The 124,141-nt window shown below is 49.9% G+C and overlaps 3 protein-coding genes and 1 pseudogene across 7 annotated transcripts; 1 reads left to right on the forward strand and 3 right to left on the reverse strand.

Moving 5' to 3' along the window:
* The first annotated feature begins 20,947 nt into the window (after positions 1 to 20,947).
* Positions 20,948 to 60,500, forward strand: EPHX1 (epoxide hydrolase 1). Of its 3 annotated transcripts, none has more exons than XM_061187346.1 (9): positions 20,948 to 21,072; positions 41,169 to 41,356; positions 43,612 to 43,792; positions 51,144 to 51,371; positions 51,954 to 52,083; positions 52,594 to 52,799; positions 55,262 to 55,370; positions 59,275 to 59,391; positions 60,000 to 60,500. In XM_061187346.1, the coding sequence occupies exons 2-9, from the start codon at positions 41,174 to 41,176 to the stop codon at positions 60,199 to 60,201; spliced, it is 1,356 nt and encodes a 451-aa protein (XP_061043329.1). In that variant the 5' UTR covers positions 20,948 to 21,072; positions 41,169 to 41,173; the 3' UTR covers positions 60,202 to 60,500. The 3 variants fall into 3 exon arrangements, with proteins under 3 accessions (XP_061043329.1, XP_061043330.1, XP_061043332.1); XM_061187347.1 differs by lacking the exon at positions 20,948 to 21,072 and adding an exon at positions 30,249 to 30,353; XM_061187349.1 differs by lacking the exon at positions 20,948 to 21,072 and adding an exon at positions 39,979 to 39,997.
* Positions 29,015 to 29,480, reverse strand: LOC133087752 (small ribosomal subunit protein eS19-like; annotated as a pseudogene).
* A 513-nt stretch (positions 60,501 to 61,013) lies between the features above and the next one.
* Positions 61,014 to 92,514, reverse strand: TMEM63A (transmembrane protein 63A). Of its 2 annotated transcripts, XM_061187351.1 has the most exons (24): positions 92,420 to 92,509; positions 89,100 to 89,275; positions 87,336 to 87,535; positions 84,814 to 84,893; positions 82,824 to 82,887; positions 81,842 to 81,879; positions 78,143 to 78,285; positions 77,346 to 77,397; positions 76,822 to 76,930; positions 75,964 to 76,034; positions 73,737 to 73,817; positions 73,369 to 73,492; positions 73,143 to 73,276; positions 71,706 to 71,843; positions 70,135 to 70,288; positions 68,101 to 68,207; positions 67,872 to 67,958; positions 67,357 to 67,419; positions 66,242 to 66,404; positions 65,250 to 65,355; positions 64,494 to 64,661; positions 63,656 to 63,771; positions 63,243 to 63,305; positions 61,014 to 61,964 (listed from the first exon to the last, which is right to left on the reverse strand). In XM_061187351.1, the coding sequence occupies exons 3-24, from the start codon at positions 87,519 to 87,521 to the stop codon at positions 61,797 to 61,799; spliced, it is 2,415 nt and encodes an 804-aa protein (XP_061043334.1). In that variant the 5' UTR covers positions 87,522 to 87,535; positions 89,100 to 89,275; positions 92,420 to 92,509; the 3' UTR covers positions 61,014 to 61,796. The 2 variants fall into 2 exon arrangements, with proteins under 2 accessions (XP_061043334.1, XP_061043333.1); XM_061187350.1 differs by lacking the exon at positions 89,100 to 89,275 and having other exon boundaries at positions 92,420 to 92,514.
* Positions 92,515 to 95,453: 2,939 nt separating this feature from the next.
* Positions 95,454 to 98,400, reverse strand: LOC133087754 (left-right determination factor 2-like). Of its 2 annotated transcripts, XM_061185360.1 has the most exons (5): positions 98,151 to 98,400; positions 96,828 to 96,856; positions 96,610 to 96,725; positions 96,149 to 96,391; positions 95,454 to 95,817 (listed from the first exon to the last, which is right to left on the reverse strand). In XM_061185360.1, exons 1-5 carry the CDS (start codon positions 98,398 to 98,400, stop codon positions 95,454 to 95,456), a joined length of 1,002 nt encoding a protein of 333 aa, XP_061041343.1. The 2 variants fall into 2 exon arrangements, with proteins under 2 accessions (XP_061041343.1, XP_061041342.1); XM_061185359.1 differs by having other exon boundaries at positions 96,610 to 96,856.
* Between the last annotated feature and the right edge of the window lie 25,741 nt (positions 98,401 to 124,141).

The raw sequence follows: 124,141 nt of genomic DNA on the forward strand, positions 1-124,141 counted from the left end.
GGGATATTCTGTATTTAGACTAAAGTGAGCCTAATGATGCTATATATACATTTTTATTTATTTTGTTTCTTGGTACTTTTATTATATGACTTTCTCTGAGCTGTATGCTATGGCATTTTGTTTTCTTGATTAAGAAAAGTAACATCAAATAGTATAGGGTTTTTTGGGTTTTGGTGTTTTCCCCCCATAGGATAACCGGAGGTTTTTTTGGCCTTTTTCTTTTTCATTTACATCTTCTACTTTTTTCTTTCTTTCTTTCTTTTTTTTTTTTTTTACTTTTTGTCTGCACTCCACGGCACGTGGGATCTTAGTGCCCCGACCAGGGATCAAACCCGCGCCCCCTGCATTGGAAGCACGGAGTCTTAACCACTGGACCACCAGGGAAGTCCCCATCTTCCACTTTTTAACACTACTTTATGAAGATAACCGGGAAAGGGAGAGACTTCTATTTGAGTTCTTTGAGTCCTTGTAGCTTGCAGCAGTGATTAAGAGCAGGGGTTCCAAGGCAGACTGCCTGTGTTGCAATCTTGGCTCCACTGTTCCCCAATTCTGTGGCTTTTGAGACAGTACTTCTCTAAGCCTCCATTTTCTTCTCTGGAAATTGGGCTGACAGTAGTATTCATAGGGCTTTGAGGGTTAAATGGCATAATCCCCTTTAAGCCCTTAGCACAGTACCTGGAACACAGTAAAGCTCAATAAATGGTAGCTATAATTACTATTATTGTTATGATTGTTATTTTTCAGGGGACTGGGTATAAGTAGCCAGCTCTTAAGTTTTCTCATAATTGTAATTGAATAGTTACTTATAAGTAACGTTTGCCTTTTCTACCGAGCTATGTCTATTATCAAACGCCATTTTGGGCAGATGTAGTAAAACAAGATTGTCCCCATGAGGAGTGTTCTTATGTGGTGGGGGAAACTGAAATCCTTAAATCTAAAACATGTTTATTTGTATCTACACAAAATAAAATTATTAAGAGAACTAATTGGTGGTGAAAGTATTGAATCTCTTAAAGACCATATAAATAATAAAACACCAAATTATGTATTCTGAAAATCGCAATGCTGTATACTCTGATTTTTTTCTTTTATTAGGAAGTATTTCTGGATACTATAATCACACTTTCATGGACTTTTTTTGGTTGGGGGGCTGCATGTGCGGCTTGCGAGATCTTAGTTCCCCAACCAGGGATCGAACCCTGGGCCCCGGCAGTGAGAGCCCCAAGTCCTAACCACTGGACCGCCACGGAATTCCCCATGAACTAATTTTTAGCAAACTGTTTTGTGATGTATTTGATCAAATGCTGCTGACCCTAAGGTAATCCAAATGAAGTCATCATAGTAATTAAGATTCTAGGTACAGTTAGCAGTTTTGTTCTTCTCTTGGAAAGACCCACTCTCCTTGGAGCACAGAGCCCATTAAGCGTTGTTGGCTACATATGTTCTCTGTTGAAAGGGCTGGCTTCTCCTTTCTCCCTAGCCTGCCAACTTTGTGTCTTAAAAATATAAAATCTCTTAGTCACAGCTCTAAGTCAGTGATTAGAGGCAGTGTTGGCAGCATTTTATAGTTGATATCTTCTGTTACCCTTAGAAAAATTGAACACAACAATATGATGGTAATAGTCTTGAAAGTACAGTTGACCCTTGAACAACGGGTTTGAACTGCACAGGTCCACTTATATGCCAGTTTTTTTCAAAAATGCATAATACAGTAATACACAATCTGCAGTTGGTTGGAATTACAGTTCTGGAGGGCCGGCTGTAAAGTTAAATGCGGATTTTCTACTGCATAGAGCGTCAGCACTCCTAACCCCTGTGATGTTCAAGGGTCAGCTGTATTCTAAAACTAATTCAAAATGAGTGAAATGTGAAATTAATTGCCCAAGGACAGTAAGAGGTACTCCTTTCTGCCTACTAAAAATGAAACAAAACCAAATCCCTCATTAATATTTATTGTTCCCCTTTTAGTAAAAAATACCTTGTTGTGGTAATGGAAATATCATAGTATTTAGTATTATTTCTTTTTAAAACAGAAAATATTCCTCTAGTTCTACAGTTAAAATTTATGATAGCATGAGAAGAAAGTCAAAATATTTCATTCTTCTTTCTTACATTAAAAGTAGTGATTGGGCTGGTTCCAGATAAAGATTAAGAAGCACACTCCGCCATGGCTCTTCTGCTGAATACAGCTATGAATGCACAGAGCAGCTGTCTGAGGACTCTGAAAAGAAAATAGCAGGTGGGTTGGGCAAGAAGACAAGAATTTGAAGTACCACTGAACCAGTGATGAATGAGTCTTATCATTTTCCCCCCTCTGGTATCCCCCAGCCTGAATTCAACACATTGGAAACCTAGAAGTGAGTACTGGGGTGCAGACCAGGAGTGCCAGAAGCCTTTGGGTCTGACCCAAGAAGTAGAAGGGTAACTTCTAATATTTGGAGAGAGTGCAGAAATCCTTTTTCTTCCCCCCCCCCCCTTTTCTGTGTTCTCTTACAGCCCACTCCCAAGCAATCCCATGGTGGTGACAGTGTCAACTACTGGCAATGGGAGCCTGCAGGACCCAAAACTCAGGGAGATAGCCCTACCTTTCCAGTACGGCTGTGTTTCCAAGAGGGTGGAACCAACTTTCATTTTTTTCTCTTTGTTCTCTATCTGCTTGGCCCTGGATGCAAAAGATGGTGGCAGAAGTGCACAGGGTAACTAAAGCCAGATTTCTTTTGGCCCGAGAGCCAATGGAAGGAATCAGAAAGTACCAGGGAGATCATAGAAAGGAAGGAACTCAAAAAAGTGACCTTATAAAGCTGTTTATGTAGTTCTGAGTCTGCCCCCAATCTGCTAATGTGTATGGATCTGATTCTTTTCAGCATGTTAAAGACTTAGAAACTCAATAGGTAGACCACCACCCAAATTCCAGACCAGCAGTTGGGAGGCATTCACATGCAGTAGGTCCAAAAAGCACTGCAAAAATTTTAAAAGCTGCACCTGTCTTCTGTAGGCTATGATTCCAATGTCAGTTCACCTTTCAAAAACTACCTGGTGTTGAACACCTGAAAGTAACCAAAAGAAACAAAAAAAGCCTTTGCCTGCAACCTAACCAGGTTGACTGCCTGCTGAAACAAACAAAAACTCTGTATTCTCCATAGGATTTAAACAAGGCCCAGAGTTGGTAACAATATTCAAAATGTCAAGGATACAATCCAAAATTTCCTGGCATAGAAAACTCTCCAAATTTGGTGAAAAACTTAAAACCTATAGATTCAAGAAGGCCAAAGAAATCCATATCATAATGGAAATCCAATCACAATCATAATGAAACTGGACAATGATCTTGAAAGCAGCCAGTGAAAAGCATTATCTATAGGGAAACAATTATTTGAATGACTGGATTTCTCATCAGAAATCATGGAGGCCAGCAGGAAGTGGCATAATATTTCTAAATTGCTGAAAGGAAAGAATTATCAACCAGAATTCTATATCCATAGAAAATATCCTTCAGGAACGAAAGTGATATAAAGCCATTCTTGGATGAAGGAAAAGGAAGAGAATCCATTGCCAGCAGACTTGGTGTAAAAAAGAATTACTAAAGGAAGTTCTTCAGTTAGAAGGGAAATGATACCATAAGGGAAACTGAAACATTCAGGAATGAAGGAAGAGCAATAGAAATGGTAATTGTCTAGGTTAAAAGAATATTCTGTTGAGTTCTTAAAATATGTTTGATAGTAGAAATAAAATATATATGGTGTTCTCACTGTGTGTAGATGTAATATATAAGATATCAGTAGCATAAAGGAGGATAAAGAGACCTATATATAGTAAACTTTCTACATTCCACTCAAAGTGAAAAAATATTTATTCTAAGTAGACTGAAAAGGTAAGTATGTATATCCTCATCCCTCAAGCAATCACTAAAAGAACTATGCAAAGAAATATAATAACACAGTAGATAAAATGAAATACTAAAAAACATTTTAAAAAAGTGGGGAGCAAGAAAAGGGCATCAGGAGCAAAATATAGGAAACAGACACAAACCAAATAATAAAGTGGTAGGCCTAAATGCAACATATCAACACTTACATCAAATGCAAATAGCTAAAGCACACAGAGATTGTCAGAATCAAAACGCAAAATACTAGAACCAGTTGTACTCTGTGCAAGAAGCTTACTTCAAATATAATGGTATTTGAAGGTAACGAGTAGGTTACAAGTAAGATGATGGAAAAAACATGCAATGCAAACACTAATCAAAAGCTACCTGGACTGTGTTAATATTAAAAAGTAGACTTCAAAGGGGAAAGGTGGGGGGATAGGGATAAATTGAGAGTTTGGGATTGACATAAACACACTACTATATTTAAAACAGATAACCACCAAGGACCTACCATATAGCACAGGGAACTCTGCTCAATATTCTGTAACAACCTAAATGGGAAAAGAATTTGAAAAAGAATAGATACATGTATATGTATAACTGAATCACTTTGCTGTACACCTGAAATTAACACAACATTAATCAACTATACTCCAATATAAAATAAAAATTTTTTTAAATTAGATTTCAGAGCAAAGAATATTTCCAAGGATAAAGAGGGACAATATATTGATAAAAGGGTCAATTCACCAAGACATAATAATCCTAAATGTGATTACACATAAACAGCTTCAAAATGCATGAAGCAAAACCTGAACTGAGCTGAAAGAAGAAACAAAAATCCACAATTATATTTGAAAGCTACAACGCAACTCTGACATCATATATCCAGAGTTAGCACAGACTTCACTGGTTAAAAGCAAAGTCCTCCATGAGACTCCCTCACTTCAAACACAAGCTGCAAGCTCGGGTTCCCAGGCCACCTGCACTTCTGACCAACTGGCTACAAATTCAGGGGTACCCTCTATCCCCTCCGGTTTCATAATTTGCTAGAGTGACTCAGAACTCAAGAAAGCACTATACTTAGCAGTTTTATTATAAAAGATATGTCAGGACCAGTCAAATGAAGAGACATAGGGTAAGAACTGAGAGGGTACCAAATGCAAAGCTTCCATGTTCTTAGGACAAATTACTCTCCCAGCACATACATATATGATTACCAATCAGGGAAGCTCACCTGAACTTTGGCTGTCCATTATGTTTCATCATGTAGGAATGATTGAATCATTGGCCACGTGCTAGAACTCAATCTCCAACCTCACTTCATCTCCCCAAAGGATGGGCCAGACATCTGGCCTAAGATCACCAACCCTCTAATCATATGACTGGCCCTTCTGGCATGGCCAGGCCCCATCGCAAGTTATCTCATTAGTATAAACTCAAGACATGGTCCCAGGGACCACCATGAATAACAAAGACTCTTCTGTCACTCAGGAAATTCCTAAGATTTAGAGGTTAATTCCCAGGAACCAGGGACAAAGACTAAATAAATTCTTTATTATACAACAATTCACTCAGTAATAAAACTTGTAAATAGAAAATAAGCAAGGATGTAGAAGAACTGAACACCACCATCAACCAGCTGGATCTAATTGACACAGCACACTCAGTTCAACAGCAGAATACTTCTAGTGCACGTGAGACATTCATTAATGTCATACTGGAAACTAGCCAGTGCAACAAGGCAAGAAAAATAAAGGCATCCAAATTGGAAAGGAAGAAGTAACTATCCGTATTTATAGATAACATGATGGGACACATAGAGAATTCTATGGAATCTACAAAAAGGCTACTGAAACTAGTAAGTGAGTTTACCAAGGTTGCAGGTTACAAGATCAGCATATATAATTTTATTTCTGTACACTGTATGCAACAAACAGGTATGGAAATTTAAAAGACAAATACATTTCTAATATCATCACAAAGCTCAATATCAAAAAGAATAACTCAATCAAAAAATGAGCAGAAGATCTAAATAGACATTTCTCCAGAGAAGACATACAGATGGCCAACAGGCTCATGAAAAGATGCCCAATATTGCTAATTATTAGAGAAATATGAATGGAAACTACTATGAGGTATCACCTCACACCAGTCAGAATGGCCATCATCAAAAAGTCTACAAATAATAAATGCTGGAGACAGTGTGGAGAAAAGGGAACCCTCCTACACTGTTGGTAGTAATGTAAATTGGCACAGCCACTATGGAGAACAGTATGGAGGTTCCTTAAAAAACTAAAAACAGAGCTACCATATGATCCTGCAATCCCACTCCTAGGCATATATCCAGAGAAAACCATAATTTGAAAAGATACATGCACCCCGATGTTCATAGCAACACTATTTACAATAGCCAAGACATGGAAGCCACCTAAATGTCCATCGACAGATGAATAGTTAGAGAAGATGTGGTATATATATGCAAAATTACTCAGCCATAAAAAAGAATGAAATAGTGCCATTTGCAGCAACATGGATGGACCTAGAGATTATCATACTAAGTAAAGTAAGTCAGAGAAAGACAAATATCATATGATATCACTTATATGTGGAATCTAAAAAAAAAAAAATGATACAAATGAACTTATTTACAAAATAGAAACAGACTCACAGACATAGAAAACAAACTTATGGTTACCAAAGGGGAAAGGTGGAGGGAAGGGATAAACTAGGAATTTGGGAATAACATATACACACTACTATATATAAAATAGATAAATAATAAGAACCTACTTTAAAAAAAAATTTAAATCATCACAAGATATGCACTGGAAACTACAGAACATTGCTGAGAGAAATTAAGAAGAGTTAAAAAATGAGTAATATATCTTATTCATGGGTCAGAAGAATTGGTATTATTAAGATGTCATTTTTCCCTAAGTTGATTTATAGATTCAATGCAATGTCAATTAAAATACCAGCAGACCTTTTTTTTTTTTGTAGAAATTGGTATGCTGATTCTAAAAATTTATATGGAAAGCAAAGGACCTAAAATAGCTAAAACAATTCTGCAAAAGAAGAATTAAAGTGAAAAGCTAGGTACTTCCCTGGTGGTGCTGTGGTTGAGAATCCGCCTGCCAATGCAGGGCACATGGTTTCGAGCCCTGGTCCGGGAAGATCCCACATGCCACGGAGCAACTAAGCCCGTGCGCCACAACTGCTGAGCCTGCGCTCTAGAGCCCGCGAGCCACAACTACTGAAGTCTGCACACCTAGAGCCCGTGCTCTGCAACAACAAAAGCCACTGCAATGAGAAGCCCGTGCACTGCAACAAAGAGTAGCCCCCGCTTGCTGCAACTAGAGAAAGACTTCGCGTAGCCAAATGCAGCCTAAATGAATAATAAATTCTTAAAAAAAAAAAAAGTGAAAAGCTAAAACCGCCTTCTTTCCTGTCTGATTATAAAGCTACAGTTACGTGAGACAGCATCAAGATAAACATCTAGACCAATGGAACAGAATGGAGAGTCCAGAAACAGACCCACACATACATGGATAACATTTTACAAAGGAGCAAAGGCAAGTCAATGGAGAAAGGATAGTCTATTCAACAAATGATGCTGATATGATTAGATATCCACATGTTTAAAAAACATGAAACTGGGGGCTTCCCTGGTGGTGCAGTGGTTAGGAATCTGCCTGCCAATGCAGGGGACACGGGTTTGAGCCCCAGTCCGGGAAGATCCCACATGCCGCAGAGCAACTAAGCCCGTGCGCCACAACTACTGAGCCTGCACTCTAGAGCCCATGAGCCACAACTACTGAGCCCGTGTGCCACAACTACTGAAGCCCACGTGCCTAGAGCCCGGGCTCCGCAACAAGAGAGGCCACCACAATGAGAAGACTGTGCACTGCAGTGAAGAGTATCCCCTGCTCGCCACAAATAGAGAAGGCCTGTGCGTAGTGACAAAGACTGAACGCAGCCAAAAAATAAATAAATAAAATAGAAATCTTTAAAAACAAACAAACATGAAACTGGACCTCTACCTTGTACTATATACAAAAATTAACTTAAAAAACAAATCATAGTTCTAAATATAAAACCATAAAACTTCCAGAAGAAAACAGGAGAAAATCTTTTGGGTCCTTGGCTAGGCAGATACAATTTATAAAAGAAAAAAAAAAAGCACTTCAAAATTGAAATCTTATGTTCTTCCAAAGACTTAAGAGAACGAGAAGACAAGCCACATATCAGAAAAAAATTATTTGCAAGCATATATCTGATAAATGACTTGTATCCATAATATATAAAGAACTATCAAAACTCAGTAAAACTGGGCTTCCCTGGTGACACAGTGGTTAAGAATCCGCCTGCCAATGCAGGGCACACGGGTTCAAGCCCTGGTCCAGGAAGATCCCACATGCTGCAGAGCAGCTAAGCCCGTGCACCACAACTACTGAACCTGCGCTCTAGAGCCCGCGAGCCACAACTACTGAGCCTGTGAACCACAACTACTGAGCCCGCATACCACAACTACTGAAGCCCGCATGCCTAGAGCCCCTGCTCCGCAACAAGGGAAGCCACCGCAATGAGAAGCCCGCGCACCGCAACTAGAGAAAGCCCGTGCACAGCAACAAAGACCCAACACAGCCAAAAATAAATAAAATTTAAAAAACAAAACAAACAAACAAAAAATGAGTAAAACTGTCAAAACTCCCCTTGCCCCGCAAAAAAAGTACACAAAAGATTTGAACAGACACTTAACTGAAAAAGATGGAAAGATGGCAAATAAGCACAAAAAAAGATGTTCAACATCTTCAGTTTTTAAGGAAATGAAAATTAAAATCACAAAATACCACTACAGATCTATTACGATGGCTAAAATTAAAAAGACTGACCATACCAAGTGCTGACAAGGATGTGGGACAACCAAATCTCTCATACTGCTGGTAGGAATGTAAACTGTTACAACCATTTGGAAAACAGGCAGTTTCTTTAAAAGTTATACGTATGTCTAATCATCCATTCAAAGACTTGTACCTGAATGTTCATAGCAGCTATATTTATTAATAGCTAAAACACTATCAATAGACACAACTGAAAAGTCCATCAACAGGTTTTTGGATAAACAAATTGTGACACATCCATACATAGCAATACTATTCAGCAATGAAAAGGAATGAACTGTTTATATACATGACAATGTAGATGAATCTCAAAATAATTATGCTCAGTCAAAGAAGCCAGACATGAAAGAGTACATACTAAATGACTTAACTTACATGAAATTCTAAAAAGTGCAAACTAGTGTATAGTGACTGCAGATCAGTGGTTTCCTTGGGGAAGAGGGGAGATGTGGATGGAAGGGATTATAATGAGACATGAGGAACCTTTGGAGGTGATGGATATATTCACTATGTTAATTATAGTGACAGTTTCATGGGTGTACACATATATAAAAACTTGCGAAATTGTATATTCTGAATATTTGCAGTTTATTGTATGCCAATTATACCTCAATATGGTGTTTTGAAGAAAAGGAGAGAACCTCCTGAAAAAAACTGCAGTTAGCTGGCAGCCTCCAATTGCCACATCTGTGAGATTTGCTGCAGGTTCACACTGATATGTCACTCTTTCTGGGCTGTTCCCAGCCAGTAACTGACCATGGCAGGGATACTAACACTGGGCCAGTCCTGCCCCGTATAGCCTGGCCAAGACCGAGAGCTGCACTGCAGGCTGAGGCTCTTCCTACCCAATCTTCCTCCCTCCCTGCTCTCCCTTCACAGGTGTCAGACCTGCACTGTGGTCTGAGGCTCTTTCCCTCTCCTGCTCCCTCTCCTGTTCACAGGCATTTCTGCCAATAGACCTCTACACTTCTTATTCCATCTTGGTATGTGCTTTCCAGAGGACTTGAGTTGATAACGGTATCTTCAAACGTGTGTTGTCTGTTTGAATTTAAAATTTTTTGCTAATGTTCTGTTGGGTTGTTGTCATTTCTTTAAGGGTTCTTGGAACCTTGGACAAGTTATTTAACCTCTGTGCCTCAGTTTCCTCGGATGTAAAATGGCAGATAATAAGAACCTGATAGAGTTATTATGAAGATTAAATGAATTAGCATTTGTAAAGCACTTAGGGCCTGGTACATAGTAATTTCTATGTGTTTATTAAATTAAAAAAACAGGAATCCTCTATGTTTTCAGAATGTCTTTTGTTAAATATGTCCCAAGCATTTTGCCCATTCTGTCATTCATATTTTATCTTTGTGTATGGATACTGTTTTGATCCCTTGGAAACTAATTTGTTTGTTATTGCTGCCAAAACAGATTATCACAAATTTAGTGGCTTAAAAAACCCACACATTTATTCTCGTACAGGAACAGAAGTCTGAAGTGACTGAAAAAGGGCTAAAATCAATCAGGATTCATTCCATCTGGGGGCTCCAGTGGAGAACCCATTTTTTGCCTTTCCCAGCCTCCCGAGGCTGTTCTCATTCCTTGGCTCATGGCTCCACGCTGCGTCTCCTTTCCTACCTGTACTCTGTCACCACATCTCCTTCTTCCTTTGACCTTCTTGACTCCCTCTTATAAGGACCCTGGTGATTACATTTAGTTCCCACCCAGATAACCCAGGATAATCTTCACATTTTAATGACATCTGCAAAGTCCCTTTTGCCATCTAAGGTAACTGTCACAGGTTCTGGGGGTTAGCTCATTGATGTCTTTGGGAGAGCCATTGTTCAGCCTACCACAGATACCTTTTGCCACGCAGAAGTTTCAGATTTTGATATAGTCACTTACTCTCTTAGTCCGTTCCTTTATGGTTTCAGTCTGACACCACTTTTCTTGGCATTCATGTACATGCAACCCAGAAATGCAGGGAATTCTAAGCCTGTGAGCTTCACCCTTGACCAGTGAGGGATGGCACTAATACTCCTACTTTTTGCTCCCTGGGTGGACAGTTCTGAGAATCATTTTATAAATCTTCTCAGAAGGTCCCATAGAATCAAGCACCAGTTACCCAGAGCAGTGGCGTAGTTGAAAACACATCCTCGTATTGTCTTTTCCTCCTTTACATTTTCACCTCCCAGCCCTCACTCCTATCCCTGGGATGACTTCCCAAATAAGCTACTATAAGTAAGCCTTTGTCTCAGGCTCTGCTTTCAGGGGAGCCTAGGTTAAAAGAACAGAAAAGACTCCTGGAAATTAAAAACATGACAGCTGAAGTGAGAAAGTAGAAGCGGGGAAAGAAAAAATTGCAGAAATACCTCAGAAAATGGAGCCAAAAAGAAAAAAAGAGGCAGAAAAACGGGTGAGAGTAGATAGGAAAAACAGTTCAAGATTTGGATATAGGAATTCCCTAAAAAAGAACCTGGAGTGGAAGAAATCATCAACAAGATTATTTAAGAAATTTTTGCAAAATTAAAGGACATGAATTTCCAGACTGAAAGGGCCTGCCTAGTGCCTTGCATGAGGGTGAAAGTAGACCAAATATCAAGACCTATGATCTCAGAATTTCAGTATAATGGTGATAAAGAGAAGCTCCTATAAGCTTCCAGAGGAAAAAGGGGGAGGGTTTTTTTTTTTAATTAATTAATTAATTTATTTTTGGCTGCTACTCTTCGTTGCAGTGTGTGGGCTTCTCATTGAGGTGGCTTCTCTTGTTGCGGAGCTCAGGCTCTAGGCGTGCGGGCTTCAGTAGTTGTGGCTCACAGGCTCAGTAGTTGTGGCTCGCTGGCTCTAGAGTGCAGGCTCAGTAGTTGTGGCGCATGGGCTTAGTTGCTCCACGGCATGTGGGATCTTCCTGGACCAGGGCTTGAACCCATGTCCCCTGCATTGGCAGGCGGATTCTTAACCACTGCGCCACCAGGCAAGTCCCGGGGGTGGGGGGGTGGTTCTTTAAAAGGATCAGGCATCAGAGTGGCCTTGGACTTCTCAAGGGCAATACTAGAAACTAGAATATCGTGGAGCAACACCTTCAAAATTCTGAAGGAAAACTGTTTCCATCCTGGAATTTTGTATTCATCCAAACAGTTAAAGGGAAATATTGAATAAAGACATTTCCCAGACACATTTAGATTAGGTTTTACTGAGGTAACCTCCCAATCTCAGTATCTTGAAAAAAGTTTATTTTTTGCTCAAATTACAGACAGTTGTGGCTCCTCAGCCCCTCCCCTGCTCCAGTGTCTTCATTCCAGGATCCAGGATGAAAGAGCAGAACCTGGAGACAGCTCTTAAAGCTTCTGCTCAGATGTCACATCATATTCTATTGGTCAAAGCAAGTGACATGTCCAAGCCTGGTATTGGTGACATGGGGAATTATATTCATCTGTAGGGAGGCACTGGAGGTCACATAGCAAAGGGCAGGAATATATATCCAGCAAATCGCCAGGGGCAGTAATCTACTCCACAATGTCTCAGAAATTTACCTCCCACATACCCTTTTTCAAGAAGTCACTCAAGGAGGTGTTCCTCTAAAATGAAATGAATCAAGAAAGACGAAGACATGGGATATAGGAAGTGGATACCTAACATAGGAGACAGCAGGAAGGAATCCCCAGGATGGCGGTGAAGGGGAAACTCAGATGACAGCTGTGCGGCAGGGGTGGAGCCACCAGACCAGATCAGAGGCAGGTCAGAGGGCTCCTGAGGCACTTCTTTAAGAAAAGGAAAAAAATCTGATGTGAATGAATTTACTATGAAGGGGTGTATATAACTGATAGAGAGGTTGGTGGTAAGTAGTGATCAGTACACAGAAAACCAAGCAAATTTTAAAAATATTAATTCTAGGGAAAACATCATGTTACACAGGAAAAGAAAATCATAGTGATAATAGCTTGGCCCTGAGTTGCCTTCATAACAATGAAAACACTGAATATTAAAATATAACTAAAATTGGAGGGAAGGAATACGGGGCGGTTGGAAGTTCCATAGTGAAGTCAGTTGAAGAGCTAATTTCCTTATCTGTTGAAGTCTTCAACAGGTAATGCCTAAGATGAGGTTAAAAAAGAAAAACACTTAAGTATACAAATATAAAAAGAGTCAGTTAAAAGGGTTAAACCTGGTTTTTGCTCTTCAAGGAGAACAGGGGATGGGGGTGGGGGAGAAGGGCTGAAACTACTGTTGTCTTAAAACCATGTAGAGCCAACTGAGGCTTCAAGTGATTGACTCTGATTAAAATACTGAGTTTAAATAATAGTCTCCCCATCCTGGGCAAAACAAGAACGAAATGATTCTCATACTCAAATAGGGCATCGTCATAATGCAGTGTCCAATGCAGGCCCATAGAGGGCTCAAGAGGGCCTTGACTTCTTTCGAACTTTGTGTATAAACTGTGTTTACAACTGGCTTCGTTACCAAATTCTTCTGTTGACTTTTGATCTTCATGAGATAATATTGTTGACCTTGAAGTCCTGGGAATATAGTATAGTCAGTGATCTCAAGAAACGGGGGACAAAGTGGTCAGTGTGAAGTAATTTAAAAGAAATTTCAGGATTGTTGAGTAAGTATGTATCCTTCTGCTTTTCTGTGGACATAGGAAAAGTGCTTTAAAAAATCCAACATTTTGCATCTTTCCTCTTCGGTTGCATCTTTTTGTAAAACTATGAAATCTATTTAAAACCTAAAATTATTTTCTATTTGTGGTGACTCAGGACATATTACTTTATTTTGTCATTCTTGATAATCTCCCAAAAGATATCTTTGTAAATTATCTTGTCTATCGTACATGAGCAAGTTTCTAGAAGCTGGGGGTTCCGTTTGTGTTTGTTTATTGGTTGTTTTGTTGTGTTGACGGAAAAAAAAATCAATAAACCAATCTACAATAGGAATAGAAAAGAGTTTTATTTGAGCCAAACTGAAGATTACAGCCCAGGAGACACAGATTCAAGTAGCACTTGAATTGTGTTCTGCCAGACTACAAAATGGAGGAGGCTTATAAAGGCAAAGACTGCAAAATTACAGGAGCTGTTTGTCAAGAATTATAATTGGAGCTGGCAAGAAGTAAGGTTGCCTGCCAAGGAAGGATTGATTGTAGTCCCAAATGGTTGCATAGTTACAAGGGGAGACCTTGAGACCGTGAGGTTGCAGCTGGCAGCTATCAGATACTGTTTTGAGAACGGATGGTTGTGTCCTTGAGTCTGATACAGTGCAGAAAATTTAATTCTTAGTAATCCAGGAACGTGTCTGAAACAGTGTCCAAAATGGCCACTCAGCTCCATTTTGAAGGCTTGAACCACAGTTACTCCATTTTGATTTTTTAAAATGCATTCTTTGTGTTAATGGTTAAAGCAGATGTGCAATGCATGTTTAATAGGCCACAAACAAGCTGTTCTTGTTAGCCTAAAGTTCAAGTTAAATCATGTATAAGCCAGAATAAGTTCTTATACCTCACTATGTGAACATCTCTTCCATTAGTTGGGGTAGCACCGTATGCTAACAGATGACTGTTAAATATACTTGATTATAAAAATGATGAGAAATACAGATATGAAATAATTCTGTGTAATTGATTTTCTTACAAAATGCTCTCTCTTTAGGGCATTTTGTAAAATAGCCATTTGGTATCCTCACCTCCACTCTAAAGTCCCAGGGGATCTGTAATCTGTTCATTTTGAGGTAGATAACACTTTTGTGATGAGTAGCAGGTGATAGGAGAATCTAACTCTAATAAAATACATACAGGGTCTGATGCAATCAATAATCTTTCAATTGGCATCTGAAAAGGAACTTACTGATAAGCATCCAGAGAGCAGAGAGTGCAAGGCAGGAGCCCCATGGTGAATAAACGTGACGGAAACGTTTGAGTGGAAGCAGAAGTAAACAGCAGTTTATTGGAACTGATATGAGCCTGGAATTGGGAAGAGTGCAAGTCATGCTTTAGAAATCTAGGGAGAAATGCAACGAATCTGGAGTGTCCGATGGCCTTAGAAAATAATATTTTTAAATGAATTTCTATTTTTTTTAAATTAATTAATTAATTTATTTATTTTTGGCTGTGTTGGGTCTTCGTTTCTGTGCGAGAGCTTTCTCCAGTTGCGGTGAGCGGGGGCCACTCTTCATTGCGGTGCGCGGGCCTCTCACTGTCGCGGCCTCTCTTGTTGCAGAACACAGGCTCCAGACGCGCAGGCTCAGTAGTTGTGGCTCACGGGCCTAGTTGCTCCGCGGCACGTGGGATCTTCCCAGACCAGGGCCCGAACCCGTGTCCCCTGCATTGGCAGGCAGACTCTCAACCACTGCGCCACCAGGGAAGCCCTGAATTTCTATTTTTATCTGTACATGGTTATTGAGAAATCAAATAATCAAGGCTTAGAATAAAATATAACAATCCCCTTCCCTCATTTTTCTCATTCTACTTTCAAGTCTTTTGGCCTTTACCTCTGAATATCTAAATAATATGCCTATAATGCATATTTCTTGATTTGTCAATTTTAGACATGACCTATTGATTTTTTCTTATAATAAAGACTTATGTATTATACACCCGCCCCTACTGCTCCCACTGCAACCTCCCAAGATAGTAACAATAACTTTGTGTTAAATCAATAGTGGTTACCTAATGATGACTATGTAAACATGCTCACTGCACAGCCAAGCAGTGTACCATGATTAGATTTGCTTTCCTGAACAACTTTCTGTTTTTCCTGTTGTTAATCATTTTCCTCCTTCACTTAATTTTCTGTCTTCCTTTCCTTAGTTTTTTTCCCCTAAATAAGCCATTAGATCTGACAAATATCTGTTCATGTTATTTCCCAAAAAGTTAACTCAGTTAATGTATAATTTCATTTCTTCCCTGGAGACCTGCCTCCCAGCCATTTGTCTTCCTCTTTCAATCTGGACAGGTTGCTTTCTGAGGCTGCTGCACAGTTGTCAGCCTAGGACTCCTATTGCTGCTCCTTTATTAGATCCCCTGTTTCCCAAATACCATGTCTTCCCCCTTCATATTTTACCCCCTTGTTTTGCTGGAGCATATCCTCTAGTAATATCCCTAGAAACGGGTGCATGAGAAGTAAAAATATATTTAGTCCTTATACATATGAGAATGTCCTTAATTTGCCCTCACACTTTATTATATAATTCTTCTTTGGAAATAATTTTCTCACAACTTTTGAAGGCCTGGCTTCACTATTTTATGGCATCCAATGTTATTGCTAAGAAGTCTGAGGATATTCTGATTATTGAGTCTTTGTGTTGACTATTTTTGTTTTTTTGGGTCCCCCCCAACCAAAGGTTTTAGGATCTTCTCTTTTTCTTCAGTATTCTGAAATTTCACAATGACTTGCATTGGTGTGTTCTTCTGGCTTTTTATTGTGTCTTTTTAATCTGGAGACTGCTGTGCTTTGGTTTGGGAAATATTCTTGGATTATTTCTTTAATAATTTCCTTCTGTCTATATTCTCTTTTCTCTCTTATGGAGCTCTTATTAGTCTGGTGACATCCTGGATCGATCTTCTGATTTTTCTTTTCCTTTTTTTTTTTTCTTCCACTGTCTATGTCTTTGATTTGTGTTCTATTTTTCTGGGAGAATTCCTCAACTCTATCTTCTGACCTTTCTCTTAAATTTTTAATTTCAAAAAGTGCATTCTAATTCTCTGAATGCTTCTTTTTTAATTGTGTCTTGTTCCTGCTTCAATTCATTTTTTATCTCTTTGAGGATATTATAGTTTCTTCTGTTACCTGTGAGCACTTTCTCTCTCTCTATTTTGGACTCTGCCTTTTATGTGGGAGACTTTTGCCGGTGTCTGGTGATCTTTTAATATTTAGGAGTGAGGCACTAAAACACCATTTGGAAGTTCTGTGTGCGTGGGGGGCAGTAGCCTGATTGACCTCAGTGGAGGGTGGTCAGATGGGGAGCCAGCTGTTTTGAGGCCTCCAGATGTCACTATCTGCGGCTCTTTTCTCCGGGACAGCTCATTTAGTTCAGAGGCAGATCCTCTGCTTCCTGCCTCGGGATTATTACTTGGAGACAGTGTTCTGTGAACTCGAGTGGGAAGGGGCTGAGGAGGGCCTCACAGGTTAATGGGAAGACTTTCACTTGGTTCTACTGTTTTCAGTTGGGTGCCTCATCCCTGTTCTACTTGGGCCTAGTGCCCCTGGGGTGGACGCTTTTCAGTTCAGTTTCCAGAAAATAAACCCCTGGTCAGCCACAGTGAGGGAGGACTGGTCACTGGCTTAGACTATGAACAAGGGACAGGAGATATAAATTCTCCTTATACAAACTTTAAATTAATCCTCTTAGGGTTTTTTTTCCCCCCAATGTGTGTGTGTGTGTGTATGTGTGTTTGTGTGTGTGGTAATATACACATAATATAAAATTTATCATCTTAACCATTTTTAAGTGTACAGTTAAGTAGCATTAAGCACATTCATTTATATTGTCATGCAACCATCACCACTACCCATTCAGAACTCTTTTCATCTTGCAGAACTGAACTTCTATACCCATTAAACAGCAATGCTCCATTACTGAGTCTTTGCCTTGCGTTCTTGGCACATCCAGCAGGAACATGCAGGGACACTCAAGGTCTGTGGCAGATGACCATTTCCCACACCACCACACCCCTGCCTTCAGAGACTCCCCATACCTCTAGCTCCTAAGACTTTGCAGGGCTCTAAGGCAGGGATTGGCAAATGTTTTCTGTATAAGGGTCAGATAATAAATATTTTAGGCTTTACAGGTAACTACTCAACTCTGCTATTGTATGAAATCAGCCATAGACAATATGCAAACAAATGAGTATGACTGTACTCCAGTAAAACTTTATTTACAAAAACAATTTACAAAAACAAGTTGTGGGTCCGATGTGGCCCATGGGCTATACCTGAATGATCGCTGCAAGACTAGGGCAAGAATCTGCTTGCTTCTGGTTGTAGAAAGGTTTTTAGCTTTATCTGTTCTGCTAAGTCAATCATCTGACTTTTCATCTTACAAAAATCTGTTGACATTTCTCCTCTGCTGTTATCTTTTCTCCCAATCACTTTCTCCTGGTGGAATTTATAGCTTTTCTACCCCTCTGTAGTTATTTTCACGGCGTTTTCAGTGGGGAACTGAGATAAATGTACATGTTTATTTAACCCACATTTTTAAAAACTTTTAATTTCAAAATAATTTCAAACTTACAGCAAAGTTGTTGCAAGAATAGTATAAGGAATTCCCATATATGCTTTACCCAGAGTTACTAATTGTTAACATTTTATTGCATTTGCTTTGTAATTCTCTCTCTCCATATATATATATACGTAGAGTATATATAGTGTATGAAATGGAAGGACATTTCAGCCATGACTCCTTAAATAATTCAGTGTGTATTTTCTGATATCAAGGATATTCACTTAGAAAGAATTCATTCTCAAAATCAAGATATTTAACATTAATATAATACTATTATTTAATTTATAGACTTTCTTCAAATGTCCCCAGTAATCCCAATAATATTCTTCATAGAAATGGTTTCTGGTCCAGGATCCAGTCTAGGATAGAGCGTTGCGATTTGTTTTTATGACTCTTTAGTCTCCTTTCATCATGAACGTTTTTGTCTGCCTTTCCTTTCCTTTCATGACATTGACTTTTCTGACACTGACATCTTTGAAAAGTACAGGCCAGTTATTTTGTAGAATGTTACTTAATGTGGGTTTTGGTTTTTTTTTTTCCTGATGTTTCCTCATGATTAGATTCATATTATGCATTTTTGGCATAAAAGATGTTGTTTCCTTCCAGTGAATCAGGAATTGATCTACAATTTTTAGCCAAGATTGTTCCCCCCAACACATTATTCTTCATTCTCCCTGATGTACCTGGAAACTGTCCAGAAGTTTGTACAGAAGAACAGCCTTTGTTCTGACTTTTTAAAAATACATAATTTATTCTAGAGATCACTTTATACCCATTCTTTCACTCCATAAACCTTTCAACAGCTTTTGACCAAAAGCTGAAATCTGATTGTCTAAATTTTGCCCTGCTGAGTTGGACTCAGTGCCTTATTTATTTACTGACTGTGTATATATAGACTGTACTTTGAAATATCTTGCACTGTCCTGGATTTCATATTCTAACACTGGATGAATATCTAACCAAGGAGGAGGATATTAGGATACAGGAGTGAGGAGTGAGGTTACAACCTCAGTGCAGTTTTTTAATATAAAAATAACAGTTTTCTTGAGATATAATTCACATACCATAAAATTCATCCTTTTAAAGTGAACAGTTCAGGGCTTCCCCGGTGGCGCTGTGGTTAAGAATCTGCCTGCCAATGCAGGGGACACGGGTTCGAGCCCGGGAAGATCCCACATGCCACGGAGCAACTAAGCCCATGAGCCCGCAAGCCACAACTACTGAAGTCCGCCCACCTAGAGCCCGTGCTCCGCAACAAGAGAAGCCACCGCAAGGAGTAGCCCGCGCCCCGCAAGGAAGAGTAGCCCCCGCTCTCCGCAACTAGAGAAAGCCCGCGCGCAGCAACAAAGACCCAACGCAGCCAAAAATAAATTTTAAAATTTATATAAAAAAATAAAGTGTACAATTCAGTAGTTTTTAGTATATTAACAGAGTTATGGTGATACACCATCCTCAATATCTAATTTTAGAATGTTTTCTTCATCACTGCAGTTTGAAGAGTAACAAATTTTGAGTCCCTTGGTAAAATGGCCAGAGGCAGAGCAGCTTCTGTCTGAAAGATGCGGGGGAGGGATGGAGGGATCTCACAGCCTGCACGTTTTCAAGGAGCACAGAGATGCCAGAGACTGCAGGGATGAGAGAAGGCTTTTGTAGGAGGGTGTGGAATTAAAGAACAGTAGGATTTCATGTTTGGATGCAGGAGAGCATCCTTTTCAGGCATGCTGCATGAACAAAGTTTGGAGATGTGATTGAATTGAGTGTGTTTGTTAGCCAGGAACAGCCTCTCTTCATTGAAATGGAGAGTTCTTGGGCCAGGGTGAGCAGTAAGTTTGGAGGCCAAGGGGGTGAAATTTATCCTGAAGTTGTATGCAGGGTGACAGTCAGAAGCTTAATATCCCTGTAACAGGCCCTGGTTCTGGTCTGCCAGCTGTGATCTTGAGGATCCCGGGTGTTGAAACTGCATCTGTGAGCACATAAAAGCGGTGTTGGAGGAGTTGTGGGGCGGTGACGAGGAGCGATGACAGAGGTGACAGGGTAGGTTTTCTAAGGATGAAGGTCTGGGGATTAACGGTTGTTGCAGAAGTCAAGAGCCAAGCATCCACTGGCCTGAGCGCCCAGCTTCTGCTGAACGGAAGTGGATTGATTAAGTGCTACTCTCCAGGGGTTGAACTACCCGTTGTAGACCTCATCCTCACCATGAAGACCTCTTTGGGTTTTGTTTGTTTGTTTTTGTTTTTACATCTTTATTGGAGTATAATGGCTTTACAATGTTGTGTTAGTTTCTGCTGCACAACAAAGTGAATCAGCTATATGTATACATGTATCCCCATATCCCCTCCCTCTTGAACCTCCCGCCCACCCTCCCTATCCCAACCCTCTAGGTTTTCACAAAGCACCGAGCTGATCTCCCTGTGCTATGCGGCTCCTTCCCACTAGCTATCTATTTTACATTTGGTAGTGTATATACGTCAGTGCTACTCTCTCACTTCGTCCCAGCTTCCCCTTCGCCCCATCCGTGCCCTCACGTCCGTTCTCTACGAGTGCGATGAAGACCTCTTTGAATGGGTCTACTTTCACCCAGACTAATGCTTCTCAGACTCTCTGTGTTGAAAGACAGATTTGTTTGTTTTTAAATTTCCCAATCTGTCCTGGACCAATACACGTGTAAAATACAATAGCAATGAACGGCTAGAAACATGAAACAAGTCATACAACGTGCAACCTTGGGGTTTGTTTGTTTTTTGATTCAGTGGACAAAGTTACTGCCTGAGTTACTAAACACTTCGGCTTCGTTTCTGTCCTCGGGTCAGCGGACAGCACGTTGAGAGCCCTCTTCCAAAGCAGAGGCGGAGCTTAGGGAGGTGCAGAGATTCGCCCGGGTCGCTCAGGTAACAGGGGCGGAGCGCGACTGAACCCGGGTCGCCCCGCCGCCCTGGGCCCGGCCCCGGCCCCGGCCCGCCCCTCTGGGAGGCCGAGCCGGGGCGGGGTCAGCGCGGGGTTGGCAGGGGATGCGCGGATAGGGAGCCAGGGAACCCGGGGAGCCAGAGCCGGAGGGACCGCGTACCTGCTGCCGCCGAGCCCGGGAGCCAGGAGCAGACGACCGTAAGCGCCCGGGGGCGTCGTGCGCAGTTTCCGGGGCCCGGGCGGCCGTGACCGCGCTCCCAGGGTGCAGGGGTGGATCGCGATCCCGCGGGCTGGGGGACGCTGTCGGCCGGCGCCGTCCGGCCAGGGCTCCAGGGAGACTTCCAGACAGGCCTCCACTCCCTCCCGCTTCCCCGCAGCCCGCAGCTCCGTCCAGACCTAGGCTCCGAGCGCGCCGCTCGGCCCCCGCCCCCTCTGGCCCGCAAGCGCTCCGGACTCCGGGAGAGGCCCGCGTGAGCCCTGCGAGCGGGCTCGGGCCAGCGGGGGAGAGCAGCGGGGCCCCGTTGCCTGGCTCTCCTGGAGAGTACTGCTTCCAGGGTGCGTCTGGCTCACTCAGTGCAGCTGCACTTGTTTGTCACCGGCGTACTAAAACCGATCTCAAGTCTCTTAGCTGAGACGTGCTCTCTCGCCATCTCTGTGCGCCGCCCCAGTTTTTCTCTCACTCCCCTTGCTCTTCTCTCTCGAGAGAAGGCCAACTTGCTCAGCTCAGCGCACAGGAGAGGAAACCTGGGCCCGGGGTTAAGAGTTCACCATGTAGCAGGAGCCCAGGGATGTGATCAGTGTAAACGCAGCAGAGACCCGAGACTCCTTTAGCCTCACTACCCGCAGGAAGCTGGGGAACTTAAGCCTCCGGCCCCTCACTTGCCCGGCCCTTCTGACGTCTTCGGGGTGGAGGCGCGGTCAGAGACTCTAGCGATGTTGTGATCCTAGTTTTGACTTCTTTTAAAGCTTCGTCCCCCACCCCCTTCACTCTCCTCCACTATATAAACTTCAGGCTCCACAAAGCCTGTGTGAGCCCCTGGCGCCCGGATGCGCAGACAGCCTTCTCTCTGCCCTGCCCCCCTCCCCGCGCTGCAGCTCGGTGCCGGCTCCGCCGTGGAGTGGGTTGGGGGGGGGGGACCTCTGCATTCGGTACCTCAGCACCCAGTACATCGGATTTACGAGCTGTTGCGGGAAATTGCTGAGAGCATTGGGATTTATGCCTGTCTCAGTGCCGCTCTGCAGACTCCTCTGAATTCAGCATTAAAAATAAATTTTGGCAAGAAGCGGCACCGCTCTGGGAAGTAGCATTGTCTTCTGGTATGGTGGTTGCTTCCTTCAGGGAGTGGGGGCTTGGGGACGTTGTGGGAGCCTTTCACTAGCCCCAGCAGGTCTGATTTAGCAAAAAACAGTTTTTCCTTCTCACATGTCCACACCTAGGCGTGGGCAGTGCGAGCGGACTGACCATTGTGTGCAGGCTCTACCCCGGCACGGGGGCTCAGCAGGGAGCATGCCTTCACGGAGTCTACCGTTCTGCTGGGGGAAAGATGGACGATACGCACAATAAATTTGTAAAATATAAACTATGTTAGAAAGCGATGTGGGAGCAAAATACAGCACTGAAAAGAGAAGTGGGGGGGGGCGGGTAAAAGAAGGCCCCCCTGAGAGGGGATATTTGAATAATACTGAGGGGTAAGGGGGTGGCAGACTGCTATCTGGAGTGATGGTGCACAGGTCAAGCAAGTGCAAAGGCCCCATGGCAGGCATGTGGCTGGCATGGATGCACTTTATATCTGTGTTCGCTGAGTGTGGGCCAAGCTGCCACCAGGGTCCTTTGGTGTGAGTGAGCTACTGGATAAACTGAACTGGCTCAGCCTGAGAACAAGAGGCTCCCCCCACCTCCAGTTCCAGGAAAGGAAAGTCTTCCATGGGAAATAATTGCTCAGCAAGGCCGCCAGGGTGAACTTCAACACCACCTGCTCCAACCCACATGCTCCCTGTGTGATCCCACCTGCCTCCCGGCTATCCCTTAAGTGCATGGGCTGGTACAGACTTATGGGAGTGGGATGTCCGTGGTAAGAGACTGAATGGGGCCTCTTTGGGCAGAGGGACCTTTAGAGAAAGGGCATCGGATCACTGGAGGAAGTGGAGTGCCTCCCCCAGCCCCCTCCTGTGGTGTCCTCGTTCATGTCTGAGGTCTAAATCCAGCACCAGCTGGAGGGCACAGGGGGCCCCCATGTTATCAATACACGGTGACCCTCCCATCGACATAACCCAACATGCCCAGGCTTAGTCATTGCTGACTTGCACCTTGACTTTCCTTCCAGCATCCTGGCCTAGCCCAGACATGGGAAGGCAGGGGCTGCCCAGATTCCAGTTCTCCATCCTTGAGCTGAGATACTCAAAGACATGGAACCCAGCTGGGCTTACAAAATAAGGCAGGGCTCGGTGTGAGCTGCTCACTACTGCCGAAGAAGGAGCCCAGAGCATACCCACTCAGGCTGGAGTGGACACAGACAGAGCAGGCCTGTGGTGACTTGAGGGGTCTCTAGGATCCCATGCTCAAAACCCACCTCTGATAGGACCCTACATCCCATCATAGTGATTCATTCCTTTGAGAGGTGATACAGTGTTGTGGAAAGAGAATTGGCATAGGAAGAATATCTGGCTGGTGTCCCAGCTCTGCCAGTAAGTTCCCCTCTGGGGACCTCATCCATGAAATGAGGTTGGGCTATATAATCTGCAAGGCTTCTTACAGATCTAATATGTAATGATTCTGTGGTTAAGAATCCAAAGGGATCTTCAGAAAAGGAAAGAGGTTAGTGGGGAGCTGTCAGCTTTGATGGGGCCTGGGTGGTCCTGCAGCCTACGCCGGGTTTGCTGCGGGCAGCGTCAAATAGAGTGAAGGGCCTGGCCAGGGTGTAGCGGGCAAAAGCCCAGGCAGAGGTCGAGGGCCCAGGGTTGAGGCAGAAGTGTCACTACCCAGGCCAGCTGGCCCCATGGGTCACCTGGGGGCTGCTGGTGGATGGTTCTTGGCCTGAGCCCAGTGGTTTAGGAGCAGAGGCTCCAGGGGCTGTATGGTCAGGTGGGGAGGTTGCAGCAGGGAGATGGCGCCCCAGCAGTTCCCCCAAGAGGGAACCAAAGCTTTGCCAAGGATCCAGCCCCCCACCCCTTCCCTGAGGAGGGAGTGCTGGACGCTGTCTTGTCAAGGAGAGAACGGTACGATCCTGCCCTTGGTTGCCTAACTGAACGCGCCATTGTGCAAACCAGGTTCAAACTGAAACAGCCCCTTCTGCCGTCAAGGTTACAGTTGGCCCTCCGTATCCCTAGGCTTTGAGGCCGTGGATGTGGAACCCAGCCATACGGAGGGCAGACTGTACTCCGCCATTTTATATAAGGGACCTGAGCATCCACCGATTTTGGTATCTGGAGGGTGCTGGGACCAATCCCCCACGGATACTGAGGAATGACTCTATGTTTACTTCCTGAGGGAGGTCATAGTTCATCCTTTGTCACCAGAGAGCAGCTGTTTTCACTGTCCAAGGTCTAGCCTGTGAACACTCCTCTAGACAGGCTCAAGGACCTGGAGTGGAGTCTTCCTGTCCACTGGACCCCATTGTCTGTCTTGGCTTTGCTGTCAGGCAGTGGGCACCGTTCTCGTGAGGAGCCATTTGAGTGCACGGTCCAACTACTGCAAAGCCACACGTGTTAGGCTCAACTGAAAGTGCTTGCATTAGGAAAAAAAAAATGCTCTTCTATTTGGGGATTTCAAGGACTTTCTGGAGGAATCTGTAGCTAACCCACAAATGGGAACCATGGGTCTTGTCCCAAGTCAGGAGCAGGACTTTTTAGTACCTTTAGCGTTTGGGAAGATTGATAAACAGACTGAATTAAAATATCTTCTTGGCACTTGCAAGCTGGGTTAACTTGGGCAAACTGTTTAGCCTCTTGGAGCTTCATTTTTTTTTTTTTTTAATTTTTATTTTTGGCTGTGTTGGGTGTTCGTTTCCGTGCGAGGGCTTTCTCTAGTAGCGGCAAGCGGGGGCCACTCTTCATCGCGGTGCGCGGGCCTCTCATTATCGCGGCCTCTCTTGTTGCGGAGCACAGGCTCCAGACGCGCAGGCTCAGTAGCTGTGGCTCACGGGCCTAGTTGCTCCGCGGCATGTGGGATCTTCCCAGACCAGGGCTCGAACCCGTGTCCCCTGCATTGGCAGGCAGATTCTCAACCACTGCGCCACCAGGGAAGCCCTGGAGCTTCATTTTTAAATCTCTTTAAAACAGAAAACAACTCCGCCTTACTTCTTAGGGTTGTCGTAGCACAGGAGATGATGTGCTTATGGAGTCTTCCCACCACCATGCCCCAGTCCAGGGCTTCTTGGAGCTTCCTCAGAGGAGGTGGTGCTGCCCAGACGCGTCCTCATGTTCTGGAAGGGTTCTGAGCGTCCCCGCCGTGGGCCCATCAGGCGGGCTCTAGCCAGGCTGTGGCCTGCACTGTGAGCCGTGAGGGCTGCAGGAAGCCAATGACCAGGAGCGGGAGGCCAGGTGCCTCCGCGTCAGAGACCTGCGTGGTGCTTCTCAGTGGCTGGGCGTGGGCCTACACCCTTCCCCGAGGACCACCACCTCAGGGTGTCCCCCGGCGGCTCAGCCTGGGACGTGGCTTTCCAGGTGGCATGAGTGACCTTTGCGATACTGGGTGGGACTTTCCGATTGTACTACCCTTCTCGTTAGAACTGGAGAGACTTGGACCTTTTGGAAAGTAAGAGAAACACTGATTCCAGCACCAAGCTCCGTGATTAACCCCTGAGTGCCAAGGGCTCAGGGAAATCTGACGCTCTTACCAACTCTTTGGGAGAAAATGGATGTATTTTCCTGCTTTCCAGGTTTTCTGCCTGTGAACCAAGTTGTCGCTGTGAGGAGGCAGGAGCCGGCAGGCTGGCCACCGGGTGGGGGAAGGCGGCCCCCTGCCCTCGGCCGGTTCTGTGCCTCCTTCCCACAGGTGGGTCTCAGGGTCACAGTGATACTGTCAAGATGGAACACCTTAATTTCAGAGTTGCCCCCCTGGACCTTTGGTTGAACTTCAGAAGTATTTTTAGCCTTTTTTGACTTTTTATTTCTTTTTGCAACCTAGACATTTCCACAAGCAAACTGACCCCATCAAGACACCAGCAACCCAGAATATTCCTCTGAACTCAGACCCTAGTCCTTCGGGCTGCAGTACGTGAAGCACAGGGACCCTTTCAGTGCGTTTCAGACAATAAAGCCAGCTCAGGTGACTGTGCTGTGGCCCAGCTCGCAGTGCTATCCTGTTACACACTATTGAGGAAGCTTCCAGACTGGGAGCACATCGCTGAGGAAAAGCAGACTTGGGGAGGGGAGGGAGGAGAGAGAGTGTGGTTAATGGTGGAAAGGAAATCAAATAGGTGTATTATACGGCCCACGCCTATTATCTCCTGAAATAGGAGTCTTTCTCTCCTCAAATAGAGAATGCCACGTATTGAAATTCCAGGAAGGTAATGTTTTTTCCTCATAGGCAGTGAACTGTGTTCCGCTTGGGTTTTTTCTCTGGTAATTTAGAACCAGTGGACAACTTGACAGAATGCGAGATGGAAAGGATTCAAATGAAACTCCTAGAGCGTGAGTGTGTGAACCCTGCAGGGTGGAGAGAGTCTGCTCCCCGCTTGTGTTGTTTAACTAAAAGTCTGCATGGCAGCTTGTGTAAATGAGTTTGTGGTGGCCCCTGCTCCCCCAGCTCAGGGGCATTTAAAATCTGTGGAGGTCAGCATCCCCTCTCTGAAGGTGCTGTGGGCCAGCCAGCCCACCCATATGATTCCCCCCCTTCACCCATCCAGACCCTCCAGGCAGGTGCTGAGGCTGCCTTCACTCAGGCCCCAGAGCCCAGAGCCCCCTCCTTATCCTAGGCCACGCTTCCCTCACTTTCTGCATTCCAGCCACACTGGCCTTCAGGCATCCTATCCGCCCTGGAACCCTCTGCCCTTCCCTCTTTCAAGGATCGCTCCTAACTTCCCTTCTTGGTTCAGGTAACACTTCCTCAGGGAAGGTTCCCTCAGCTTCAGGGTGGGCCTCTCTCCCCGACCTTTAGTGTCCTCAGGATTTAAAAACAAAACGCGAATGCCTGTGACAGCTGTTCCCTGTGCGGCCACTTTCCCTGCGTTCATTCAGTAAGGGATGTACTTTATTCCACCCATTTTGCAGGTGTGGAGACTGAGGCTTGGAGAAATGAAAGCACTGGCCTAAGTTTACCTAGGCTATGGCTGGTAAGGGATAGGGCCAGGATTCAAAGCAGACCCTGAGTGCCTGACCACCAGCCGAGCTGGCTCCTGAGTCCATGAAGATTTTCATCAGATCAGATCAGCAGTCAGTAATTGTATTCTTTCTGTCTGTCTATACAGGTGTGTGTATGTGTGTGTGTGCATATATATATATATATATATATATATATATATATATATATATATCTCGTTGGGGGCATGGGAATGCGGGCAGGGGGCGGGGAGGACCCTCCAGGGCACACAGTGATGTGCCTTCACTCAGGCCCCAGAACAGGGTTCCCCATAAGAAGGCTGCCCCCCACACTGTTTTTACTTTTTTACCTCCCTTTGTTTTTGCCTACAAACGACGTGTTTCTTTTCCTGCCAGGCTGCTCTCCCGGGGCTTGGCTCCAGATCTTTCAGGGAGATAAACATGGCCCTTGTCCCAAGTGCAGAACATTCTAATCTGTCCAGCCCAGCTGACCTTGCCCATGGGCCTCGTCCACCCCAGCACCGCTGGCCACTGGGGTTCCGGGAAAGGCCTGTGTGTGGAGAGGCTGGTCGTGTGCTGGGCTGTGCAGAGTTGGGGAGGCCCTTCACCCAGGGTTTTCCCCCATCTATCCTGGGCCAGAGCGGTCTCCGCTACAGTGAGCTTGCCTGGGAGTTTCGGGCATCGCTGTTGGGGAGCCCCTGGGAGCCCCAGGCTTTGGCCAGCCTTCGGTGCACGTTGCTGGAGGGACGTTCCTGGTCTGGGTGGCCTTCCTTGGCATGCCCACCTGGAGCGGAAGGGAAGCCATCTGTTTTCCCCTTTCTGCTGGATATGCCTCTCCCCAGGGAGGAGCAGCAAGGCTGGGTAGGGCGGCGAGGGGCCGAGACTGAGGAAGCACACAGACCCCCAGCCCCACCTTTCTCTGGCCTGTAGTCTGGGGGCACACAGTGTACCCCTCTGCCCCGCGGTTGTGGACCGCTGGCCAACTACTTCCCCAGAAGGAACATGAGGTTATCACACTCCTGAGTCTGAACCCCTGTCAGGAAGACGTCAGACAACAGGGTGGAGGGAGGAATCCCCCGTGCAGGCCACAGCTGGGCCTTCTCCTCGGGCTCAGGTCTGTGTCCACCCTCTCGGCCTCTTCTCTTGAAGGACATTTGGGCATCCAGCCCAAGCCCAGGTACATGGTAAGAGTTGGAGTTAGCTAGTAGCTTTCTATGATTTGGGGAGCATTTTCAGATTGTGAGGTCCTCACCACCTGCCTGGGTCCGAGGGAGGAGACTCTCCGAGGGCAGGCTGGCCGACCCGCCCTTCACCCCACTGTGTTCAGCAGGATCCTGAGGCTGATCGTCATCTTTCTAGGTCCCCAACCCTGACATGTATAGTGCGCCTGGGATACCGGCCCATCTCTACAAACTAGGCTCAGAAGTAGGTCGTCTATAATTCCTCAAGGAGAATTCAGCCATCTTTCTGTTCAAAAGGTCTGATAATGTTCAACGCTGTCATTCAAAGAACTTTTAAATTCATTCATTCAACAAATTTTTTTTTATCACAAGTTGTCAACAGCACTTTATTTATTTATATAAATTTATTTATTTATTTTTGGCTGTGTTGGGTCTTCGTTTCTGTGCGAGGGCTTTCTCTAGTTGCGGTGAGCGGGGGCCACTCTTCGTCGCGGTGCGCGGGCCTCTCACTATCGCGGCCTCTCTTGTTGCGGAGCACAGGCTCCAGACGCACAGGCTCAGTAGTTGTGGCTCACGGGCCTAGTTGCTCCACGGCATGTGGGATCTTCCCAGACCAGGGCTCGAACCCGTGTCCCCTGCATTGGCAGGCAGATTCTCAACCACTGCGCCACCAGGGAAGCCCAACAGCACTTTATTTTGTTCTAATGCTTCTTGTTGGCAGCTGCCACCTGTCCAGCGATTCTGTCCAGATCTCTCTGTCCCTGAGGTGTCCGTTTGTAGCCCCCATCTTGGTCCTTTCCCACCTTTTTCAGTCCCTCCAGGGCTTGGAGAACCCGACGGGCCATGCTCTTGGAGCCTCTGCCGAAGTGGCTGGGCATGACACCGTTTCCCTGACGCCCACCATAGATCTTGGTCATGGAGCGCCCCCACCACCGCGCTGCCCTGGAGGTACAGGTGCCGTGCTGTGGAAGCAGCTCGTGTGTAGAACCAGTTCTTATCGTAGGGAGTGAGCTCTTTGTACTTGGCCGGCTTGACAGTGTCCACCCATTCAGGGACTTTCAACTTCCTGGACTTTCTGAGGAAGACTGCCAGAGCTCTGACGAACTCCCGCTGGTTCACGTCTTTTACAGTAACTCCAAGCATTGTGCGGCCTCCGAGCTGCCAGCCTGGGGAAAAGGCCATTCAACAAATATTTACCGAGCATCCAATAAGTGCCAGGCACTGGGGACACAGGGGAGCCAAAGCAGCCCTAGTCTCTACCCTCAAAGAGCTTCCTTCCAGTGGGGGAGACCCCTACCAGTCACACAGCCTCATAGACAAACGTGACAGTGACAAGGGGTAGGAAGGAGAGGTGCGTGGTGCTGAAATAGGCTTGGAGGAGGGACACGATCTGAAATCAGAAGGATGAACACAAGTTAAGGAGTTGAGAAGGGACGAGAAGAGCATTGCAGACGGAGGGGAACCAGCATTTCCGCGAAGCCCTGCAGCAGGAGGGAGCAGGTGAACACACAGGCCTGAAAGGACAAGGGGTTCGGGGCTGAAGCCTGGGAGGGGTGTGGGCAGGTCAGACCACACAGGCCTTGAAGGTCACCTTAACCAGTGTTGCTTTGTCCCCAGAGTAGCAGGAAGCTATTTAAGAGTTTTAGCAGGGGGCGCGACAGGGCCAGATTTGCATTGCCAAAAGATCGCTCTGGCTACAGAGTGTATTGGAGGGGGCAGAGCAGGGGTGAGTGGACCGGCTGTAGTCCAGGGAGAGACGGGCACCTGGGCACCTGGGCGGGGTGGTGGTGGTGGAGAAGGATTGGGGATATAATTTGGGAGGTAGAGCTGCCGGAACTTGCCGAGAGATTGGCTGTGGATGAAATGGAGGAGGGGGGTTTCAAGGACATCACCTGGGTTTTTGGCTTGGCAGATGGAAGGTGGCTACCGCCAGGTACAAGGAGAGGGAACCCCAGAAGAAGACAAAGTTTAGGGAGACAAGTGCAACTTCAGATGCTCTGGAGGAGGTTTTGAGACATTGAGGAACTATCGAGTTGACAGGTGAGTGCCTGGGTCTGGAGCTCAGAGGAGGTCTGGGTTAGAGATGCTCATGTCTGTCATCTGTCCAGAGGTGGCAGCGGGAGCCATGTGCACAGAAAGGACAGCCCCGTTTGGACACCAGTTCTTCGGCAGCCAGTGTTTCTCCCACAGCCCAGCCAGCTTTCTTCACCCTGTTTCATATGTTCGCCAGGCCCCCGGCCCTCAGATGCCCATGGGTTTCTGAGTTTCTGGATTCACCTTTGTCTCCAGGGCTTCTTGGCCACTGGGAGGTCACACCTCAGCTGCTGAGTGCGTTTGCGCAGTTCTGGTGCTGCGAGGTGTCTGACTCACTGTTGGCGCTGGATCACGGGGAAGACTCACTCTTGTGGTTGTCCATATTTTTTAAACGTATAATTATTTTGTTTTGGGGTAGATAGTACATGCATTTGGTAAAAAAAAATTTTTTTTTCAACATGCAAAAGCATATTCAGTGAAAGTTTGTTTCCTCTTTGCTGTCTTTTGAGAACATACCTTTATGTGATTGGGGCAGCAGGAAAATGTTCATTTATCATATAAATGTTCCAGAGACGGAACAGTAATAGAGCATTGAAAATTTTGAAGACTGGGCATTTGTTCTTAAGAGTGTGTGCCCTGGGGGAACTTGATATATTTTCTTTCCCCCCTGACTTTCTCAATTAGTTGGGATTATGTTAGGCTTTATATAATAGAAAACTCAAAATAACAATGGATTAAACAATACAGAAGTTTATTTTCCTGTCATACAAAGGAAGTTTGGGAGTAAGCAGTCTAGGCCTGGGCTGGTGGCTCCATGGTGAATGCAAGATCCTTCCATCATCTCTGATTTCCATCCTCAAGATCACTTCATGGTCCAAAATGGCTACCAGAGTCCAGCCATCATGTCTGTGTCCCAGGAGGCATGAAAAGAAAGGGGAAGGGCAAAGGGGTGTGCTTCTCAGCTGAGTCAGGGCTCTCTACATAGTCTTCCACACACATGCAGGACCCATGTACTCTTGTGTAGGTTGTTCACTGGATGCCATTCATATCATCAACATCATGGATTTATATTTTATTTACAAGTGATTTCTAGCATATGGCAAAAGCAGTATATTAGGTTCATCTTCTGATGGTATTTTGAGGAATGGATGCCTTTTCCTAATTCAAACAAAGGTACTGTCTGGGTCACAGATGGCTCTGCCTCAAATACACTTCCAGCTCTTTGTCAGCACCTAATCACCCTGTCATACTGAGTTGCAAAGAGGGCCAAGAAATGTAGTGTTTAGCTGCGCTTCTCCAACTAAAATAAAAATTCCAGTGCTGAGAATGAAGAGGAAAACATAGCTGGCAGTCTGCCACACTATCAATCTGAGGGCATATTTGCTGGAGCAGCCCAATCACTAAGGGCAGCTGGGGTGGAATGTTGGTTTTGAGTAATCTCCTGCCCTGGCCACCTTTTTCTCATGCAACCATGAAATACTCACCTCCCAAGTATATTTCCTTTCCTCACTCCCCTTGGCATCTAATTTACAGAAGGGTCATCTGAATTGCAAACACAATTTCTAAGTTAAACTCCTGGGTCAGCTTCAACATGATGAAGTAACAATTCATAAAAGAGATAAGGTAGGGACTCCTTTCAGCTAATATAGAAAGAAATTAAATGACTGCACTCCAAAGTTTGTAATCGTCAACTCTACACTGAACATGGATGTAGATTCTTGTGGTTCTTTGCTTACACCATGCACTTTCTTACTTCCATGCCTTTGCACATGCTCTCTTTTCTCCCTAGATTTATCCCCATTCCACCATTATTTTCTGCCTGGTAAACTCCTATTCATCCTTAAAAACCCTACTCAGTGACACCCTCCTCTGTGAAACCTTTGTGGCAGACTTACCACTCTAACTTTGCACACTTCTCTTCCATCTGTGCAGATATATTGTATCTATCATTAGAAAGGTGTTATTTGTTCATCTGTTTGTCTGTCCTACTAGAGCATGAACTTCAGCAGGTACAGGACTGTGTCTTGTTCCTTGTGCCTGCAAAGACCCCAGCTCATAGTCATGGGTAGCGTCTACTAAACTGCCCTTTGATCCAAAAGCAAGTTTATACTTACTTTTCCAGCACCAATACAAATCTCTTATTTACTTTAAAAGAACAAAATGACTTCTTGATACTTTACATATTCAAATTACAAGAAAAGAGTTTTCACTTGAACTTTCAGTATCAATCTAAAAGTGAATCGTGGGTTTCCCTGGTGGCGCAGTGGTTAAGAATCTGCCTGCCAATGCAGGGGACGCAGGTTCGAGCCCTGGTCCAGGAAGATCCCACATGCCGCAGAGCAGCTAAGCCCGTGCGCCACAACTACTGAGCCTCTGCTCTAGAGCCCACGTGCCACAGCTATTGAGCCCGTGCGCCTAGAGCCCGTGCTCTGCAACAAGAGTAGCCACCGCAGTGAGAAGCCCGCGCACCGCAACGAAGAGTAGCCCCTGCTCGCCGCAACTAGAGAAAGCCCGTGCACAGCAACAAAGACCCAACACAGCCAAAAATAAATAAAATAAGATAAATAAATTAAAGAAAAAAAATAAAAGTGAATCGTATGTTTTTCTTTTTAATTCCATCGGTATTTTTATTTATTTATTTATTTATTTATTATTTTTGGCTGCCTTGTAGTGTTTAGCTGCGCTGTGGCTCCAAGAAAAAAATGCTTTCATTCTGAAAGGCTACTCCCCGCTCTCCAATTCTCTCAGCAAAGTATTTTGCCAGTACTCTGGAAAAGTGCATTACAAACAAAACAAAACAAAACAACTTAATCGGATAAAATCTATTTTCTGAACTTTTGGAGTAGATGAATTAACCTCCAGTTTCAGGTGCTAGCATAATAAAGCAGGCACTCTCGTTTTGCATTGTATTACTTCTGAATTTTTCATGGTGTCTCCTAAATATTGATGTTTTGACGTAGATAGAATATTTTCTACACCAGCAGAAGCGGACCACACAGAAGAGATAAATATAGCTTTCCTTGGAAACGGGAAGGCTTAGTAAACAGAATTCTGCTCTCTAACGCTGAGAATGTAACTTCTCAGAAGAGTGGGGACTACCCAGGTACACGTACTGCAAAACACTGGTAGCCAAGATGTATGTGGCCTTGTGCTTTCCTTATCCTTCAAGTCCGTCCTTGGTGAGGGCACATGGGGAGGCCAGCAGATGCCCACACCATGCACTTTCCTGCTCCCAGCCTGCTTATCCCTAAGTCATCTAATAGGGATAGGGGTCCTCTGGGGTCTCTTCCTGCATGAAGAGTCCACACAGTAATAAGGGCTTTGGGAGAAGGGGAAGGAACACACATTGGTAGAGTGCCTGTTTTGAGCCTGTGAGGTCGGTGTTATCCCCATTTTACAGAGGAGGCCACAGATGGTCAGAGCAGTTTGGTAACTTGTCCAAAGCCCCTCAGCTGGTAAATGGCAGAGCTGGGCTTTTTTTTTTTTTTTTTTTTTTAAATATTTTCTCATAACTTTTTCTTTGATCCATGGCTATGTAGAGATGTGTTTCTTTTTTTTTTAATTTATTTATTATTTATTTATTATTTATTTTTGGCTGTGTTGGGTCTTCGTTTCTGTGCGAGGGCTTTCTCTAGTTGCGGCAAGCGGGGGCCACTCTTCATCGCGATGCGCGGGCCTCTCACTATCGCGGCCTCTCTTGTTGCGGAGCACAGGCTCCAGACGCGCAGGCTCAGTAGTTGTGGCTCACGGGCCTAGTTGCTCCGCGGCATGTGGGATCTTCCCAGACCAGGGCTCAAACCCGTGTCCCCTGCATTGGCAGGCAGATTCTCAACCACTGCGCCACCAGGGAAGCCCAGAGCTGGGCTTTGAACTACTCAAACAGGGAAGCAAGCTAGAAGATCCTTTACTGTAAACTCCAAAACATTCCCGGTTCTTAAAGTCAAAGGTAGTCAGAGTTGCTGTTGGTGGGGCGATGTCTCATGGAATGGGGGTTCTCCAGGAAAGCCAGGCTGGCTCTTCAAATGGGAACACCCAAGTGGGCCACCAGGCTTCCCCAAACTCTCAGGGTGTTTGCATTTCCTTGATGCATGGCAGGACGGGGTGACACCTTGTTCCCGGGGACCCAGTGACTAGGTCTGCCCTCTAATGTCCCACCCTCCTCCAGCAATCAGGCTTACCTGCGGCTGACTTCTGAGTCAGTAGTTCTCACTGAGTAGAGAACCAGAGCCCGGGTGGGGTGCCACAGTTGAGGGGCAGCATACAGGCTTATAGGGAGGCCTGCGACCGTGGCCACCCCACACTCGTGACTGCTCAGCGCACCCCTGCATTGTTAAGGCACATGCCCAAGTCTTGCTCTTGAGGCCTCTCTTTTCTGGGCTACATAAGGACCTGTCCCCTGTCTGCGCACTGTATTCACTGGGGAGTTTAAAAAATAGCGTTCGGGCTCCAGCCCCCATACCAAAGGAAAGCGCTATCCTCAAGTCTCTTACTACAGATTCGTTTTGCTTGTCTTTGTCCTTTATGTAAGTGGAGTCATGCGGTGTGTGCTCTTTTGTGTCTGGCATCTTTGGCCCAGCACTGTTTGTGGGATTGATCCCTGTCACTGTGTGTAGTTAGAGATTGTCTGTTCTCATTGTATGGTGTTCCCTTGTGTCAAGAGACCATCATCTGTGGTGGAAGGACATCTGGATTGTTTCTAGTTTTCGGCTTCTACAGATCGGATCGGATCGTGCTGTTACGGACATTCTCGTTTGTGACTTTTGGTAAACACGTGGACACATCTTGGTTGGATCCATACCTAGTAATGAATTGCTGAGTCACAGCGTTTGTATCTGCCCAGTTTTAGGAGGTTCTGCCAAACAGTCTTCCAGAGTGATTGTATGAAAGTCTCCTGTTACATTTTGATTCATCCTAGTTTCTCTCTAGCATTGTTACCTCAATTCCAATTTTGAGGGGACCCTCCACAGACCCTTCCATCTTAAAGGTCAACGTCTTACCTGCGTCCAGTGGTAGGACTAAGGCCCACCAGCCAGAGGTAGGCCTGAAACCCCAGCTCTGCAGCTTCAAGTGTGTGCCTGCACTGACACTTAGCGCCTCTGTGGGCAGAGCCCCGTGCTTGGAGCCAAGGGGAAGACAGAAGAAACAGAAGATCGCATTCTAGCTGGAGGGGACAGAGGGGTCAGGGGAAGATAGGAAAGACACCTGCAAGGAAGGTGACTCGGATGGCACGGCAGCGTCTCCCAGCTTCCTTCCAAGCTCTCAGCAGTCCCACTGCCCCAAGCAGGCCTGAGCTAGCTCATAACCCCCGGTGACCTTGAGCAGAGCCATGTGGTCTCCCTGAGCCTCCGCCCGCTCTCTTTGTCACGACGGGCTTGGCTATTACAGTATTCAGTTTTGTAGTTTATCGGCCTCCTGTTACAAACAAGGCATGGTGGGGATTTGGGGCTGAAAAGGACAGAATCCCTGCCTTTGAGAAGCACACAGTTTCATCGTACAGAAAAATCCTCCCCAAGTAACAAAGCATAAGGAATAGAGGTGGTCTGGGGAAGGGTGGGTTGTGGGTCTGGCTGTCTGCATTAGAATCCTGACACATTTCCCCTCCAACCCCACCCCCTTTACTGGCTGTGATCTCAGACAAGTTACACAACCTTGGTTTTCTCATCTGTAAAGTGGGACTGTTGTGAGGATTAATGGGTCAAATGATACAGAGTGCTCACAGCAGTGTCCGACGAAGCCCTCCCTAAGATGCCTGTTACCCTCAGACCTTGAGCCCACTGGGGTGAGAGTTCAGGGGCGAGCATAAATACACACTGCCATGGGGTCAAGGGCGGCTCACTGACGAGATTTTGCGGGCTCCTGAGGAAGGAAGAGCAGGGTTCTGATGGGGGAAATGGAGGGTTGTCCCAGGATTTGGAGGTCTGTTTGTGGGGGACAGAGAAACTGCCTTGTATGGCTTCAGGCTCCAGAGTCGGGGTGCCTCCTGGGGCTGGCTAGGAGTTTAGCCTGTAGCTTGCAGGCTGTGAGAAGGACAGATTATGGAATTTCTCCTCCCTAGGAAAAGAGGGTTGGTAAAATGTGAGAGTTGGGCTGCTGAGACTTTCACAGGCCTGGCTGGGGGGCAAGACCCCCTGGAACTGTAGCATTTTCTTCAAATTTCTACTGGGATCTTGGACACCATGGATGTGGAGTCATGGGTCCACCCTTCCCCCTGAGGGTTACAACCAGGAGGGCAGCTTGGGGATCCAGCTTTCTGCACGGGACCAACTTACCAGTCTGTGCACGGAGAGAGGCTCTGGGATTGTCTGCTCACCTGTTACCTTGGAGATGGCATTTTCTCTTTGCTTCTTGATCCTATAGAAGGGCCACAGTCCCTCCCACCTCAGTCAGGCCCAAGTGTTTATTAAACAACTGTTGGTGAGTTTCCTGCATCTGCCAGAACTGGGCTCGGTGCTCACTGGGATACCTTGGGGAGCAAGACAGATAGCCAGCCTTCTTAGAGTTTATAATCCAGTCTAGAGCAAGGGTTCTCAAAGTGTGGTCCCCGGACCACCAGCAGCAGCATTACCTGGGAACTAGTTAGAAATGCAGATTCTCTGGCCATACCCCAGATCCCTTGAATCGTTTAACAGCTTCTCAGGTGATTCTAACACATCCTGAAGTTGGAACTGCTGATCTGCAGCATGGGTTCTGCACTGAGGGCAATTTCCCTCCCAGGGAACATTCGGCCATATCTGGAGATATGTTTGGTTGTCAAACAGGGGGTGGCGGGAGGGTGGGGTAGGGGAGGAGGTGGAGCTGGTATTACTGGGTAGAGGCCAGGGATGCTGTTAAACACCCTACAATGCACAGGACAGGCCTCATAACAAAGAATTATCTGGTCCAAAATGTCAGTTGTGCTGAGGTTGAGAAGCCCTGCCCTAGAGCAGTTACCATAGAGGGCAGGGAGGGCAGTGGTCCTTTTCTCCCTTTGTTCCAGATGTGTTGCTCCCTGGCCACATGACCTGGGGTGAGTCACGGCCACCCCCGGCCTCAGTTTCCCCAGCTATGAAGTGAAGGGGGTGAATTCACGTTGCTGAGTTCCTGTTTAGCTTGGAGGTTCAGTGGTTCCAACCTAGCAACTGGCCGACCCAGGGAGGTTGAGCTGATGGAGCCCTACTCTTCATCTCAGGTGCCAACTGGCCTAGAGAGGCCTTGGGGGAGGGGAGGCAGGTAAGGGCTGTGTCATCTGCCTAGTGCTACCGCCTTCCCAACCCAGGCTGCGGCAGCCAGAGTCCAGTTGGCCTTGGGTTTCCCGGTGAACAGTGCTTCTCCGCATTGGGGGAGATGGGGAGCCCAACCCCAAGGAGCCCGCCCTGGGGAGGAGAGTCACCAGCTAGCTCCACGCCCTCGGCTGCACTGTGCAGGGAGCTGGGCAGGCAGAGCGGCGCCTTCTCTCCTGAGCCTCAAACTTCCACTTTCCTCATACTCGAAGTAAACCAGCAGTCCTGGCCAGGGAGGGCCGGAGGCCTGAGGGCAGCCGCGGCACCCTGGTAGCCGTCCCGCCGGCGCCCGGCACGTCCAGACTCTCCACGCCCCGGGGGTGGGCGTCTCGGCTCTCCCTCCCTACCAAGGGGCGTGGAGGCGGAGTTAAACCTAAGGACGCAGGGGGGGGCCCCTGAACTCTGATTGGTCGGACTCTGAGGCCCCGCCTCTTCTCGGAGCTCGCTGACCTCCATCCTCACGGACCCGCAGCTCCTGTGCACCAGGAAGGGGAAGGTTTTGTTTATTATTATTTAATTTTTCGGAAAAAAAAATGTGCAGGCCTGAGAGACCCGCTCGGGTAGACGGCCGCGGCCCGCGTGCAGTCGTGGCTCGCCTGTGCTCTGAGGGTCCCAAAGAGCAGGTATGAAGGCTTGAGGCTGAAAACATGCTGAAAGGAGACAAGATGGGATGGGGGCGGGGTTGGCAGGAGCAACATGCCCAATGACAGACGGGGAATGAATGCTTTGATTACAAATTCTAATCCTCACAAGTGCGATGCGATTTGGGGCAAGTCCCTTGCCTGCTCTGATTCTTACCTTAAGTGAAAAGGAAAGTCAAGTTCAATGAATTTTGACTCCTTAGTGGGTGGATTTGCATGGGCCATGGTTTATCACATCCCTGGAAAACCCACCTGCAGACAGTCAATGCCTGTTACACCTGGCTAGCCTAGAGCGCCTTACTTCGCGTGCATTTAGGACCCGCTATTAAATAAAGGGCGGTTAATAGGTGGCAAATTAACACACTGCAGTAAAGCTTGCTTTGTAATCTGAGATCAGTGGCTCTAAAGCGCCCTCCTTGAACCAAGGACTAATATTCTTATTATCTTAATTAGGATGCAAGAGAAAGGGCTTTAAACTTTCTCCTTGAATCTGTTATTTTGCCCTGGGCCGTGGCCCTTCATGGTGCCCCTTGTTCTGGTTTCCTGAGTTTAGATGCAGTGCTTGAACACTGATCATTTCAACGTTCTCTCTTGTGGTTCTGTTTGCTGTCGAAGTCCGGGGACATAACTACGCTGCACACACATCAGATCTGCTAAGTTGGTAGGACCCAGCAATTGTTAAAAGGCAGTGGGGGAGCTTCCCTGGTGGCTCAGTGGTTAAGAATCCGCCTGCCAATGCAGGGAACACGGGTTTGATCCCTGGTCCGGGAAGATCCCACATGCCGCAGAGCAACTAAGCCTGTGCGCCACAACTACTGAGCCCACATGCCACAACTACTGAAGCCTGCGTGCCTAGAGCCCATGCTCCGCAGCAAGAGAAGCCACTTCAATGAGAAGCCCGCGCACCACAACAAAGTGTAGCCCCCGCTCGCCGCAACTAGATAAAGCTCGCGCGCAGCAACGAAGATCCAATGCAACCAAAAATAAATAACTAAAAAACAAAAAACAAACAAACAAAAAAAGGCAGTGGGGAGTGAGGGTGGCGCCTGTAGCCGCCCCACCTCTCCTGCAGGCCCCTAGCATGTGTCTGGGTGCAGAACTCCACCGCTCTGCTTCCCTGGCTGCTTCCCAAGGAGCTGATCAAAGGGTGAGAACTCAGAGCTCATGTGGACAAGTGAAAGCACTGGGATAATTCTATGCAGAAAAGGGAAAGTTGGGCCTTGATATCCCAGCAGGAAGTGACAACCGTGCTCTTGGCCTCTCTGTGCTTGACAGCATCCTGCACAATTTATCTTATTTGCTTCTCCCGTGTATGCTGATTTCACAAATATTGGCAAAGTGCCTTTCTGGGCAGACATTGTGCTGGGCACTGGGGTCAGGGCAGGGACCAGGATAGACACAGTCCTTGCCTTCCCAGCTCCAGACTATTGTGTTGTGACCCGCCCACCAGGTGAACTGTGCCCTCTGCTCCTGCTGCTGGGGGCAGCTCTGCTCTCTGCCTTCTGCCTTTTCCCACATGCTCCCCAGTGCCCCACAATCCCTAAGCCTAGTCCTGCCTTCCAATACCACAGAGACTAGCAGCTGGCTTTTCTCCATCTTCTCAAAGGGTAGGATTTCCTGGCAGGGACAGAGCGTCTCTCTGTGGGAGGCGGGAGAAGCCTGTGCATGTTTTCTTTTCTTGGCAGGAGCAAACCTCAGAGCCTCAGCAAGCCACCAGCAGAGTCCTGTGGCAGATAGAGAGCACCCTAGGGTGGGTTTGCTAGCAGCGTCCTCCTCCTGCCCCAGCTTTCCAAGGGAGAGTCTGGATGGACCTGGGAAGTGGGTCTGCTGAGGCCTCACCTGAGATCCATGCTTTCTCCTCCGGTTGGGTCCTGACTGCCCTGCATCCAGCAGACCCTCTGCTGGCTCAGGCCCGAGGACGGTGCCCGTATTCACGCACATTTCTCTGAATGTGAACCTCCAGGGGGTTACTTCCCTGGGAATGTGCAAGATGAGGAGCTAGATAATAATGCTGGGCCAGTGTCAGCCTGGTACTGGTTTGCAGGAACGAAATTCTTCTTTCTTGCCCTTCTGAGAAAAAAGCAGGGGAATCAGACAGATGAGGGTTAAAAGAGCTGAGTTGATATGAAATGTAATAGGCAAGTCTATAGAGACAGAAGGTAGGTTAGTGGTTGCTTGGGGCCTGGGGTGGTGTGAGGGACAAAGCGGGGTGATAGCTAAAGGGTACAGGGTTCCTCTTTGTGGTGATGAAAATGTTCTAAAATTGTGGTCATGGTTGCACAGATCTGTGAATATACTAAAAACCACCGGGTTGTACACCTTAAACAAGTGAATTACATGGTATATGAATTATATCTCAATAAAGCTGTTGACAGCCAGCTGAGATATGTGGCCATGTTTGGGCCACTGAACACTCCCCCACCCCGAATGAACTTAGCCTCCCAGCTCTTCAGACCTCCCCTCTTACCCCTTACGTGTACCCTGAGGACAGGCCCCCCTCAGAGAGAGCCAGCAAGGGGCAAGCATGGCTCCATCTCCTCTCCTGAGCCCACCACTTAGAGAAGTCCCTGCGCCTCCCGTTGCGGAGGGTGTCACAAGGGTGGAGAGAAGCTTCTCCGAAGCGTCTGGAGCCAGAGGCCCCTCAGAGAACCATGAGGCCTCAGAAATGCAGCCCCACCACCCAGGGCTGTGCGGAAGCCAACGCAGCTTCATCTTTTCCAAATTTGATTCATGAATTTCATAGCTCAGTAGGATTATGGGTGATTTTTGTGTCTTTTTCTGTTGTTTTCCAATTTTTCCATACTATGCTTATATTATTTTTTTCAGGTCAAAAGTACCTAAAGTCGAGGGTTGGGTGGGAAAGAAGTAGGGGATCTGGCATTTCCGGCCAGAGGTCAAGGTGGATTCTTTCCCCCTTGCAGGAGTCATGTGGCTGGAAATACTCCTCGCCTCAGTGCTGGGCTTTGTCATCTACTGGTTCATCTCCAAGGACAAGGAGGAAACTTTGCCACTTGAAGATGGGTGGTGGGGGCCCGGGGTGAGGCCCACAGCTGGGGAGGACGAGAGCATCCGCCCGTTCAAGGTGGAAACGTCAGACGAGGAGATCAACGTAAGGCACCTCTTTCCAGGCGAGGGAGCAGAGGGGAGGGCGGGGAGGCCCCTTCTGGGGCTGGGCCTCAGGCTGGGGCTGGGATGGGGAGGGGCTTGGGAAGTGGTTCCTCTCGGTGGGTGTTTTTCGCCTACTCTTCTCCCACTGGGCTCTTCCGCTCTGCCCACCCGTCCCTTCTGCTCCTTCCCTCCCCTGTTTCCGCCTTCCCCTTCCCAAGGCCCAGCAGTACCCAGGCCGGCGAGTGGGTGCCAGCCGGACCCAAGGGTCACAGAAAGCAGCTGTTTTTGCCTCCTTGGTGCCCCACCTGAAGCCCTGGGAGAGAGCTTGTCGGCCTGGGTGGAGATCGTGAGTGAAAAGCAAGGCCGTGGTGACATAAATGCTGCTGCACAGAGAACCTGGCACGGGGCCAGCCGTGGCCAGGCACCTACTGTGTGCCAGCCCCCTTGTAGTCACATGCAGTCCCTGCGGTCATGCAGAAACTGAAGCTCAGAGAGGCAAAGCAACTGACCCAAGGTGACCGAGATAATAAGCAGAGGGTTTAAACCCAGATCTGTCTAACTCCAAAGCCTATGCCCGTCCTCTGCACGGGGCTGGAATCGGGATGGGTGGACGTGATCGTGGGGTGGGCTGATCTGAGAGCGAGGCTTGAGCAGGGCCAGGAGGGTGGGTGGAACCCGGGATGTCCCTACTCATCCTTTTTTCATTTTGTGGGTGTGGGAGCACCTACTGTGTGCAGGCCCTGTGCTGGGTGCTTGGAAGAAAAGGGAGAGCCTTCCCTCAAAGAGCTCCTAGTCCAGCAGTTGAGAAATGTGGACAGAGAAACGTTAATGATTAATAGAGATAAATGCGGTAAGAAGTGCCGATAAAAAGTCATGGGAGCGCTGAGGAAGACGGGATTAAAGAGCGGAGACAGCTGTACCCAAGAGAAACCAGACTGAGGCTCCCTTGGTAGCACTTGACGAAGTGTCTCTTTTGAGGACAGAGGCTGAGCCCTGTCGATACCTCCTTTAGTGGGTTCCTAGGCTCAGCGTCTGACATTCCTAAAATCTGTGTGGAGGTTACTGCAGTGCTTGGGAGGACACTCTGGGAAGGGTAACACTTGAGAGGCTCCGTGGACCAACTTGAACTTCCCCAGCTGGGGCTGCTCTTTCAGCTTGATGCACGCCTGCCCGTGAGACTTGTACCTTCTCTCCGGGTCTGTCATTTTTATCCTAACTGAGTTAGGATATACTGTATCATTCAATGCTGCGTATCAGAGTCAGCAAATCCATCCTGCCACCTGTTTTTTTTTAATTTAATTTTTATTTTATATCGGAGTATAGCTGATTTACAAGGTTGTGTTAGTTTCAGGTGTACAGCAAAGTGATTCAGTTATACATAGACATATATCCATTTTTTTTCAGATTGTTTTTCCATATAGGTTATTGCAGAATACTGAGTAGAGTTCCCTGTGCTCTACAGTAGGTCCTTGTTGATTATCTGTTTTATATGTAGTCTGCCACCTGCTTTTGTACAGCTCCCATGCTAAGAATAGTTTTTACATCTTTAAATGGTTGGAAAAAATCAAAAGAAGAATAATACTTTGTGACATGTGGAAATTACATGACGTCAAATTTCAGTGTCCATAAATAAAGTTTTTCTGGAACACAGCCATGCCCATTTGTCCATGTACCATCCACAGCTGTTTCCACACTACAAGGGTAGAGTGGAGTAGCTGCAGCTCAAAAAGCCTAGGATGTTTATGATCTGGCCCTTTACAAAAAAGTTTGCCAACCCTTGCTGTATATAAGCCTCGATAAATTAAAGATCCGTATTGTTCATACATTTAAAAACTGAAAGATGAGAAGTAAACCTGAAGTCGAAAGTGAAGAACATATGTTTGGGGAACAGCCACCGCTGTGGGAAGCCCGGAGGTTTCTTCTGGGATAAACCTAACAACCCAGAGCGCAAGTGTGCAGACCAGGAGTCTCCTCACCTTGTCTGGTGAAACTTTGCTTTGCCTCTGCTATACATATTATATATAATATATATTAATATAATTATAATATATGATACATATTATATATCATATATTATCATAGGATATAATAATATAAAATATGTAATATACATTTTATGTAATATAATAATGTTATGAAATATATAATATTTGGGTCTTGTGGCTGCAGGGTTTGGAACTGTCTTCTGGAAACAAACTTTCTCTTGTGCTCTGCCTCATTCACCTTCTCTACTTGGGGTCCTGAATTTTGCTCCAGGATTTACACCAGAGGATTGACAAGGTCCGTTTAACCCCACCTTTGGAGGACAGCCGCTTCCACTACGGTTTCAACTCCAACTATCTGAAGAAAATCATCTCCTACTGGCGGAATGAATTTGACTGGAGGAAGCAGGTGGAGATTCTCAACAGATACCCTCACTTCAAGACTAAGATTGAAGGTATGTTTCCAGAACACCAGCTGGAGGGGGATGTATGTCACAGGAACGGCCTTCTTAGGTACTGGACGTGACTTAGGGACTTCCCTGGTGGTCCAGTGGTTAAGACTCTGTGCTTCCACTGCAGGGGCATGGGTTCGATCCATAGTCAGGGAACTAAGATCCCGCATGCCTCCCAGTGCGGCAGAAAAAAAAAAACCTTCCTTAGATACCGGACACAATTATTGGTCACTGAGATGTATTTGGAAGGTATAACGCCACGAGGATGCAAAAATAATGCAGAATCCCAACAAATCTAATGGTCTTTAGAGCTAAACAGGAAAACATATAAATAAATTAAAAACCAAAGAAATGCACAATCCACTTCAATGATGGAACAATCTCTGAGAGGATGGAGATAAGATTTAGATCTGGGCGTGGCCTCGGTCAATCAGCCCCTCCTTGAAGCTTTGGGGTCCATGATGCTGTGACTGTTCAAGGGTGCTCAGCCTGTCAGTCAAGGTCCGAATAAAAACTGTCCTGTCTCTGCAGCTCTAGACCTCCTGTCCCAACAGTATCACAGGTTGTCACCCAACTTCATCTGGAAAGGCAGGTATCTCTCAAAATGTTCTTGGGAAAGTAACCTAAGATCATTTGGGATGAGATAATAGTTTCCTAAGTGGAAAAGCATTTTTTTAGCCCCAGAAAGATTTAGAATCAAATATAGAAATGCTTAAGAAAATCAAACTCGTGCTGTTAATTTTTACAAATTTATCTGTTTTTAATTATAGTAAAATACACATAACATAAAGTTGACCATTTAAACCATTAAGTGTGCATTGTTACGTGTAACGCTGCAGTGGATTAAGTACTTTTATATTGTTATCCAGCCAGCACAGCCATCTATCTTCAGAACTTTTTTTATTTTGCAAAACTGAAACTCTGGGGACTTCCCTGGTGGCACAGTGGTTAAGAATCCGCCTGCCAGTGCAGGGGTCACGGGTTCGAGCCCTGGTCCAGGAAGATCCCACATGCCTCGGAGCAACTAAGCCCGAGTGCCACAACTACTGAGCCTGCGCTCTAGAGCCCGCGAGCCACAACTACTGAGCCCATGAGCCACAACTACTGGCCCGCGTGCCTAGAGCCTGTGCTCCGCAACAAGAGAAGCCTCTGCAGTGAGAAGCCTGCGCACCGCAACGAAGAGTAGCCCTCGCTCGCCTCAACTAGAGAAAGCCCGAGCACAGCAATGAAGACCCAACGCAGCCAAAAGTAAATAAATAAATAATAAATAAATAAATAAATAAACTGAAGCTCTGTACTCATTAAGCAATAACTCCTCATTCCCTCCCTCTCCCTAGCCTCTGGAAACCACCATTCTGCTTTCTGTCTCTATGAATTTAAATATGATTCTGAATCTAAGTATCTCATATGAATGAAATCATACAGTATTTGTCCTTTTGACTGGCTTATTGCGCTTAGCATAATGTCCTCAAGGTTCATCCATGTTGTAACATGTGTCAGAATTTCCTTTCTAAGGCTGAATAATACCCCATGGTATAGATATGGCACATTTTGCTTATCCATTCATCCGTCAGTGGACACTTGGGTTGCTTCTGCCTTTTAGCTATTGTGAAAAATATTGCTATGATTATGAGTGTACAAATATCTGTTTATGTTCCTGCTTTCTGTTCTTTGGGTATATACCCAGAAGTGAAATTGCTGAGTCAAATAGTAATTCTATGCTTAATTTTCTGGGGAACTATAATACTGTTTTTCCTAGCAGTTGCACCATTTAAAATTCATCTTCTTAAAAAATGTTCAGAGAGGTTGTATTTACCTTCCCAAGGCTGAAAAGTGTGGGAATTGCCCAGTTTCCTAATTTTCCACCAGAGGAATATGTAAGTAGAAAAGTACTAACTGCTTACATATATTGTGTGTGAGTATATATAAAACTGCGTGTGAAAGAGCTGCATACTGATTTTCATATGAGAATGTTTTGTAATGTAAATGTAATAAATACTACATTATAGGCAAGGACCTCCCTGCATTTGAAGAGTAGGTTTTCATTTATATGTATTTGGGGATGAAAAATAATAAAATGAGTAAATATTTTTTGAAGTGTACAAGATTCCCAGTTTCTCCATATTCTTGCCAATACTTGTTATTTTCTGTTTTTGTTTTTGTAATAGCCATCCTAATGGGCGTGAAGTGGTAGTATCTCATTGTGGGTTTGATTTACATTTCTCTAATGATTAATGACGTTGAGCACGTTTTCATGTGCTTGTTGGCCATTTGTATTTCTTCTTTGGAGAAATGTCTACTCAAGTCCTTTGTTCATTTTTGAATCGAGTTGTTTGTTTTTTGTTGTTGTTGTTGAGTTTTACAAGTTCTCTATATATTCTGGATATTAATCCCCTATGAGATAATGTGATTTGAAAATATTTTCTCCCATTCTGTGGGTTGCTATACCAATAATTTTTCATGTTGAAGAAATTGTGCATGTTTGGAATTTTAGATATATGTAATGTTTAAGAGAATTTGGCCGTTGCGAGTAACAGATACGACTTTTCAGTACTAACTTAAAGTGGGTAATTGAGTCATGGATTTAGACCTGTGATTTTATATGAAAATCTTCCTGAGTTTATAGGCAATATTGGAAGATTTAAGCCTCACCATATTTATAAATTTAATTTATTAAAATTCTAAGAGTTACTTAAAGTTTGTGGAAGATATACTGGTTAGTCAAATCAAGTAAAGTTCTTATAAAGGAAATTGAAATTATACAGTGTTTAAGGGAGTGTCATAAAGCAAGTATAGACATGCAGCCCCATTAATCAGAGGTTCCTGGAGAATGACTGTCAACATTTGCTAGATTAAGAAATATATAGAATAATATTTGTAAGTTGAACTCAAATGCTTAATGAAGAGCTTTAAATTTGAAATTTGTAACTTCAGTAAGTTGAAGAATAATTTTTAAATCTGTAACTTCAATAAGTAGGAGAATAATTCTAAATATAAACCAGTTGTTGCTGTGCATTTTAGAGGACTTTGATACCTTCTGTCATGAGCCTAACAAGAGGATCTAAACCATTTTATCTAAGCCAAAGTACCTACAGGTCCTTGTATGTAATTTACAAAGGTTGCCTTTTGGATCCCTGGTGCCAGATGCCTGGCTCCCTTGGGTTTGACTCAGCTCCTTCTGTTACCCCAGCTCTTCAATGTCAATCTGGCAGATATTGACAGGGCACCTCCTGTACCCAAGCATTCTGCTTGTGACACACAGAGAAGACAAGGTCCCTGCCTTCCCAGCTCACAGGCTCTCAGGGGTGATTATAGCATGTGGTAAGGGGTGCTATGAGGGAGGAGGCTCTGGGAACTTTGTGAGTCCCACTTGCCACCTGGGAGTATAAGGGAAGGCTTCCTGGAGGAGGAGGCATCTAGGCTGAAACTTAAAGGATGGATGGGAGTTTGCCAGGTGTGTGGGGAAGGTTGTCCAGAGGAGGGAACAGCATGTTCCAAAACCCAGAGGCAAGAGGCACTAAAGGGCTGTTTCCTTCCTGGAGGCTTGCAAGCTTGAGAAAGCCTTACCCCACTGGACTGTCTCAGGGTTCCTCACGACATCACAGGATATCAAGTGTTTATAGCACAAAACCTTCTCAGGGTACAAGTGCTCCAAAGCGGGTAGTTTCTTGCGTGGAGTTTATCACGGAAGCAGCCCACTGTGACTGAACGCGTGTGCAGTTCAGTCACTTCCCTAGGCCTGCAGCTTGGCCTTGGCCCTGGGCCCTGCAGTGTGGGTCCTCCTGCTGGACCCGGCTTCACATGCCGTCTGCCCCGCCTGCCGCAGTGCTGAGCTGGCCACCTCCCAGCCCTGGGTCCAGCACGCCTTCAGCGTGTCTCTTTTCCTGGCTCCCCAGCCCAAGGAAAAGCCTTCTTGGCCCAAGAAGGGTCCCTCATCACTCTCTCTGCTGCCATCCTCCTCCCTCACTTTTGGACCTTTTCGGGGTCCTTTCTGTCTCTGCACTGACCCCTGTGCTCCAGGCTGCTCAAGGCTCAACCTCTGACCCCTCCCCGATGTTCTGTCCTCATCCCCACTAGCCTCCTTATTTGGCCTCCCTGTTCCTGCCACTTCCTTGTTCTGTGATGAGCTTCTGACTCCAGCCCATGTCCTGGGCCTCCTGCCACAAATCAGTCTCTGTTCTCAGAGAGTCTGAGACATTCAGGGGCTTCAGAGGCCTCCGGGAAATGCAGCCCATCACCTCCAGACGGGAGGGGGGAGTTGCCCGAGTCACAGGGAAGTGGAGGTTCAGGGCCAGAACCCAGCTCTCCAGCCTCCCAGCCTGTCTGTTCTTCCTTCACCTGTGGCCACGGTTTCAGCTCGGGCCCTAGGCTGTGACCACCGCCTCCCCTCACCCCCTGGCCAGGCCCAGTGCTGCCCTCTGAGCCCAGTTTGGCTTCTCGATTCTGACCCAGCAGCCTGGGTACAGAGAACCTACCGGTACCACGTAGGGCAACCGAGAGAGCGTTTCCTCCCCAAAGGGAAGGGGGGCCCATAGGGCATATTTTAACATTTTTTTTAATTTTAAAAGTTTACGTATTTAAAATTCAAAAAGTACAGAAGGAGACAGAGCGAAAAGGAAGTCTCCCTCTTGTCCCTCCCCAGGGACAGTGTCTGCTTCTGTTAAACATACGCTTCCAGGGGTTTCCCTGGTGGTGCAGTGGTTAAGCATCCGCCTGCCAGTGTAGGGGACACGGGTTCGAGCCCTGGTCCGGGAAGATCCCACATGCCGCGGAGCAACTAAGCCCGGGCGCCACAACTACTGAGCCTGCGTTCTAAAGCCCGTGAGCCGCAACTACAGAGCCCACGTGCCACAACTACTGAATCCCGCATGCCTAGAGCCCATGCTCCGCAACAAGAGAAGCCACCGCAATGAAAGCCCGTGCACCGCAATGAAGAGTAGCCCCCACTCACCGTGACTAGAGAAAGCCTGCGTGCAGCAACGAAGACCCAACGCAGCCAAAAATAAATAAATAAATAATGAATAAATAAATAAATTTATTAGAAAAAAAACAAAAACATATGCTTCCAGGGATAGCCCATGCATACACAAGAATGGATGTATATGTGTGTTTTTTCTAACTTTAAACTCAAATGATAACGTGAGTGATAGAATTCGAATCAAAAATAAATAATCTCACATCATGCTCTGTGTTCCAAAGGAGATAAAATTACCTACTAAAACAAACTTTAGGAGTAAATTTAGCAGCATAGAAGGACACCCAGGATATATTGTTAAGTGGAAAAAATGAGGTTCCAAAATAGAATGTATGTAGGGTTCTATTTCTGTTAAAAGAAAGTTATGTTCTCTCTTTTTAAAAAAAAGTCTGAACTGTCACAGCCAAAGAGGAGCCTAAGGAGACATGACAGATAAATGTAATGTGGTGTCCTGGATGGGATCCTGGAATAGAAAAAGGACATTGGGTAAAAAACTAAGGAAATCTGAGTAATATTCCACTGTTTGTATGTACCAATATTATTCAGCCTTTAAAAAGAAGGAAATCCTGCAATATGTGACAACATGGATGAACTTTGAGAACATTATACTAAGTGTTATAAGCCAATCACCGAAGGACAAATACTGCATGATTCCACACATATGAGGTATCTAAAATTGTCAAAGAGAGTAGAATGGTGGTTGCCAGGGGCTGGGAGGTGGGGGAACTGGAGAGTTGCTAATTACTGGGTACAAAGTTTCAGTTACACGAGGTGAGTAAGTTCTAAGGATGCACTGAAGGACATTGTGCCTGTAGATAACGATACTGTACTGTACACTTAAAACTTTGTGAAGACAGTAGGTCTCATGTTAGATGTTCTTACCACCATAAAATTTAAAAAATTAAAACTTAAAAAAAAAAAACTAAGGAAATCTGAATACTTAAAGTATGGACTTTAGTTATTAATGTATCAGTACTGGTTCATGCATTGTAACAAATGTACCATCCTAACATTGAGATGTTAATAGTAGGGGAAACTGAGTAGTGGTATATGGGAACTTCCTGTACTAGCTTCACTATTTTTCTATAAATATAAAATTGTTCCCCAAAAAAATTTGTTGCAAAAAGTTGGACAGACAACACAATGTTCTCTTCAGATCATGGGATTACAATGTGATTTTTCCCCCCTTTTGATTTACCTTTGTTTCCTGTTTTCTGTAAGAAACATGTATTATTTGTATAATGAATAAACAACAGACCTTGCTATCGGTGCCAGCCCTCATGGTGGAGGGTTCCAGGTGTGCCAGCAGCCCTGGCTGTGCTTGCCGTGAACACCCAGGCACAATCCAGGCCACTTGCCTGGGAAGGGGCTGCTATCAAAGGGACTCTAGTGGGGCCTGGAATCCATTCACCTGCCCTTGGCCAGGATGGTGTTCCAGTGCCCAGCACTCTACCTTAGAAAAATTTTCTCCACTTAAAAAAAAAAGTTATGCATATGTCCATTGTAGAAAAATTTAGAAGTTCATATAACACAAAAAAGACAATAATTTACTTGAAATTCTATTGCTCAGAGAGGACTACTTCTTATATTCTTGTAGTTTATCTCTTCAGACTTTAAAATTCCTATGCACACCGTGTAAACATATGCATACATATGACTGTTTACAAAAATTGGGTCATACAATGGATATGGCTTGGTAGTTTGCTTTTACCACTTAACAATGTGTAAGGAACTGATTTCCATATTCAATACACGTCGACACTGTCATTTTATTTTATTTATTTACTTTTTGGCTGCACTGCCCGGCATGTGGAATCTTAGTTCCCCGACCAGGGATTGAACTTGTGCCCCCTGCAGTGGAAGCACGGAGTCCTAAGCACTGGACCGCCCGGGGAGTCCTGACCACCAGGGAAGTCATTTTAGATGACTGTGTCATATTACAGTATACTGTTAAACTATAATCTATTTCATTCTCTACTGCTGGATATATAGGGCTTTTTTCCCCCGCAATTTGTAAATTATTAAACAAGTATTCATTGAGTGCTGCCACGAGCCAGGACCTATTCTGGCCTCTGGGAATCCAGCCGTGCGTGAGCAGACTTGCCCCGGCCTTACAGACAGAGCTCACGTTCTCACGTGAAAGGCAGGTGGCTGCAGGTGGCCGTGAGGCCGAGCGAGCTACCCGGGTATCTGGAGCTCCGTGTAAGCACTCAGCCAGCACTAGCGGTGGTGACTGTAGTCAATACCATGGGGGCGCTGAGGATGGCAGCCCTGCTCTGGCGGTGCAGAGCCTGATTGGCTACCCTGAGAGCTGGGACTGTGGCCTCCACAGCCTCAGGGCCCTCTCCCCCTGACCCTACCTGTGCTCTGTCTCCCTAGGGCTGGACATCCACTTCATCCACGTGAAGCCCCCCCAGCTGCCCTCCGGCCAGACCCCAAAGCCCTTGCTGATGGTGCATGGCTGGCCTGGCTCCTTCTACGAGTTTTATAAGATCATCCCGCTCCTGACTGACCCCGAGAACCATGGCCTGAGCAATGAGCACGTTTTTGAAGTCGTCTGTCCATCCATTCCTGGCTATGGCTTCTCAGAGGCATCCTCCAAGAAGGGTACGGGCTGCTGCAGGCTGTGTCACTGCCCCAGGGGTGGGGAGCCGGCTGGGACAGCTTCCTTCAGAGCCTAAGGAGGCTGAGGAAGGAGGGGTCTGAGACCAGAGGGAAGAGAAGCGATGGGGGCGATTTTATTGCCAAAGGGCCAGTGCATCTTCTCAAGATGTGAGGGGCGTGGCAGGCGGGGGACCGGGCAGAGTCACGACTGTCCAGAGCTGGCTCAGGGCCTGGACTCTCGTGTCCTCAGGAGCTGCCCACTCAGGGCAGGTCCACGTCTGGGCCCTGCACTGTTCTGGGCCAGCAAGGCCGACTAAGCCCCACACACAGTGTGGGCCCATGGACGCTCAGCAGGACCGGTCTGAGCCCATCACACGCCCTCAGTGTCTCCTGCACCAAGGCCAGCACCAGGAGCACTGCCTTCTGGGCACTGGGCACCCCACCCTTGGGCTGCAGGAGTCCTTCTCACCCCCTGTGAGCTGCTCTCCCCTCAGCCTGGGGCGAGGGGGGATGAGGAACCTCAGAGGACCTGGGAGGACCCAAGGCGTGACCTCCGCATGGTTCTTCTTTCCCCTTTACAACCAGGCTTCAACTCAGTGGCCACTGCCAGGATCTTTTATAAGCTGATGCTGCGGCTGGGCTTCCAGCAATTCTATGTTCAAGGCGGGGACTGGGGAGCCCTGATCTGCACCAACATGGCCCAGCTGGTGCCCAGGTGAGGGGGGCTGTCAGGTGTGTGTGTACGTGTGCAGGTGTGTGTGCACAGCCCCTGTGAGGTGGATGTGCAGGGAGGCGGGTTATGGACGCCAGGCCCTGCCTGGACGTAGTGTCTGAGCCTCGGAGCAGGGGCCACACAGGCAGGATATGTGTGGGCCCAGGGGAGACAAGGGAGCTTGTCATTCAGCTCTGCCTGGGGCACTTCGACATGGATCTTCCCTCCACTTGGTGTCACACAGGATTGGTGACTCTGGGCCAGGTTCCCAGGCAGAGGGCCAGTTAGAGGAGGGGAAAGTCAGGGAGTAGACCTTTCTGATGGACCAAGTCCTGGGAGAGGCCTGACCGGGACCTGCTTCTCCACCTCATGTGGTCACCCCCGGGGGCAGATGCCGAAGAGGGCTGGCCCTGTGCTTCTCAGCCCTGTGGCCTCTTCCTCCTCCACCTCCGCCCCTGTCGCTTCCCCATCCTTGATGCCACCCAGCCTCCCCTGGCCCTTCTCTGCCCTCAGCCACGTGAAAGGCCTGCACTTGAACATGGCATTCATTTTAAGAAATTTCTACACCCTGACCCTTCTCCTGGGATGGCGTTTTGGGAGGCTTTTTGGCTACACCAAGAGGGATATGGAGCTGATGTCCCCCTTGAAGAAGATCTTCTTCAACTTAGTGAGGGAGAGCGGCTACATGCACATCCAGAGCACCAAGCCGGACACCGTAGGTGAGTGAGCAGGCGGAAGAAAGCCTGGCTCAGTGGTTCGGGTGGGGTAGGCTTACATCCATTCCATTCAGCGAGGCTCCCAACCGGGGGGAAGCCTCACCCACCCCAGGAACACGGTTCACGGGGTGAAAACCTCTTGTGAGAGACTCAGAGCTCCTTCCACCCTTACACGGCATCTCTCCACAGACGTGAGTGATGCGTGGTCATAAAATTCCCAAACAACTCCACTGAGCGGCATCAGTGTTCCTGTTGGCTTTGACCCCTGGTCCCTCCACCCCTGAGCCCAAGTCCTACAGTGAGAAGCAGAGGGATGGACAGGGATGGGGGGAGGACGAAGCCTAGGGCTCATCAGGTCTGGGGCTTTGGGGGCAGGAGGGTGCACCAGGGCCTGGGGGGAGTGTCCCCAAGACAATGAGGAGGGCCCAGCAACCGTTTCTGCCATCAGGGCCCTGTTAAGGAATAATGTTTTTTTAAAGATGTTAATCACACAGCTATACTTTGTGTGTGTGGGGGGGGGTATACCATATATTTTGTCAATAAAGTAATTTACAAATGTAAATAAAAACCCCCAAAATATTTAAAAAGATAAAATCATACAAATAAAAATGAACACGTGTCAAAGATTTTATTTAACTCATTAATTAATAAAGGAACTAGTAAAATGTAAAACAGAACAGTTCGAAGGCAATTGGGAACACTAAAGTAAATTTGCTAATAGATGCAAAACTTGTCAAAATCCACAGGGTAAAAATCAAGTAAATCTCCACTGGACAAATTTTTTTTTTTTTTTTTTTTTTAAACAACCAACCCACAGGTTATTTTTTTTAATTTATTTATTTTTATTTATTTATGGCTGTGTTGGGTCTCCGTTTCTGTGCGAGGGCTTTCTCTAGTTGTGGCAATTGGGGGCCACTCTTCGGTGCGCGGGCCTCTCACTATCGCGGCCTCTCTTGTTGCGGAGCACAGGCTCCAGACGCGCAGGCTCAGTAGTTGTGGCTCACGGGCCTAGTTGCTCCGCGGCATGTGGGATCTTCCCAGACCAGGGCTCGAACCCGTGTCCCCTGCATTGGCAGGCAGATTCTCAACCACTGCGCCATCAGGGAAGCCCCAAATTTATTTTTCTTTTAGTTTTTTTGAGATATAACTGACATTCAGCACTGTATACATTTAAGGTGTACAGCATAATGACTTGACTTAAATCTGTTGGAAAATGATTAGCACGATAAGTTTAGTTAACATCCAACATCTCATAGATACAAAAAAAAGAGAAAAAAAATGTTTTTTACTATGTGATGAGAACCTTTAGGATCTACTTTGCTTCTCTGTGAACAAGAATCATTTGCATTCCTATTAGTTTTCAACAATTTACAGAGCTGTAAAATAGCTCTAAGACAAGGGAAGAGGGGTCCCCTTGACAATCACATGACCCCAGAAGGGTCCACTAGAAACTCTCCGAATTCCGCTCAGAGGATACCCAGAAATTGTTTTGCCCATTTCCAAGTCTTTTAGAGTTTCCATGACAGTCTCATGCTCACACACGTTAGGCAGCTCATGATAATAATAACAGTGTTTTATAAAACCAGTTTTTTTCCTCTGATTATAAAAGTAATCCATGTTCATTGTCAAAAAATTGAAAGATGCAAAAAAGCACAAAACAGAAAAGACAATCGCCTGAAACCTCTCGTCCTTCCCTACCTCTCCTCTCCCAGACCTGCAGAAGAACTTGCTAACATTTTGGTTGATGAATTTTCGCAAATGGTATCTGTCCACATAACCAGCACGCACTCAAGAAACAAAGCATGACCCACCAGCCCAGAAGCCACCTGTACCCTCTTCTGGGCACTACCCACCACGCCCAGGGCAGCCACCCTCCTGAACTCTGACAGATAGATTGCTTTTGCCTGTTTTTATACTTTATATGCATTGGAATCCTCAAATAGGTGCTCTTTTGAGTCTGGCTTCTTTTGCTGAATATTTTGTTTGTGAGATCCATCCATGCCATTTTTAATGCTTGCTCAGTCTTTGAGCTTATGAGTGGATCAATATTATCTGTAACTGATTCCCTATTTTGGACCTGTAGGTTGTTTCTAATTCTTCACTAATCATAGAATAGAAACCAAAAAAACCCCACTTTTAAAAAACAGCATTCATATATATTTCTCATTTGGATCCTACAAAACCTGGAGTCGTAGCCTCTTCAGTTTGAAGGAAGCTGCCCATGTAGCGTATGGATCCCTAGGAGGTAGTGGGAGAGGTGTTACCCCTTTTGTCATTAAGGATTCCAAGGCCAAGGGTCAAGGAAGTGAGGTGCAGGAGCACCCCGAGAGTTAGGGCAGAGCTGGGCTCTGACGCGTGCTTCCTGCCCACGGTGCCGCTCTGTGGGCCCAGCACCACACCTCTGTCCTGCTGGCCAGCTCCCTGGCCCCAGGCCTGAGTCGCTCGCTTGCGTCTTCCCATGTCAGGCTGTGCTCTGAATGACTCTCCCGTGGGACTGGCTGCCTATATTCTGGAGAAGTTTTCTACCTGGACCAATCCAGAGTTCCGAGACCTGGAGGATGGAGGCCTGGAGAGGTGAGACCCCATCCACCCCTGCTGCTGGCACCACCTTCCTCACCCACCTCCCTCCTCGCCATCTTCACCTCTGCTTGCTTTATCTGGGCGGGATGGTCAGCAAGTTCCACCTGCTGCTGGATGTCCCACAAATCCTCACCCTGTGGCCAGCCTAACCCTGATCTTTGGAGGAGGAAGCTGAGGCCCAGAAAGGTCTAGTCTCACAGTGGAGGGGTCAAGAATAGGATGCAGGGCTCAAGACTGTTCCGCTTGCTAAGCAGCCTCCTCCTGGGACCGGGGCGTCCAGAGGGCGGCAAGAGCCTCTTTTTGGCCAAGACGTGGGAGCAGCCCACGGCCCCTCCCCCCTGAACCCCGGAAGAGCCGGGCCTCATGCCCGAAGGAATGCATGCTCTGTGGAAGCCGGTCCTGCAGGGTGGCTGCAGAAAGAGTGGGGAGGCTGTCCGGTCTCCCGAAGCCTTGGAGGCTGCAGCCTCGACAGCGCAAGACTCCTGGGTCCCTGGTCTGACTTAAGCTTCATCAAGGTTGGTCTTGACCCACCTTCTCCAGGGCCCATCCCTTTTGTTATTCCTTCAGAGACACAGAGAGTGCCAGATACAGTGCTGAGATGTGGAAAAAAGTGAATGGATCTGGCCTGGATGTAGGGACTTTGTCTAAGCCATGCCCTAGCCCCAGCACCTGGAACAGCATGGGGCATATAGTTGGTGCTCAATAAATATTTGTCTGATGAAATGAGCTCTAAAGATACATGCCGAGGACTGTGGGGCACAGAGAAAGGAGGATTCACTTTGTTTAAGGGACAGGGAGGGGAAATGACTGGGAGAATCTATTTGATCTGGGCCGTAAAGGATGAGTAGGAGTTTGCCAGGTGGAAAGGGCAAAGAAGGGAATTTAGGCAAAGAGAGAAGAGCAGAAGCAAAGGTTGGAGTGATTAAAATGCACGGTGTACTTGGAAGGGGTAACTTGTCCCGAGGCTGGAGCAGGTACAGTGGAGCCAGACCACAAACTCATTCCTATAGGCGGGTCCTCCAAAAGCCTCACCCTGGGATCTGTCTCCCCCGCCCCACACTGGGCAGCACCCAAAGGTCAATGGAGTGCCACTGGGAGCACCTTGGCGAGGGGTCCGGCCCTGCTCCTTGCACACAAGTACCTGGAGCCAGATGTGTGGCCGGCCAGACCGCCCACGGGCTTCCCCCTTCAGCTCCTGCTCGGCTGCATACCAGGAGCACCAAAGCTTTGAGCAGGGGACAGACGTGATCAGATCTGTGTTCTATAAGGGACACAGATCTTTTTGCAGGAGGGTGGAAATGGTTGCTGTGGTAGTTTTCAAGCTGTGGTCAGAGCTGTAGGGGAGATGGAAGCACTTGGCCAACTTGCCAAAAGCCAGTTCACCAGTTTATTTATTTTTTTAAATTTATATATTTATTTTTGGCTGCGCTGGGTCTTCGTTGCTGCGCGCAGGCTTTCTCTAGTTGTGGTGCGCGGGCTTCTCATTGAGGTGGCTTCTCTTGTTGCGGAGCACGGGCTCTAGGCGCGCAGGCTTCAGTAGTTGTGGCGCGTGGGCTCAGTAGTTGTGGCGCGCGGGCTCTAGAGCGCAGGCTCAGTAGTTGGGGCACACGGGCTTAGTTGCTCCGAGGCATGTGGGACCTTCCCGGAGCAGGGCTCGAACCCATGTCCCCTGCATTGGCAGGTGGATTCTTAACCACTGCGCCACCAGGGAAGTCCCAGTTCACAAGTTTAAATGCTTCTTTTAACTGTTCAGTTTCCATTGACTGGTTTTCATTTTGTTATCAAAATTGCATTTAAAAAGATGTTCAGGACTTCCCTGGTGGCGCAAAATGTGGTTCTAAGGATAAAAATATAATTGACCAACTGCATCTAAATAGCTGAAGCAAACAAGTAAATTAAGCAAACTGACCATTTTTGGCCAATTGGCTTCTGATGACTCAACGAAGCTAATTGCATACAGCTGAGGAGCCCGGCAGGCGGAGCAGCAAATGTTCTTTAATCCAGGCAGCAAGGATGGGGTGAGAATGCAGGAGTGAGGGCAGCAGGGCTTGGCGGGGACACAGAGAGGCTGAGCTCATTTTCGTCACAGACATGCCGAGTGGGAGATGCTGGCAGGATGCCCGGGCGGAGGTGTCCACTTGCTAACTGGGCTCACAGATCTGGAGCTCAGGTGAGGGGTCGAATTGGAAGGAGTTATTTCCACTGTTCTCTTGGTGAATTAGTAGCTGGAGCCACAGGGTAGATCTCCTCAGACAGAGTGCAGCAGGGCAGCATCCAGGGATGCTGGGAGGAGCCTTACTGGCTGCAGAAGGACCAGAAGTGAGAGAGTCTGGGAGGACAGACCTAGTGAGAGGGCCCTACCCGCGAGGCCTGGGCAGCAGGGACAGTTCCGGTGTGCAGGGTGAGGAGGCATGGGAGAGATGGCAGGGGCGGGAGAGAGGGGACAGGGGTATGGAGGGAGGGGAAGGCCTGAGGGCATTCGGGGTTGCGGGGGGGGCGGGGGGGGCGGGTGACTGATGTTTGGGCCTGAAGAGGCAGATGGAGGCATTTAGGGCCCAGGACAAGGGGGCGACAGCTCTCCTAAGCCCCAAATCTGGAATCAAGCAGGGAAGGGTATGGGGGGTGGGAGCTGTTGCTCCGTGAACTTGGATTTCCTCAAAGAGGAAGGCAGGGCAGGCGGGAGGCTGTGGGTGAGCACACGGCCGTCAGGACCTTCTGAGGAGGTGGCAGCTGAGGTTGGAGAGCGTGGCGTCAGTAGTGCTGGAGTCCCCTCACGCCTGTGGACTGTCGGGTGGGCTCAGGGTGGCAGAAGGCCCCCAGGGTGAGGGCACTGAAGGGGTGAGTGATGTCAGGGGAGCGAGAGGGTCTGGGGTGCGGTGGGCAGTTATTCCAGGGACGAAGGGCAGATGCTGGGGAGTGGAAGATGAGTTGGGGAGCAGTGGGGAAATGGAGGCCCAGGAGGCACAGCCAGTGGAAAGCAGCTGCTGAAGTGGGCAGAGGGGAGGCCATGGAGGGCTCCGGGGGCTCTGGACGCAGGCCGGGCTGAGGGAGCCCAGCAGCAGGAGAGGGAGAGGGCCGGGTGGGCCCAGGAGGAAGTGGGGCTTTCCGGAGTCCACAGGCCACGTGCTCCAACATTAGGTACAAATGATTGTTTCCTTCCAGAGTGTGGGGCTCTGCAGTCTGGGTGGGGTTCACCTGCTCAGCAGTTCCCAGGCTGGAGAAGAAAAGGGGTGTCCCATGCTGAGTGGGTGTGCCGGGTCTCTGCAGGACCCCATGGCTCCCTCCTGGGGTGACACAGGTTTGGCGGGAGGCAAGCTGGGGGCTAGTGAATAAAAATGCCCCAGGAGCTGCTGACCCTGCCCTGCTTCTCCTGGTGCCCGGTTAGGGCAGGATCGGGGCTTCTAAAGCCTGCCTGGAGATCAGGTTTTGCTCAGGGCCTGGCAGGGGTGGGCGCCCCTGAGGATGGTCTGAAGGTGGCCTGCACTGAGGTCCCAGGAGTGGGCACCACCTCTGAGCAGGGTTTGCAGCACCCTACCCACAGACCTCCTGGCTACCCAGCAGTGACCAGCCAAAGCCTCTGGGTTCAGTTGACCTCACCTGCTTCATCCCTTCTGGCCTGAACTGTTAAACAGGTCAGGGAGGGGGTTGGCTGACACCACCCAAGATGACAGCCTGCCGTGTACATGGTCATCACTGTGCATTGCCTGTCGTCACGGTTATGGTGACCCTGGGCCAGGCCTGCCTGTGGCACGGGGATAAGATCACCAAGCTGGCAGTGAGGCCTGAGGAGGGAAGTCAGGCGGGCATAGCACCTGGCGTACAGCTTGAAAGTGGCAGCTCTTATTTGTCATACAACTGCACCTGGCACTGAGAGGGGCCTTCCGGTCTGCTTTCCCAGGAAGTTCTCCCTGGACGATCTGCTGACGGGCACGATGCTCTACTGGACGACAGGCACCATCACCTCCTCCCAGCGCTTCTACAAAGAGAACCTGAGACTGGACAATACGCATGAGGGGTGAGTCCGGCTGAGCCCGGGGCGGGGCTTCTGAGGAGGGTGCCTCCGAGGCAGGGAACAGGGGGACGGCCTGGCCTTGGACTCAAGGGAGGACGTGTGATGCGGAAAAGTACAGCCTAGCCTTGGGTGCGCGCCGGGAGTGTAAGGTGAGAACACAATTTAAAGGTCAGGGGTGTTGGGAGAAATTCCTGTCATTAGAAGTAGCTCATGGAGGGAACGCCAGGCCTGGCCCCCAGACATCCCGAGGGGCTCCCCCAGGGCCAGGAGGCTGTCCTGGGGTAGCACTGATGGTTCTGGGACTTCCCTGGAGCCCTTTCCAGATCTCGCAGGGAGACTCTCGGCAGCAGCAAAGGGAAAGGGGAACAAAGGTGGGAGTTAGAGGCTGTCCCACCCCACCTTGGTGACGCTGTCCAGCTTGGGCAGCCCTTCCAGAAAAGAGGACCCCAGAGAGGGCTGGAATTGAGGTGGGTGGTTAAAACCCTGGGTCTGTCCTTCTATGTCTCCACGTGGGTGAGCGAACTGAACCCCCAGCCCCCTGAACCCCTGCTTTGGGGGAGAGGGGGGCCAGGCCACAGCTTCCCCCTCAGTGGGATCTCTGTCTCTTCCAGGATAAAGGTCCACGTGCCCACGGGCTTTGCTGCCTTCCCTTGTGAGTTAATACACGTCCCAGAAAAGTGGGTGAAGTCCAAGTACCCGAAACTCATCTCTTATTCCTACATGCCCCGTGGGGGCCACTTTGCTGCCTTTGAGGAGCCAGAGCTGCTCGCCCAGGACATCCACAAGTTCGTGGGGCTGCTGGAGCAGCAGTGACCCCGGCGGGGAACGGCTGTCACCTCGCAGGCAGCCCCTGCCCTGGCATGGCAGGCTTCCTCCTGACACCCGCCCTTTTCCCCAGAAGCCCCCAGTCTCCCAGCCCAGCTTCCAGTAGAAGTGAGGCTGGCAGGGAGGCCCCTTCCCAGTCCTCTGTTGGTGGAGTTGATCCTTTCCCCAGGAATGTGCTTGCTTCCGTCCCCTGCCCGTGCTGGGACCCCATGCTCACCCCTCCACACGCACTCCCCACACACTTTGTTAAGCAACATGGCTTTGATGATAAATGATTTTCCTTCTAAGAGCGGCTGGAACAAGTGACATGTCGAGCCCCAACCCCACGTGGGGTGCCCCTTCCAGCAGAGCTGCCAGGTCTGCACTGGGGCTCCGGCTGGGAGAGGCAGGACGGGCCGCTGGGGCCACCGGGAGGCCACTCTGTCCTCCCTGGTGCCCGCCCGAGGCAGCTCTGAGCAGAGGCAGTGAGGCCGAGTGACTGCCGGGGACCTGCCCGCCTCGCCTCAGCGGGGACGGAAGCGGCCTCCCAGCTCTGCCCGCCAGCACCCATCACGCCGGCTTCTGCCTCTGGCAGTAGGGAGGCAGCTTCTCCGGCAAGTGCCCAAAGGTGCGTCCCAGCCGCGGGGTCCCGTGGGGAGAGAAAAAGCAAGAGGCTGCGCCCCTCCTTCTGTGGCCATAGTTCTCCCTTGGCTTCAGGGAGGCCCTGAGCACTGCTCCCTTTGGAGGGAACAGACAGATGGAATCAAGGGCTGGAGGCTGAGCCCCACGCAGTGGGCCCCGAAGAGGCTGCATCTCACCAGTCTGGCTGAATGGGCATTTTATTAGTGGTCCTCATCGTCCCTGCCAGCTGCAGGTGACCCTGACCCAGCCACGGTGTCACTGGCAACGTGACAGAAAAACACAGAACCATGGCAGGGATGTGGAGGAAGCTGGGGCGGCCCAGCACTGGTCCGCTCCCGTCCTGCTCCCTGCAGCTCACTCCTGGGGGGCAGGGGCAGGGGCGTGAAGGGCCTGATATCCAGAAGGGGAAGCTGGGATAGACCTGGACCATCATCTGGCACCCATCTCAGGCCTGCGGTTGCTGCAGACTCTTTGGTTATCAGTTGCGTGTGTGCCCGGAGGAGGGGGCAATGTCTGGATGCTCAGAGGGAGAAGGTCTTCCACACAGTACCTCCCCCTCTTACTTGATACAGTCACCACACTAATGGGTTGGAGGAACACAGTGCCAACACGTGATCCTGCTGAAAATCATCAGGGGCATCATCCCGGCCACAGAGCTGGGCACTTATGCAGAAGGGGGACTTGGAAATAAACAGAGCCTCGGGCAAGCAAGGGAGAGTCCAGAGCTGCACATCCTCCCCTTACCACTGCTAGGACTAGAAAAGACCACCACCTGATGGCAGTCCCGCACTTCCGCCTCAGCCAAGGGCCAGAGCCCCTTTCTGCTCCCATCTTTTTAGAGCTGTTGTGCTTAAAACAGGTGGAAAGAAGTCCTGACTTGGTTGAGGCTGGAGTCAAGCCACTTCTCCACCTGTGTCTCTTCCCCTCCCAACTCCCCGAGTCTGGACCAGCCTCCCCGGCCCTCAGGCCTCCTGGCAGGCGGCCGCCACGCTGTCCACGGGGCTCTGATCCAGGCACTGCCCTGGGATGGTCCCACTGATGTTGTGGATGGCACCGTAGGTCTGCTGCTGCTGTGGGGACAGGGCTGTTTTCTCTGAGGACAAGCTGTTCAGAATCCAGGGCACGTAGGACTGCCAACAAATGGGGGTGTTAGTGCTTGGATGGGGTGGGCATGAGAATCCCTATCCCGTTCCTCCCCTACCGCCCCGCCTCCCTCCAGCCGGAAGACACACAGAATGCTCATGACGGACACATAAAGAAATAACATCAACCTAGGACATCAGGACCTAAAATATGCCAACTGCAGATTTTCCTAACAGCCAGAGCAAATCAGAACACACAGTCACAGAGTTCTCGTGGTGATAGAGAAGAAAGCACACACACCAATTTCTCAGAGGAAGCAAAACTTTTCCTGGCACTGGATTCTAGAAGAATTTCTCACTTTATGTAGGAAACAGGTCTATCTACACAGGGCAGGCTTAGAATGCTGTCAGTGGGACTTCTGAGCAGCTGACCGACTCTGTGTAGGTTCTGTTTCCTCTCAATCCCAGACTCCAGCTGCCGACCCTGAACCAGGCTGAGAATGAGGGATCTGCGTCATCCACCTGCCCTGTCTGGCAGGCATAGTCACAGGTGTGCCTCTGGGTAATGAATCTTCCTGAAACCTTCTCTGGGGCTGGTCCAAAGACAGACACTGATAAGAGTGCCTGAAACCTGAGAGGGAGCCACTGGAAAGAATGCTGCTGCTGATCTAGATCGGCGCTGTCTTAGCCCTGTCTGTCAGGCCAGCGGTCACAGCTCCGGGAGCCTGTGGCTCCACCTTCCTTTCCCAACCCCACCCTAGGAGCAGGACCCTGGAGGCCGGAAGCAGGGAGAACCAGGAAGGAAAGGAGTCCTGGTGTCTTTCTAACACTGTGCCCCCCTCCATAGCAGGTAAAATGTTCATTTGTTGAATTCAGAGGGGAGTTAGTGTGACACCCTCTTGGTGCCTAGCAAAGGACCTCACACAGGCAGGTGCTGGCGAAATGCTCTAATAAAGCTTCATCAAACCGCAGGGCCTTGTGATATGGCTTCACTAAAGGCCCAAGCTCACCAAGCATTAAATATGCAGAGAAGGAAAGTGAGCAGGCAACTGAAACCAAGGGAGATGGATTCTAGTGAGCAGGCAACTGAAACCAAGGGAGATGGCAAAACTAATTATCTTCTGGTGACGGATGTGGCTTCACACATGCAAGAGAAAACATCCGGAGGGACCAGGGATTCCTTCTCAAATGACGTTAATTCAGAAACCCGCCTGGCACGTGATCAAGGGACTTCTGTCTTAACAAGAGAGGATCAAAGCACGTTTGCAGGGCCCATCTGGTCGGGGCCGTTGCAGGTGCTCATGCGCGGCTGAGAACCACACTTACTGTGAACGGTGAAGGCACGTGGGCCCCTGCCTCACTTCCTTTGTCACTTGCCGATTCTTCCGTCTGCAGACAACAGCAAAAACTTGCGATGATAAACAAAACCGATCTTCCTGAACTAACACCCTCTAAACAAACAGACTATTAACACCCAGAATAATAGTACCAGCTGGCACAAAGCTCCCAGCGGCAGCCCAAGAGAGGATGGTGTGGGCAGGGCAGGGAGCAGGGAAGGGGGCAGGGAGGGAAGCTACACATCACACCCAACTACCCACGCCTTCCCCGTGGATAAATAAAATCTGGAGAGGGCTGTTGATCTGTTGATATGGGAAGAGGTGGAGGAGGGATGGAGAAGGAAGCCACCATCTTCTCCTCCCAGACCCTGGCTGAGCAGCAGTGGGGGAGGGGCCCTTTACCTTGTAGTTCAGAGGGCTGAGGTGCTTGAAGCATCCAAAGCAGGTGTAGGCCAGGCAGACCAGGATGGTGAGCAGAAGCGCCAGGAAGGTGAACAGGGTGAGGGGAGCCTTCAGACCTGGGGACAAAGGGATGCCAGCCTTGGCGGGGGGAGGTCACCCCTGGTGCAGGAACTGTGTGTGGCTTCTCTCTCAGGCCGGAAATGAAGAGAAGGCCTCACCCACCCACCCCCACCACCATCTCCAGCAGCTGGGATGGTATGTTCACAGGCAGGAGCACAGAGAGTGACCCACTGAACAGATGGCATTATCCCTGGTCAGATTTCAGGTACTGGGGCACCGGGTCAAAGGCAAGTTGCCAGCTTCCTTGCTGGGTCGGTTCCCTCTAGTCTCCAGTGCCCTCGGCAGAGTCACACATCTCTTCTGCCTCTTCCTTTTCCTCAAGAGTGGCAGTTTTCCCTCTGGCATGTCCCCACTGCCTCCACACTGTGAAGTGTGAGGACCTGGGCCCATCCACACCCGCAAAGAGCATCGCGGACTGGCTTCCCCCTCTCTGGTTCAGCCCCTTCATAGCTGGTAAAGGGACCATCTTCTCTGTAAGGCTGTCTGGGGCAATCGACCTGGTCTTCCCCAGGTTACACTTGACCTCAGGATAGCTTGGAACTGGGCTGTCAGTGCTGCACCCAATCAGCCCTCACCCTTGGCACCACCTTCTGATTGGACACCGAGTTGATGCTCTTAAAACAGGAAGGGATTTGACGGGCTGGTGTGGACGCGGGAATAGGAGGCTGGGTGTTGCCTCCTGCCCTCCACCCCCGCCCTAGTTAGAAGGGCCACTCACCCAGGCGCAGGAAGGAAAAGAAGTAGAGCCAGAAGAGGCACAGGATGGGAGCAGCCAAGGCCTGGTTCACGGCTGCGAAGTGGATTCTCTTCTCCAGCTTTGCCGGGAGGTAGGCGAAGTAGAGGTTGTGCCGGTCGACCATGTGCTTGAGCAGGATGTAGATGAGGCCTGCAGAGCCAGGGCTGTGAGCTGGACAGCGGCTGGGCCGCAGGGGCCACTCTACCCCCTTCCTCCTGGAGGTGGCTATTTGTGCCGGGAGCTGGGCCGGGGCTGCGGCTGGTCTACGTGCATACGTGCATGTCCTGGCTCCTACGGTTTTTTCTCCTTCTCCTTCTCTCCCCCCCGCCCCGCCCTGTCTACCTCTCCCCCTCTCTCCTCTCCCCACCTCCACTTCCTCCCTCCCAGCCTCTTTCTGACCCAGGGAGTAGAGGTGTCTGTGCTGCTGTCCCCACGGAACATTGAAATTCTAGGACCATTTTGGGGAAAGAGGCGATTTTACACCCAGAAGCCTGGCCTCAACTTCCTCCCATGCTGAGCCCCCCTCCCCTTATCCCTCAAGGAAGGCCCGTGGAAGGAATCCATGAGAAGTGAAATTAAATTTGGTGTCCCCTGTGGCTCCTTGGCAGCTTACGGTTCCTGTGGCTACAAGAGGCCCTCTGTTTGTGGGGCTCCATGACGCCCTGCTGATGGCTGTCCTGGGGTGCTCGGCAGAATCAGCCATCCACCTACCCTGGGACCGGCCCCAGGGCCACTCACCGAACGGCACGATGATGGGGCAGGTGATGCTGTAGGCCATGATGACGGTGAAGACACACAGCATCCACGCATACATGGCTCCAAACTCGTACTCGAAGGCCTGGTTCTGGGAGGGGGAGGTGGTGAGGGGCTTAGGGGTTTGGTCCACCCCAACCCGCCTCTGTGCACTCCAAGTGGTCGGGGAGAACACAGTGCGGGAGGACTTTGCAAGTGGGAGCCTCACTGCGCCCCTCACCTCTCAAGGCCCCTTCTGTCCCTCCACAAGCCTCCTCCAGCTTCACCTGGCTCACACCCAGACCTCGAAAGGCACAATGACTCGTGTTTTCGTAGTGTTTCTCTTGTTCTAATCCTGTCTACACAGCAGGCCTGTGAGCCCCCAAAGGGCAGAGGGGGTACATCTGACTGTAGAATGACCCTCCACAGACTCTGTCAGACCCAACGTCACTCCGCCCCTTCTATCCGTGTGTCCTGGGCCAAGCACTTGACCTCCCGGTGGCTTAGTCTATGCGTCTGCAAAGCAAGCTCCAGTAGCACCCATCTCACAGCGGGCTCTGAGGATTAAATGACAGGATGCAGGGCTTCTCCTCTTATGGTTCCCACAGTGGCAAAGGAGAATAAAAGAGAACCCCACACACCCAATTTACAGAGTCATGGAACAAATGCCACCAGCCCAAAATGCTTTGACCTCTGTAGTAATCTAAGAATTTATGCAAATGAAGGTCCATGGGAAAGAAATGTATGTGTATGTGTGTGTGTGATCAGCCCGGTTAAAATGCAAAAAGCCCCACTCTCTCCTCCAGCCCGAGAGTCAGTGTGGAGGATGACGTAGCCAGGCCACCCTCACCCAGGCTCCTTACACCTCCTCTCCCCACAGCCCTGGGCCCAGGTGAGAGGCCCTGCGCAGAGTGCCCGGCACTTAGCAGGCGGCTGGGTAAACGCGGGCGGCGGGGAGGCTCTGGGACGAAGGTGGCGCCCACCCCCACCGTCTGTACCTGCTTGATGTTCCTGCGGTCAGCTACAGTCTTGGCCATGACCATGCGGAAGGTGTAGAGGATGAGGCCAGGCAGCCGCAGCAGCTCCATGCCGTTGCCAATGAAGGCCGAGGCGATGACATAGTTCACAAAGAAGGCGCCCTGGTCGGGCAGGAAGACGCACCTGGGGAACCACCGGGTGTGCGAGCTGAGCGCCCAGAGAGGGAGAGGGGCCCGTGACTGAGCAGAGACGGGGCTCAGAACTGACCATGGATTTGGCCATCTGGAAGTCACTGTCAACCTAGACCCCAGCTGGTTGGGTATGGGTGTGTCTGTCTGTGGCTGCCAGCTCCCAAGTCCTCAGTTTACCCAGCGAGAACCCATTTAAGAAAATTTACTCTATCCTTTCAGATAGGCACGGCCAGGCTTCCCTGTGAACAGTCCTTTGGAAAAGTCTATCTTGAACATTCGGGCCTACATTAGGACTTAAAGTATAGTATAGTAGGGGCTGGGGATGAATCCCAGCTCTGTCTCTTAACTAGCTGGGTAGCCTTTTTTTCTTCAGCATGTCTAGGCCTCAGTCTCCTCATCTGTAAAATGGAAATAGTCAAATTTCTGACTCATAGCTTGTTTAAAGATTAAATGAAAAAAAAGAATCAAGCATTTAGCACAGCATCTTCTTAAATAACAGCTATTACTATTAAGTGGGTTCGGTACAAGTTGAAAACACTAACAAGGACACACATTAGAAATAAGTTCAACTCCTCTCTCCTAGCGAAAATAATCCTGGACCAGACAGTCATTCTGGTTGCAGTGTTAATTATTATTCTCCTTCCCCCTTCCCCGGCACCACTGAGACCCAGCAGTTCCTTCTCCCCAGGCGGTTCTGTTCTCAGTAAGTAAGTTTCAAAGAATGAATGAGAATGCCACTAATTGAGTTTCAACCTAAAAGATTAACCACATTTCTGCACTTGTAGCACAAAGTGGGTCAGTTCCCCCGGTGCAGCCCCGCCAGGAACCTGTAGTGGTGCGGGGAGTCCACAGGCCCTGAAGGACAGACAACCCTCCCCCCACTGCAGCCCCAGCCCCAGCCCCTGGGGGACGTAGCTCCAAAACTCAGCATGGCTGATACTTACTCCAACCTGATAGAGGCCTCTGAGGAAGTTTTATCAAAGAGCCACCGGAAGAAAAAATCCAAACTGAAAGAAAAATGAATCCCGTAAGAACTCATTTCCAACAGTCCATGTGATCGCTGCATATGTTTTCATTTTTTTCTGCTTTCTGCTTTTTTTTAAGAAAAAGGCCAAATCTCAAGATCTACCCTGGTTCTCTAAGATGCTACTTATTATACCATAACTCATCAGGGCCTGCTTTAACAGAAACTTCCTTCCTCAAAATAACCAAAGCCATGATCAGATCCTCTCCCTAAGTGGAAGGTCCACGGTAAGTTTCATTTTCAAGCTTTTTTTTTTTTTAAGGCAGAAAGATCATGAATCAGTGGGCCAGCACAACTGCACGCCAAGTGAGTGTGACAGGTTTAAATGTTGTCAGGAATTTGCAACGACTCCCAAACCATCTGCATTTTCTTGCGGATAGTGTTCTCTGTTGTGACCCTGGTTCTGAATTTAGAGCAGGAGGTGGTAATATGTACCTGGTGAGGCCCAGGGAGGGCAGAATCAGCACCATGAAGATCAAGAATATGTAGACCTTGGTCATCATGATTCGGTTTTCCCCTGACCTGCAGGAAGTCAGAGGTGAGCCCTCACAGTCCCTCAGATGCACCGGGCATCCCCAGTAAGGGCCCTGCTGTATGCCCATCGCGCTGGCGGGGAGGGGGCATCAGAGACACCCACCTCAGGGGCGAGCCCCAGGGAACTCACTTGGTCCAGTGACACTCCAGCAGCGTAGAGTAGTAAACGACGGTGGGCAGCAGGGCTGAGAAGGACCACAGGAGGAGGGTTGGGAAGAACTGGCTGATGATGGGGTCCTAGAAAACAGTCCATAGCAGAGAGAGCTGTGAGCCCTGGGGGCTTTGGGCCATGACCTGTTGGCATGGTGACTCAGTGACCTCTGGGATTTTGGTCACTTTTGTCCCCCAGAACCAACGTTGTACCTGGTACAGGGTAGATAATGTTGGCTGAACAGACAATAACAGCACCTGACATTTGTACAGTGCTTTATTTTTCCTATTTTTATTTTAAAAAAATTTTTGGCCACGCTACGTGACATGTGGGATCTTAGTTCCCCCACCAGGGATCGAACGTGTACCCCCTGCAGTGGAAGCACGGAGTCTTAACCACTGGACCGCCAGGGAAGTCCCTGTATAGCTCTTTAGAGCGAAGAATGCAACTTCACATACAACTGAACTCCACTTGTCTTACTGACCAGAGAGATAACCTCCTCCATTCCCTATAGAAAGCCAACGATGGACGCCAAAGGAAGACAGAGCACTGACGGCCAGGGCCCTTCCCCAGCCGCCTGCCCACTCAGCTCCCACTGGCCCAGTCGTAGCTTCCCAGAACTGCTTCGTGTTTGTTCCCAATCTCATCTTTGCCTGTTGTACTTGTTATTGCAATTACATGGTTCGATTAACTTATTACCTTCTCTGATAAAATGAGCATAGCAATAGAGAGATTTCTTTGAAAACTAAGTTGGATACATTGGAAAGACTTGATAAAGGCCAATTTCTCAAAAATGCTGCTGAATTAGATGAGAGTGAATTAACTGTAAAAGACCAAGGGAAATGAAATCTAGGAGGGTTCTATACTTTGAATGGCTTTGCAAGTATCTCTAAGTTCTTGCTTGACTGTAAGAAACCAAAACTGGAATCACAAACAATGAAATAAGCATGTGTTTTATATAAAATACACAAAGGGGAAATCTAATCAGCAGATCCTTCCTCAAAAGAACAGGCCTTGACCATACATCAAAAGACTGGCACAGGAATAAACATTTAGATGCTTTAAATCTAAACAAAACTTATGTATTTTTTATTACCTATTGAGTCATTTGATCATCACAATGGCCCCATGAGTATAACATAGCAGAGTGTTATAGAGAACAAAGCCAGTTTTTAGAGGAAAAACCAAGGCTCAGAATTCATCAGCTAGGGAATGGCTGAGTGAGGACCAGGCCCTCAGGCCCTCCAGCCCCCTGTGCCTTCCCAGAGTGTGATTAACCAAATGCCAAGTGGAACTGAAAAAAAGAAAAGGATGTGGAGTGACATTTCAGCAAAGCCAATTATGGGAAACCAAGTAGATGCCATTTTAGGGAGTGTTCAGCTGTTACCAATTCATCTAAGATCCTTAAAAATCATTCATTACCTATCTAGAATAAGTAACTTTACAACAGGATTATCAGAAACTGAAATATAAAAAGAAAAATTGATTCATGATCCCACCACCCCCATCAGAGAAGCGCCTCGCATTCTTTGCTACCCACTTCCCGTAGCAGCCATCCTGCACGCACATCACTGGTACATCACTGTAACCATTGCTGAGAGATAATTTTATATTCTGCTTTTATCGTAAAACCCCACGTCTGCCACAAAGTCTATACAGTTTTTTAATGGATGCTTAACAGTCTGTCAGACTGAATATACCTCATTCAACTCAAATTACCCCTACTGTTGAACATTTAGAGTGATTCCACTGTATCTATGTCTCTATAGTAACACATATACACACACATATACATACACATACATGTATACATGAAGTATATACACATATGTATATCTACATAACGTTACTATAAAGACATTGTAATAAATGTGGCCATGCCTGCTCAGGGCTTAAAAGCACATGAGCCGAGTGACACGGCCTCCTGGTTCAGTGGCCCCCATGGCTCTTGGTCTCATTCCTCCCCCACCCGCCATGCCCTCTTGCGAGAGGCCCTACAGGATGGTCACTCACATTTAGCGCATGGATGGGTTTGGTGACGTTGAACTTGTCCATGGTGGACAGGATGATGGAGGGTGTGGTCAGGAAAAACAGCCCCAAGGAGAGAGTGAAGTTGATGCCCAGCCATTGGAACCACCAGCGGAGGCCCTGGATAGAGAGATTCTTCCTGCAGAGGGGAGGACACAGGCCCTGGAGGTTTATCTCTCAGGCTCTGGCCACCTATGACACCTACAGTGCCCACGGCTTGGGTGAGTCAGAAGGTCAAATTTACGCAAGGCAAGAGACTAGACTGAGGGCTCTGGCTGAGGGCCCATCTTGACCTTGGGAGCACAGGCAAGTGTCCTGCACTGACCTTCAGCTACAGGAAGGTCGAATTTGGGGTCCCTATGAGCTCAGAAGGAAAACAGGTTATTTGCAGCTAGAGTCTGGGAGTCAGAACCTACTCGAAGAGATGCCATGAGCCCCGCAGCAGACCAAACAAGGCTCCAACGTGGCATTTTTCAGACACGCTAAAGACACGTGACTCCCCACGGGGCCGTGAGCTGGGGTGTGAGTTGGAGGGGGGTGGGGGACAAAAGCAAAAGGCCCAGCTGGAACCCGCCCTGGCTTCTCACCCCACCAAGAGCAGACTGACAAACCAGTCCCAAGTTTAGAAAGCTCAGTGAACCAAAGAGCAGAACTGCCAGGGGCTGAAGTACAGCCCAGTGGAGATGAGCGCCCAAACCCTGCTCTGGACCAGGAACTGAGGCCAGGCTGGATGGCGAGCCATGCTGGGGCCTCTGCTGGGCTGTCCTCACCCTCGGCATTGTGCTTAAGGCTCCTCGGGACACAGCTCAGCTCACCAGCTTGTGCCCCAGGCTAGAGAGGCGGCTGGTACCTAACCCAGGGCCGCACTGTCTGGTACAGTAGCCTCGAGCCACAGCAGGCTACTGTGTGTTGAAATGTGGCTGGTCCAAACAGAGATGGGCCAGAAGTGGCACATACACGCTGGATCTCAAAGACACTACATATGAAAAGGAGACTGTAAAACATCTCAATTTAAAAAAATTGATTACATATTGAAATGATAATATTTTAGATATAGAGGGAGAACTCTTATTAAAATTACTTTTAACAGTTTCTTTTACTTTTTTTCTTTTTTTTTAAGACCTGTTTTTTTGTTGTGGTTTTTTTGGTGTTTTTTGGCCTTGCCGTGCAGCTTGCAGGATCTCAGTTCCCTGACCAGGGACTGAACCTGGGCCATGGCCGTGAAAGCCTGAAATCCTAACCATTAGGCCACCAGGGAACTCCCCAGTTTCTTTTACTTTTTTTAATGTGGCTAAAAGGAAACTTAAAATTGCATACATTGCTCCCATTATAATCCTACCAGACACTGCTGATGCCGGGGAGAGACACTGGAGTGAAGTCCTGGGTGTGGACACACCACCCACCCCCATCACGCCTCCCACCCCCGGCCCAGAGGGGTGCAGGAGAGTATGAGTGTTTCTCTGAGTGCCAGGTCACACCTGTGCTTCCAGGTGACTTGGGCAGCCCTGCAGGGCTCCCAGGCCCCATTCCCGCCCCTTGCCGGCCTGGGGGCTCACCAGCAGATGTCTTTGGGGTAAACGGCGAAGCTGACCGTCCACTTGGAGATGCAGAGCTCTCTGCTGTGGGAGGATGGCTGCGGGTCACTTTTGCACTGAAGGCCCTGACACTTGCAGGCGTTGAAGTCCTTCAGGATGCTGCCAGGAAATGTAGAAATGGCCAGGGTCCAGACCCCTCAGGGTACCATGTACCCACACAGCAAACAGGACCGTGTGAGAGTGGGAGCCCCATTGCACAGGACCTTTGCTTTATTATTAGTTTATTATACTTAGGCTATAATTAGTGCTATGAAAGAGATGCCATTCTTAGCACATTATGTGCAGAATTTTGCTTAATCCTCAGGACAACCCTCTAAGCCGGGGACTACCATTCCTATTTTACAGATGAGGAAACTGAGGCTCTCAGAGTTAGGTTTTGCACCCTGTCTGTCTGACCCCAGCTCCCATGCTGTTGTCATTGCCCCAACATAGGGCTCCTCCTTGCGGCCCCCCTCTGCCCTGCCCATGAAGCCGGACATCCCGCTGCCAGGCCCGGGGCCTCACTTTTCCACTCCCTCATCTCTTCCCAGGCCCCATAGCAGCATTAGACTGCATCACCTACGACTCCAAGATGCCCCTCCCTAGGACTCCCACACCCACCCTCTCCACTCCTTCCCCCTTTAGTCTCCCACAAAGAACCCACCAGCCCCCCTACTCCTGTCTCAGAACACTCTTCCTCTTTCCACTGGCCTCATCCCCACCCCAGCCTCACTTGAGAGCCTGCAAGGCACAGCCAGGAGTCTGTTCCCAGGGTTCATGATGCCCGAAGCAGGGAAGGCAGGGGAAGGAGCATTTGCTGGGCCACCTCCTTTCCGCCTCCCTCTACCGACCCCATCCCCCGCTGCTCCCAAGGCGAGACGACATGGAGATCCCAGGCATGAGAGCGTTTTAGGAGCTAGAGCTCATGCCAAGGTGCACTATGAAAACCCACTCCCTTGGGCCAGGCTCTCAGCAGCAGTGAGCATCCTGGAGGGCCCAGAGGTAGTCCCCCACAGCAGTGCATTTGTAGGGAGATGGGAAGGCCACGCACAGAAGGAAGATCTGTGGATCCAGAGTGGGTACGTGAAAGAGGGTGGCATCCACCCCACCTGGCGAAATGCTGGGTCATAGAGGCAATGGGATCCCTGGGGCAGCTGGTGAGAGCCCGGCAGTGGGGTAAGGCCATATCAACCCAAGAGGGGCTCAGCTGGAATCACCCATGCCCAGCTGGCACACAAACATCAGCCGGGCTCACCAAGGGAGTGGGTGTGGATGGCTGCCCCCAATCCCAGCCACACCCGCAGAAGGAGATAGAAATGCTACAAACAAATCCCAGCAATGGCGGTTCAGCAGTACCGTCTCTATCCAAGAGGGACACCAAGTTATCTGGAAGCAGACAAGGAACATGCCCACACTCACTAGGTGGCCATGGACTTTTCCTGGAAGGTGACGAAGGCCATTCCCAGGGACTGGTCCTGGACCCTGCATTCCTCCTCTGTGATCCTCTCCATCAGCCTGTCCTTCATGCGCGTGTAGTAGGAGATGGCGTCCTCCTACCAGAGGACACATCCCCTTGTGATGACGTGGCCCTGTGCAGGTCTCGGGGGACCCAGCACCCACGTTCCCGGGGGGTGTGGGCCCTCACCCACTCACACCCCTGCACTTCACAGCAGCAGAACTGGCCGCAGGGCTTGGGGTTGATGAGGGTCCGCTGGCCTGTCTTCACTTGCAGGTTTGTGTAATAGGTCAGGCTCTTCTCTGTCTTTTTTCTGCAGTGGGAGGGACAAACTTCAGACTCGCAATCCTGTGGTGTGACTCACGGTCCCCACACCCATCACCAACCACTGTTCACACCAGCTTTCTAAACAAGAAAGCGGCAGAGCCACTCCCCTCCTTTCCTCGCTAGGGGATCTGAGGCCAGCAAGGAACGAGGATGGCATCTCAGAGGGAAGGAGTCAGAAAGATGCAGGCCAGCTCAGCCCACGCCCGCCCACCCTGCCAGCCCTCCCTTACCTCTCCCTGCACAGGTAAATCAGCTTGGCCACGTTGTAGCACAGCTGGACCTCCACCACTTCACACGTGGGATACGCGTCCCTGTGCCCAGGGCAGATCAGAAGCAAAAGATAGCCATTGGAAAAGAGAACCCCCCAGGCAGGAGAGACCCCCAAGACTCCAGGGGTGGCAGAGCAATTACACTGCTCATTTCTGTGCCAGGGGAGACCTCTTTCCTCTTTGTCTTTTACCAAAAGGGGGAAAATTTGAAATGTAATACAAAGAGGTCCTTTTAAATAGCATGAAAGTAACTGCCTGAAACTGACAAGTTTATACCCACTTGGCTTTAAATCAGTCAGTACTTCTCCTGAAGAAAAAAAATAACACTATTCATTACCTCCTCTACCCATGCAAAGGAGTAAATTTATTGTTTGCTCTAGGTCATTTCTACTTTGGACCATCACTGAAATCCTATTCAGTTTGTGACCCTTTTGAAGATCACAGACCTTTTCGGTCTCATGAAAGCAAAGGACACTCAGCCCAGTAAATGTCTACACATGTATTAACAATCATAGTAAAATACTGTAAGTATGCTGTATGTATACTTATTCTTGGCCAGGTACTGTTAGAGCATTAACTTATTTGATCCTCACCATAACCTGTGAGGGTTTTGTCCCCATTTTACAGATGAGGAAAATAAGCGTCGGAGAGGTAAAATGACTTGTGCCCAAGATCACACAGCTAGTGAGTGTCTGAGCCAGGAAGTGAATCCAGGCGGCCCAGCTCCAGGGCCCATGCCTGTACCCAGCGTATCATGCTCCCTCACCATATACGCAAAATCATATGTACAACTCCTGGGCGTTCCTGAACCGTGTAAATCCACACCTACTACTTGCTAGGCACTGGGATGGAGCCTGGATAAGTTTACATTTTAGTGAGAGAGAGAGACACAGCCCATAGACATGTCAGGTAGACAATTTCAGGTCCCATTACGAGCTCTGCGGAAGAGAACAATGGTGTAAGCATCCCTGCTACAAGGCAAATTCACACACCAATCCCCATGGATTGCAGCAGTGTTCACTAAAAGGGCTTCCTGAAATAGGAGAAAGTGTGATTCAGTGTTTGTAATGGGAATGAGAGGACTTTTTTTTCTCTTTAAGGTAATACATTAAGCGGAGCTACTGTTTTCAAATGTTGCCTAACAGGCAACTTTGGGGAGCTGTTTCAAGGAACAGAGAAAAATGATTCCAGTACCCAGTGTTTATATATAGAAAAATATTTCTAAAATACTTAGATTTTCTAAAAGAGAGGTTAGTCGATAAATTTTAAACATTCATTTCACAATTCTGTTTACACTAATAATTTGCTTAGCAAGTGTTCTTCATAAATAGTGCAAAGCCAAGCCATAGCCAACCCCTAATCCATACTACAAATTAATGACTGTTGATGAGGAATGAATACAGACTGAAACCTCAGCTCCCTAGCCCGGGTTCAAGCCCTCCAGCCCAGGGTCCTGGGAGCCTTCCCGGCCTGCTCTCCCCCGACCATCCCCTTTCCTGAAGCTCCATGAGATGCCCTGCATTCATCGCACCGTACACACAATTTCCTTCTCACAGGAAAGCCCTTCCTCTAGCCCCCACCTGCAGGTATCCCTGGTGCAGGTGCTCAGAGGAGGCTGCTGGAAAGGAGGTTCTGCTGGGAGAGCCGTGAGTGAGCTCTGTGAGGACAGGGCCCCGGACCCGGAGTGCTCACTCAAGAGACACGTGCTGAGCAGAAGAATGAACCACGAAATGCATAGCGGGGCCCAGGTCCCTCCCCGCCTCCAAGGCTGCTGTCTCTCGGGTATCTCTTACTCTGCAAAGCTGACGCTGAGAAGCCCAGGGTGAATCCTTTTTTTTTTTTTTTTTTTTTTTTGCAGGGGATGTGTGGGCGTGTTGTTTCTATGAATCTTTTTCTCTGCCCCTGAGCTCTCAAGATGTTTATCTGCCCCACACCCTGGCCTGTATTCTGGCTACTGCGGTCACGTGGGCAGCCGTGGCTGCTGGCAGAGGACGTGCCGCCCCAGCCCAGGCCCTCACAGCCCCAGCAGAGCCTGCTCAGAGCAGCATCCGCGGCTCGGTGGCTGGGCCAGGTCCTCCTAGGGTCTCTGTGGGTGCCCAAGCGGAAGACAGAGCGCTCATCTAAGGTGCCTGTCCCACCCGGAGGGGACTCGCTCCCCTTCCCTCCCAGCGGAAGCGGCCCTGCTCACTGGAAGTGCCTCTCCACAGTCTCCTTCTTCGCGTCTCTGGGGAGTCCTGTGATGAACAGGGTCCGCCTCACCTGCCGGAGAAACACACCAGGGAGAAAAGTCACCAGGGCAAGCCAGTCGGCCAGGGGGACACCCTGTTCAAGCCTCCCCAAGGAAAACGATGGGGACTCAGAGGCTCAGGTGCTCGCCTTCCTGGCCTGACAGAGCCTTGAAGTCTCTTCTTTGCATAGCATCTTCTTCTAGGCAGTCAAGAATACGTTTCCAGGGAATTCCCTGGTGGTCCAGTGGTTAGGGCTCTGCGCTTCCACTGCAGGGGGCATGGGTTCGATCCCTGGTCAGGGAACTAAGATCCCACATGCCACGCAGCATGGCCAAAAAAAAAAAATACATTTCCAAAGCAATTTCGATGAGCCTCCTTTGCATGACAAGAGACTGAGAAAGAACCCAGAAAGGGGAAGTGACTCAAATGAGGTCACACAGCAGATCAGAGGAGGACCCAGGCTTGGAACCAAGTAATAGAAACTCCCTCTCCCCTCATCAAGTTATGGGTTGCAATGAGAGAGGGAGCTGCTCTCAATTCAAACTTCTTGGAAGTTACTTAGAATCAGTAACTACAAGCCCAAACCCCACAAATCTAAAGGCTAGTTGGCAAAATGGGGGGAAATAGCCAAATCCTAAAACAATCTACCAGAAAAAAATTTTTAATGCCGATTCTGAGCACACATTTGCAAGCCTGAGGCCTCTCCTTACACTCACTGCCATCGTGGTGCTGGGGAATAAGCCTGGTGCCACTCCTCCCCAGCTCCCACCTGAGCCCCTCCCCAGCACATGCCCAGCCCCCCACCGCCCCTCACTCACCAGGTTCTCCTCTTTGTACTTGATGGACTGGGTGTGGTGCCGCATGAAGCCCACAGTGAGGATGAGGTAAAGGATAGAGAAGGCGGTGTGCAGCCAAAGGAGGTCGTTGCTGGGGGGGAGGGGAGGGACACCACCTGCCATCAGGGCTGGGCTCCCAGGCAGGGAGCGAGGGTGCAGGGCTGGGCTTGGTTACCCTCCTGGCACTGAGTTGAGGGCCAAAGGCTTCATCACAACAGACCCTCCAACAGAGGTTGAGTGGCCAGTGCCCTTTAGAGAAGGCACTGTCCTGACAAATGAACCCCAGCTCCACGGGGCCCTCTGTGTTTCCTAAAGCCCACTGCAGAACAACAGCGGCCTGGGGCGTGTCCATGCCCATAGCCCAGCAGCAGGCACTAGCGGCAAAGAGGCTTTCAGACATTAACTCGCTCACTTTGGACGACCTCTGGCCTATCCCGGGCTCCAGAATCTGCCCTCTCCTTGGTCTCACCCATCAGCACCCTCATGCCCTCCCACCTCAAACTCACTCAGTCTGTAGGTTTGCGACTGTCGTCCTCCCAAAGCTGTAAGGGTCTTTGTCTGCAGAGAAGCACAGATACTCAGTTGCAGGGTCACACTAGGGAAGTGGGAGGGGGGCAACACAGCCTTGGTTTGTGGAGCTCTAAGGAGGAGGAGCATTAAAATGTCTGAGAAGTCAGAGGACTGTGACGACCGTCCAGTCTTTTCAGAGCTACACCAACCAAGGCCTCTGCTTTACTCCACGATGCTCCTGACAACTTCTTCTCAACCTACCATGTGGGTAAAGTCAAAATTTGAATTCATCTTGCTTTGAGATTCTTGTGGCATTCCTTGAGAAATCTAGAAACACCCTAAGCTGTTCCCAAAACCAAGGCTGGGAATCACTGGGCATAAGAAGTGGATTCGTGATGGTGACGCTGGATTCCTGTGGGTGCTTAGAAATAGAATTCCACACTCTGATTTTCACTTAGAGCATCAAAAACATCTTCTGGATCCACTACTTGTGGCCTCCTGATTTGGGTGGGGGCAGGAAACTATAAAACACACTCTGAAAGCCCCTGATCTTATCAGTCTTGGGGTTTTTCCTCCTACTTAGATATTAGGGGCCCCAGCTCTTGGCCCAGGTTTGGGGTGGATTCTTCTCCAGATCTTTAAGCAAATGGAAAAGTTCAGAAAGTCACCCTGAGACCTTCTCACATCTGAATTTGAGCATGAATCCTGGGGTTCTGATCCACCACAATGAGGCCCTTTCCCCAGGGCTGCTGCTCTGCCTGGGCCCAACTCAGGCAAGATGAGGAGTCCTTACCCAGCAAGCTCCCCGAGAGGTTGACGGGCAGGATGACACACAGAGACAAGAAGCTGACCACCACCAGCAGGAAGATGATGTGTCTCTGGAACGACAGGTAGTGGATGGCGTCCTCCCCACACCACTCCATGATCTGGTCATCTCTGGCCAAGACACACATGGAATCCTAATAAGTAGTGGTAACAGGCTGGGCCCTTTGGGCCTTGCATGGATGATCTCATTTAACCCTCACGACCGTCCGTGAGGTAGGTCCCAATTTGATCTCCATTTTTTTAAATATGAGGACACAGGTACAGAAAAAGCACATTAACTTTTACAATCATCCAGCCTGTAATAGCAGAGCTATGACGTGAACTCCAGAGCCTGCCTCTCAGCCCTCGCCCCGTACTCCTGGACGAAGGAACCTGCCACTGCTCCACTTTAGGTCTCTAGAAACACTTGTGCCCATGTTTGTGTGTAAATACAATTATCCCTCAGCCCTTTCCTGCATCTATGGACAAGCAAAGCCACTGACAAGAGGGCTGCTGAGAATCTCCTGAGCAAAGCTGTGTGTGTCCAGGCTCATGGTTCCCACCCTTTCTCCCATCTCCTCCTCAGGGAAACTGGGAGACAGAGGTGGAGCCACTGCTTTATTTAATTTATTTTTTAATATTTATTTATTTATTTGGCTGTGCTGGTCTTAGTTGAGGCGTGTGGGATCTTCGTTACCACGTGCGGATCTTCATTGCGGCATGCGGGATCTTTAGCTGCCGTGTGTGGGATCTTTTAGTTGTGGCACGCGGGATCTAGTTCACTGACCAGGGATTGAACCCGGGCCCCCTGCATTGGGAGCGCAGAGTTTTAACCACTGGGCCACCAGGGAAGTCCCTGGAGCTACTGCTTTAAACATTCTAAGGCTCAGTCCATCCTGCTGGCCCTGCCTCTTCCCTGTGTCCCTGCTGTGGCCCCAGAGGTGGGGGGCGACCTGCTCCACCCTTTCCCACCCTCAGTGCTGTATCTGGAGGCTCCAGGTCATTTGGTGACCCAGAAAATTCTGGGTTCTGACAGCCAGACTTCCATGCTGCAGAGGGATAAGGGGAGGGGGGTGTCTCCTGCTTTCCCACTCTCCTGACAGGGAGCTACCCTGAGGATCCTGCTTCCAGAAGGCAGGGAAAGCCCTGCACTGGGAAGAAAGAGCTCAGGGAAGCAAGGGCCACAGCATAAAAAGGCAGGTGTGAAAGGTGTGGCGTGTGGGCTCTGCAGCCAGACAGACCACAGTGGAATCCAGCTCAGCCGCCTCCAGAGAGGGTCACAGCACCCACTTGAGGCTGGGACCTAAAGCAGGGAGGCTACTACCCGCTAGCTAGCTGGTCACTCAGCAGGCGCACAGGAGGCAATGAGGATCCGGGCCCAACGCCGTGCCTGGTGCCGGGTGGATGCTCGAAGTACGCTTGCTAATGTTACTCCTTTTTACTGCTTACCTGGAGGACAAAGCTCTGCCGCTGACTACACTGTTTTCACTTCTAAATAAACTACCAAAATGCATATACTTTGCCATAATACGTGCTTACGAAACAAACATGGGTGAAGATTAAAACCAGTAAGTGGGACTTCCCTGGTGGGCCAGTGGGTAAGACTCCACGCTCCCAATGCAGGGGGCCCGGGTTCCCTCCCTGGTCGGGGAACTAGATCCCACGTGCACGCCACAACTAAAAATATCCTGCATGCCGCAACGAAGAGCCTGCATGCCGCAACTAAGACCCAGTGCAGCCGAAATAAATAAATATATAAATATTTAAAAAAAATAAAACCAATAAGTGAGCAATTTTCATCAACAATTTTTTCTTGAGATATACACCTCTAATTTCCCTATCTTGCTGGGACAGGCAATTTGGAAGGAAACTGAGAGGCCTCTTTAAATGTCAGTTGTGGACTTCCCTGGTGGCGCAGTGTTTGGGAGTCTGCCTGCCACTGCGGGGGACACGGGTTCGAGCCCTGGTCCGGGAGGGTCCCACATGCCGCGGAGCAACTAAGCCCGTGAGCCACAGCTGCTGAGCCTGCGCATCTGGAGCCTGTGCTCCGCAACGGGAGAGGCCGTGACAGTGAGAGGCCCGCGCACCGCGATGAAGAGTGGCCCCCGCTCGCCGCAACTGGAGAAAGCCCTCGCACAGAAACGAAGACCCAGCACAGCCATAAATTAAAAAAAAAAAAAAAATGTCAGTTGTAACGTTGGGCATGAGCAGCTGTTAAAATTTAATTGCAGCCTTAAAATAAGTCAAAGGGTAGTCCTTTCTGTGGCAGGAACAGAAGAGAAAGAACAGTGGGAGTTGAAATGGAAAAATATGTCTGATACGGCATTAAAATGACAAAGCAGAATACGCAGCTGTATGGGTACGGCCCCACTCGATGAGAAGTGAGGTCCACGCGGAGAGGGCTGGAAGGGGACATGGAGTGATAGAAACAGTGGGTATGGACTGCAGTGCAAACCGTCAGCAGCCTTTGCTAGTTAACATGAAGATGATGAGTCAAAGTTTCTGGCTTTGCCCCACCCGATCCAGGGAGAGAGTGGGGGGCACAGTCCAGGGTAGGGGAATGGCCTGAGTCCCAACCAGCGGTGTCATGGGGAGTGGCTGAGCAGAGGAAAACATGCCAAGGGCATCTTTCAGAGGTAGGGGTAAGGGTGACTTAAAATTTCTTCCTATTAATTCTGTTCTGTACGTGATGGATTTTTGCACAGAATATGCATGACTTCCAACACCCGGAGGAAACGCTGACATGATTTTGGAGTGGGCAGGGAAGGGTGAGGCTGGCAAATCCACCTCTCCCACCTCTGTCCCCTCCTCCCTCCCAGAAACCTCCCCTCCTGCTCCAAACCAGAGTTCACTGTTTTTTTCTGCACAAACTGCCTCCTGCCAGTTCCCCTGGGAACAACTCTCACCAGCCTGGACTGTTTATAACACGCTCACATGTGTGAATGCATTTGAACTAGACAGAGCAGGTGTTATTCTCAGCCTGCTTTTATAGTTGGGGAAACTGAAGCCCAGAGAGAGGGATTTACCCAATGTCCTAGAACTATCACATTTCATCACTTCTAAGATGTCATTTTCATATTTCAGCACCTCTGAAATGGGGGGCACCCTGGGATCATAGCCAATCACAGCATAATAGGAAGCATTTTCTCATTCTTGGTGCTGTGAGTCTTACAACGGTGGTTTCTCAGATAGGATGCAATACGGCCGCAGGCAGCAGAGCTGAGACTCGCAGCTTAGCTCTGCCACCACATGCAAGGGGAATAACTGGCTTATAATCACCAAGCACCTCTTTCAGGATTTCTCTCCAAAGGGCCCAAGTTTTAAGAAAAAAAAGAAAACTTCTAACCAAATGAGCTGAATATATTAAGCAATCATTATTTCTCCACTTTTCACTAATTCAAAGACATGACACTGCCTAGAAGAGCTTCCATCCAAATATATCCGTGTTAAATAGTACGTAGATATAATTCCTGCCTAAAGCAAAAAATTAGCTTTAATTAGCTTGCACAGGGGCTCCCTGGGCCACCTTTATTCTCAGCCCCCAAGTACAGCTTTGGGTCTGAACTGAAAAGTATCTGAGAGACTCCAGCTCAGGATCAGGCATCTTGGCTCTCTCCTCCTGATTGGCTGAACACCCAAACAAACCCACCCAAACAAAGACACCTCCAGCCACCCGCGCTGTACTCACTGCAGGCGGAAGATTGCAGTCAGCCAGGGGCAGCATCCCTGGAAACGGAGAACAGGGATTAGCTTCCAACAAGCTCTGTTTTTCGGAGGCAGATATAATCATCATCTTTGACTTTAAACAACCATCTAAACTCCCGTTTTATAAAAAGCAGTGCTTTTGTCCCAAATTCAGCAAGCAACACTCTTGTCCAAACACGACAGAGTCAGTGTGCCCCCAGTCCTTTGTAACATGCATCCTGTGCCTGGAAATCTTGTGAGAGTCTCTCAAGTTTTGACAATTTGTGGAATTATACAGGCTCCTGGGTCAAATGGTGCAACTTGAATGGAGAGCTGATGAAAGTTCAAGGCCGCTCTGGAGAAGCTGAAGGGGGCTTCTGTTTGTTTCAAGATGACTGAATGAGATGCAAGACAAAAGCAAGGAACCAAGTCCACTCAACTGGACAGTTCCCTGGGGCGGGGTTTAGAGAGGGAAAGGGTTTCATGGGTTTTAGTGTCCATCGTATCTCTTAAACTCGATACCCCTTAAAGCTGGACTCTCACCCAGCTGGGAAAGACAAATATTTGCTCATTTGACAGTTACTTAGCACCTACTGGGTGTCAGGAGGTGGGGAACAGGGCTGGATAAGATTTGGTTCCTGCCCACAGCTGGCTCATAAGCTAGCAAGCAAGTCAATAATTAACTGTCACACAAAGCCGCTAAGTATGATAACACAGACAAGAGCTGTAGCCAGGTGCGTGAGAATTAATCAAGTCTCACGATCCTGGATCACCCAGCTGCCATCTTTGCTGTGGTATTTCCCAAGTTCAGGTGTCTTTGTCAAAGCAGAGAAGAGCTCTCACCAGCATGTGCCACTCAAGGTCAAGGGTATTGAGCTAGCGGCTCAGCAGGAGTACAACTGCCCTCTCCCTGCCAATTTATTACTGCCCATCCTTGCAAGCCCCCATCCCGCAGCCACAACCATACCTGCCCCTTAAATACCAACCAGCTCGCTTTCAAAGTCCTGCTGCCCTGAGGAGGAAGATGACAGTCTCTGGAATCTGGACTCACTAGAAACACAAAAGGGAAAAATGGCAGATAATTCTTTTAAAAGGTCTAAAAACTTATGTCTAGTATCTCGCTGCCTCTTAGAGCTCAGGACCAAAGCTACTAGCGCTCAGTGGCTGGGACAAAATATAACTCACCCTGTGAAAAATATAGGCAAGGGCATCGACCATTCCAAGGTTTGGTGAGACATCAAACTGTGTGTTACGTGGGATGAATAACAGGGGCTCAGGGCATCAGTGCACCATCCTGTGCTCCACACCCTTGAACCTCAGCCCTGTGACTGGTCTACATAAAGTGACTTCAAAGTGTTGCCTGTTTACAATATATTTCCCAATATAGCAAATAAAACTTGGAATACTGTATTTTATCAAATCTAAGACACCACTGGTTGTAAAGGGCACAATTATTTTTTGAACCACTAAGAAGTAAAGGATGCTGTCAATTAACTATGATCACCATTGATAATAAGTTGCACGCAATTTCATAGATGAGAAAATGCCAAAAATGCGCATTTTAGACTTGATGAACTGGGGCATTTTACATTGCTAATTTGGGCAGATCCTTTCTTCTGAGTAACCCATAAAAACACCCTGTGCACTGTGAATTTGAGGTGTTTGCACTATGCTAAGTTTTGCTTTTCTCTCTGTTTTCCTACTCCTGGCTTCACCATCCCACTTCTAATGGCATAAGGCCTGGTGAAGCTCAAGTTTCAAAGCCTTTCCAGAGAACTGCCTCATTTGACCTTCATGGTAACCCTACAGGCAAGAAAAGGCCAGACGAAACAACCCAACGAGCTCAGGGTCCTGACCAAGATGACACAGCCATAGAAGTGTGGAGGCTCCTGATTTCCAGGTGCTCTAGTCTGTTGTAGTACTCAGCCCTCCTAGGAGTGAATGTGCCAAAAATGCACCAGGTGTTTCAAAAGTTTCCCCCCAAACAGTCCAAGGCTGGCACACAGCTGAAGCAGAGGCCCCAGCACCTTACCCCAAGGTTAATACCCTTGGGCTTCCGCAAACGCCAGGATGGAGACTGTGGGGAAAGAAGGTGCATTTACAGACACCCCCAGCGCGCCTCCTGCACAGACCACATTTCAACACGGGAGCCCCCTGTGGAGCAAGAGTGGGGGTCTGCCTGCGGAACCCCCGGGGAGGCTTGGGTGGGGCAGCCCGGGCCAGTCTCTGTTTCCCCAGTCGCTTCCTATTGCTGCATCTGACACAAGATCCTGGGGTGAGGAACAGCTAGCTGGAGCTGGAAATTCCAGTTGTGCAGACGTGGAACTCATTCTCCCCCTTCAGGTGACATGCGTAGAGAGCCCAGGGTGGAGGCAGAAGGACGTGAGTCCTGGCCAAGGCAGTCTGTGCTCTGTGACAGAGCGTCCGAAGCTGGCGGATTAGGGCCACTGGCTGACCCTGACCCAGAGGAAAGGAGCAGCTCACCTACGGCCCTGCTGCCCTTCTCAATCCAGCTCGCCTCATCCCCAGCCCCGAACTAATTAATCTCAAAGAAGATACACTTGAAAATGTCCAAGGCGAGAGAGAAAGCTGGCATCCTCCTCAGCTGATGATGAAAGCCTTAAGTATCTAAGGCAACTAGATGTCTTCCGTAGCCTGAAGCAGCTGGTTCACAGTCACGCCAGCTCCAAGCCCCAGGGGAAAGCTGGGTGTGTGGGCAATGGTTTTCTTACCACCACAAGGAAGGTACCAAGGCTAATCTCACAGGTCTGCGGTGAAGAGTAGAGGGAACAGTTTCTGGTACAGGCCTGGCAGACACACTAATGAACACAATCTAATACGAGCATCATGTGTGGGCTGTGCCTGGTGGGCTTCACAAGCCCCCAGCCCCATCCCAGCCTCTGTCTTTGTCTCTGTCTCTGTCTCTCTCTCTCTCACACACACACACACACACTTGACGTAATGAGTCTTTTTTACCTGTCTGCTTCTGACACCAGGGCAATGCGGCCATAATCCCAGAATTTTCTTCTTATGATGGAAAATACCAATACTAAAAACTAAAAGTAGAAAAGAAATCAAGTCTCGTAAAAGCATATTGGATGGCTTCTAATTAGGGGCGATTGTCTTAGGGGCAAAGCCCACCCCTCCCCAACCGCCCCCCCCAGACTCAGGAGGGCTAAAAGGGCCAGAGAAGGCACGGAGCTGCCCAAGGCCACACGGCTCAAGGGCTCAACGCTGTGCTCACCCCCTTCACCAGCTCCTGTCCCCTGTGCCCAAGCCACAAAGGCTGTCAACGCTGACACGGAGCTCGCCCTGGCAGCCCCCAGTCAAGCACGCAGGCCCTGCTCTTCACTCCCAAGGCAGCCCTGACAGCCACGGCCGTCCTCAGCCCTGGTGTGCCTGCAGGGTCTCCTGAGCAGGAAGGCCCTCACAGGAGCCCTGGGGACCAGCTCCCTCCTTCGCTTTACATAGAGCTGCATTTTTAGTTATAGAACAGAGGTAGCAGAGCTCCCTGAAGCTGAGCCAGAGGTGGTCAGACCTTTATCTTGAGTTTGGTTCTCCTGGAGGCAAGCCCTGGGGACGGACGCCTGGCGCAGAGCACGCAGGGGCAGCGCCCACTGAGGGCCTGGGGCTCCGTGTGGCTCCGCCTCCACAAGCAGGGGCGCTCGGGCGGCAGGCCCGTGCGCCCAACAGCAACGAGAGGGGCTGCACTCAAGTCTAACCCCCTTCCCAGTCTAAAAGTCTGTCGATTCTAGGCTGTCTCCTCGCTCCCTCCGTGTCCACCTTTGCAGGTCCTCTGCCTTGCTCCTGTCTCCCTTCCCTGGACAGGCTCCATCCCTTCAGGGCTCAGCGTTTTAATCAGTATATCCCTGCCTGCCCTCGTCAGAAACTGCGGTTTTAAAAGTGGGTTTTGGACCCCAGAGGGGCTGAGTTCCAGCAGAGTTTTCTCAAGGTGAATCTGGAAGTAGGTGATATATTTTCAAAGGCAGGTGAGTCCTGATGTCGGATAAACGTGAAGGTGGCTCGGCAAGTGCCTGCCCTCTGCCCTGGCTGCTGCCCCCTTGGCTCAAGCGGTGTGGACGTTTCCCGTGCATCTCTCTCCTCCAGGCCCCTCTGGCTCTTCGGTGGGCCCCTTCCTCCCCCCCACCCCCAATCCCCGTAACTTCCCGCAATACAAATCCACCCCCACCAGCACACTCCACTGGAGAGCTACTCTCTCTTCTCAGCCAAGACATACCCACCCCAGCCTGCCTCTCCGGACTTCTCTCCTTGGCCCAGACCCTCCCCTCCCTGGAGACGCTGGATCATAGCTCTAGGGCCACCCTCCTCCATGAATCCCACCAACCCTCAAATCCGTCACCACACTCCTGCCTACTCCCTCCTCCCAACCAAGGCTGGTAGATATGACTGTTCTCAACCTACAAATGGGTTTTGGCTCCAAGACATGGGTTATTCGGCACTTAAAGAGCCCTTTTTCATAAAAGCAACATGAGTAGCACTCGGGTTCCCACAGCTGCCCCTAGAGGACCAACAATGTAGCAAAAGTCTAAGGCAACAATTTAGACTTTAATCCTAGGGAGGAAAACGCAAAGAGGAGTTAGGACTCCCTTTCCCTCTTCCTATGAACATTTTTCCCCACAAGCAAACTTGGGCTGGATACCCGCCTCCTTCAGGGACGGGGGCCCTCGGGCTACCCTAACCCCCCTCCCCCAGGCCCCCACCTAACCTCTGGCCCAAAGCAGTCCAAGGGGTCTGCTCCCTCCGCCCCCTCTTACCCTGTTTAATCAGATGGTCTCCCCTACATGGGAGGAGAAGGTGACAAGAGGGACCAACCATCCCATGGGCACTTGTCAAAAGAAGGTGCCCCTGAGCCCCAGTAAATCTCACCTAGCAAGTCTGAGCCAGTCTAGGGGAGAATACGGCATATTTCAAATTGGGTTGGGGGGGCGGTCTCTGGGAACAAGGAGGTCTGAACTAAAGAAAGGCCACCTGTGAGGGTCGGCACTGATAAGGTATACTCGCCTTTCCCCAGTTTTCTCCTTTTCTCGTCTGATCCTCTAAAGGCCCAGGGACCCCAGTGGGGAACAGGGGGGGTGACATTTATAAATTGGGAATTGCAGTTGCTCTAATTCTCATTCACATCTCTCATCCCTGTGGACTGACCCTTCCCAAGGGCCTTAGACACATGACGTGCTGATAACTCGGTAACAATGGTAATAATCAAAAGAATTGTAATGTGTATTTTTTACATACATTGCCTTATTTAATCTTGTCCCAGAATCTTCGAGGTAAAAATTATTACCTCCATTTACAGAGCAAAAACCTGAGGCCTAAACAAGCTATGTAACACGCCCAAGGTTACAGAGCTGCGAAGTAGCAGAGCTAGGACTTAAACCCAGGGATGTCTGCTGGCTCCTCACCTGAGCTTCCCAGAAAGGGGAGTGGGGGGGTGGAGGTTAAACAAACAAATAACTGACACGATTCCCACGGAGTCTCACCAGGAAGCAGGTGACGTCTATGAACAGGACAGTGGGGATGCCACCGAAGGTGACCCCCTGGAGCACGGTGCTGTTTTTGGCCGAGTTGTAGCAGTAGGAGTCATTGGGCTGGTCCCCGATGCCCAGCCGCTCGCGGATGGCCACCGCCCTGGATTGCCACAGCTCCAGTAATGGGGAGTCGGTCATCGTGCTGGTCCTCCCTAGAGAATGGGACCCGGCGGAGGGTCAGGACTCCAACTCTCCCATGGTTTCCCCAGCCAGCGCTGGCAGAGCCAAGGGCGGGTGTCTCCTCCAGGGGCTGGTGGGGCACAGGGATCGGGGAGAGGCGGACACTGGCCCCGAGTGCCCGGCAGAGTCTACAGAGAATAGCTCCATTGTGGGAACAGCCCAGAGGGTCAGATGGACCGGGCGGATGGCTCACCCAGGACACAGCTGGCCGCCTCCCCAGCTGGGGGGTGAACAGGAGGACAGGGAAGGACAGGAGCTGCTGTGGTGCCTGCCTAAGGGGTGCCAAGTTCCTCCAGCCTCAGGGGCTACTGCCGGGAAGTCATTCCTGCAGGGGGACCCTGGGAGGTCTGGAGGGCAGGCAGGGGAGGCCAGGCAGGGCACAGGAATCAACAGAGGAGGAGGAAGAGCGTCCAAGTGCAACAACTCTTGATCATCTGAGCCACAGACGAGAGTTCATGGGATGTCAGGCCGGGGCCTCAGAGACAGGCCCACTCCATACACTTGGAAACCGAGGCTCAGAGGCTTGAGATTTCCATTAAGATTAAGGAGCTGGTCGGGGCAGAACTGGGTCTCAGACCCAGCCTCCCGGGTCCCAGATGCCAGCTCTCTTTCTACTACGCCACACTCCCTCTGCAGCCGGCTACACACATGTGTTAGTTTAGTGAGAGAGTAAAAGCCAGGAAAGGGGCAGCAGAGAGGAGACAGAGAAGGCAAAAGGGGGTGGTCTAGGGTGAGGAGGATGGGGTCCCAGGCCTCCTCAGGGACCCCTGAGTCCCCCACCGTGCAACGCTGGAGCACTCCCCAGGCTCTGCCCTCTCATTCCTACACCCCTAGCCTTACTGGAAGGTCCAGCATTTCCAAAGCAAATATCGCTCCAGGCTGGTTGTTGACTTTTCCTTTGAGGCTCCTGGTAACACAGGTGAAACTAATGGAAATCTCCAAACACCAAAGGCCCCAGTGTTAGTGGCCAAGTTCTGGTCTGCTTTTCACACTGTCTGTGGCTGAAGAGCCTGGAGAAATGCTCAGCAACACCTTCTCTCAAGGTCCCACCTCCTTAAATCTGGTTAACCTAGATTCCCAGGGGACTTCAGGTAAGTCTGGTCTTTCTACCTGTTAGAGGGACAAAAATCTTGGGGACAAGAAGAGGAGGTACAGAGAACAGACAGATATTTGGACTACCCGGTAATACTGGCAGGGTGTGTGTTGGGGGAAGGTGATTCCCAATTCTGGCCCCTGGGACAGCTGGGTTGGGGACAGTCTCACACACACATGACAGGAAGTGCAGGGTGGGTGGGTGGAGGTGGCAGTTCAAGGGCATGGGAGGACTCCCCAGAAGGCCAAGTCACTCTCTCATCCTTATAAGAGACTGGGCAATGGCCGGAGGGTGTGATGGCAGAGCCACAAAAGCTGCCTCTGGCAGACAGATGGTCTTAGCTTCCCTCCTTTAAACCCCACCCCCTGGCACCGCCCCAACGGAACGCCCAGCCTGACACTGATTGGCAAAGGCCTGCCCCTCCTTCCTGTCCCCGCACTTACCAGATGCCAGGGGAAGGAAGTGTGGGTGAATGCCTTGGAGAGGACCTCAGTTGATGCAGGCTCTAGCAAAGGCAGTGGCAGCCCGGGCCACCTCCCAAGCTGCCTCAGGTCCGCCACTCATTTCCTGCAGGGCTTTCCTGACTGGGATCATGGGGCACCAGCCTTTACAGACTTCCCTGAAGGAACACAGACAGTCACGTGGGAGCTGCCCTCTTCCAGTTCAGGGCTTCTGGCCTGAAACCCTGCAGCACACTTCCCCTGCACTCACACGTGCCCCAATGTGTCGGAACTCAAACGCTCATACGGAGCCTGTGGTTCTTCCCAATGCGCTCCCTCCTGCCCTGGCTCTCTCCCCAGACTCCTAGCACTACGGAGGGTCCACACTCCTCTGTGCTGCCCTGCTCCTCTCTCCTCTCTCTTCCCCAGCATCACCTGAGGGTCCAGCCTCTCCCCTCTTGTCCAACGGCTCAAGGCCCTACTGAAGCCAGGGCAGTGGACCTCCCCCCACAGAAGCGCTGGCAGCTGTAGGCTCCAGGAAGACTGAGTCCAGGACCTCATACGGGCCCCAAGAGGCTTCCCCAGGGCCCCCAAAGGCTAGAATCAGGAAAAAGGAATGCAGCAGAACAAACAAGGGAGGCTTGAAAAGTGAAGTGGAAAGAAAAAAACAACCCCATAAAATGGTCACAGAGGGAGCATTGTCCCTGGAAAGGGGCGGCTGGTGCAGTGGTGCTGGGGCAGGATGAGCCTCACCAATGCTGCTTTGTGCTGAGCTTTGGGAGAGCAGAGCCCCCGTGGGAAGCAGGTACCTATGCTCCTCTTCACCCTTCAGCCCCAGTCACGTCTCTAAGTCAAACAGCCTCCCCTGGGTGGTTTTATAAGGTTTGATAAGAAGGACTCAGTGAGGTCAGCCATCAAATCCCACCAGCCTGGGATGGACCCTCAGGGCTCCCCAGAGGTGGCCTGTCTTGTCTGCCCCCTCCAGGTGAGGGCACAGCTTTGGGGGCCCGCATTCTCTCTCAGAACTTTCTGCTTAGTTGTAGTCTGTTACACATGGAAAGTCCAGATTCTGCTGAACCATCACGGTCCCTCCAGGGCCAGCCCCCTGCATCCTCCCAAACGGGCATGCTCTGAGAGGGCAGCTGGAAACACACGCACCACAGGGTGGCCCCGCCAGGCTCAGAAGGAACGGGAGCGGGAGAGAAGGGAACTCAGCTGGTGGTGACCGGGAGAGAGCTAGCTCAGTGGGCAAAAGACTGGTAGTGCTGGGCAGGGGCCAAACCAGCAAGTAGGCCCTGTGGCCAAAGGCGCCCTGCCTGGCAATGTCCACTCATCCCATATTTGTCAGATATGCATGTGTGAATGCCTAGTCTTATCCATACCTTCCAGAGAGCTCTCTGCTCATCGTCTCATTCAGGAAAGGCAAGATATACTGCTGAGGCCCAGGTGCCAGGTGAGCAGCAGGTGACTCAGGCCCCAACGCGAAGTTCAGCCCACATACACCCTACAGTCTGGTTGTGGCCAGTGAGACTGAGAGCTCAATGCCATGGCTGGTCCCAAAATTGCCAAAGAAGTCAGCCACCAATGCTAACCCCCTGCCCACCTGAGCTGGTCGCTGCTGGCCCCCGTAGCACACCTGAAGATCTCTACGCCTCCCCCACCAGGAGTGGCAACAGAACGCTGCAGGAAGTGTGTGAGCGTCGTCAGCTCTTGCAAATTCAGGGTATTTTTATCATCACCAAATTTTCTGACTTTGTTAGGACGACAAGCAGCTCCAGGCCTTCTGCCACAGGAGGTGACTCTGATGTTGTAGATGGCAGGTTGCAAACTTCTCCTTAAAGCCCCACCAAACAGGGCCCAGGAACCTGCACAACAATTTACCTCCACAGACACAAGCCCTGGAGCGCCAAGGAAACGGCACGGAGTCTGGCTGCAGGGGGAGGCGGGGCAGCCGGCAGCCACCTGAGCAGGCTCTGGAGTTAGGGTCTCAGCACCACATGCCTTTAGACACGTGGCTTAACCACTCGGTGCTTTGGCTTCCTTCTCCATAAAATGGGCACAATGACGTCTCTCCTGCAGGGCTGGTGAGAGGCAATGCCCATAAAGCACTGAGCCCTCGTGGGCACTCAAAATCTGCTCTCATTTTGTCACCTCTCCGGACAATGGGAAAGACAATATTAGGCATAGCAGGACCCCATCTGATATTTTTCCTGTTACAGCCCAGTGAACAGCCAAGGGAGACCTTTGCCCCCAAACTAAACAAACAAGAGGCGTATGAAGGCGAAAGGAGGCCTCTGCTTCTGTACACATCCACCTCAATGCAGAAGCTGACTCAGGACTACCTGACAGGTGTCAGAGGAGGGGAGAAGGTAGAAACACAATGGGCATGCAGAAGGGAGAAGGGAAATATGGGACGTTTCTCCAATAAGCGGTGACCTGGAGTCTTTCCTTCTCCCCAGTGACTGTCCACAGCCCTGCAGGAGCCAGGGCCTGAGAAAGACCCCAGGATGCCGCCTTGTACGCACTGGGCCTGGACGGGTGAGCACAACCCACCGGCTTAACCTCACACCCTGCACGCTGTGGGGCTGGGACACAGCCACACGACTTCAGCGTGGAGGGAAGCCGGCGGGTCATTCTGTGTACCGCGGTGGCCTCCTGCCCTTCAGGACACCGCCTGAGCTGAAAGACAGAGCTCACCCCCGAGTCTCAGGTGGCCGGGCTTATCAGGTACTGGCACCTCTGCGTTTTGGGTTTCTTAGCAGAGCTCTCCTCACCCTCCCCACCCCTCCCCAAACCCCCAGCTTCCCTCCTCAGGACTCCAGCAGGGCTGCAGGGAGTGGTCACTGAGGAGCAGCCCCAAGGTGGTTTCTACCTTCCCAGCAGCAGGTGACTCAGATGCCTGGCCCCTTCCCAGGCCCACCTCGCAGAGTCGGAGAAGGAAGAGCCCCCAGGCTGCGCTCCGGGTTAGGCTGGGAGGTCGACTCCAGCTGACAAATCCCCAAAGAGAGGGGTGGGAAGAGAAAGGGATCAGCCATAAAAGCGAAAAGCTGGAGACTTGGAGGGGGAAGTCCCGAAAAGCCCTTAGGAAAGCTGGAGAGGCGCGGCGCTGGAAGAGGGGCGCGGGGTGTGCGCGGCCCAGGGACGGACCTTCTCCTCCCACCCACCCGGTCACCCCTGCTCCGGAGTCGGGGCTGCGGAGGCCGGAGGGCCGCACCCCGGAACCGGACACTAGACATGGCACCCTGACGTAGACCCCAGGTCCTGCACGCCCCGGGAAAGGCGGAGGGCGACATTCCCCCCTCCCAACGCTTCTTCCCCTTTACCTGCGGCGGCGTCGCTGCAGCCCGGCGCGGCCCGGGGAGGTTGTCTGGCTCCACCTGGCCGGGCGGGGCGGTGTCCCGACTACTTAAAAGTTACAAAGTGAAACTTCGGCGCTCGTGCACATGCGCAGACCCGCATCCACTGCTTGCTCAATTTGCAGCTTCGGTGGGGCAGGCTTCCGCGCTGCCGCCGGCTCCCGCGCCCTGGACCGTGCGCCCCTCGGCGATCCTCCGCCCTGGCCAGGCCCCGGGGCGGCTGCTCAGCCCGCGCAGCTCCTCCTAAAGTTCTGCAGGCCCCGGCCGGGCCGGCTCGCGTCCTGGGACAGAGGAGGGCGCCGCCACGGCTAATTCCTCTCCCCAGCCCCCGGCGCGTCCCCCTCCCCCCGGCACCTCGGGGAGCCCCGGGCCTAGCACAGGGTGGTCGCGTCCGGGGGATGCGCGGGGAGAGCATCGGCAAACGTTCTTGATTGTCCTGTATTGCACTGAATTTCCGCGACCGGCTCGTAGGCCCGCCCGGGGAAGTGGGAGGATGGGGAGCTCGGCTGGGCTCAGCCCGCACCTCGGCTCCACGCAGTAAGCGGTCACCCGGCTCCCAGTGTGAAGGGCCGCGGCTCCCCTACCGCTCTGGGCAGCCGGACAGGGAACACCCTGTGGAGGGTGGGTGGGTGTGTCCTACGTTTGGCCCCAAACGGAGGTCGCAGTATTTTCAGCGGTCCCCTGGAGCCAAAGCAGGTACTGCCAGGACCAGGCCGCCGGGGGCACCCATCTAGCTCAGCTCCCTAAGCGTGGCTTTTTTCCCCGGGCTGGGTCCCAGGGTGTTTCCTATGAGCCAGCGGCCTCCGCAACTGGACTGTAAGCTCCCCGGGGGGCGCCAGGGTGTGTCTGGGCCACACGCAGGACGGGGTTCAGTGAGGACTGTGCCCCCTGTGAAACCGAAGACCACCGCCTGCCTGCGGCACCAAACTGCCCTCTTCCGCAGGCCTCGGTTTCCGTCCGAGTCTGCAACACGAGGGGGTGGGACCGAAGCTTCCCCTCAGGTCCCTTCCCGCACTAGAAATTAGTAAATCCTGAACAGGCCTTCACTCTGCACGTGTACAGCTTTGCAGGGCCTCTGACCTGTCTTCCATTTCTGGGCTTTCCTCTTTCCTGGAAATGGTCAAAGTGTTCTCCTTCCCTCCCTCCCCACGCCTCCAGCACCAGCCTGGGGCTCTCTGGAGTGGGGTGGGGTAGGGGATGTCTCCTGCTTCTCTAACAGCTCCTTTTGTCCCATCTGGCTTCCTCCCTCTCCTCCACCCACAGCCGCTAGTTATTTCCCGGAGTTTACCCTTGGCCCCTGCGCTCAGCCCGGCCCTTGTCCTTCTGCGCAGGTGCCTGACCATCTCTCCTGCTCTTACCTCCGACTGCCAAGGGCCCACTCCTGACCTCCAGCAGGTTCCTGGGTGTGGCCGCCGGACTTGCCCCTGGCTTCTCAGACTGCCTCTGTCCACTCTCTGCCCCCCCATACGCCCCACCTGCATGTCCCTATTCCGTCCCTGCCTCAGTTAATGGAGCCACCCCCTTCCTGGTCTGTGCCCTGGGCCCCAGGGGAGTGCAAAGTTCTAACCCCTACCCTGGTGGAGCCACTGGCAAAGAGAAAAGTTAGGATCCTTGATTTCAGAGAGGGAAGGGATTTCTAAACTTGACTTTCAGTAGGTTATTTCAAAATCAAGAGAAAGCCAAGATAGATCAAAATGTGAGTTGAGATAACCATAGCCCCCATTATGTGTCAGGCAGTATGTAGAGCGCTTGTAAAAACACTATTTCTGGGACTTCCCTGGCGGCACAGTGGTTAAGACTCTGTGCTCCCAATGTAGGAGGCCCGGGTTCGATCCCTGGTCAGGGAACTAGATCCCACAAGCATGCCACAACTAAGGAGCCCACCTGCTGCAACTAAGACCTGGCACAACCAAATAAATAAATACTAAAAAAACAGACAAAACAAAACACTATTTCCTTAAATCTCCAGTAAAAGTACAGGAGTCAGGGATTGTTCCTGTCTGATAGAGAAAAAAATGAAAATTTAGAGGAAATAGAATTTATAGCTAATAAGAGCTGTGCAGCCTGGCTGGCAAGGAATCCAAGACATCCACGTCCCAGGCCCAGATCCTACATCAAACTCAGTTTAAAAGCCAGTGTAATCTTGGCATTCGAAAATCTTATGTTCACCATTTTATCATTTGCTCCCTTTATCTGCCCCCAAATCTAAAGGAGTGACCCACATTCTTGTAATATTGATGATTATTTTGACCGCAGATTTTTAAAAATTTTGTATCAAGTAGAATTGAAATAAAGCCCACTCCCTGTGCCCAGAAAAGTAAAAATGTCAACAACAATGATCAAAAAAAATTCTGCCTTAATCCTAAGAGGACAGGCGCCTTAGAATCAATGCATTTTGATCCTAGCACCCTGTATCACTTAACTGAGACCTTGAACAAGTCTTTTTAAGCTTTTCCCTTAGTCTTCTAATCTGGTTGACCTAATCCCTATAGAACTTTCTGTTCCCTCACAATTTGCAGGATTCTGGGTAAAACATAGCAATACAGAATAAAATCTGTTTTATTTGTTTCTTGCAGAATGCCCTTATTATCTGAGTTGGGAATGCACAACCCATACTTGACCCTAGGGTTTAAGCCCAGAGTGGCAGCTGCATCTCCCACCCATACCACAGAGCTCAGCCCAGATCCAGTGACAGGACAAGGAAACAATGACAAATTGGGGTTTCTCCTCTTAGGTTACAAAATCTACACAGATAAGTGCTTAGGATACAGTGCAGTGAATAATGTCAAGAAAAGAGTAGACTGGGCAGGGGTTACCCAGTGGCCAGGGAGTCTTGTTCCTGGGAAACAAAAATCAGAAGGTGAGCTGACTGGTCAGAAGAATTCAGGAGAGAGCACAGAGCATGTGCCATCCACGGTTCAGTAATCCCCATCTCTCCTGGTGCCCTGGAACACTTCTGACACACACACAAGCCAAGTCCCTCGATGGCTACACCCTGTGCCTACGGCTCCAGCTTCCTTGGTACAGGCACCCCGTCCCAGGCACAGCTGCACTTCTGCACCCTCATGTTGGGCAAGCTGACCACCTGGGTCCTGGGCTTGCCTCCCTCCGGGATGCTGACAATCATGGGCAGCGAGGTCGTCTCTGAGGCGATGCATTGTCTCGGCCCCAGAAATGGCCACTTGAAGGTCAGGGGCTCTGGGGGCTGCTGGCAGGTGCCCACACACTCATAGGCCAGGAAGCCTGGGGGCTCCAGGACCCAGTTCTCAGCCCACTTCATCCCCTGCAGGTCAATGTACACCTCCCGGCGGCAGCAGCGGGTGCCCTCGGTCACTGGTGCCTTAGGATCACAGTTTCCCTGAGCTCTGTGGGGGGCAAGGAGAGGCAGAGTCAGAGGTCAGCTGGGAGGGCAGAGGTCAGGGGGCCCAGGGCGGGGCTTAGTGGGGCATCTGGAGGGAGATTTATGGTCCATCTCTTGTTATGTTCAAAATGCTGGATATCTGTGATAAGGATGGATAACTAGAAATAACCCCCAAATAAATAATTAGACCCGATATTACTCCTAAGAGCGTTAGGAGAAATTTTATATATTCATCCATTCCCATAGCACCCTGTAAAGTTGCCCATTTCAAAATAAGTTTAATTCCGCCATTTGCCTCATTATTCGGGTTCACCCATCTGACCCACAGCACCTACCCGTAATCCCTGAGGTCCAGGGTGTGCAGCTCCAGCTGGGGCTCCCGCTGCCCGGCGCCCGACGGCCCCTGCGAGGCGAAGCGGACCAGCCTGTGGGCGCTGGAGGCCAGCGGGCCCAGGTGCTCCCGCTGCACCGACACCTGCAGCAGCAGCGGCTGCCGGGGCCGGCGCAGCTGCTGCCAGAAGTTCACGGCATCCGTCACGTCCAAGGCCTTCCAGCCGCTCTCGTGGACGGACACCAGCCTGCGACACCGCACGGAGACACAGGCCCGCGCTGAGGGGTGGGACTGGGACGGCTGGGGTGACCCCGGGGGAGGGGAAGCCCTCTCCCCCTCCCCCTCCCCTCCCAGGGGCCCGGCCGGGACCGCGCCGCCCCTCCTCCCCCAGGCCACCCCTCCTCCCGCGCCGGGCCCAGCCCCCCTCCTCATCCCCGCCCCGCACCCCAGCCGCCACCTCCCCACCTGGAGTCGATGAGGGAGGTGCGGTTGGAACCGTCGTCGCGGACGTGCAGCCACTGGACGGTGACCCGGGCGCGGTCGCTGCGCGGGAAGAGCCGCTCGTGGCTGCGGAGCGCGGCCTTGGGGACCGGCTCCTGGAAGAGGCGCAGCACGGCCTGCACCAGCTCGCTGTGGGGCGGCAGCCGCTGCTCCATGTCGAACACCAGCAGGTGCGAGGAGACCTCGGACACCAGGAACCTGCCGGCCACCTCTGGGGACACGAGCGGGGTCAGCGGGGCCCCTCCGGGCACCAGGGGAGCTCTGAGGGCGGCAGGGCCCAGGGCCAGTGAACAGGGTTTCCCCAGTAATCCCTAGGGAGAGATTGGGGGCTGGGAAACTGATGGGCCAGGCCAGAAAGAGAGCACCTCCACTCCTAGAAAAACTGCTAGGGCCAAGCAGGCTCTCCCCCATCATCTGAGGCTGGGGCTCGTTTACTAGTGGCGTCTGCCCTCACCTGGTAGGGGCAGCTTTGAGACGCTCTGCAAGGACTGGGGCTTCCAGGGAGGGCTACAAACCCACAGCCTTCTTTAGGCAAAGGGGCAGGAGGGGGAATGGAGGGCGGGAGTCAGAGAAGACCCAGCTAGTGAAAATCTATGGTCACCGGCTGAAACTGGCTTTTCCTAAGAGCCAGAGGAAGAGCCCTGAATTTACTTTCATTTCCCTGCTCATGCCCAGTGAAATGTCCCCCAAAGGAGGAAGAGGAGCCAGGGGCCTGTAAACAACTTTTGTGGGACTACTGAGCCCTGAGGGAAATGGTGAGGATGGGTACAGCACCCTCTTCAGAGGCACCAGCAACATGTCCCCAACACCTGAGGCTCCGGGTGGGCAGCATGATCACCTGACCAGCCAGCCACGTGGCCACAAGCAGTCACCCCTGCTGAGGTGTCCAGGACCGGTCTCCTCATCTCCCCAGACACCTGACCTGGTCTATCTCTGGGCACTGAGGAGGTGAGCCCCAGCCCCAGGGAGGTGACAGGCTGCAACAGGATTCAGACCTGGTACCTCCCATCTCATATAACGCCCACAACTCTGGGAAGTAGTCAGAGCTACTTTAATCTCATTTCCAGAAACGCAAATAGGCTAGAGTTGTTCGGTGACTTGTCCAAAGTAAAACAAATATCAGAACTGAGAACTGAACTCAGAGGTCCTTTCTCTCTGAGGCAACAGTCTCTGCTGAGGCCAGCCTTTTTGTCCACCAGCACAAAGTCCCCTTGACAGCCTGTCTTCTCTTCTCTATTCTCCCCTCTTTCCACTTTGCTTCCCTACCCCATGGTATCTGTTCTTGCCTTGGCCTTGGCAGCGGGTCCAGCCTGGCCCAGCTCCTCCTGGCCCCGAGGGGTGGGGTCCTCAGTGCAGACAGAGACCAGGGGCCGGGCCCAGCCTTCCTCACAGTCCGTGGTCCCTCCCCATTGCCCTGTGGACCCTGCGCCCCCAGACCGCCTCCCCAGAGCAGGCCCTCCCCCCCACCGCGAGGACCAGGCTGCAGCAGGGAGGGAGGGCCTCACCTCGGAAGTTCTGGCTGAACCTCTTCCCCCGGGAGCGGGCCCCGTGGCTGCGCTGCAGCAGGGCCACGTACTGGGCCCTCACGTGGGCAGGGATGACCAGCCTCTCCGCATCGGCCTCGTCCAGGACGGGAGCCTCGCTGAGGCGCAGCTGCCGCAGCAGGCTGCCCAGGACCCGCTCCTCGGTCAGGGCCGCCCCGGGGCCGGCCAGGGGCAGCGCCCAGAGCGCCCAGCAGAGCCAGAGGGGCCGCATGGTGCTGCTCGGGAGAGGGAGGGGCAGAGAGGACGTGTCCCCGGAGGAGGCTCCGGGAGGGTCCCAGCTGGGTGTGCTGAGGGCCAGGCTGGGCCAGCTTTATAGCCAGGCCTGGGCTGGGCCTGGGGGGTGGGAGGGAGGGAGCCCGGGAGGGAGGGAGGTCACACCCCTCGGACCTCCTGGGAGTTCAGCAGCCAGACAGGTCCCTGAGCCCCGAGGAGGGGGCTGTCTGGACTGTGGACAGATGGCTATTGTTGTGGGTCAGAAGCCTCTACCTTGGCTTGGGGTCCCTGACCAGTTAAGTTTAAAAGCTTGTTTCCTGAAGAAGAGGCAGGGATCTTATTCTGTGCTAGATCCCCTGTCCCCCAAGTCAAAGAGCAAACTCCCGTCCCTGGAGTGTGGACGTAGAGTCCTGTTCCTTGCTGCAGCTAAACTGCCAATTCAACACCAGGGCTCTCTGGCTAAGGACCCATCCTGCCTGCCGGGATGAGCGTCTGAGCCTGGGACTCAGAGGGCTCCTGGGAGCTGTTGAGCTCCTGGGCTGTCCATGGTTGGAAAACCCATTATTTTCCCCGGTGTTCTGGGGGGTCTTCCTAGGCAAGGGAGCCTGAGATAATTTAGTTCCAATGGGGTTTTGTCCAATAAGGAACCCCATCCTCTCCCTCTTCCTGGCTGTTCATGGATTCAGAGGTCAGAGTCGAAAAGACCATCCAGGCCATCCCCTCCTCCAGTTTTTGAGCCAAGAAAACCAAGGCTCAGAGAGGCAAAACATCCCCAGGCTCACAACCATTCATGATGGACGCCTGCGTAAAGTCAGGTCTTCTGATTCCCAGCCCAGAGTTCTTTCCATAGCCTCAGCTATTTCCAGCCAGAGTCCTGCTCAACCCCCTGAAGCTAGCCAAGTGGACTCAATCCAGGTGATCAGGGCTGGGCAGGGGCAGGGGGCATGTCCCCCAATTTCCTGAGACTTCCCCACGTGAACGTGGATTTGCCTGGTTGAAGAGTTTCACTGGGGAAATAAAACAGTTGGGCAATCAGCCAGGGATCGGGCTGCCAGATGAAATACCCAACACAATTTGGGATGTACTTTAACAAATTATTTGTTGTTTATCTGAAATTGAAATTTCACCTTTCACCGGGAGTCCTATATTTTTAGTTGCTAAATCTGGCAACCTTAGCCAGAGGCCAAAAGAAGAAATCGAATGTGGATTGGGAGACTTTTGACAATGGGCTGATTAGCGGTAGGGCGGGAGGGCAGCCCCCATCCTTTGTCATGCAGAAGAAGGAGCCAGGCCTCCCCCACTTCCACCCCAACCTGTGTCTGGCCTAACACCCTGCCAGGTCAGGCAGGCTGGAGATGGTTAAGTGGCTCCTGAGCCAGATCTTCCATCTTGAAGGGAGGAGAGGGGCCAAGGGAACAGGGCGTCACTACCCCTGATACGGGCCAATCTGGACCTGGCCCACAGCCGAGGGTACCCCGGAGGGCAGTGGGCTGGCCGTCTTGGGGTGTGGGCAGCAGACCTGGCCCCCAGAGGGTCCAGGAGAGATGGATGATAGGGACTGAGGCAGGAGGGCAGGTGAGGAGCGGGGCCAGGTGCCCACTACCACTCTCCTGCCCCTAATAGGCTGGGATTTGACCCCAGCCAGAGTCCAGACTGCCAGCTGAGGGCCGTGGGAAAATGTGAGGTTAGAGGTCATCCTGCGGACTCTGCGGATGGGGACAAACTGGACCAGAGCCTGGGCTTGGAACCAAAGTGAGCTGTGAGGTTGGTGAAGACTGGAGGCCAGGAGCCAGTTCACCTCTGGATTAGAGCATCTGGGGGTCTTTGGGTGGATAGAGGCTCCTGTCCCCTTTCTTATCAGGGCAGGCACTGCTGTGGTGCTCCCGAAATTCCCCGAGGCCCAGCCCCAGGTGCCCTGGGCTGCCCCAACCCTGCACCCATTATCCTCCCCGACCCCAGACCTGGGGGCCCATGTGGCTCCTTGGGGTCTCCAGACACGCCTCTGGGTGGGCAGTGGGCCCTCCCTGTCCTCCCAGAGCGACTTGGCCTCTGCGTTAGCAGGGCCAAACCTTCCCTGGGGCTCCCTGGGCTGAGAAGGGTGGGGAACAGGAGAGGACTAAGGACCCATGTTTCCGTTTATCCACACCTTTCCGGCAAGGGTGAGTCCTGCGTTCAGTCCTTGCTGTGCCACTAATCGGCTGTGTGGCCTCAGATGGGTTTTCTATCCCCTTCAGTGTAAGTCTTCTCCTACAAAATGGGGATAATGTACTTTTTTTTACAAAGAACTTGTCAGTATTAGTGGAGATGTCAGCAAAGTGCCTCTCACAAACCACCCCCCCCACACACACACACACAATAGGTGCTCAATAAATGGTAGGGGTTTTTCAACTGATACTAACTTACCATGTTTAACTTTTTAAATTTTTAAGTTAACAATGTTTCTTAATTATTTTCTAGTTAATACACATAGTACAAAAGTCAAAAGGTGCAAAAGGTGTTCATGAAAAATATCAGCCTCGGGAGTTCCCTGGTGGTCCAGTGGGTAAGATTCCACGCTCCCAATGCAGAGGGCCCGCGTTTGAGCCCCGGACCGGGAACTAGATCCCGCATGCATGCCACAACTAAGAGTTACCATGCCACAACTAAGAAGTCCACATGCTGTAACTAAAAGATCCCACATGCCGCAACTAAGACCCGGTGCAGCCTAAATAAATAAATAAATAAAATTTTTTTTTTTTAAAGTCAGCCTCCCTGCCTTTGCTGCTCATCTCCCACTTCTCCTCCCCAGAGACAGTCTGCTTACGAAGAAACTCAGATATTTTCCCCACCGTATGAATCTTACTAATCTATCATCGTGATCCATACCCCCTTTTCAAAATTATAATTTTATGCTGTAAATGGTACAGTAAAAAGTCTCTCCCATCCCTGGCCCCAGTCTCTCTATCCACCACCCCCCCCCACCCCAGAGGCACCAGTGTTGTTAGTTCAATTGATTCAAAGGGGTTTATTGTTCTCTCTGATACGTTGCCTCTTTGAAATCAGAATTTGTCTCATAATCACTGACAGCCAGGTGGCAGTTGGGACACTCTTGTGCAACAACCTTCTGATGACATTTGGTGTCTCAGACTGCTCTGGCGGCCATAACAAAATGTTAGTGGGGAGAGGGGAGGGGGCGGTCTTAAACAGCAGAAATTTATTTCCTCACAGTGTGGAGGCTGGAAGTCCAAGATCAAGGTGCCAGCAAATTTGGTTTCTTCTAAGGCCTCTCTCCTTGGCTTGCAGACGGCCACCTTCTTGCTGTGTCCTCACATGGTCTTTCCTCTGTGCACACACATCCCTGGTGTCTCTCCATGTGTCTAAATTTCCTCTTCTTAGGACACCAGTCAGATTGGTTTAGAGCCCACCCTAAGGGCCTCATTTAATTTAATCACCCCTTAAAGCCCCTTGCACCACCATCTCCAACTACAGTCACGCTCTGAGGTACTGGACATTAGGACTTCAACATACGAATTTGTGACACAGTTCAGCCCTGGTCAGATGAAGGAAGCTCCAGCATCAAAAGCTCTTAGGTTTGAGGAAATACCATAATTTCTTAGGTATCCTTCAGAGATATTCTATGCAAATGTATGCAGATACATTTCTTTCTTTCCTTTTTTAACTCAAAGATTAGCATACTACACATATTTCCTACACTTTTCTTCTTTCACTTAACAATATACCTTGTAGAATCTTCTATATAGTACTGCCACATTCTTTTATTTTACTGTTACATAAATTTTTTATATAGATGTATCATAATTTATATAACCAGAATCTTCTGAGTGAATATTCAAATTCCATTTCAATCCTTTGCTATTACAAATAGCGTTGCAATAAATCGCCTAGTATAAATGACACTTTATACATATAAGAATGTATCTTTTGGATAAATGTCTACAAGTTGATACACTGGGTTACAGTGTATGTGTAGTTTTCATTTTGATAGATAGTTAAATCAGTTACTGATAGCTTATATATATATTTTTTTTTAATTAAAAGATTTAGTTTTTTTTTTTTAATTTATTTATTTATTTATTTATTTTTGGCTGTGTTGGGTCTTCGTTTCTGTGTGAGGGCTTTGTCTAGTTGTGGCAAGCGGGGGCCACTCTTCATCGCGGTGCGCAGGCCTCTCACTATCGCGGCCCCTCTTGTTGCGGAGCACAGGCTCCAGTCGCGCAGGCTCAGTACTTGTGGCTCACGGGTCTAGTTGCTCCGCGGCATGTGGGATCTTCCCAGACCAGGGCTCGAACCCGTGTCCCCTGCATTGGCAGGCAGATTCTCAACCACTGCGCCACCAGGGAAGCCCCTATATTTTTTATAGTAGTTTATAGTAGTAGTTTATATTTTTTTGTTTTTGAAAATGGGATCTTTTATTCCACAGCACTGCCAATTATTGTTTGTATCACTGAAGAATATTGATTTCTATATACCAATTTTGAACCCAGCCTCCATACTGAAGAGTCTTATCATTTGTAGTAGTTCGCAGTTGATTCTCTTGCATTGTCTAGGTACAAAATCTTTTTTTTTTAATTAATTTTTATTGGAGCATAGTTGCTTTACAATGTTGTGTTAGTTTCTGCTGTGCAGCAAAGTGAATCAGTTATACGTATATATACATCTCCACTCTTTTTTAGATTTCCTTCCCATTTAGGTCACCACAGAGCATTGAGTGGAATTCCCTGTGCTATACAGTAGGTTCTCATTAGTTATCTATTTTATGCATAGTGGTGTATACATGTCAATCCCAATTTCCCAATTCATCCCACCCCATCCCCCCTTGGTAACCATAAGTTTGTTCTCTGCATCTGTGACTCTATTTCTGCTTTGCAAATAAGTTCATCTGCACCATTTTTCTAGATTCCACACATAAGCGGTATTATTCGATATTTGTTTTCCTCTTTCTGACTTACTTCACTCTGTGTGACCATGTCTAGGTCCATCCACGTTTCTGCAAATGGCACTATTTCATTCCTTTTTATGGGTGAGTAATATTCCATTGTATATATGTTCTAGTACAATTTTTTTTTTTTTTTTTGTCCACGCCGCCCACAGCATGTGGGAGCTTAGTTCCCCAACCAGGGATCCAACCCACACTCCCTGCATTGGAAGCTCAGAGTCTTAACCACTGGACCACCAGGGAAGTCCCTAGGTACAAAATCTCAATGTTTGCTCATAATGATAATTGAATTCTTCTTTTTAAAAATGTATTCCTCTGATAAATGCAAATCAAAACTACAATGAGGTATCACCTCACACCAGTCAGAATGGCCATCATCAAAAAAATCTACAAATAATAGATGCTGGAGAGGGTGTGGAGAAAAGGGAACCCTCTTGCACTGCTGGTGGGAATGTAAATTGATACAGCCACTACGGAGAACAGTATGGAGGTTCCTTAAAAAACTAAAAATAGAACTACCATACGACCCAGCAATCCCACTACTGGGCATATACCCTGAGAAAACCATAATTCAAAAAGAGTCATGTACCACAATGTTCACTGCAGCTCTATTTACAATAGCCAGGACATGGAAGCAACCTAAGTGTCCATCGACAGATGAATGGATAAAGAAGATGTGGCACATATATACAATGGAATATTACTCAGCCATAAAAAGAAACGAAATTGAGTTATTTGTAGTGAGGTGGATGGACCTAGAGTCTGTCATACAGAGTGAAGTAAGTCAGAAAGAGAAAAACAAATACCGTATGCTAACACATATATATGGAATCTAAAAAAAAAATGGTTCTGATGAACCTAGGGGCAGGACAGGAATAAAGACGCAGACGTAGAGAATGGACTTGAGGACACAGGGAGGGGGAAGGGTAAGGTGGGACGAAGTAAGAGAGTAGCATTGACATATATACACTACCAAATGTAAAATAGATAGCTAGTGGGAAGCAGCTGCATGGCACAGGGAGATCAGCTCGGTGCTTTGCAACCACCTAGAGGGGTGGGATAAGGATGGTGGGAGGGAGACGCAAGAGGGAGGAGATATGGGGATATACGTATGCATATAGCTGATTCAGTTTGTTATACGGCAGAAACTAATACAACACTGTAAAGCAATTATACTCCAATAAAGATGTTAAAAAAATATATTCCTCTGGTTTCTTTTTATTGTCTTATTTCATTAGCTAGTATCTTCAGAACAATGCTAAATAAAATTGATGATAATAAATATCATTGTCTTGTCCCTTGTTTTAACAGGACTACTTTACTCTTTCCCCATTAAGTATGAGCTTTACAGTTGAGATAAACACATTTTATCATATTAAGGAAATATCTATAGTAGGAGTTTCTAGAAATCAAGAATGGATCTTGCAGAAGATTGGTGAAGATCTGAAGAAGCAAGAACTCTCCTATGTTGCTGGTGAGAGTGTAAAGTTCTACAACCACACTGGAGAATTCTTTCCCAGTATTTACTACAGTTCAAGATACCACATTACCCAAAGACCTAGAAATTCCACTCAGTTGGACAGAAATGCATGTGTATGGATGATTATAACAGCATTGCTTATAAGAGCCCAAACTGAAGCAACCCACCAAAAATATCCATCAACAGTGTAATGGATAAATAAAATGTAGTATAGTCCTGCAATGGAATATCCTGCAACAAAGAAAATGAACCAAACTATATACAATATTGGTGATGATCACACACAGAAAACTGAGAAGACGCCAGACCCGAAAGACATATGATTCCATTTATTTAAATTCAAACCAGGCAATACCGTAGTGTTTAGAGATGTATTCCTTTGCTTTCTTAGGAAAGAGAAAAATAGTTATTTGCTGATAATGATAATTTTGCTCCTTGTTTCTAATATTTACCTCTGATTTCTCTCTACAGTCACTCACTTGAGTATTTGCAGTCATTGTGTACAAACTTTTTAGGAAATACCTTCAGGCTAGCAGTGATTTTGACTCATCAATTTCCTTCTTCATACTTTATACTATAATTCTATGATACACATACTGTACCACTGTTCTCTTACCCTCTACCCACCAATGGCCTGAAGAGAAGAGGGGAGTCAGCCCTATGAAAGCCCTGAACCCCATACCCATCTTCTGTCCATGGTCTACTAAGAGCCAAGCTGTCAGCAGTTGTGGTGGGGCCCCATTCCTCGTACACCACTGTCCTCCTGGGGCCCGGCTGAGGGCAGGCCTGGCTCCTGGATGGTGAGTGACACTGGTTCTGCCCTGGTGGAGAGCCTTTATCCTCAGCTCTCCCTCTGAGGCCCCAGACACAGAGGGTTTTACCCTGGCACTTGGCAAGAAGGGTGGTGAGCGCCCTTCACATGGAACCCAAGACCTTCTACTGAAAACCCCAGGCCGCCCTCCCTCTTCGCTCCACTTCTTCAATATGCTCCCACAATTCCCCATGGAAAGCAAGCTCTTGAAGGAACAACCTTGAATTGTTCACTGATAGATCCCCAGGACCTAGCATGGTGGCAGGCAGCAGTAGGGGCTCCATCAATATTGAGTGAAAACATGTCCTGCCCTCTCCTGCCTCCAAACATTTGCTACCATTCTCTGTGCGTCATGCTACCATGGACTGTGTGAGTCATCTGGGCCTGCAATTTAAAAACTGTACATCTTCCAACTGAAATCCCACTGTCCTGCATGGAGCAGGACATGCTTCTACCAGGGGACACATCAATGGTTCCACTGAATCCTCAGATGTGACATCTACCTGGCCATTTTAGGCTCCTTATCACTGAACCACCAGGTCAAAAAAGGAGCTACTCCCCTGGCTGGCATGACTGATCCCGACTACCAAGGGGAATAGAAGACTGTCACACAGTGATGGCAAAGAAGACTATGTCTGAGGGCTTCCCTGGTGGCACAGTGGTTAAGAATCCGCCTGCCAATGCAGGCGACACGGGTTCGAGCCCTGGTCCAGGAAGATGCCACATGCCGCGGAGCAACTAAGCCCGCGAGCCACAACTACTGAGCCTGTGTGCTACAACTACTGAAGCCTGCGCGCCTAGAGCCTGTGCTCTGCAACAAGAGCAGCCACCGCAATGAGAAGCCCACATACCGCAACAAAGAGTAACCCCTGCTCGCCGCAACTAGAGAAAGCCCGTTTACAGCAACGAAGACCCAATGCAGCCAAAAATAAAATAAATAAATAAATAAAATTAAAAAAAAAAAGAAGACAATGTCTGAGATCCAGGGAATTCTCTGGGGACCCACTTGGTACTTGCTTCCCCAACAGTAGAGGTGAGTTGAAAACTACAGCAACCCCAAAAAGGCAGGATAGCTGAGGACTCAGACCTTTGGGGAATGAAGGTTTGGGTCACTCCAGAACCCAAAGCGGCTGAAGTTCTGGCTGAGGGCTAGGGAAACACGGCATGAGTCGGTGAAGACGGAAACCATAGATACCGACTATGACCTGGTGACTATTACAGGAATGAGCGTGGTGGTAGCTTTGTCTCTCTATGCTTGTTTCGTGCATGTACTGATCTGTAAAAAGTAATCATTCTCCTCTCTCCTTCTTCCCTTTTCAAAAAATTTTATACATGAGTTATTGAAGGTCTATTTTACAATTTAGTAGGAAACAGAATATTTAGTGAGACCATCACCAAATTTGAGGAGGAACTAATATAGCCCGTGATGGATACAATAACTATTGGGATGGTGGGTCTTCTCATTTTGGAGCCGAGAGAGAATTGCTTCACGGGTAGGAAGGACAGGTGGATCCTGTTAGGGGGAAACATACAGTCGTGTTCCTGTTGTCAGGCAGTTCCCATGTGTAGAAGGGAGCACGTGCAAGCTGAGTTACAAGGGGCGGACTGTGTGAGTCACCAGTGCATCGCCTCAGCTCTGGGTGCAACAGACACTCTGTGATGAACAAAGGAATTTCATTAAGCATTTCCTTGAAAGTGAGCATGATACTCAGCTTATTGCGAGAGGGCGCTGGAGGGACCCGGCAGCAAGAGGCTCTCCTGCAGTTTCCAGTGCAGGCCAAGGTCAGCGGCGTGGGAGTCCACCCGGTGGAACACTGCCCCAGCCACAGGCCCAGAACGAAGCCCCTCTGTGGCCTTGTAGCCGTGGCCTGGCGACCCCCTTTCTGCAGCCCTCTCACCAGAAGGCAGCCATGGAGGCCTGGAGGGAGAGCATCCAGGAAACAGGACCCAGGCCCTCGCTGAGTGAGATGCTGTGCCCTGACCTTGGGAGTCTCAATGGCTACAGGGGCAATGGGTGGAACGTCACTCCAGCCGCAAGGCAGGACCCACGTCAGACTAAGCGGGTCAGGGGCACCATGGAGACGCGGCTGTGTGGTCATCCGGGCTCCCATTTTCCAGGGCCAGGTCTTCCAGTAGGGCTGGGCAGGCTGGGCAGCTGTAGGGGGCGGGTGACTGTGTCACAGGGAGATGTCCAGACCCAGATTAAAGCGACGGCATCTCCTTCACCGCCTGCTGCAGCTCCCACGTGCAGGGAGCACTTGTGTTTTATTTATTTATTTATTTATTTATGGCTGTGTTGGGTCTTCGTTTCTGTGCGAGTGCTTTCTCTAGTTGTGGCAAGCGGGGGCCACTCTTCATCGCGGTGCGCGGGCCTCTCACTATCGCGGCCTCTCTTGTTGCGGAGCACAGGCTCCAGACGCGCAGGCTCAGTAATTGTGGCTCACGGGCCTAGTTGCTCCGCGGCATGTGGGATCTTCCCAGACCAGGGCTCGAACCCGTGTCCCCTGCATTGGCAGGTGGATTCTCAACCACTGCACTACCAGGGAAGTCCCAGACTTGTGTTGTTTTTCCTCAGCATGAAACGTGTCTCTCAAGAGTTCATCTTTTCCTTTCTTTCTTGTGGGCCTTACTGGGAGAGCTCTCACTCTACCCGGAACAAGAGTACAGAAGACCTGGGAGGCACTGGAAACGGGTATGCGTGCAGAAGAGCCATGTTTACCTACACAGAGGAGCCTCAAGACAGACATCCCAACAGGCTTGGTTTGGTCTGGTTTTGTGTGTTTGTTTGTTTTTTCTTTTCAGGGCTTAAAGCTCCATCTGTCGATGACCATTTTTCTGTTGGAGAAAACACCTAGAAAGTGCATGGTGAGGGTGAGCGTTTGATTCCCTCCCATCTCCCGTGTCTGTGGTCGGCCACACCGCACACGCAGGCTTTGTCCCCAGAACAAAAGTGAGTCCACTGATGGCGGGGCTGTCGCCTGCCGTCCTCTGTCAACAGCAACAAATTCAGCTCCAACTCCTCCTCATCCCGCACCTGCAAACACTCCTCTCCGTTTTTAAAGACAAGACGTTCCCGGATTCAGAAAATCACAATTGTGATTGTAATACAGGTTGTTTCCTTCCTTCCCCTCTCCCTCTCCCTCTCTTTTCTTTTCTTTTCTCCCCTCCCCTCCACCAACCTGCCCTGAGGGAGTCATTAGCAGTAGTAGTCTCTGATTTGCCCCCCAAATAAAAAACATCCGAAAAGAAAAACACCCACATAGACTATCTTCAAATCTTGCCCTGAGGAAGGACCTTCTAGAAGCCCCATGTCTCCATATGCTCCTCTTCCTGCCTCTCTTTCTCTTCAGTTAATTAAGCAAATGTATATTGATGATTTTGCCTCTTCTCTGTAACCTGGGGGCAGCTGAGAAGACAAAGGGGCAGCTGATACAAGAGGAAGCTTGAGTTCAGTGGGGCTGGAGGCCGGGCGCCAAGGGCACCCTAAATGCCATGCTTTGGGTGGTTCCACAGCCTCACCCCTGCCCCGGTTGGGCTCTCCCTTTGCCTCACTCACCTCCCACTTCTCCCTCACTCCCCCTCACACCCTTGGGAGGAAGACATTGTTGACACTGCAGGAAGGAGGCTCAGAGCAGTTAAGACCCTGGTCCAAGGTCATAGATCGTTAATGAGAGCACGGAGGGGGGCCAATGACCTTGGACAAGTTCATCACCTTGCCTGCGCCTTGGTTTCCTTATCTGTGAGGTGGGAGCACTAATAATATGTATTCCACGAGCTCATGGTGAGAGTTCAATGAGGTACAGGCCCAGAGTAAACACTCAATCCAGACCAGCTACTGTTATCTGGATGCAAAGGTGTCCTTCCTGGCCCTCGTTCCAGAAGCCAGGCCTCTCCTTGCCTCACCCAACTAACCAGCAGACAGCTGTCAGAGGGAGGCTCAAGGATCCTCCTGAGGCCACACAGCCGCCCAGCAAGGACTGAACCCAGGACCCAGCCTCGCTGGGAAGGTGTGAATGAAGGGAAACGCGGGTCCTCCTCCACCACCCCCCCACCCTCTTCAGCCCAGGGAGCCCCGGGGAAGGGCTGGTCCTGCTGATGCTGAGACCAAGCTGCTCTGGGAAGACAGGGAGGGCCCACTGCCCACCCTGTGGGTAGGGGTGTATCTGGAGACCCCAAAAAGCCAAATGGGCCCCCATGTCTGGGGTCGGGGAGGCTGAAGGGTGCAGGGTTGTGGCAGCACAGGGCACCTGGGGCTGGGCCTCGGGGTGTCTCTGGGGTTCCCAGAGTGGTGTCTGCCCCCGGCTGGAAAGGGAACTGGACCCCCCTGGAGCCCCCAGATGCTGGGCTCTAATCTAGAAGGGAACCTGTTCCTGGGCTCCAGCCTTCACTGACCTGAGTCCTCTTTGGTTCTGAGCCCAGGCCGAGGTCCAGCTCATCCCCACCGATGGAGCCCATGGGATGACCTCTGACCCTCATATTTTCTCATGAGGCCTCAGCTGGCAGCCGGGACTCTAGTTGGAGTCAAATCCTGGCCTCCAGGGGCAGGAGGGTGGTCATGGCTCCCACCATCCATCTCCCCACAGTGTTCTCAACCTCAGGCCCACAGCCAGGCCCGCAGTCAGGGGTGGTGAGCTTTCCCCCTTCCTCCCGACTCCGCTCCCACCTCCTGTCCTCTGGGACAGCAGATCTGGCTTTGGGATGAGTTCACCACCTCTGGGCCTTTTAGGACAAAGCCAGTCTGCAGAGAGCCAGACTCTCCCCCAGACCCACAGCCGGAAGCCAGGCTCCTTCCTCTGCATGACAAAGATTACCCCAGAGGGCTAATCAGTCCATTGTAAGAAGCCTCCCAATCCACACTGACCTTCTTCTGGCTGATTGCCCAATTATTTTACTTCCCCAGCAAAACTCTTGAACCCAGGTGGAATCCACATTCAGGAAAGGGGCCTGTGTTTGCAGAGGGATAACAGGTCTGGGGGATTTGCTCATTGTCTGCTTCTACTGATCCGCTTGCCAGGTCTGCGCTCAATCAGTCCCCTGTATTAATGGTGTCTCACCATCTCTCTGACCTCAGGCCAGAAGGGCCCCGGGGGCTGACCTGCTATTACAAACAGCCTGAGGTCATGGAAAGAACCTGCTGCTCTTTCTTCCGAAGTGATGTTGTCCAGTCTCCTGGCTTCCCTCGCCATCCAATCGCTGATGGCTCTAGGCTCACACCTTCAGCCTGCTCACTTCACTGGGTACCAGAACCATATATCCAGCTGCCCTTCCACCCTGACCTGTTCCAATCTCAGTAACTGGCTCCACCCTACACCCAGCTAGACCTCCAGACCTAGGGGTCATTCTTGATCCCTATCCCACATCCTTCAGAGTCAATTCCCAGGAAGCCCCGTTGGTCTCACCTGCAAAATAAATCTTGTATCTGTTCGTGACCTTCCATCACTTACCTGAGCAACTGTCACTGCCATCTCCCTGCTCCCATTCCCCACCCCCTAGTCAATAGTAATCTTAGGCAAACTTTAACCAGATGAACTCTATCCATTAAAATCCGCCAAAAATTAACTCAAAATGCATCATAGGCCTAAATATAAAACCCTAAACTATAAAACTACTAGAGGATAACATAAAAGAAAATCTAGATGAACTTGGGTTCGGCAATGATGTTTTGGACACAACAACAAAGGCAAGATCCATAAAAGAAAGAATTGATAAGCTGGACTTCATTAAAATTAAAAACTTTGGCTCTGCAAAAGACACTGTCAAGAGAACAGTAACATGGGACTTCCCTGGTGGTCCTGTGGGTAAGACTCCATGCTCCCAATGCAGGGGGCCCAGGTTCGATCCCTGGCCAGGGAACTAGATCCGGCATGCGTGCCGCAACTAAGAGTCTGCATGCTGCAACTAAGACCCGGTGCAGCCAAAATAAATAAATAAATAAATAAATAAATATTTTTTTTAAAAAAGAGAGAGAAAGAACAGCAACACAAGCCGCAGACTAGGAGAAAACATTTGCAAAGACACATCTAATTAAAGACTATTATTCAGGGACTTCCCTGGTGGCGCAGTGGTTAAGAATCCACCTGCCAGTACAGGGGACACATGTTCGAGCCCTGGTCTGGGAAGGTCCCACATGCCGCAGAGCAACTAAGCCTGTGAGCCACAACTACTGACGCCCACGCGCCTAGAGCCCGTGCTCCGCAACAAGAGAAGCCACCACAGCGAGAAGCCCGCGCACCGCCACGAAGAGTAGCCCCCGCTCGCTGCAACTAGAGAAAGCCCGCGTGCAGCAACAAAGACCCAACGCAGCCAAAAATAAATCAATTAATTAATTTAAAAAAAACACTATTATTCAAACTATACAAAAATCCCTTAAAACTCAATAAGAAAATGAACAACTTAATTAAAAAATAGGCGGAAGATCCAAACAGACATCTCACCAAAGAAGATATGCAGATGGCAAATAAGTATATGAAAAGATGCTCAACATAGTATGTCATCAGGGAAATGTAAATTAAACAACAATGAAATACCACTACTCACCTATTAGAAGGCCCAAAATCTTGAGCACCCAATGCTGGTGAGGATGCGGAACAATTCCCACCTTCATTGCTGGTGGGAATGCAAAACGGTACAGCCACTTTGGAAGACTCTTTGGCAGTTTCTTTCAAAACTAAACATACTCTCTTGCCTCATGATCCAGCAATTATGCTCCTTGGTATTTACCCGAAGGAGGTGAAAACTTACGTCCCCACAAAACTTGCACATGGATGTTTACAGCAGCCTTATTCATAATCACCAAAATTTGGAAGCAACCAAGATGTCCTTCAATAGGTGAATGAATAAATAAACTGTGGGTGCCTCCAGACAATGGAATATTATTCAGCGCTCAAAAGAAATGAGCCATCAAGTCATGGAAAGACATGAAGGAAACTTAAATGCATATTACCAAATGAAAGAAGCCGATCTGAAAAGGCTACATGCTCTATGATTCCACTATATGACATTCTGGAAAAGGCAAAACTATGGGGATAATATAAAGATCAGAGGTTGCCAGGGGTTGGTGGGGGGATGAATGGGGGAGCACAGAGGATTTCTAGGGCAGTGAAACTACTTTGTATGATACTGTAATGGTGGATAGATGTCATTCCTCATTTGTCTAAACCCACTGAATATACAACACCAAGAGCGAACCCTAATGCAAACCATGGGCTTTAGGTCCCATGGTGTATCAGTGTAGGTTCATCAGTTGTAACAAATGTACCACTCTGGTGGGGGATGTTGATAAAAGGGGAAGCTGTGCATGTTGGGGCAGGGGGAGGGGATTATAAGGGAATTCTATTGTGTTTTCCACTCAATTTTGCTCTAAAATAAAGTCTATTTCAAAAAACAAGTAAGCAAACAAAAAACCTCCAATGAGTTCTTACTACCCTTTGAATAAAATTCAAATTTCTTACCATGTCACCAAAGCCCAGGCTGCCCTGGGCCAGGTTCATCTTCCCACCTCAGGTCCCACCACTCCTCACGTTCTCCCCAAGAGCCAACCACACCGGCCTTCTTACTGTCCCCAAACATGCCATGCTGGTCCCACCTCAGGGCCTTTGCACTAGCTGTTCCCTCTGCCTGCAAGGCTCTGCACGCAGACCTTTGCAGGGTTAGCTAGCTCTTATCATTCAGGACTTAGAGCAAATGTCACCTCCTCGGAAGGCCCTCTCTTGCCCACTCATGGATACCTGTGCAACCCTTCCCGTCTCTTCCTGTCACTATCTCGCCTATCACCCTGGTTTATTTTCTTCATGGCACTTAGTACTATCTACAGTTACTTTCTTCATCCATTTGTTTAACTGTTTATTGACTGCTTCCACTTTAGAATGTAGATTCCAGGAGCTCAGTGACTTGGTCTACCTGTTTACTGTTGTGTCCCTGTGCCGAGAACAACGTCCAGCCCTTGTTGGATGAATGAGTTAATTAAAAAATGGGAGTTTTAGCTGTGCAAGCTTTGTTTTTTGTTTGTTTGTTGTTGTTGTTTTTTAATAAATTCATTTATTTATTTTATTTTTGACTACGTTGGGTCTTCTTTGCTGCGCACAGGCTTTCTCTAGTTGCAGCGAGTGGGGGCTACTCTTCATTGTGGTGCGCGGGCTTCTCATTGCGGTGGCTTCTCTTGTTGCGGAGCACAGGCTCTAGGTGCTTGGACTTCAGTAGATGTGGCTCGCAGGCTCAGTAGTTGTGGCTTGGGGGCTCAGTAGTTGTGGCGCGTGGGCTCTAGAGCACAGGCTCAGTATTTGTGGCGCACGGGCTTAGTTGTTTCACGGCATGTGGGATCTTCCTGGACCAGGGCTGGAACCCGTGTCTCCTGCATTGGCAGACAGATTCTTAACCACTGCGCCACCAGGGAAGTCCCTGGGCAAGCTTTGTGAACGTCTCCGGATCTCAATTTCTTTGTAAAATGAGGGAGATAAACTAGATTTTCCTTCCAGCTCAACAGCACTGGAAGAGAGAAGAAGGGTGGATTGGGCATCTTCCTGGACAAACAGCCACCAGTGTAAGCTGCTGCCAGACTCCTGCCAAGGCTGGTCTTCCCAGGACCAGGAAGGGCTGAGCATTTCCCAGCTGTGGGCTTCCTACCCGGCAGCCCTCTGAGTGCCAGGCCCGTGCCCGCGGGCAGGACTCTCCCTTGAGCAGCGAGCCCCGCTGCTGCGGGGAAGTTTCTGCACCTGCCCAGGGCTCAGCTCCAGCAAGGAATGGGGTGCCAGCCCCACACAGTGGCCCCAGTTGGTTCTGTGCTGTAAGGCTGACCCAGAGCTTGCAGGATGTGTCTGGTGAGGAGGTGGGCTCAACTTCATCTCCTCAGGAAAATAAGCTCTTCATTTAAGTGGTCGGTCTCCCTGGGTCCAGGAAGGACTCTGGCCACCCAGGACCTCCCAGAGTCACCCTCCACCGAGGCATCTCCTGACAGGAGGGCACCCTGTGCCTTTTGTGGAGGCCTCGCTTGGTGAGGGAGACAGCATCAGGGGCCTGGCCTCCCTCAGCCCCAGGGTGGCGGGTCCTGCTGAAATCAGTCTGTGCTACAGCCACAGAGGGCTCCCGGGGCCTGAGGTGGTGAGGGGCTGGGGACAGGGCATGACATGGCATGCAGAGCAGCCCTGGACCCCCCAGGGGCAGGAGTCTGGAGACCTGGCTTTGACCTGACTCTTCACCAGCTCATAATGAAGACACGTCTGCACTCTGGGCCTGAGGGATAGACATCCTGGAATTTCAAAAATAAGTATCTGTTCCCATCTTTTGGAGCAAGAAAGCTGCACCGGGCACAGAGAAAGGAGGAGGGTCAAGCTCCCGTGGGGAGAGCGGGGAGGAGGGTCCTTCCCACCCTGCGGCAAGGCCTCATCCTCCTGCACTCCCCTGGGCCCCAGGGCACAGACCAGGAAGGGGGTGGCTCCATTAACTGAGGCAGGGAAGGAATAGGGACACGCAGGTGGGGCGTATGGGGGGGCAGAGAGTGGACAGAGGCAGTCTGAGAAGCCAGGGGCAAGTCCGGCGGCCACACCCAGGAACCTGCTGGAGGTCAGGCGTGGGCCCTTGGCAGCCGGAGGTAAGAGCAGGAGAGATGGTCAGGCACCTGCGCAGAAGGACAAGGGCCGGGCTGAGCGCAGGGGCCAAGGGCAAACCCCGGGAAATAACTAGCGGCTGTGGGTGGAGGAGAGGGAGGAAGCCAGATGGGACAAAAGGAGCTGTTAGAGAAGCAGGAGACATCCCCTACCCCACCCCACTCCAGAGAGCCCCAGGCTGGTGCTGGAGGCGTGGGGAGGGAGGGAAGGAGAACACTTTGACCATTTCCAGGAAAGAGGAAAGCCCAGAAATGGAAGACAGGTCAGAGGCCCTGCAAAGCTGTACACGTGCAGAGTGAAGGCCTGTTCAGGATTCACAGTTTTAGTGCAGGAAGGGACCTGAGGGGAAGCTTTGACCCAACGCCTTACTTCACAGATGGGAAAACCGAGGCCTGCCAAGGCGGAGCCAGGCTGGAGTCCAACGTCCAGGTCACAGAATCCCCCACATCTCCAAGCTCCAGGCCGCACTGAGCCCCTCACTCCGTGTTCCATGCAGTGGGCCCGCAAGGCTTTCCATCAGGAGAACAAAAATCAAATAAAAAAGCTGACTATTTCTGGCTCAGCCTGGGAGGCTTTGCTGCCTCGGCTCTGTAATTAAAAATGAAAGAACATGTGAAGTGAGGAGGGAGCCGGTCCCCAGGGCTGCCGGGGGACCAGCCTCTCATTTCCTGCATGGGAAACTCCCTCCCGGGGCCTCCCGAAAGAGGATGGAGGCTGTGTGGGAGGCTGGAGTCCCCACCTCGAATCAAAGCACCGGGTGGGAGCACCCCAGCATCTGTTTGTGGTCAGCATTGACAAAGGTAGACTTGGGGCTGGACTTCGTGGCTTGAACTCAAACCAAGAGGGCCTGAAAGAGGGAGTGGACGCAGGACAAGCCTTCGAGCTGTGGGCAGCCCTTGGGCAGCCCAGGACCCTCTCTGGACAAAGAGGGATTTGACCTGCATAGTCTTCACATCCCTCCAGAGACTGGTTCTTGACCATGGCGGTCTCCTCTAGTTAGGAATCATCCAAGATGTGTCTCTGTTTTATTTCCACTCCATTTTTACTGTTGCTGTTTTTCATAAGAAGATTCTGAGATGTGTTAGTTCGGTGTCAGCAGCAATTGGGTATAACAGAAGCATCCTCTGGGTGTGCACGTGTGTGTGAGTGTGTGTGTGAGAGTGTGTGTGTGTGCATGGGTGTGCAAACCCCTCCCTGACTACAAGCTGACCAAGGGCAGGACCTCGGGCTCTGTAACTGCACGATGACCACAGAGGAGCTCATGGTGGTCCCAGGAAATGTTTTGTTTGTGTTTTAGTGGGAAGGCCGGGTGCTCCTGGCAGGTACCCCTGAGGCCCCCAGAATGCGTCTAATAACAAGACCAGGGTCCCTTGGTCTCCACATGGGAGCGGCTACAGGTAGATTCTAGACATGGACAGGATGGGGAGAGAAAAGGAACCAAACTGGCCCCTTCGGAAACGGTTCACACACCTGGGTTGGGCTGGCGTTCTGGGTCCTGTAGTCAGTAGCTCAGCGGCTCAGTGATGCTTGGACCACCTTTGTCCCAGGCTTGGGCTGTGCTTGAAGCAGACTACGCGCTGATGGGAGTGGACACACCTGGAGAGAGCCTGCTTCCCTGTGGCCTGGCTTTGCAGCTGGTCACGCCAGCAAGGGCGTGGTCAGTGCAGCAGGTGCCCCTGGCCCCCAGCTCTGGGGAGTGGCCTTCATCTCCACTGATGAAGACACCACAGTCCCCGATGGCAGTTGATCAGAGATGCCTCCACAACTGCGTTGACCTTTGTCTGAAGCAGGTCTGACTGATGCTTTAGCTGGAGGTGGCCACTCCAGACACATCCTCCTCCTCCTGAACATCCACCCATTTCTCAAAGTTTTGGGTTCAGGAACACAGCCCCGGTCACCCTGGTCCCCTCTCCCTGGATCACCCGGGGCCTCCGTCATTTGTCAGCCTCAGGGCTTCTGTTCCGCCCCGTCCTATGAGCTGCCACTATACTCCCAGGACGTCCTCTCCCGCCTCCCAGGGTCTTCTGGTCCTTCTCCCCTCAGCCCTTGAACCTTCATGATCCCCAGACTGTGCTTGCTATGGGCTGAATCGTACCCCCAAATTCACATGTTGAAGCCCTAACCCCCAGTGCCTCAGAATGTGACTGTGTTTGGAGACAGGGCTTTTATTTATTTATTATTATTTTTAAAATATTTATTTATTTATTTGGCTGCACCGGGTCTTAGTTGCAGCACGCGGGATCTTCGCTGCCGCATGCAGGATCTTTAGTTGCTGCGTGTGGGATCTTTCAGTTGCAGCATGCGGGATCTAGTTCCCTGACCAGGGATCGAACCCAGGCCCCCTGCATTAGGGGCGCAGAGTCTTAACCGCTGGGCCACCAGGGAAGTCCCGAGACAGGGCCTTTAAACAGGGAATTAAGGTAAAATGGGGCCATTAGCATAAGCCCTAATCCAATCTGACTGGTGTCCTTATAAGGAGGGAAAGTAGAACACAGACACAGGGAAGACCCTGTGAGGACACAGTGAGAAGGCAGCCGTCTACCAGCCTAGGAAGAAACCCACCCCGCAGACACCTGGATCTGGGGCTTCCAGCCTCCAAAATTATGGGACAATAAATGTCTGTTTCTTAAGCCGCCCAGTCTGCAGTGTTTAGTTAGAGCGGCCCTAGCAAACTACTATTCTGCTTTTCCCACACAGATGCCCACAAAGCTCCAACTCTGCTCAGCTCTAAAGCATGGTGCTGGGCCGCAAATCCACGCCTGGCTCTAAAAGCTTCTTCTGAGGCTGCACCTCAGGGGTCTCTACCTAACCCTCACTTCACCCCAAGTGGAACCCCTGGCAGCAGAGTGGGGTGAGCACAGGCTCTGGCCTCCACTGCTGCCCGCCACAGCCCCAGGGCACATGGGTGAGCCTCAATTTCCTCTTTGTAAAAGTGGGGATCAAAACACCCACTCAGCAGGGTTGCTTGCAAGGATTTGGGAAGATTGTACAAAGGCCCAGCCCTGGGTCTGACCCTTACTTGGGACTCAACGAATGGCAGCTGTTATTTTTATTATTTCTCTCAAACCTGACCCAGCATTTCCCAGGTCAGCTCCTGGAGCCACCAAGCTGGGAGCCTCGGCGGGGCCTCCACACCTGCACCCCCCTACCTGCCCCCGCCTCCTGGATCTGACCTGTGTTTGCTTCATTAACTCAACAATCCTCATCCAGCACCTACTAAACAACAGCCATTGTGCTCTGCTGAGCACCCGGGCCTGAATGAAGCCTGTGGGCAGGGAGGAGCTTCAGCTTATCTGCACATTAATTAACAAATTGAGTTTTAAACAATCAATTACTATGGAGGGGGGTGTGCTGGGGGAAGAGGGGGAGGGGTCCTTAAGCCAGTGGATCACCTTCTTCTGCTGGCTCATCTTTTACCCAGATGGCTGCAAGACTCAAGTTACTGTTCCCAAAGGCTTCCAGAATTTCCTTTCTTAAGCAAAACTAGAACCGATCCTTCCCTGCTTAAAATCCTCCCTGGCTGCACCTGCCTTCAGTGGGCCCTCCTCTACATGGTGCAGCCTCACCTGTCTTCCCGCCTATCTCCTCCAGCACATCCTTCACTCTTTTTTCTTTTTTAAAAATATTTATTTATTTGTTTGGTTGCGCTGGGTCTTAGTTGCAGCTCGTGGGCTCCTTAAGTTGTGGCTCGCCAGCTCCTTAGTTGTGGCATGCAAACTCTTAGTTGTGGCATGGATGTGGGATCTAGTTCCCTGGCCAGGGAGGGAACCCGGGCCCCCTGCATTGGGAGCGCCGAGTCTTAACCACTGTACCACCAGGGAAGTCCCACATCCTTCACTCTTGCCAGGTGAGAGACACTGGCCTCTGTCCACCTCTAGACCTGGGCACAGGCAGTGCCCATCACCTGGGTGTCACTCCTTAGCGCACCTTTGCTCTTAGCCACCTCTTTCTATCTGAAAAACTCCCCTTATCTTTCAAGAACCAGCTCCAACATCACTTCCTTCACCAGATCTTCCCAAACACCTCCTCTCGGCTCCCAAGTCTTTACTGTCTCCATCACAGCAGTTATCACCTTGTAGTGTGGAGCTTGCAGCGATTTCTTTCATATCTGTTTTCTCCACTAGATCAGGAACCCCATCAGGGGAGGAAGAGATCAGGTCTGGTTACATTTGTTGCTCCAGTGTCCGCCACACAGGGGTGCTCCAGATGTGCAGAGTGAATAAATGACTGACAAAGTCAGGCGAGTCAGACTGAGCCAGATGCTTCTTACATCTCCTCCCATTTAATCCCCACACAGCTGAGGAAGTACAAGGTTACAGGAGAGCCAGCTTCCCTCTCTGCCCTGAATGGCTCAGGATACTGACACCAAACCATGGAGAGTCCTGGTACCTGAATAATTTGCATTTCATGTGCCCATAATAAGCTCTAAGTGAATACGTGTTGACTGGTGATCATGCAGCTATTCTTCTCTGGTCGTCATCTTTTTTCTGGTCTATCTCCATGGATACCCGGGAACGTTGGCTGTGGCCACAATCAGCTCAATTCAACAACCATTTGTCAAGTGCTGGGCAGTGGTTCCCACACTGGCTGAGGTTTGGAATCTCTGATTCTGAGGTTTTAGTGGGAGATGAGGATCTGCCACATTTAGAGAAGAGAAAAGAGAGGGAGAAGGCATTTCCAGTGCAGGAAAGGGGATGCGCAAAAGCCGTGGAGGGCATATGGGTAAGGGTAAGTCTGGGGGCCAGATTTTGGAGAGTCAAGAGTAATAAAATTGGAAATGGAAATTTAAAAATGCTAGTTTCCTCTACATTTCCCTTAGTTAAAAAGGCAGGTGACCAACTGGTTTGAGAACCAGGTCTGGAGTCAGTGGTGCCCAGGGAGCAGGGGCCATGCGCACACCCAGACCTGAGCCTGACTCTGGCTCCGCCAGGCCCTGGCTCTTGGACCTGTCCTCCTGCTTAACTTCTCTGAGCTTCAGGTTCCTGAACAATTATAGTAAAAACAACAGCACCTCCAGTCCTTAGCACTCACCTCCTGCCAGACACCAAGCCCAGCCCTTTATCTCATTTAATCCTCATCTCAACCCTTCAAGGTGGGGACTGTTATCATCCTTATGCAGCAGATAAGTGCCTGGAGGGTAAGTAACTTGCCCAGGGTCACAGGACCGCTAAATGATCTGACTCTCAAGGCCGCTTTTTTTTCTCCCCAGTTTTATTGAGATATAATTGACATATAGCACTGTGCAAGTTTAAGGTGTACAGTGTAATGATTTGACTTACATACATCATGAAACAATTACTACAATAGGCTTAGTGACCATCTCATAGAAATATTAAATATATTAAAGAAATAGGAAAAAAATTTTTCCTTGTGACGATAACTCTTAGGACTCTCTTAACTTTCATTTATAACGTACAGCAGTGTTACCTTTACCGTGTTGTACATTATATCCCTAGTACTTATTTATTCAAGGCTTCTTCTTGAGCAAAGCTGGTGTGTATTGACTGAGATGACCTATGAGAAGCCTGGACACAGGGGCCCTCGAGGAGGCTCCTCTCCCTCAGCCCGGGATGCCCAGGGGAGGGACCCAGGTGTGGGCAGTCAGGTGTCCCGCTTTTCCCACCAGGGATGATGCTGCCGAGGGGAAGAGGGCAAAGGCTGCTCAGAGGAAGATGATTCAAGCGCTTCCCTCTGTAACCAACACTAAGCTGCTTTGTTATGTGAGTACATGAAGTCACCTGCTGCAGCTGGCACGCGGGGCACCAAGCTGGATCCGTGTTTCTGACCGAGTTTCTCCCCAGGGCACAGGCGTTCCGCGTTTTGCAACCGGAATCAGGCGGCCTGGGTGCTCAGCGGCTGGCGCCTGGCGCCCTCTAGTGGCGCGAGGGAGCCTTTCCTCTGCAGCTGAGCCGTGGGGGCCTGACTGGCCCGGGCAGCCAGGACAAGCTTTCCTCAGGGCCTACTGTGTAAAGGGTATTTTTAGGAGCCACCTACTGTCCCTGAGAACCCATCTGTGAAATGAGTGGGGGAAACCGGAAAGAGGACTTGGAATCCGAAAGCTGGCACCTAAGGCCTCCAGTTGCTTTAGCTCTTCCTGTGTGAGATGGGGATACTCGTACCCTCCCCACCTGCTTCCTAAGATCTTGTGAGAATCCTATGGGATGTGATGGGTGACAGCACCTTGCCAGCTCAATAGCACCACTAACGAGCAAATTACTGCGTTCATAAGAAAATTACCAACAGAGTGAGGTCCAGGATGCCAAGGACCAGTGAAGGGCTGGGGCAGAGGGCTGAGGAGAGGGGAGGCAGTAGAGGGATGGAGTGAGCAAGACAGTGGGGGGCATGGGGTTCAGCAGAGACAGGCCCATGTGTGTAGGGCAAGGGGAGCCTTTTGGGGGAGATGTGGACAATGGCGTTGGAAAAGGAGATGCGTAAATACTCATTTCTCATTCCTTTCTCTTCATTCAAAATGATGGTTATATTTGCTTCCATACTAAAACGAAAAAATTAAAATATCTACTTCTCTGAGTGGCTTTCCCGTGGCTTGGTACCCTCAAAAAAAGGTCCCTACCCCCGCTGAAGGCTGTAATGAGGCCAGTCCTGACCCCGCCTGTGTTCTGGGTCCTTTTCCTGGGCACCCGCCAGGGACCCCTGCACATTATCCCCCGTTTGCATCCCCCCTCAGCCTAGTTTTCCAGTCATTCCTTGTGTTCTGGCAGGAGGGCCCCTCAGTTAGAGCAGTGAGGAGAGCAGCCGTGCCCGCCTGAGGCAGGACGTTCAGTGCTTCAGAAAAAGAGTCTTGGTTTCTAGCACCCAGGCTTTTACCTTCATTGGCTTTGTTCCTAACATCTCCAAACCTCAGTGTTCCCATCAGTAAAATGGGGAAATAATAACTACATCATAATTACTCAATTAAAGATTCAATGAGATCTTGTATGTTGCATATATAATATTGTGCCTGGCACTTAGGAAGAAAATACATGTTAGTTTATTAAGGAAGTTTCTATGTTTTAGGTTATAAATGAGAAGCTGCTTGACAAGGAATGTCAGCCAGGCTTCCCATCTCAGGAAAGAGGAAACCTTGCAGTGTGGGATTGCAGAAAGGGGTGGGGGTGGGGGAGGGGAGGGAGACACACCACTGTGTCCGGGCAACACTGTCATCTGCCGAGGTGCCACCAGGCTGCGCGGTGACTCAGCCTTCACTAAGGCTTTACCCAAAGCAAAGACCACCCTGGGAGAAGCACATGCAATTATTATTATTTTTCCATTTTAATGTAATAATAATAAATTGAAACCAAAGCAGATGAATGACTTGCACGAGGTCACCTGGCCAGTGAAGATTAGAACCCAGACCTTTGCTCTTTCTGAATGCACCAGAAATGCATTAACCAAGCTGGCAGAAGGAAAACAATCTTTATTGTGATGTAATTGAAAACATACTACACATGAAATTCCAGTTCAATATTCAGGTCTTACAATTCAGGGTGACCAGTAACTGAGAGGTGCTGGGGTTTCTCAGCTTCTCCAGGTCACCACTATCAACGTATCTTGATTGACAGGAAAAGTCTCTGATGTCTAACCAAATATATTGCTGCTCCAGCCCACCGAGTGCATTCCTGGTTGTTTTTATCTTCAAGGAAGAGAGAACACTTATCCACGTAACCCCTCCTAAAACTGAAAACTGTTATGAAATTGATTTCCATCCCAATCCCATTTTACCTAAACATTCCTGAGGTGCTTCCCTCTTACCTAAGGAACCCCGGAGCTGTATGAAGTTACAGATGGCTCTGAGGTGTCCACGTGCTGAAAAAGCTCCCAGGCAGCCCTGAGGGAGGGCCAGGGTGCACTAACAGAGGTGCCCCCGAGACAGAGCGGCCAGGATAGAAACTCACGAAGAGTTCCCCACATCCCAGCCAATCTAGCACGAGCACAGCATCTCAGAAGTGCTCAGCAAACTCTTGCTGATTGAATAAAAGAGAAGAGTCGGAACTCAGCAGTTGAGAGTCAGGCTGGGAGCTGCACAGGGCTTTCACCCCAGTAAACCAGAAGCTTCTCGAGGCACAGCAAGTAACAGCCCAAACTGACATTTAAGCAGAAGAGTTGTCATTCATTCATTCATGACTGTATGCATTCATTCAGCTGTGTTTACTGGGTGTCAAGCATTAGGACCAGGCCTACATCCCAGCCTGTTCCCCACACCTGGAAGCACCCAAGTTGGTGGTGGAAACAGACAGGAAAACAGATGATTACCACACGACGTGGTCAGTGTCACTGGGGAGGAGTCCCAGGTTCCACAGGAGCCCAGAGCTGGGCTCCTGCCCACAGCGACACAGAAGGTGGGCTCAGGTGGAAGGAAGAGGCTGGGCCCAGAGCACCCATCTGTCCACCTTTGCCAAGGAGGACACACTCATGCCCAGAGTGTTCCTGGATGCAGCGCAAGACCAGAGTAGGGCACTCGGGTCGCTCCAGCCCTGACTGACCGCCTTGGGGCAATGCGTCCTGCTAGAGCACTGCACAGCCAGGGCAGCCTGGCAGCCCCCTGAAGGTCTACAGAATGTATTTGGTGACTAGGTAACACCCTCGTATGATTCCTAAATCAGTACACTATAAAAAGGTTTATAACGAGATGTTACTCCTGTCCCTGTTCCCGTCAGCCTCCTTCCCTCTGTCCCCCCACAAGTACCCCTTCTTGGTGTCTTGTGTATCCTTCTAGAGTTTCTTCATCCAATTTCCTATTTCCTCCTTTTCTTACATAAAGGTAGCAAGCTATCCACACTGGCTTGGACCTTGAAAAAGAGGTGCATTTCATTTTCAAAATGCTACTGATTTCACGTAGACACGATATCCATTCTGCCTACGTTCTTGTTTATTGGTAAAAGCAGAGCACAGGTCAAGGCTTTAAGTATTTGA

This window comes from Eubalaena glacialis, chromosome 3 (assembly GCF_028564815.1).
Source record: "Eubalaena glacialis isolate mEubGla1 chromosome 3, mEubGla1.1.hap2.+ XY, whole genome shotgun sequence".
Lineage (NCBI taxonomy): Eukaryota > Metazoa > Chordata > Mammalia > Artiodactyla > Balaenidae > Eubalaena > Eubalaena glacialis.

Bases quoted from the DNA above. Each gene is read 5' to 3' on its own strand.
- TMEM63A (XM_061187350.1), bottom strand. From the start codon at position 87,521: ATGACCGACTCCCCATTACTGGAGCTGTGGCAATCCAGGGCGGTGGCC. The intron at 76,931-77,345 runs GTGAGTTTGAGG...CCTCCCCCCCAG, and splicing joins GTCGCAAACCTACAGACTGA to CAACGACCTCCTTTGGCTGC. The intron at 63,772-64,493 runs GTGAGTGGCCCT...CTTTGTCCCCAG, and splicing joins CTTTTCCTTCCTGCGCCTGG to GTCTGAAGGCTCCCCTCACC.
- EPHX1 (XM_061187346.1), top strand. From the start codon at position 41,174: ATGTGGCTGGAAATACTCCTCGCCTCAGTGCTGGGCTTTGTCATCTAC. The intron at 52,084-52,593 runs GTGAGGGGGGCT...CTCTGCCCTCAG, and splicing joins ATGGCCCAGCTGGTGCCCAG to CCACGTGAAAGGCCTGCACT. The intron at 59,392-59,999 runs GTGAGTCCGGCT...TGTCTCTTCCAG, and splicing joins CTGGACAATACGCATGAGGG to GATAAAGGTCCACGTGCCCA.
- LOC133087754 (XM_061185359.1), bottom strand. From the start codon at position 98,400: ATGCGGCCCCTCTGGCTCTGCTGGGCGCTCTGGGCGCTGCCCCTGGCC. The intron at 96,857-98,150 runs GTGAGGCCCTCC...TCGTGTCCCCAG, and splicing joins GTTCAGCCAGAACTTCCGAG to AGGTGGCCGGCAGGTTCCTG. The intron at 95,818-96,148 runs GTAGGTGCTGTG...TGCCCCCCACAG, and splicing joins CTGGACCTCAGGGATTACGG to AGCTCAGGGAAACTGTGATC.